Source organism: Tachyglossus aculeatus, chromosome 17, assembly GCF_015852505.1.
Source record: "Tachyglossus aculeatus isolate mTacAcu1 chromosome 17, mTacAcu1.pri, whole genome shotgun sequence".
Lineage (NCBI taxonomy): Eukaryota > Metazoa > Chordata > Mammalia > Monotremata > Tachyglossidae > Tachyglossus > Tachyglossus aculeatus.
Window position 1 is genome coordinate 57,382,239 of NC_052082.1, and position 126,069 is coordinate 57,508,307.

At 50.7% G+C, this 126,069-nt stretch overlaps 5 protein-coding genes across 6 annotated transcripts; 3 read left to right on the forward strand and 2 right to left on the reverse strand.

The window, feature by feature from the left end:
- The first annotated feature begins 15,038 nt into the window (after nucleotides 1–15,038).
- On the forward strand, nucleotides 15,039–68,003 carry RASA4B (RAS p21 protein activator 4B). Its single transcript, XM_038759219.1, has 21 exons — nucleotides 15,039–15,155; nucleotides 27,875–27,931; nucleotides 28,296–28,409; nucleotides 30,664–30,725; nucleotides 31,464–31,593; nucleotides 37,515–37,596; nucleotides 39,269–39,400; nucleotides 45,774–45,865; nucleotides 48,208–48,325; nucleotides 49,546–49,699; nucleotides 51,590–51,654; nucleotides 54,275–54,387; nucleotides 55,716–55,908; nucleotides 55,987–56,124; nucleotides 56,243–56,387; nucleotides 60,864–61,027; nucleotides 63,332–63,469; nucleotides 63,741–63,876; nucleotides 63,968–64,088; nucleotides 66,663–66,727; nucleotides 67,806–68,003. Exons 1-21 carry the CDS (start codon nucleotides 15,091–15,093, stop codon nucleotides 67,919–67,921), a joined length of 2,400 nt encoding a protein of 799 aa, XP_038615147.1. The 5' UTR covers nucleotides 15,039–15,090; the 3' UTR covers nucleotides 67,922–68,003.
- Nucleotides 68,004–71,739: 3,736 nt separating this feature from the next.
- Nucleotides 71,740–84,452, forward strand: POLR2J (RNA polymerase II subunit J). The gene is made up of 4 exons (XM_038759295.1): nucleotides 71,740–71,847; nucleotides 74,326–74,415; nucleotides 84,056–84,230; nucleotides 84,330–84,452. Exons 1-4 carry the CDS (start codon nucleotides 71,795–71,797, stop codon nucleotides 84,363–84,365), a joined length of 354 nt encoding a protein of 117 aa, XP_038615223.1. The 5' UTR covers nucleotides 71,740–71,794; the 3' UTR covers nucleotides 84,366–84,452.
- Nucleotides 84,402–98,781, reverse strand: LRWD1 (leucine rich repeats and WD repeat domain containing 1). Its single transcript, XM_038759293.1, has 15 exons — nucleotides 98,702–98,781; nucleotides 97,121–97,216; nucleotides 90,531–90,765; nucleotides 88,160–88,276; nucleotides 87,925–88,068; nucleotides 87,612–87,746; nucleotides 86,309–86,533; nucleotides 86,112–86,226; nucleotides 85,915–86,024; nucleotides 85,622–85,829; nucleotides 85,464–85,536; nucleotides 85,151–85,383; nucleotides 84,902–85,066; nucleotides 84,712–84,815; nucleotides 84,402–84,621 (listed from the first exon to the last, which is right to left on the reverse strand). The coding sequence occupies exons 2-15, from the start codon at nucleotides 97,198–97,200 to the stop codon at nucleotides 84,481–84,483; spliced, it is 2,085 nt and encodes a 694-aa protein (XP_038615221.1). The 5' UTR covers nucleotides 97,201–97,216; nucleotides 98,702–98,781; the 3' UTR covers nucleotides 84,402–84,480.
- Nucleotides 98,774–103,830, forward strand: ALKBH4 (alkB homolog 4, lysine demethylase). The gene is made up of 4 exons (XM_038758855.1): nucleotides 98,774–98,942; nucleotides 99,019–99,152; nucleotides 102,620–102,817; nucleotides 102,932–103,830. Exons 1-4 carry the CDS (start codon nucleotides 98,774–98,776, stop codon nucleotides 103,484–103,486), a joined length of 1,056 nt encoding a protein of 351 aa, XP_038614783.1. The 3' UTR covers nucleotides 103,487–103,830.
- Nucleotides 103,831–104,849: 1,019 nt separating this feature from the next.
- Nucleotides 104,850–109,592, reverse strand: ORAI2 (ORAI calcium release-activated calcium modulator 2). Of its 2 annotated transcripts, none has more exons than XM_038759834.1 (2): nucleotides 109,356–109,592; nucleotides 104,850–105,367 (listed from the first exon to the last, which is right to left on the reverse strand). In XM_038759834.1, the coding sequence occupies exons 1-2, from the start codon at nucleotides 109,578–109,580 to the stop codon at nucleotides 104,885–104,887; spliced, it is 708 nt and encodes a 235-aa protein (XP_038615762.1). In that variant the 5' UTR covers nucleotides 109,581–109,592; the 3' UTR covers nucleotides 104,850–104,884. The 2 variants fall into 2 exon arrangements, with proteins under 2 accessions (XP_038615762.1, XP_038615761.1); XM_038759833.1 differs by having other exon boundaries at nucleotides 104,850–105,415.
- Nucleotides 109,593–126,069: the final 16,477 nt, after the last annotated feature.

Sequence of the window (126,069 nt, forward strand, 5' to 3'; positions counted from 1 at the left end):
CTCTCTTAGCCCCCCGCCCTAGAACCCGAGGGCTTTGCAGGCCGGGGACAGGGACTGAGACCTTCCCCTCCCATTCACCTGGCCCAGCTGGGCCACTTCCCCTGCCCTGCCTTGGTTTCCCCTGTTCTGGGAGGGTTCACGGGCTTCTCTGGGCCCCAGGCTCCCAGAAAGGTGGGGTAGTTTAAACAGACAGATCAGTCTCCGGAAAGCACTCTGTAAATGTCAAATGTCCTGGAAAGGTTAAATCAACAGTCATAATAATCTCTCGCACTGGCTCGAAGCCCATCTCCGGTGGCTTCGTCCTCTCCGGCAGCCCCCAGCCCGGACCACTGATCGGTCCTTGCTAAAACCCCATCCTCACCCTAGCAGGGACAAAGGACCCACCCTCTCACCAGCCCCTAACCCCCATCCCCACCAATTAGGACATGAAGGTGGGGAAGCGATATTCCCAGCCTCCCCCATGGCCAGGGAAGCAGTGTGGTCTAATAATAATAATAATAATAATAATAATAATAATAATGGTATTTGTTAAGCGCTTACTATGTGCAAAGCACTGTTCTAAGCACTGGGGGGATAAAGGGTGATCAGATTGTCCCTTGAGGGGGGGGCTCACAGTCTTCATCCCCATTTTCCAGATGAGATAACTGAGGCCCAGAGAAGTTAAGTGCCTTGCCCAAAGTCACCCAGCTGACAAGTGGCGGAGCCGGGATTAGAACCCATGACCTCTGACTCCCAAGCCCGGGCTCTTTCCACCGAGCCACGCTGCCTCACACTGTTGTAGTGGACAGAGCCTGGGCCTGGGCATCAGAAAGACCTGGGTTCTAATCCCGGCCTCGCCACTCGTCTGCTGTGGGACCGCGAGCAAGTCACTCCACTCCTCTGGGCGTCAGTTGCCTCATCTGTAAAATGGGGATTGAGACTGTGAGCCCGATTAGCTTCTATCTACCCCAGCGCTTAGTACGGTGCCTGGTACATAGTAATCGCTTAACAAATAACACTATTATTATTATTATTATTATTATTATTATTATCATCCATCACTTGGCAATGTCATCGGGGTGTTGGAAGGGAGACGGGTGGGGAGGGGTGACCCCAGAAGGGCAAAGATCATCGGGGCAAAAATCAGGCTCTCCCACCATCCCCTTCCCAAAATACTCATTCGAACTACCGAGACTATTAGACCACTCACCTGTCCATTCATTCAATCATATTTCAATCGTATTTACTGAGCGCTTACTGTGTGCAGAGCACTGTACTAAGCGCTTACATGTCTACGTGTTTTGTTTTCTTGTCCGTCTCCCCCTTCTAGACCGTGAGCCCGTTGGTGGGTAGGGACCGTCTGCGTTGCCGACTTGTACTTCCCAAGCGCTTAGTCCGGTGCTCTGCACACAGCAAGCGCTCAATAAACCACTTGTCAGCTGTACGGCTTTGGGCAAGTCACTTCACTTCTCTGGGTTTCAGTTCTCTCATCTGGAAAACGGGGATGAAGACCGTGAGCCCCACGAGGGACAACCTGATCGCCTTGTAACCTCCCCAGGGCTTAGAACAGTGCTTTGCACATAGTAAGCGCTTAATAAATGTCATTATTATTATTATTATTATTATTAAATACGATTGAATGAATGACTGGTGTGGAGCCAACTCTGCTGAGAGGAGAGGCCTGGGGCTGAGGCTGGAGGCAGCTGGAGGCTAGAGAAAGTGGAAGTGACAGTTGAGGGTGATGACTGGGATATTTCCTCCATCCACTCCCACCGCTCACCAAGGAGGAACCCCCCCCAACCCCCCGCCACCCCCAGGGGAGAAAACCTGGACCGCTGGCTGACTCTATTTCCCCTGTTGGCTCATCCCCCTCCCCATCCCCCCAACCTTAGCTCCTTCCCCTCCCCACAGCACCTGTATATATGTATATATATATATATATATATATATATATATATATATATATGTACACTTGTCACCTGTGTGACTTTGGATGTCACTTAACTTCTCTGGGCCTCAGTTCCCTCAACTGTAAAATGGGATAAAGACTGTGAGCCCCCCCATGGGACAACCTGATCACCTTGTAACCTCCCCAGCGCTTAGAACAGTGCTTTGCACATAGTAAGCGCTTAATAAATGCTATTATTATTATTATTATGATATGTTTGTACGGATTTATTACTCTATTTTATGTGTACATATTTGTCCTATTTTTTTAATATGTTTGGTTTTGTTCTCTGTCTCCCCCTTCTAGACTGTGAGCCCACCGTTGGGTAGGGACCGTCTCTCTATGTTGCCGACTTGGACTTCCCAAGCGCTTAGGACAGTGCTCTGCACACAGTAAGCGCTCAATAAATACGATCGATTGATTGATTGACTGAGAGGGATGTCCCAACCACCCGCTCCTGGCACGGAGGGCTGCTGCAGAGCACTGTACTAAGCAATAAATACGATTGAATGAATGAATGAATAAATGCCATCATTATTATTATTATTATTAGAGCCAGGGAGCCGGAGAAGCGGTTGGCTGGGGGGCAGGTGGAGGATGAATTTGGGGTAAAATTGATCGGCACCCTTGCTTTTTCCAAGTTGGCAACATATAGAGACAGTTCCTACCCAACAGCGGGCTCCCAGTCTAGAAGGGGGAGACAGAGAACAAAACCAACCATACTAACAAAATAAAATAAATAGAATAGATATGTACAAGTCAAATAAATCAATAAATAGAGTAATAAATATGTCCATCCACAAAATGGCATGAACGTTGCTCCCCCCGAGAGCGGAGGGCCTGCACAATCTGGGCCTTCTTTCCCCCACTCCCACCCGGCCCCATCGACAGAGTCCAGATAGTCATTCATTCATTCATTCATTCATTCAATCATATTTATTGAGTGCTTACTGTGTGCAGAGCACTGTACTAAGCGCTTGGGAAGTCCAAGTTGGCAACATCTAGAGACGGTCCCTACCCAACAGCGGGCTCCCGGTCTAGAAGGGGGAGACAGGCAACAAAACATGTGGACAGATGTCAAGCCATCAGAACAAATAATAATAATGGTATTTTGTTAAGTGCTTACCATATGCAAAGCACTGTTCTAAGCGCTGGGGTGGATACAAGGTGATCAGGTTGTCCCACGTGGGGCTCACAGTCTTAATCCCCATTTTACAGATGAGGTAACTGAGGCTCAGAGAAATGAAGTGACTTGCCCAAGGTCACACAGCAGACATGTGGCGGGGCAGGGATTTGAACCCATGACCTCTGACTCCAAAGCCCGGGCTCTTTCCACTGAGCCATGCTGCTTCCCCATGAATAGAATGAATGAATGAATGAAGTAGAATGAAAGCTACATGCACATCATTAACAAAATAATGAGGATAGTAATAGATGATTCCAGCTCCATTTTCCTCACTGGAATTCGGAATTCTGTTGTTCGCACTGGGCCGTTCCTTTGTGTTGCACGGTTGAAACCCACCTCTCTAAAATTTGAGGGTCACATACGGTGCCCGACATGTTTCTTCCCTCAAGTTTAATGCCGGGGGGGGCGGGGGGGAGTGTGTGTGTGTGTGTGTGTGCGTGTGTGTGTGTGTGAGAGAGAGAGAGAGAGAGAGAGAGAGAGAGAGCACCTTTGATATTTGAAGAGCAGCCCACTGGCAATGAATAGTATGCTTGAACGTGTGGCAGGAAAGAGCAACCTGTGACCAGATATCAATCAATCGTATTCCCAGATATCATCATCATCATCATCATCATCATCAATCGTATTTATTGAGCGCTTACTGTGTGTAGAGCACTGTACTAGGCGCTTGGGAAGTACAAGTTGGCAACATATAGAGACAGTCCCTACCCAATAGTGGGCTCACAGTCTAAAAGGGGGAGACAGAGAACAAAACCAAACATACTAACAAAATAAAATAAATAGAATAGCTATGTACAAGTAAAATAAATAAATAAATAGAGTAATAAATATGTACAAACATATATACGTATATACAGGTGCTGTGGGGAAGGGAAGGAGGTAAGATGGGGGGATGGAGGGGGAGAGGAAGGAAGGGGCTCAGTGTGGGAAGGCCTCCTGGAGGAGGTGAGCTCTCAGTAGGGCCTTGAAGGGAGGAAGAGAGCGAGCTTGGCGGATGGGCAGAGGGATTGGGGGCATTCCAGGCCCGGGGGATGACGTGGGCCGGGGGTTGATGGCGGGACAGGCGAGAGCGAGGCCTAACGGTGAGGAGATTAGTGGCAGAGGAGCAGAGGGTGCGGGCTGGGCTGGAGAAGGAGAGAAGGGAGGTGAGGTAGGAGGGGGCGAGGGGATGGATGGACAGCCTTGAAGTCCAGGGTGAGGAATTTCTGCCTGATGCGCAGATTGATTGGTAGCCACTGGAGATTTTTGAGGAATTTCCCAGAACCCCCTCCTTTTTCCCCCACCCTACGCTCCCTCCAGTCTCTGCATTGTCCCTGGGGCGCCTGGTCTCTGATTGATTCTCCAGTCCTCCCACACCTCATTAAGTGTCCAAGACAAGGTGTTCTGCTCTCCACCAAAATGGGGCTGGGCCCGTCAGCCGCAGGGCGGAGGGGAAGGAGGCAGAGGGAAGGGGAGTGTTATATTGTTATATTGTACTCTCCCAAGATCTTAGTACAGTGCTCTGCACGTATGAGAAGCAGCGTGGCTCAGTGGAAAGAGCCCCGGCTCTGGAGTCACAAGTCATGGGTGTGGCTTTGGGCAAGTCTCTTCACTTCTCTGGGCCTCAGTTCCCTCATCTGTCAAATGGGGATGAAGCCTGTCAACCTCCCCATGGGACAACCTGATCACCTTTTTAGCCTGTGAGCCCACTGTTGGGTAGGGACTGTCTCTATATGTTGCCAACTTGTACTTCCCAAGCGCTTAGTACAGTGCTCTGCACACAGTAAGCGCTCAATAAATACAATTGATTGATTGTAACCTCCCCAGTGCTTAGAACAGGGCTTTGCACATAGTAAGCGCTTAATAAATGCCATCATCAGTAAGTGCTCGATAAATACGACTGAATTAATAAATGAATGAATGAGCCTCTCTAGGGCCTGCATTTTCCCCCAGATCAGGAACAGTCTCTGCTTGCCAGGGTCCTACTGGGGATACTTTGGGCAAGTCACTTCACTTCTCTGGGCCTCAGTTCCCTCACCTGTAAAATGGGGATGAAGCCTGTGAGCCCCCCCGTGGGACAACCTGATCACCTTGTAACCTCCCCAGCGCTTAGAACAGGGCTTTGCACAGAGTAAGTACTTAATAAATGCCATCTTCAGTAAGTGCTCGATAAATACGACTGAATGAATAAATGAATGAATGAGCCTCTCTAGGGCCTGCATTTTCTCCCAGCTCAGGAACAGTCTCTGCCTGCCAGGGTCCTACTGTCACTTCACTTCTGTGGGCCTCAGTTCCCTCATCTGTCAAATGGGGATGAAGACTGTGAGCCCCCCGTGGGACAACCTGATCACCTCGTAACCTCCCCAGCGCTTAGAACAGTGCTTTGCACATAGTAAGCGCTTAATAAATGCCATCATTATTATAAGACTTGGGTCTGTCAGGGGCTGGGCTTGATCTCCTGGTGGCCCAGGGCTAGGAGAGAGGGGAGAAAGAGTGCCATGACAGGAAGGGCTTTACACTCGGGTGGCCAGTGATGACCCTAGGGGACATCGGACACGGACACGTTTACAGGTTGTCCCGTGTCAGTTACGCACAGTGTTCGCAATGTGATGACCTCACCCAAGCTGCGTTGAGGAAGTCAATCAATCAATCAATCAATCGTATTTATTGAGCACTTACTGTGTGCAGAGCACTGTACTAAGCGCGTGGAAGTACAAGTTGGCAACATATATAGAGACAGTCCCTACCCAACAGTGGGCTCACAGACTAAAAGGGGGAGACAGAGAACAAAACCAAACATACTAACAAAATAAAATAAATGGAATAGATATGTACAAGTAAAATAAATAAATAGAGTAATAAATATGTACAAACATCTATCCATATATACAGGTGCTGTGGGGAAGGGAAGGAGGTAAGATGGGGGGGATGGAGGGGGGACGAGGGGGTGAGGAAGGAAGGGGCTCAGTGTGGGAAGGCCTCCTGGAGGAGGTGAGCTCTCAGTAGGGCCTTGAAGGGAGGAAGAGAGCGAGCTTGGCGGATGGGCAGAGGGAGGCCATTCCAGGCAGACCACCCAAGTCCACCCAGACTCACAAGAAGCAGCGAGGCCTAGTGGATACAGCACGGGCCTGGGAACTGGAAGGACCTGGGTTCTAATCCCGGCTCGGCCACCTGTCCGCTGGGTGACCTTGAGTAAGTCACTTCACTTCTCTGGGCCTCAGTTACCTCATCTCTTAAATGGAGATTAAGACTGGGAGCCCCACGTGGAACATGACTCGTGTTTAACTTGATTACTTTGTAACCAGCGCTTAGAACAGTGCCTGACACATAGTAAGCACTTAATAGCATTTAAAAAAAAATCTCACCTGAACTAGGAGCGGTCAAGGAGGGGATCCCGGCCCCCTCTCCAACTGCTCTTGGACTGAGGCGTCCCCTTCCCAGGGTCCTGTGAACATGGGTGCCAACTCTGAGCTGGGGGGACTTGGGAGCCTGAATCGCGACATTCATTCATTCATTCAATCATATTTATTGAGCGCTTACTGTGTGCAGAGCACTGGACTAAGCGCTTGGGAATTCCAAGTTGGGAACATATAGAGATGGTCCCTACCCAACAGCGGGCTCACAGTCTAGAAGGGGGAGACAGACAACAAAATAAAACATATAAACCAAATAGAATAAATATGTACAAGTAAAATAAATAAATAAATGAGTAATAAATATGTACAAGCATATATATATATACGACAGGGGGAGGCTGGGAGATGACAAGAGAAAGGCTACATGGAAAAGTTTCTGGTGCCAAATAATAATAATAATAATAATAATAATAATGGCATATGTTAAGTGCTTACTATGTGCCAAGCACTGTTCTAAGCGCTGGGGAGGATACAAGGTGATCAGGTTGTCCCATGTGGGGCTCACAGTCTTCATCCCCATTTTACAGATGAGGTCACTGAGGCCCAGAGAAGTGAAGTGACTTGTCCAAAGTCACACAGCTGACAATTGGTGGAGCCGGAATTTGAACCCATAATAATAACAATAATAATAATAATGGCATTTGTTAAGCGCTTACTATGTGCAAAGCACTGTTCTAAGCGCTGGGGGATACAAGGTGATCACATTGTCCCACGTGGGGCTCCCAGTCTTCATCCCCATTTTACAGATGAGGGAACTGAGGCTCAGAGAGGTTAAGTGACTTGCCCAAGTTCACACAGCAGAGACGTGGGGGAGCCGGGATTCGAACCCATGACCTCTGACTCCCAAGCCCGGGCTCTTTCCACTGAGCCACGCTGCTTCTCTGGCATTGGCTCCATGCCATGGAGAGGGGAGAGTCAGGGGTGTAGGGTGGTCATTGTTGGGTCATTCATTCATTCAATCATATTTATTGAGCGCTTACTGTGTGCAGAGCACTGCACTGAGCACTTGGGAAGTCCAAGTTGGCAACATATAGAGACGGTCCCTACCCAACAGTGGGCTCACAGTCTAGACTGTGGGTCATCATCATCATCATCATCAATCGTATTTATTGAGCGCTTACTGTGTGCAGAGCACTGTACTAAGCGCTTGGAAAGTACAAGTTGGTAACAATAATAGCATTTGTTAAGCGCTTACTATGTGCAAAGCGCTGTTCTAAGTGCTGGGGAGGATACAAGGTGATTAGGTTGTCCCACGTGGGGCTCACAGTCTTCATCCCCATTTTACAGATGAGGTAACTGAGGCCCAGAGAAGTGAAGTGACTTGCCCAAAGTCACACAGCTGACAAGCGGCAGAGCCAGGATTTGAACCCATGACCTTTGACTCCCAAGCCTGGGCTCTCTCCACTGAGCCACGCTGCCTTGATTATAACGGATAGAGCCCAGGCCTGGGAATCAGAAGGAGTCATCCTGACTCTGCCACTTATCCGCTATGTATGACCTGGGGCGAGTCACTTCACTTGTCTGGGCCTCAATTACCTCATCTGTAAAATGGGGATAAAGACTGCGAGCCCCATGTGGGACAGGGACTGTGTCCAATCTGATTTGCCTGTATCTACCCCAGCACTTGGTTTGGTGCCTGGCACATACTAAGTGCTTAACAAATGCCACAATTATTATTATAGCATGGCAGTTGATGGAATCGCTTCACAATTTTATTAGACTCCTCCTCAGGGAGGAAGAAACTTTGAGAAGTAACCAAGCCTGGTCAGTGGGGGAGAGTGAGGGATGGAGAGGGGAGGGTCAGGGGTGTGGGGTGGGCATTGCGGGGTCACGGGGGGAGAGTCCGGGATGGAGAGGGGAGAGTCAGGGGTATCAAACTGTCCAGCCCAGCCCAGGTGGTCCAGGAGGGCGACTTGGTGGCCCCGGAGGAGACAGAGGCCAGAAGGGACGGCCTGTGGGCCCGTGGAGCTGACCCAGGAGCGGGTGGGACATGTTCAGGACGGCTGCCCTCCCCCTGGCCAAGCCCTCCTCACGGCTCACCTCCTCCAGGAGGCCTTCCCACACCGAGCCCCCTTTTTCCTCTCCCCCTCCCCAGCCCCTCCGCCTTTTTTTTTTTTTACAATATTTAATAAGCGCTTACTCTGTGCAAAGCACCGTTCTAAGTGCTGGGGAGGTTACAAGGTGATCGGGTTGTCCCACGGGGGGCTCACAGTCTTAACCCCCATTTTCCAGATGAGGGAACTGAGGCACAGAGAAGTGAAGTGACTTGCCCAAAGTCACCCAGCGAACAATTGGTGGAGCCGGGATTTGAACCCCTGACCTCTGACTCCAAAGCCCGGGCTCTTTCCACTGAGCCACGCTCCTTCCCCTCCCCACAGCACCTGTATATATATGTATATACGTTTTACTCTATTTTATTTGTACCTATCTACTCTATTTATTTTATTTTATTAATATGTTTTGCTTTGTCGTCTGTCTCCCCCTTCTAGACTGCGAGCCCGCTGTTGGGTAGGGGCCGTCTCTAGATGTTGCCAACTTGGACTCCCCAAGCGCTTAGTACAGTGCTCTGCACACGATTGAATGAATGAATGAATGAATCCCCTCTCTCCACTCCCCCTCCAATGCCCCCAGCCTCTGACCTCTTCCCATTTTTCCTCCCGCTCCTTCCCGCCAAGCCAAGGATTCCCTGAGCCTTGGGCCTGGTCTCCCTGAGGGGCTGGAGAGGAGAAAGAGGGGATGGATGGAAACCCCCCACACCCACAGCTACATGCCCAAGGGGAGCCTGAGTTTGGGGCTGAGTTCTGAGTTCCGTTCCTGCTCTGGTTCTCACTCTCCCTGCCCAGAGAGGTTGCCAGGCACCTGTTGAGTTGATTGATCCCCCATCCTGACATCTGGCCAGCAACAGTGAGACTCCCAGAAGAGGAAATCAGCAAGGAGACCAAGCAACCCTATCTCTCTCTCGAAGCAGAAGAGCCGTTGAGGGCAGAAGGGCTTGTTTATTACAAAATCGGGCCCGTGTTCGGGTTCATAACTCAAACACACACCCGCAGGTTCGCACACAGGTCATGCGTGTAGCCAAACGTACATTGGCCTCACCTGGGTTCGGTAATAATAACTGCGGTATTTGTTAAAGCACTTACTGAGCTTTGTATTAAATACTGGAGAAGTTACAAGATAATCAGATCAGACCGAATCCCCGTTCCCACATAGAGCTCACGGTGTGTGGCCTAGCGGAAAGAACCTCCGGCTTGGGAGTCAGAGGACCTGGTTTCTAATTCCAGCCTGCTGCGTGACCTTGGACAAGTCACTTAACCTCTCGGTGTCTCGGTTTCCTCACCTGCAAAATGGGGATCAAATCCCACTTCCTTTACTCAGAAAGCGAGCCCCATCAATCAGTCGATCAAGTCACTCAACGTCTCAATCGATCAATCGTATTTATTAAGCGTTTACTATGTGCAGAGCACTGTACTAAGCGCTTGGGAAGTACAAGCTGGCAACACATAGAGACAGTCCCTACCCAACAGTGGGCTCACAGTCTAAAAGGGGGAGACAGAGAACAGAACCAAACATACCAACAAAATAAAATAAATAGGATAGAAATGTACAAGCAAAATAAATAAATAAATAAATAAATAAAGTAATAAATATGTACAACCATATATACATATATCCAGGTGCTGTGGGGAAGGGAAGGAGGTAAGATGGGGGGATGGAGAGGGGGATGAGGGGGAGAGGAAGGAAGGGGCTCAGTCTGGGAAGGCCTCGGTGTCTCGGTTTCCTCGTCCGCAAAATGGGGATCAAATCCCACTTCCTTTACTCAGAAAGCGAGCCCCATCAGTCAGTCGATCATATTTACTGAGCGCTTACTATGTTCAGAGCACTGCAGTATGCGCTTGGGAGAGTACAATATAATAGTAGGCGTATTGCTTGCCCACAACAAGCTTAGAGGCTGGAGCGGGAGACGGACATTAATATAAATAAATAATGGATATGTACGTAAGTGCTGGAGGGGTGAATAAAAGGTATAAATCCAAATGCAAGGGCTACAGAGAAGGGTTCGTTCATTCAATCGGATTTATTGAGCGCTTACTGTGTGCCGAGCGCTGGACTAAGTGCTTGGAAAAGAGACAATGAGGGTTAGTCAGGGAAGGCCTCTTGGAGGAGATAGGCCTTCAATAAGGATTTGAAAGCGGGGAGAGTGATCGTCTGTTAGATGTGAGGAGAGAGGGAGCTTTCGAATCCCGACTCCGCCACGTGTCTGCTGTGTGGCCTTGGGCAAGTCACTTAACTTCTCTGAGCCTCAGTTACCTCATCTGTAAAATGGGGATTAAGACTGGGAGCCCCACGTGGGACAACTTGATCACCTTGTATCCCCCCACAGAGCTTAGAACAGTGCTCTGTCACTCAACTCCTCTATTTATTTTATTTTGTTAATATGTTTGGTTTTGTTCTCCGTCTCCCCCTTCTAGACTGTGAGCCCGCTGTTGGGTAGGGACCGTCTCTAGATGTTGCCAACTTGGACTTCCCAAGCGCTTAGTACAGTACTCTGCACACAGTAAGCGCTCAATAAATACAATTGATTGATTGCTCTGCACATAGTAAGCGCTTACCAAATGTTACCATTATTATTACAGGCCAGGGGTAGGAAACTGAGTTACAGCCAAGTTAAGTAACTTGCCCACAGTCACACAGCAGACCGGTGGCAGAGCAGCACGTCCTCATTGAGGGAGCCTGGGCCTGGGTTCCCAGTTCCACTTTTTAATAATAATAATAATAATAATGGCATTTATTAAGTGCTTACTATGTGCCAAGCACTGTTCTAAGCGCTGGGGAGGTTACAAGGTGATCAGGTTGTCCCACGGGGGCCTCACAGTCTTCATCCCTGTTTTACAGTTGAGGGAACTGAGGCCCAGAGAAGTGAAGTGACTTGCCCAAAGTCGCCCAGCTAAGTGGCAGAGCCGGGATTTGAACCCATGACCTCTGACTCCAAAGCCCGGGCTCTTTCCACTGAGCCACGCTGCTTTTTCCTGCTGTGGGTTCTTGGGCAAATCCCTTAACGTCTCTGTGTTTCGGTTTCTTGGTCTGTAAAATGGGGATTTAATGCCTGTACTCCCTCCTCCTCAAACTGTGAGCCCCATGTGAGACAGGGGCTGATGTAGTTATCTTGTAGCTACCCCAGGGCTTAGTACAGTGCTTGGCACATAATAAGTGCTTAACAATTTCCAAAATAATAATAATTATTATTATCTATTCCATATTCATGCCCAACTTTCCAACCATACACACGCATGTGCTAAAAATGGTAATTATGGTATTCGTTAAGCGCTTACTGTGTGTCAGGCATTGTACCAAGTGCTGGGATAGATACCAAATTGGGTTGGATACGGTCCCTGTCCCAAATAGGGCTCGCAGTTTCAGTCCCCATTTTACAGATGAGGTAACTGAGGCACAGAGAAGTAAAGTGACTTGTCCAAGGTTACACAGCAGATAAGTGGGGAGCTGCGATTAGAACCCATGACAAAAAACAAACAAAAAAAACTCACATGTTCTTACAGGTCGACACACTGTGCAAAAATAATAATCCTTGTATTTATTAAGCATTTATGGAAAGAGGACGGGCTTGGGAGTCAGGGGATGTGGGTTCTAATCCCGACTCCGCTGCTTGTCTGCTGTGTGACCTTGGGCAAGCCACTTCGATTCTCTGCATCTCAGTTCCCTCATCTGTTAAATGGGGATTGAGATTGTGAGCCCTACGTGGGACAACCTGATTACCTTGTATCTAGCCCAGCGTTTAGAACAGTGCTTGGCACATAGTAAGCGCTTGAAAAATACCATTATTATTATTATCATTTATTTTATCTTATTATTTTTGATGTTATTATTTATTATTTCATTATGTGCCAAGTACTGGACTGAGTGCTGGGGTCGATACACGTGGCTTAGTGGCAAGAGCAGAGAAGCAGCGTGGCTCAGTGGAAAGAGCCCGGGCTTTGGAGTCAGAGGTCATGGGTTCAAATCCCGACTCCGCCAATTGTCAGCTGGATGACTTTGGGCAAATCACTTCACTTCTCTGTGCCTCAGTTGCCTCATCTGGAAAATGGGGATTAAAACTGTAAGCCTCACATGGGACAACCTGATCACCTTGTAACCTCCCCAGCGCTTAGAACAGTGCTTTGCACATAGTAAGCGCTTAATAAATGCCATCATTAGTAAGATGGGTAGGGCAACATATAGAGACAGTCATTCATTTATTCCATCGTATTTATTGAGCACTTACTGTGTGCAGAACACTGTACTAAGCGCTTGGGAAGTCCAAGTTGGCAACATACAGAGACGGTCCCTACCCAACAGCGGGCTCACAGTCTAGAAGGGGGAGACAGACAACAAAACAAAACATGTTAACAAAATAAAATATGCGGAGGGAGGGCATTCCAGGCCAGGGTCCCCACTTGTCAGCTGCGTGACTTTGGGAAAGTCACTTAATTTCTCTGGGCCTCAGTTCCCTCATCTGGAAAATGGGGATTAAGACTGTGAGTCCCCCGTGGGACAACCCGATCACCTTGTAACCTCCCTAGCGCTTAGAACAGTGCTTTGCACATAGTAAGCACTTAATAAATGCCATCATTAGTAAGATGTGTAGGGCAACACATAGAGACGGTCCCCACTTGTCAGCTGTGTGACTTTGGGCAAGTCACTTCACTTCTCTGGGCCTCAGTTCCCTCATCTGGAAAATGGGGATTAAGACAGTGAGCCCCAAGTGGGACAGCCTGATCACTTTGTATCTCCCCCAGCGCTTAGAACGGTGCTTTGCACAGAGTAAGCGCTTAACAAGTACCACCATTATTATTATGAGAAACCGCTTGGCTCAGTGGAAAGAGCACGGGCTTGGGGGTCAGAGGTCATGGGTTCGAATCCCGTTCCGCCACATGTCTGCCAGCTTGTACTTCCCAAGCGCTTAGTACAGTGCTCTGCACACAGTAAGCGCTCAATAAATACGAATGAATGAATGAATGTCTGCTGTGTGGCCTTGGGCAAGTCACTTAACTTCTCTAGCCTCAGTTCTCTCATCTGTAAAATGGGGATTAAGACTGGGAGCCCCACGTGGGACAACCCTGATTACCTTGTATCCCCCCAGCGCTTAGAACGGTGCTTTGCACATAGTAAGCGCTTAACAAATGTCACCATTATTATTATTATTGTTGCTTAGTCTAGTGCTCTGCACACAGAGGGACCGTCTCTGTTGGTGAATTGGACTTTCCCAGCGCTTAGTACAGTGCTCTGCACACAGTAAGCGCTCAATAAATACGAATGAATGAATGAATGTCTGCTCTGTGGCCTTGGGCAAGTCACTTAACTTCTCTAGCCTCAGTTCTCTCATCTGTAAAATGGGGATTAAGACTGGGAGCCCCACGTGGGACAACCCTGATTACCTTGTATCCCCCCCAGCGCTTAGAACGGTGCTTTGCACATAGTAAGCGCTTAACAAATGCCATCATTATTATTATTATTGTTGCTTAGTCCAGTGCTCTGCACACAGAGGGACCGTCTCTGTTGGTGAATTGGACTTTCCCAGCGCTTAGTCCAGTGCTCTGCACACAGTAAGCGCTCAATAAATACGAATGAATGAATGAATGTCTGCTGTGTGGCCTTGGGCAAGTCACTTAACTTCTCTAGCCTCAGTTCCCTCATCTGTAAAGTGGGGATTAAGACTGGGAGCCCCACGTGGGACAACCCTGATTACCTTGTATCCCCCCAGCGCTTAGAACGGTGCTTTGCACATAGTAAGCGCTTAACAAATGTCACCATTATTATTATTATTGTTGCTTAGTCCAGTGCTCTGCACACAGAGGGACCGTATCTGTTGGTGAACTGGACTTTCCCAGCGCTTAGTCCAGTGCTCTGCACACAGTAAGCGCTCAATAAATACGAATGAATGAATGAATGTCTGCTGTGTGGCCTTGGGCAAGTCACTTAACTTCTCTAGCCTCAGTTCCCTCATCTGTAAAATGGGGATTAAGACTGGGAGCCCCACGTGGGACAACCCTGATTACCTTGTATCCCCCCAGCGCTTAGAATGGTGCTTTGCACATAGTAAGCGCTTAACAAATGTCACCATTATTATTATTATTGTTGCTTAGTCTAGTGCTCTGAACACAGAGGGACCGTCTCTGTTGGTGAACTGGACTTTCCCAGCGCTTAGTCCAGTGCTCTGCACACAGTAAGCGCTCAGTAAATAGGACTGGATGAAGGAATGGTCCCCTCCCTCCCTCCCGGGCGGTGGTCCAGCGGAGGGGCGGGGCTCCATTGACCAATGGGGAGGCTCCCCTGCTGGTAAGCCCCGCCCCCTCGGGCCCTTTCTGCCTGCTGATTGGCCGGGGGGCAAGGCCGGGGGCAAGGCTGGGGTACACCGTTATTCCCCTGTACCCATGGGGTGAGTGGGCACTGGCCGGGGAGAAGCTGGATCTCTCCTCCTCCTCCTCCATCTCCTCTTCCTCCTCTTCTCCTCCTCTTCCTCCTCCTCTTCTCCTCCTCCTCCTCCTCCTCCAGCTCTCCCCGCCACCGGGTCCCCCCCTGCCCCGGCCATGGCCCAGAGGAGTTCCCTCTTCATCCGGATCGTGGAAGGGAAGAACTTGCCCGCCAAGGACATGTGAGTGTCCCCCCCATCCCCCCACCGCCCCCTGCCTCAGTTTCCCCTCCGCCCCGGGGGGCCTGGCTTCGAGGGGCGGGGGGCTGGCAAGTCACTGCAACCGTTGGAGGAGGGGGTTGGGGAATAACAATAGTAATAATGATGATGATGGCATTTGTTAAGCGTTTACTAGGTGCGAGGCACTGTCTTAAGCGCTGGGAGGGGGGTGCGAGGTGGGGGGAAGACAGACAAAGGAGGGGGCGGGGAAGGGGGGAGAGAATAATAATAATAATAATGATAGCATTTATTAGACTGTGAGCCCACTGTTGGGCAGGGACTGTCTCTATATGTTGCCAACTTGTACTTCCCAAGCGCTTAGTACAGTGCTCTGCACACAGTAAGCGCTCAATAAATACGATTGATTGATTATTAAGCGCTTACTATGTGTAGAGCACTGTTCTAAGCACTGGGGAGGTTACAGGCCCCCCACGGGGGGCTCACAGTCTTCATCCCCATTTCCCAGATGAGGCCACTGAGACCCGGAGAATAATAATAGTAATAATAATGATAGCGTTTATTAAGCGCTTGCTATGTGCAGAGCACTGTTCTAAGCACTGGGGAGGTTATAAGGTGATCAGGTTGTCCCACGAGGGGCTCACAGTCGTCATCCCCATTTCCCAGATGAGGTCACTGAGACCCGGAGAGTAATAATAGTAATAATAATGATAGCATTTATTAAGCGCTTACTATGTGCAGAGCACTGTCCTAAGCACTGGGGAGGTTACAAGGTGATCAGGTTGTCCCACGAGGGGCTCACAGTCGTCATCCCCATTTCCCAGATGAGGTCACTGAGACCCAGAGAATAATAATAGTAATAATAATGATAGCATTTATTAAGCGCTTACTATGTGCAGAGCACTGTTCTAAGCACTGGGGAGGTTACAAGGGGATCAGGTTGTCCCACGGGGGGCTCGCAGTCCTCATCCCCATTTCCCAGATGAGGTCACTGAGACCCAGAGAATAATAATAATAATATAATAACATTTATTAAGCGCTTACTATGTCCAGAGCACTGTTCTAAGCACTGGGGAGGTTACAAGGTGATCAGGTTGTCCCACGGGGGGGCTCACAGTCTTAATCCCCATTCTACAGATGAGGTAACTGAGGCACAGAGAAGGGATGGAAGGGGTGGTCCAGGGGAGGGGGCTGGGAGGAGGATTAGGGGAGGGGGCTGAGGAGAAGACTAGGGGGTCGAGGGGAGGATTAGGGCAGGAGTCTGGGGAGAGGACTAAGGGAGGGGGTCGAGGAAAGGATTAGGGAAAGGGTCTGGGGAGAAGACGAGGGGAGGGGTCGAGGAAAGGATTAGGGGAGGGGGCTGGACAATCCCCCTTGCAAAACCCCCCTTGGACAATCCAGCCCCCTCCCCTAATCCAGCCCCCTGGACAATCGTCCCGGGAAGGGCTCTGGGGGTAGGGAGTGGGGAGGGGTCGCCTCACCCTTCCGAAGGGAAATCAATCAATCAATCAATCGTATTTATTAAGCGCTTACTGTGTGCAGAGCACTGTACTAAGCACATGGGAAGTACAAGCTGGCAACATATAGAGACAGTCCCTACCCAACAGTGGGCTCACAGTCTAGAAGGGGGAGACAGAGAACAAAACCGAACATACTAACAAAATAAAATAAATCAATAAATAGAATAATAAATATGTACAAACATATATCCATCTATACAGGTGCTGTGGGGAAGGGAAGGAGGTAAGATGGGGGGGATGGAGAGGGGGACGAGGGGGAGAGGAAGGAAGGGGCTCAGTGTGGGAAGGCCTCCTGGAGGAGGTGAGCTCTCAGTAGGGCCTTGAAGGGAGGAAGAGAGCTAGCTTGGCGGATGGGCAGAGGGAAGGCATTCCTCCTCCAGGAGGCCTTCCCAGACTGAGCCCCTTCCTTCCTCTCCCCCCTCGTCCCCCCTCTCCATCCCCCCCATCTTACCTCCTTCCCTTCCCCACAGCGCCTGTATATATGTATATATGTTTGTACATATTTATTACTCTATTTATTTTACTAGTACATATCTAGTCTATTTATTTTATTTTGTTAGTATGTTTGGTTTAGTTCTCTGTCTCCCCCTGTGAGCCCACTGTTGAGTAGAGACTGTCTCTATATGTTGCCAATTTGTACTTCCCAAGCGCTTAGTACAGTGCTCTGCACATAGTAAGCGCTCAATAAATACGATTGATGATGATGATGATGATGATGATGATGATGATTCCAGGCCCGGGGGGATCCTGCCCTCCTGCCTCCTCCCAGGCCCGGGGGGTTTCTGCCGGGGGGCTCCCCCGTTTTTGTTTTTTAATGGCGTTTATTAAGCGCTTACTATGTGCAAAGCACTGTTCTAAGCGCTGGGGAGGTTACAAGGTGATCAGGTTGTCCCGCGGGGAGCTCACAGTCTTAATCCCCATTTTACAGATGAGGTAACTGAGGCCCAGAGAAGTGAAGTGACTTGCCCAAAGTCACCCAGCTGACAGTTGGGGGAGTCGGGATTTGAACCCATGACCTCTGACTCCAAAGCCCGGGCTCTTTCCACTGAGCCCCGCTGCTTCTCCAGCGGGAGCCTGGTTAGCAGGTCCGTTAGGAGAGGGGAAGGGGGTCGGGGCTGTGTGGCAGGGGGGCGGCCTGCCTGCTGAGGGCTGGGGAGGGGGCTCTGTGCCCGGCCGGGGGCACGGGGGCCACTGGCCCATCCCGGCCACCAGCTGGCCAGGAGGTCGCCCCCATCGAGGGCATTGCCCTGGTTAAGGCGATAACCCGGTGGGTCCCCCCAGGGTGGGGGGTCCAAGGGGGTGGGGGGCAGCCGGGTGGCATGGCCCAGGCCGGGCCAGTGGTGAGGATGGCAGCCTGAGTCCCAGGATGGGCGCTGGACTCCGGCCGGGCAGCCAGAATAATAATAATAATAATGATAATAATAATAATAATGGCATTTATTAAGCACTTACTATGTGCAAAGCACTGTTCTAAGCGCTGGGGTGGATACAAGGTGATCAGGTTGTCCCACGTGGGGCTCACAGTCTTCATCCTCATTTTACAGATGAGGTAACTGAGGCACAGAGAAGTGAAGTGACTTCATCATCATCATCAATCGTATTTATTGAGCGCTTACTATGTGCAGAGCACTGTACTAAGCGCTTGGGAAGTACAAGTTGGCAACATATAGAGACAGTCCCTACCCAACAGTGGGCTTACAGTCTAAAAGGGGGATTTTATCCCGGGCCGCTTTCACCCTGGATTTCCAGCTGAATAGTCGGAGGCCTCAGCAGGCCGAGAGGAAGGACTCAGCGGTTGCCATGGCAACGAACCGATGGGGGTGGGCAGGGAAAGGATGGCTGAACTTGGCGGCGACCACGTAGCCCGATGGGCCGGAGAGGGGTGGGCGATGGGGACGGGAGATCCCCCCCATCTTACCTCCTTCCCTTCCCCACAGCACCTGTATAGATGTATATATGTTTGTACATATTTATTACTCTATTTATCTTACTTGTACATATCTATTCTATTTATTTTATATTGTGAGTATGTTTGGTTTTGTTCTGTCTCCCCCTTCTAGACTGTGAGCCCGCTGTTGGGTCGGGACTGTCTCTATGGGTTGCCGACTTGTACTTCCCAAGCGCTTAGTACAGTGCTCTGCACACAATAAGCACTCAATAAATACGATTGATTGATTGATTGATTGACTGGGGCTGGGGGAGGGGTGGGGACAGATTAGACTGTGAGCCCACTGTTGGGTAGGGACTGTCTCTATAGGTTGCCAACTTGTACTTCCCAAGCGCTTGGTCCAGTGCTCTGCACACAGTAAGCGCTCAATAAATACGATTGATTGATTGATTGATTGATTATGGAACCCCCCCCACTCCGCCTAGGGCGATGAGCCCGGATCTTCCTAGACTGTGAGCCCGTTGTTAGGTAGGTTCCGTCTCTATATGTTGCTGACTTGTACTTCCCAAGCGCTGAGTACAGTGCTCTGCACACAGCAAGCGCTCAATTCATACGATTGAATGAATAATAATAATGACATTTATTAAGCGCTTACTATGTGCAACGCACAGTTCTAAGCGCCGGGGAGGTTACAAGCTGATCAAGTTGTCCCACTGGGGGCTCACAGTCTTCATCCCCACTTTACAGACGAGGGAACTGAGGCACAGAGAAGTGAAGCGACTTGCCCAAAGTCACCCAGCTGACAAGTGGCGGAGCTGGGATTAGAACCCATGACCTCTGACTCCAAAGCCCGGGCTCTTTCCGCTGAGCCACGCTGCTTGGGAAGTACAAGTTGGCAGCACCGAGAGACGGTCCCTACCCGACAACGGGCTCCCAGTCTAGAAGAGGGAGGCAGACAACAAAACAAAATATGTGGACAGGTGTCCAGTCGTCAGAACAAATAGAATTAAAGCTAGATGCACATCATTAACAAAATAAATAGAATAGTAAATATTTACAAGTAAAATAGAGTAATAAATCTGTACAAACATTTATACAGGCGCTGTGGGGAGGGGAAGGAGGTAGGGCAGGGGGGATGGAGAGGAGGAGAGGAAAAAGGGGGCTCAGTGTGGGAAGGCCTCCTGGAGGAGGTGAGCTCTCAGTAGGGCTTTGAAGGGAGGAAGAGAACTAGCTTGGTGGATGGGCAGAGGGAGGGCATTCCGGGCCAGGGGGAGGATGTGGGCCGGGGGTCGACGGCGGGATGGGCGAGAACGAGGTACAGTGAGGAGGTTATCATCATCAATCGTATTTATTGAGCGCTTACTATGTGCAGAGCACTGTACTAAGCGCTTGGGAAGTACAAATTGGCAACATATAGAGACAGTCCCTACCCAACAGTGGGCTCACAGTCTAAAAGGGGGAGACAGAACAAAACCAAACATACTAACAAAATAAAATAGTGGCAGAGGAGCGGAGGGTGTGGAGCCTGGGACTAGAATGGGGTAGGGGGTTGCACCCAGAATAGGGACCCCAGCCTTGGGGGGCAGGGAGAGGCACTGCTCAGCTCCTAGTTTTTATCCAAGAAAATGTCTCCAATCTGCTCCCTCGTGTTTATGCAGGCCTTTGTCACTCACTGCCTCACCTCAGTAGCAACCATTGTTAGCCCCATTTTACAGATGAGGAAACTGGGGACCAGAGAGGTTAAGAGACTGGCCCAAGGTCCAGCAGCAGGGCGGCCCGAGTTGGGGCTGGAACTTGGGTTTCCTGATGCCCAGAATTGTACTTCTTCCCAGACTGATCCCCCACCTTCCTCTCCCCCCTCCATCCCCCCGTCTTACCTCCTTCCCCTCCCCACAGCACCTGGATATATGGATATATGTTTGTACGGATTTATTACTCTATTTATTTATTTATTTTATTTGTACATGTTTATTCTACTTATTTTATTTTGTTAATATTCATTCATTCATTCATTCAATCGTATTTATTGAGCGCTTACTGTGTGCAGAGCACTGTACTAAGCACTTGGGAAGTCCAAGTTGGTGACATATAGAGACGGTCCCTACCCAACAGCGGGCTCACAGTCTAGAAGGGGGAGACAGAGAACAAAACAAAACATATTAACAGAATAAAATAAATAGAATAAATATGTACAAGTAAAATAAATAGGGTATTAAATACGTACAAACATATATACAGGTGTATATGTTAATATTAATTAATTGATTAATATTAATGTATGTATATATTAATATGTTTTGTTCTCTGTCTCCCCCTTCTAGACTGTGAGCCCACTGTTGGGTAGCGACCGTCTCTATATGTTGCCAACTTGTACTTTCCAAGTGCTTAGTACAGTGCTCTGCACACATTAAGTGCTCAATAAATACGATTGAATGAATGAATAGACCACACTGACTTCCATATCCTCTCAGGTGAAAATGGCTTTCAGGTCTATCCCAAATCCCTCCTGCTGCAGGGGCAGCCCATCCAGCGGGGGTGGGTGGGGATGGGCAACTTGTTGCCAACACGCCTCTGTTGTTGCCAACTTGTACTTCCCAAGCGCTTAGTACGGTGCTCTGCACACAGTAAGTGCTCAATAAATACGATTGAATAAATGAATGAATGGGCAGGCCATGGGGTTTTGACATTCTGACTCTCATTCTAAACCCTTTCATTCACTCATTCATTCAATCGTATTTATTGAGCGCTTACTGTGTGCAGAGCACTGTACTAAGCGCTTTCCACCCCACCACTGTTGGAGCTGTAAGGAAAACCCAGATCGGTCCGCTGGCTTTTTCCCACCACCTCGCTCTCTGGAAGTTGCTTCCCAGAGGGGAGTTGGAGGGGGTTTGATGAGAGCCCCCAGGGAACCTGTTCTACCTCGTGCCCCCCAACCCACCCCAGCCCTCTTTGGGGGTTAGGGGGCAGGGGGCTTTGTCATATTGGGTAGGGACTGTCTCTATATGTTGCCAACTTGTACTTCCCAAGCGCTTAGTACAGTGCTCTGCTCACAGTAAGCGCTCAATAAATACGATTGATGATGATGATGATATTCAACTTCAGGGAAGCTTGTGGTTGTGTGTCTTGCCAGGTCTCTCGGGTGAAGCAACCAAAGCCAAAGCCCTAAATTTAGCCGCTGCCCCTGGGGTGGGCAGGAACACTGTGTCTTTTTCTGCAAACCCCTTTATAGAAAAAGGAAGCAGACAGTGGGCCCAGAGACATAAGATGAATGAATGCACTCATTCATTCATTCAATCGTATTTATTGAGCGCTTACTCTGCGCAGGCAATAAGCAGATACATTCCCCCATCTCAAAGAGCTCGCTGTTGACCCCATAGGAAGAGAGAGGAAACTGAGGTCCGGGGACACTTGGAGGCAGAGCATACTGTAATAATAATAATAATGGTATTTGTTAGGCGCTTACTATGTGCAAAGCACTGTTATAAGTGCTGGGGGTGGTTACAAGGTGATCAGGCTGTCCCACGGGGGGCTCACAGTTTTAATTCCCATTTACAGATGAGGTAACTGAGGCCCAGAGAAGTTAAGTGATTTGCCCAAAGTCACACAGCTGACAAGTGGCGGAGCCGGGATTTGAACCCACGACCCCTGACTCCAAAGCCCGGGCTCTTTCCGCTGAGCCACGCTGCTTGGGAAGTCCAAGTTGGCAACATCTAGAGACGGTTCCTACCCGAAAACGGGCTCCCAGTGTAGAAGGGGGAGACAGACAACAAAACAAAACATGTGGGTGGGTGTCCATGGATTTGAACCCATGACCTCTGACTCCAAAGCCCATGCTCTTTCCGCTGCTTCTCGCTGCTTCTGTAGACTGTAAGCTCGCTGTGGGCAGGGAGTGTGTCTGTTTATTGTCGTCTTGTACTCTCCCAAGTGCTTATTACAGTGCTCTGTACACAGAAAGCGCTCAATAAATACGACTGGGCGAATGAATGAATGGGGTGGGGCAGGGTCGTTGCGGGGTGTCACTCAGGGTGTGTCAAAATGATAGTTGGATGTATTTATAAAGCCCAGAAAAATATTTGGAAGTCTAATACATATTAGCAGGCATCACCCGTGGATCACTGGTGTTCTAGACTATGACCCATTCCGTGGCTCAGTGGAAAGAGCAAGGGCTTTGGAGTCAGAGGTCATGGGTTCAAATCCCGGCTCCGCCAACTGTCAGCTGTGTGACTTTGGGCAAGTCACTTCACTTCTCTGGGCCTCAGTTCCCTCATCTGGAAAATGGGGATTAAGACTGTGAGCCCCCCGGGGGTCAACCTGATCATCTTGTAACCTTCCCAGCGCTTAGAATAGTGCTTTGCACAGAGTAAGCGCTTAATAAATGCCATTATGATGATTCGAGACTGTGAGCCCGTTGTTGGGTAGGGACTGTCTCTATAGGTTGCCGATTTGTACTTCCCGAGCGCTTCGTACAGTGCTCTGCACACAGTAAGCGCTCAATAAATACGACTGAATGACTGGATGACTTCCGGCTCTGCCAACTGTCAGCTGTGTGACTTTGGGCAAGTCACTTCACTTCTCTGGGCCTCAGTTACCTTGTCTGTAAAATGGGGATTAAGACTGTAAGCCCCCCATGGGACAGCCCGATCACCTTGCAACCTCCCCAGCGCTTAGAACAGTGCTTTGCACATAGTAAGCGCTTAACAAATGTCATTATTATTATTATTATTATTATTATTATTTATTGCCCTTGCTTTGGCCGCCCATCCTTGCCCCCAACCCCCTGGCCAGTTGTTCCTTTCCTCCCCGAGCTGCAGCGCCATTTTGGAGCTGGTTGTGGCCCAGGCCAGGAGGAAGTGGGGGGCTTGTCAGAGGCTTGAGCCTTCCTGAGGGGGGAAATCGGGGTTTCCTCGGGGGTCCTGGATAAACTACACTCTCCCCCGGCCCCCAAAAAAGTGGTGTATCACCTGGGTTGGAGGAGCCGTTCCTCGGGCCGTGGCAGGTCCCCCATGCCCCCCATCCCGGCGTGGCTCAATGGAAAGAGCCCAGGCTTGGCAGTCAGAGGTCATGGCTAGACTGTGAGCCCACTGTTGGGTAGGGACCGTCTCTATATGTTGCCAACTTGTACTTCCCAAGCGCTTAGTACAGTGCTCTGCACACAGTAAGCGCTCAATAAATACGATTGATTGGTTGATTGATGGGTTCAAATCCCGGCCCCACCAATTGTCAGCTGTGTGACTTTGGCCAAGTCACTTCGCTTCTCTGTGCCTCAGCTCCCTCAGCTGTAAAATGGGGATGAAGATTGTGAGCCCCCCGTGGGACAACCTGATCACCTTGTAATAATAATAATAATAATAATAATAATAATAATGGCATTTATTAAGCACTTACTATGTGCAAAGCACTGTTCTAAGCACTGGGGAGGTTTCAAGGTGATCGGGTTGTCCCACGGGGGGCTCACAGTCTTAATCCCCATTTTACAGATGAGAACTGAGGCCCAGAGAAGTGAAATGACTTTTAGACTGTGAGCCCGCTGTTGGATAGGGACTGTCTCTATATGTTGCCAACTTGTACTTCCCAAGCGCTTAGTACAGTGCTCTGCACACAGTAAGCGCTCAATAAATACGATTGATGATGATGATGATGACTTGCCCAAAGTCACCCGGCTGACAGCTGGCGGAGCCGGGATTTGAACCCATGACCTCTGGCTCCAAAGCCCGTTACCCTTCCCACTGAGCCACGCTGCTCCTCGTATCCTCCCCAGCGCTTAGAACAGTGCTTTGCACATAGTAAGCGCTTAACAAATGCCACCATCATCATCATCCCCTGCCACGCACTTCCTGTTTGGGTTGGTTACTTCACTTCTGACTTATTTTTCCACCCGGGCACGCAAGGTCCTGAGGGCCCCATTCCGGCCCCTTCACAGGAACCACCCCGAGCTCCTGGGCCCCCCAGGAGAGTCTGGAATCTCCCCTTTGGGAAGGGAAGGGGATTCTGGGGGTGGGATGGGAGGAGGTTCCCCAAGAGGGAGCATCCCATCCCACCCTGAGGGACTTCATGGGGCCGAGCCGCCCCTCCCCGCCTCCGGCCTTGGCAGGGGGGTGGGCGCTGGAATGACAGGATGGCGGGGGAGTGGACGCGGTCAGCAGGGTCAAAGGGGCTGGCTTCGTCTCCGGACAGACCTCCACCCTTCCTGAAACCAGGGGGACCGCCTTCTTGCTCCTCCAACATCTCCTGCAGTGCTCAGAGCCCACCTCCCTGCTCATACTCATCCCCCTGGCCCGGAATGCCCCCAATCCCTCCTCCCATCCGCCAAGCTCGCTCTCTTCCTCCCTTCAAAGCCCTACTGAGAGCTCACCTCTTCCAGGAGGCCTTCCCACACTCAGCCCCCTCTTTCCTCTGGACCGTCTCTATATGTTGCCAACTTGTACTTCCCAAGCGCTTAGTACAGTGCTCTGCACACAGTAAGCGCTCAATAAATACAATTGATGATGATGATGATGATCCCCCCCGCCTTACCTTCTTCCCCTCCCCACACCACCTGTATATATGTATATATGTATATATATGTATATATGTTGCCAACTTGTACTTCCCAAGCGCTTAGTACAGTGCTCTGCACACAGTAAGCGCTCAATAAATACAATTGATGATGATGATGATGGTCCCCCCCCCGCCTTACCTCCTTCCCCTCCCCACACCACCTGTATATATGTATATATGTTGCCAACTTGTACTTCCCAAGCGCTTAGTACAGTGCTCTGCACACAGTAAGCGCTCAATAAGTACGATTGATGATATGTTTGTACGGATTTATTACTCTATTTTATTTGTACATATTTAGTCTATTTATTTTATTTTGTCAATCTGTTTTGTCTTGTTGTCTGGCTTCCCCTTCTAGACTGTGAGCCTGCTGTTGGGTCGGGACCGTCTCTATGTGTTGCCACCTTGTACTTCCCAAGCGCTTAGTCCAGTGCTCTGCACACCGTAAGCGCTCAATAAATACAATTGAATGAATGAATGCTTTCTCCTCCCTCCCACTCTCCACCCCTCCCAAATAACCTCCTAAATAATCTAGAAGCAGCTTGGCCTAGTGGGTAAAGCACGAATCCGGAAGTCATGCGGAGTCATGGGAGTCTTGAGGAGTCATGGGAGTCATTAGGAGTCATGCGGTCATGGGTTCTAATCCCAACTGAGAGCTCACCTCCTCCAAGAGGCCTTCCCAGACTGAGCCCCGTTTTTCCTCTCCTCCTCCCCATCCCCCCCACCCTACCTCCTTCCCCTCCCCACAGCACCCGTATACATGTTTGTACAGATTTATTACTCTATTTATTTTACTTGTACATATCTACTATTCTATTTATTCTGTTAATGATGCGCATCGAGCTTTATTTCTATTTGTTCTGACGTCGACACCTGTCCACTTGTTTCGTTTTGTTGTCTGTCTCCCCCTTCTAGACTGTGAGCCCATTGTTGGGTAGGGACCGTCTCTATATGTTGCTAACGTGTACTTCCCAAACGCTTAGTACAGTGCTCTGCACACAGTAAGCGCTTAATAAATACGATTGAATGAATGAATGACTCTGCCACATGTCTGCTGTGTGACCTTGGCAAGTCACTTCACTTCTCTGTGCCTCAGTTACCTCATCTGTAAAATGGGGATTAAGACTGTGAGCCTCACTTGGGACAACCTGATTACCTTGTATCTACCCCAGTGTTTAGAACAGTAAGCGCTTAATACCATCATTTTTATTTATTATTCATTCAGTCAGTCAGTCGTATTTATTGAGCGCTTACTGTGTGCAGAGCACTGTACTAAGTGCTTGGGAAGTACAATTTGGTGACATATAGAGACGGTCCCTACCCAACAATGGGCTCACAGTCTCACAAGCACTTAATACAGTGTTCTGCATACTGGACGTGCTCAATAAATATGAATTTTTTAAATAGTATTTGTTAAGTGTTTATTACGTGCCAGGCACTGTACTAAGTGCTGCAGTAGATATAAGCTAATCAGGTTGGACCCAGTTCCTGTCCCACTTGGGCTCACAGTCTTAATCCCCATTTTACAGATGAGGTAACTGAGGCCCAGAGAAGTGAAGTGACTTGCCCAAGGTCACTGAGCAGACAAGTGGTGGAGATGGGATTAGAACCCTGGTCCTCCGACTCCACGGCCCGGGCTCTTTCCACTAGGTCAAGCTGCTCCTCTGTGATTGATTTGTGCTTCCCAAGTGCTTAGTACAGCGCTCTGCACACAGTAAGCGCTCAATAAATCCGATTAAATGAATGAATGAATGATTAATTGGGGCAGGGGGTGGCCCAGGGAAGTTTGCCACCTCCAGCCCCAGCTTCAAGAGACTCCCTCCCCATCTATCGAATGAACCTGATCACCTTGTAACCTCCCCAGCGCTTAGAACAGTGCTTGGCACATAGGAAGCACTCAATAAATACGACTGGATGAATGAATGAATGAACCTGATCACCTTGTAACCTCCCCAGCGCTTAGAACAGTGCTTGGCACATAGTAAGTGCTCAATAAATACGACTGGATGAATGAATGAACCTGATCACCATGTAACCTCCCCAGCGCTTAGAACAGTGCTTGGCACATAGTAAGCGCTCAATAAATATGACTGGATGAATGAATGAATGAACCTGATCACCTTGTAACCTCCCCAGCGCTTAGAACAGTGCTTGGCACATAGTAAGCGCTCAATAAATACGACTGGATGGATGAATGAATGAACCTGATCACCTTGTAACCTCCCCAGTGCTTAGAACAGTGCTTGGCACATAGTAAGCGCTGAATAAATGCCATCATCAATCAATCAATCAATCGTATTTATTGAGCGCTTACTATGTGCAGAGCACTGTACTAAGCGCTTGGGAAGTACAAATTGGCAACATATAGAGACAGTCCCTACCCAACAGTGGGCTCACAGTCTGAAAGGGGGAGACAGAGAACAAAACCAAACATACTAACAAAATAAAATAAATAGAATAGATATGTACAAGTAAAATAAATAAATAAATAAATAAATAGAGTAATAAATATGTACAAACATATATCCATATATCCAGGTGCTGTGGGGAAAGGAAGGAGGTAAGATGGGGGGAATGGAGAGGGGGACGAGGGGGAGAGGAAGGAAGGGGCTCAGTCTGGGAAGGCCTCCTCCATCATCATCATCACCCCCTTCCACACCCCTTCATCTCACAAAATCCTTGTTGGATCCGGGATTGGTTGGAGGGCTGTCCTACACAGAGGCAGGGGGATGGACTAGATGACCTCTCGGCCTGACCGGGCATCCGGTCTTGTCTTTCAGCACCGGGAGCAGCGATCCCTACTGCATCGTGAAGATCGACAATGAGCCCATCATCAGGTGACCCGTCCCCCCGGCCGGCCCAAACATGGGGTGGGGGGACCCCAGCTTCCCCCTCTGGCTCCCTCCCTCCCCCAGGCCCCCTTCGAACCCAAGGCCAGGCCGACCTGGCATCAGATGTAGGTGATCCCCTCTGTTCCTCCCATGCTGTGTGAACAGAACTGGAACTGAGGCCCAGAGAGGGCGAGACACCTGTCCTGGGCCACACAGCGCTTCCAGAGTGGGATCAGGACCGAAACTCATGACCGGAGCCTCTCCAAGCCCAGTCTGAGCCCCCGTCCCCACCCTGCACCCCCACGGCTGGGGCGTGGGCACCCGGTTCTTGGTTTTTCACTCTGACCAGGACCCCCTCTCACCCGCCCAGGACGGCTACGGTCTGGAAGACTCTGTCCCCATTCTGGGGCGAAGAGTACAAAGTCCACCTCCCGCCCACCTTCCACTCGGTGTCCTTCTATGTCATGGATGAAGATGCCCTCAGGTAGGCCGGACCCCTCCCAGGTAGACGGGGCTCCACTCCAGCCCCTCCCTCGGATGGGAAGTTTTTCCACTGTGCTGACCTAGATCCCTCCCGCTGCTTGTCACCTTCCCCCTCCAGTCAGGTGACCGGGCTGGGGGGCAGAGGATATGTGTATGAAACCTGACCCTTCAGGCCTGTCCTGACCCCCCTCTTTCCCTGGCATACTGGGGGGGGGGGGCTCAGGATAAATAGACTAGCTTTGGGGTCCCAGGAGTCATCCCCGGTTATGGAGAAGAGCCATCAGCCCTCTCCTCCCCCCTTTCCCTGTCCCCCTGGCAGAGCTGAATCATTTGAGAAGGTCAGGATCCGGGTAGGGCCGGATTGAGCGGGTGGGGAAACCCAGTCTTCTTGGACTCCCCGTGGGATTGGGGGATGGGGTTGGATATTACTTTATTTGTACATATTTATTTTATTTATTTTATTTTATTTTGTTAATATGTTTGGTTTTGTTCTGTGTCTCCCCCTTCTAGACTGTGAGCCCACTGTTGGGTAGGGACCATCTCTATTTGTTGCCAATTTGTACTTCCCAAGCGCTTAGTACAGTGCTCTCCACACAGTAAGCGCTCAATAAATGCGATTGAATGAATGAATGAATGATAGCCACGTTGTATCTGGGCCTTAATGATAATAGTAATGATGGCATTTATTAAGCACTTCCTATGTGCAAAGCACTGTTCCGAGCGCTGGGGAGGTTACAAGGTGATCAGGTTGTCCCCCGGGGGGCTCACAGTCTTCATCCCCATTTTACAGATGAGGGAACTGAGGCCCAGAGAAGTGAAGTGACTTTCCCAAAGTCACACAGCTGACAGTTGGTAGAGCAGGGATTTGAACCCCTGACCTCTGAGCCAAAACCCGTGCTCTTTCCATTGAGCCACGCTGCTTCTCCAGGCTTAGGTCACGTGGTATCCCCTCCAAAAAACCAAACAAGAAACAGAATTATGTGTCCTGGTGCTCCCCGGCCCCTCAGCGGTCCCGGCCCTGGTCTAGACACCCCAACATTGTGCTTGGGGCCAGACAGTGAGGCTGGGGGCTGGGGGGGAGGGCAGTCTGGAGGGGGTAGCCTGGCTGAGAGGACAGGGATTGAGCTCTGAGAGAAGAGGAAGAAGCTTGGAAGCCGAAAGGGGTTTGGGAGAGGAGGGAAGAGGAAGGAGGGAAGAGGGAGGAGGAAGAAGAGAGGTGGGAAGAGGAAGGAGGGAGGGAGAAGAGGGGAGAAGGGGGGAAGAGAGGAAGGAGGAGGGAGGAGGGGAAGAGAGGAGGGAGAAGAGAGGAGAGAGGAGGAAGAAAGGTGGGAGAAGGGAGGAGGAAGAGGGAGGAGGGAGGAGGAAGGAGGGAAAAGAGAAGAGGAAGGAGGAGGGAGAAAAGATGGATTAAGGGAGAGAGGCGGGGGAAGAGAGGTGGGAAGAGGAAGGAGGGAGGAGGAGGGAGGAGGGAAAGAGGAGGGGGAAGAGAGGAGAGAGGAGGAAGAAAGGAGGGAAAAGGGAGGAGGAAGAGGGAGGAGGGAGAAGAGAGGAGGGAGAAGAGGGAGGAGGAAGAGAGGAGGGATGAGGGAGGAGGAAAGAGGAAGGGGAGGAGGAAGGAGGGAAAAGAAAGGAGGAAGGAAGGAGGAGGGAGAAAAGACAGGTTAGGGGGAGAGGAGGGGGAAGAGAGGAGGGAGGAGGAAGAAGAGAGGTGGGAAGAGGAAGGAGGGAGAAGAGAAGGGAAGAGGAAGGAGGGAGGAGAAAGGGGGAAGAGAGGAAGGAGGAGGGAGGAGGGGAAGAGAGGAGGGAGAAGAGTGGAGAGAGGAGGAAGAAAAGAGGGAGAAGGGAGGAGGAAGGAGGGAGGAGGGAGAAGGGGGAGAAGGGAGGAGGAAGAAGAGAGGTGAGAAGAGGAAGGAGGGAGAAGAGAAGGGAAGAGGAAGGAGGGAGGAGGGAGGAGGGAGGAGGAAGGAAGGGGAAGAGAGGAAGGAGGAGGGAGGAAGGGAAGAGAGGAGGAAGAAAAGAGGGAGAAGAGAGGAGGAAGGAGGGAGAAGGGGGAGAAGGAAGGAGGAAGAAGAGAGGAGGGATGAGGGAGGAGGAAAGACGGAGAGGAGAGGAGGAGAAGGAGGAAGGAGGGAAAAGGGAGGAGGAAGGAGGGAGAAGGGAGAAAAGACAGGTTGAGGGAGAGAGGAGGGGGAAGAGAGAAGGAAGGAGGAAGGAGGGCGGGAAGCCTCCCCTCCCGTCGCCGTGTCTCCCTGCAGCCGGGACGACGTCATCGGGAAGGTTTGCCTCACGCGGGACGTCCTGGCCAAGCACCCCAAGGGTGAGTGTCCCCGCACCCAAAGGGCCCGCCCCCCACCCCAGGGCCTGCACAGCCCAGGGGCCAGTCGACCTCCCCCAACCCGGCCCGGTCACCTGGGCTCGATGTCCCCCCAACTCCCCCCTCATTCACTCAGTCGATCCTATTTACTGAGCGCCTACCGTGTGCAGAGCACTGTACTAAGCGCTTGGGAGAGGACCCTGCCCATAACAAGCTTACCGTTTAGAGGGGGAGACAGACATTAATAGATAATAACTATATGACAGATATGGACAGATGTGCCGTGGGGTTAGAATGGGGTGGTGAATAAAGGGAGCAAGTCAGGGCAAAGAGGAAATGAAGGCTTAGTCAGGGAAGGCCTCTTGGAGGAGATAATAATAATGATGGCATTTATTAAGCGCTTACTATGTGCCAAGCACTGTTCTAAGCGCTGGGGAGGTTACAAGGTGATCAGGCTGTCCCACAGGGGACTCGCAGTCTTAATCCCCATTTAACAGATGAGGTCACCGAGGCCCAGAGAAGTGAAGTGACTCGCCCAAAGTCACCCAGCTGACAGTTGGCGGAGCGGGGATTTGAACCCATGACCTCTGACTCCAAAGCCCGGGCTCTTTCCACTGAGCCACGCTGAGGAGATGGGCCTTCTCACTCAGGCTTCGGTTTTGCGGGAGGAGGAGTAAGGAGAAGGGGAGAGGGGTTGGAGAGGGCGAACAGTGACCCCAGGCCCCCTCTGACCCGTCCCAGGCTTCAGTGGCTGGCTGCCCCTCGCGGAGATCCACCCGGAGGAGGAGGTGCAGGGCGAGATCCACCTGCGGCTGGACCTGGCCCCCAGTGAGGGCCCCCCCAAACTGCGCTGCACTGTGTTCGAGGCCAGGTGACCTCCGACCCCGCGCCCTCACCCTCCAGCCCCTGCCAGCCGCCTCCTTGACCGGAGGCCCGGCCAGCCGAACCCCTGGCTCTGCGGAATGGACAGTCTGGTTTAAATCAATCAATCAATCAGTCATATTTATTGAGCGCTGACTGTGTGCGGAGCACTGTACTAAGCGCTTGGGAAGTCCAAGTTGGCAACGTATAGAGACGGTCCCTACCCGACAGTGGGCTCACAGTCTAGAAGGGGGAGACAGTTTAAAGGCATCTCAGCCCAGCCCTGGCACGTCCAGGCACTAACTGCCTGGATATACACTAACCTGTATATATGTTTGTACATATTTATTACTCTATTTATTTATTTTATTTGTACACATCTATTCTATTTATTTTATTTTGTTAGTATGTTTGGTTTTGTTCTCTGTCTCCCCCTTTTAGACTGTGAGCCCACTGTTGGGTAGGGACTGTCTCTATAGGTTGCCAATTTGTACTTCCCAAGCGCTTAGTACAGTGCTCTGCACATAGTAAGCGCTCAATAAATACGATTGATGATGATGATAACTGCCCCCTGCCCAGGACAGTGTGATAGCCCAGATCTCCCCCACCACCCCCTCGACGTCACCCAGTACTGGGACACCCACCACAGAGGAAGTGGGAAAATGGATCTTGCCCTCCCTAGGTGGCTCTGCTTGGTAATGAACTCTATTTTATTTGTACATATTTATTCTATTTATTTTATTTTGTTACTATGTTTGGTTTTGTTCTCTGTCTCCCCCTTCTAGACTGTGAGCCCGCTGTTGGGTAGGGACCGTCTCTAGATGTTGCCAACTTGGACTCCCAAGCGCTTAGTACAGTGCTCTGCACACAGTAAGCGCTCAATAAATATGATTGAATGAATGAATGAATTTGTTAAACGCTTACTATGTGCCCGGCACTGTACTAAGGGCTGGGGTGGATACAGACAAATCGGGACGGACACGGTCCCCGTCCCAACTGGGGCTCACAGCCTGAATCCCCATTTTACAGAGGAGCTCACTGAGGCACAGAGACTTTAAGTGACTTGCCTAAAGTCACAGAGTGGACAAAGAGTGGAGTCGGGATTAGAACCCATGACCTTCTGGCTCCCAGGCCCGTGGTCTATACACTCCGTGATGCTGCTTCTCATTCATTCATTCATTCATTCATTCATTCAATCGTATTTATTGAGCGCTTACTGTGTGCAGAGCACTGTACTAAGCGCTTGGAAAGTACAAGTCGGCAATATATAGAGACGGTCCCTACCCAGCAATGGGCTCACAGTCTAGAAGGGGGAAACAGAACAATACAAAATATGTAGACAGGTGAAATCAAAATCATCAGAACAAATAGAATTATAACTATAATGCACAGCATTAGAGAAGCAGCATGGCTCAATGGAAAGAGCACGGGCTTGAGAGTCAGAGGTCGTGGGTTCAAATCCCGGCTCTGCCAATTGTCAGCTGTGTGACTTTGGGCAAGTCACTTGACTTCTCTGCGCCTCAGTTACCTCATCTGTAAAATGGGGATTAAGACTGTGAGCCCACGTGATACAAGGTGATCAGGTTGTCCCACGGGGGGCTCACAGTCAATCCCCATTTTACAGATGAAGGAACTGAGGCCCAGAGAATAATAATAATAATAATGATGGTATTTGTTAAGCGCTTACTACATGCAAAGCACTATTCTAAGCACTGGTGGGGATACAAGGTGATCAGGTTGTCCCATGTGGGGGCTCACAGTCAATCCCCATTTTACAGATGAGGTCACTGAGGCCCAGAGAATAATAATGATGATGGTATTTGTTAAGCGCTTACTATATGCAAAGCACTATTCTAAGTGCTGGCGGGGATACAAAGTGATCAGGTTGTCCCACGGTGGGGGCTCACAGTCAATCCCCATTTTACAGATGAGGTGACTGAGGCCCAGAGAAGTGAAGTGACTTGCCCAAAGTCACCCAGCTGACAATTGGCGGAGCTGGGATTTGAACCCATGACCACTGACTCCAAAGCCCGGGCTCTTTCCACTGAGCCACGCTGCTTCTCTAAGTAGGTGTGACTGGGGAGTTGCTGCCTTTCACACCTGGGGAAATCAGTCCAGAGAGGGCAAGGGGCCTGCCCGAGGTCACACAGCACGGGCAGCGGCACAGAGATCAGACCACCCTGCCTTGCCCCACCAGCTGGAGGGGGAGAAGGCAGAAGCCCCCACTCCCACCCCACCCCCAGGAGAACAGGAGAGGAGGGAGACAGGGGGGTGGCATCCAGCTCTGGCGTGACTCCTCTTTCCAGGATGTCATTCATTCAATCGTATTTATTGAGCGCTTACTGTGTGCAGAGCACTGTATTAAGCACTTGGGAAGTACAAATTGGCAACATCTAGAGACGGTCCCTACCCAACAGCGGGCTCACAGGCTAGAAAAATGGCCTTCTGGGGCCGGTGGAGGAGGCTTTCGTGGGCACGTGTCAGGGGAGGTTGGCATGGGACGGGCTCCCCTCAGCCCAGCCTCCTTTCGGGGGGAGCATGGCCGGGTCTCCGCGGCTATTTTTGCTTCCCTGACCCTGCGTTATCCTGCCTCTTCCTCTCCCCTGGGAGTGAGTCATGGAGAATTCCGCAGCTGGACATCTTCTGCTCAGCCTGGCTGCCCACCACGCCCCCCTGAAGGAGGCCAGTGAGGGACCCGGTGCCCCCCTATCCGCCGACTCTTACCCCAAACCCACGACAGAACTCGAGTGGCGGGATCGGGGGTCAGGGGTCACCCCCAGGGACGTGCCCTCCGCCCCCTGAACAAGCTGCTGGGTTCCTGACGGCTGTGCTGGGTAACCTAGACAGAGCCTTTGCCAGCCTGGTGCCTCAGTTTCCCCACCTGGGAAACGTAACGAATCTCTGATCTCCGGGTGGGCCGGGCTGGATCTTGTGGGAGAAAGTGCCAGCGCTTTGAACAGTGCTTTGCATGTAGTAAGCGCTTAATAAATGCCATTATTATAAGGAAAGGAGGCAGAGGAGGAGGCTGGGGAAGCCTAGTGGAAAGAGCCCGGGTTTGAGTGTCAGGAGGCTTGGGTTCTAATCCTTGCCTGCTGTGTGACTTTGGGCAACTCAATTAACTGCTCTGGACCTGTTTTTTTCATTCATTCATTCATTCAATCGCGTTTATGTTGCCAACTTGGACTTCCCAAGCGCTTAGTACAGTGCTCTGCACACAGTAAGTGCTCAATAAATACGATTGAATGAATGACTGAATGAATGAATTGAGCGCTTACTGTGTGCAGAGCACTGTACTAAGCGCTTGGGAAGTACAAGTTGGCAACATACAGAGACGGTCCCTACCCATTCGTAAAATAGGGATTAAATCCTACTAGCACCTACTTAGCCTGTCCCATGTGGGTCAGGGACTGAGTTCAACCTGATTATCTTATATCTACCTACCTTATATCTAAGAGAATCAATCAATCAATTGTATTTATTGAGTGCTTACTGTGTGCAGAGCACTGTACTAAGCGCTTGGGAAGTACAAGTTGGCAACTATATAGAGACGGTCCCTACCCAACAGTGGGCTCACAGTCTAGAAAAGCAGCGTGGCACGGTGGAAAGAGCTTGGGCTTTGGAGTCGGAGGTCATGGGTTCAAATCCCAGCTACGCCAACTGTCAGCTGTGTGACTTTGGGCAAGTCACTTCACTTCTCTGGGCCTCAGTTACCGCATCTGTAAAATGGGGATTAAGACTGTGAGCCCCGCCATGGGACAACCTGATCATCTTGTTACCTCCCCAGCGCTTAGTACAGTGCTTTGCACATAGTAAGCGCTTAATAAATGCCATCATTATGATTATGATTATTACCTCAGTGTTTTAGTATAGTGCCTGGCACATAGTAAGCGCTTAACAACTACAATAAAAAAAAAAGACCCCACCAAGCCCGGCCAAACGAATCTGGAGTAGCTGAATCCGATCCAAACAGGGTGGGGGGTGGGGACTGTCTCTATATGTTGCCAACTTGTACTTCCCAAGCGCTTAGTGCAGTGCTCTGCACACAGTAAGCGCTCAATAAATTCGATTGATTGATTGATTGACTGGGGAGGGACTTGACATCTTTTGGGGGACGGGGGGAATGAGTCCTCGGAACCGTGTCTCGGTCCCAGCGGCCTGAACTTGGGGGATTGTGGAATGTTTTGTGGCTTCTGGAATGTTTTAGGCCTCTGGAGAGATGGAAACACTTGGTAAAACAGTTCCCTTGCTGTTGGGAATTGGGGGAATCTGACATGTTCAATGCCTTGCCCGGAGGGGAAGGCCGATCGTGGGATCCCAGCGAACTTGGATCTACGCCGAGGTCCGGAGCAGGGTGGCTCCCTTCCCCTATCTAATCATAATAATGATAGCATTTATAATAATAATAATGGCATTTATTAAGCGCTTACTATGTGCAAAGCACCGTTCTAAGCGCTGAAAAGAACATGTCTTACAGGATACACGGAATCCATGCACTGCAGTAAGCAGCATATGGGGCGTCTTACTATGTGCAAAGCGCTGTCCTAAGCGCCGAGCACTGTTGTCAGCTGTGTGACTTTGGGCAAGTCACTTCACTTCTCTGGGCCTCAGTTCCCTCATCTGTAAAATGGGGGTGAAGACCGTGAGCCCCTCGTGGGACAACCTGATTACCTTGTATCTACCCCAGCGCTTAGAACGGTGCTCTGCACGTAGTAAGCGCTTAACAAATACCAACATTATCATTATTATTATCTAATCTGGAACCGTGTCAGTCCCCTGCCCCCTCCCTCAGTCTCCTAACCCTCCGGCTCCTCACCCAATCAATCAATCATACTTATTGAGCGCTTACTGGGTGCAGAGCACTGTACTAAGCGCTTGGGAAGTCCAAGTTGGCAACATATAGAGACGGTTCCTACCCAACAGCGGGCTCACAGTCTAGAAGAATCCCCCCTCCGGCCCCCCAGGACTCTCTCTGGGCACCAGAAGCCGGAGAGGGAGAGGGTCAACCAGCTCCACCCCGGTATTGGGGAGGGGGCCATCCCTGGGAATCTTTACCTTGTTTTTATAGGAAGGGGTGGCGGGATCAGAGAGGCTGGGCATGTTCTCCACGTTCACACAGCACACTGGGGTTAGAACCCGCATCCACCGCCTAAACTCTTTGAGTCTGGCCAGACCCAAACCAGCCAAGCCAAAGCAAGTAGGGTGGCCCACTTCAACGTGCACCTGTTGAAAGGAGAGGTTTCACGGAGTCCCCCCCCATGGGGGGAGTGGGGGATGACTGTGAGCCCCTCGTGGGACAACTTGATTACCTTGTATCTACCCCAGCGCTTCCAATGGTGCTTTGCACGTAGTAAGCGCTTAACAAATACCAACATTATTATTATTATTATCTAATCTGGAACCGTGTCAGTCCCTAATCCTCACCGTACCTCGTTCTCACCTGTCCCGCCATCGACCCCCGGCCCAAGTCATCCCCCGGGCCTGGAATGCCCCCAATTCCTCTGCCCATCCGCCAAGCTCGCTCTCTTCCTCCCTTCAAGGCCCTACTGAGAGCTCACCTCCTCCAGGAGGCCTTCCCAGACTGAGCCCCTTCCTTCCTCTCCCCCTCGTCCCCCTCTCCATCCCCACCATCTTACCTCCTTCCCTTCCCCACAGCACCTGTACACATGCATATATGTTTGTACATATTTATTACTCTATTTATTTTACTTGTACCTATCTCTTCTATTTATTTTATTTTGTTAGTATGTTTGGTTTTGTTCTCTGTCTCCCCCTTTTAGACTGTGAGCCCACTGTTGGGTAGGGACTGTCTCTACATGTTGCCAATTTGTACTTCCCAAGCGCTTAGTACAGTGCTCTGCACACAGTAAGCGCTCAATAAATACAATTGATGATGATGATGATGATGACTGTGTTGTCGACTCCCCTCTCCAGGGACCTGGCCCCGAAGGACCGAAACGGAGCCTCAGACCCCTTTGTCCGAGTGCGCTACCACAGCAAGATCCAGGAGAGCGCGGTGAGACTCAGAGCCACGATGGGGAAGGGGGACAGAGGTGGAACTGGAACCCAAGACCCGGGGGGGTGGGGGGGGCTCACAAGAAGCTTACAGGGGGGAGATAGCCATTCATTCATTCAATGGTATTTATTGAGCGCTTACTGTGTGCAGATCACTGGACTAAGCGCTTGGGAAGTCCAAGTTGGCAACATCTAGAGACGGTCCTTACCCAACAGCGGGCTCACAGTCTAGAAGGGGGAGACGGACAACAAAACATCTTAACAAAACAACTCCTGTACTCTCGTGCTCCTGTGCTCTCTGCTCCTGTGCTCTCTTGTCTCTGCTCTCATGTTCTGGTGTTCTCTGCTCTCGTGCTCCTGTGCTCTCTTGTCTCTGCTCTCGTGTTCTGGTATTCTCTGCTCCCGTGCTCCCATGCTGTCTGCTCTCGTACTCCTGTATTCTCGTGCTCCTGTGCTCTCTGCTCTCATGCTCCCATGCTCTCTCCTCTCATGCTCCTGTACTCTCGTGCTCCTGTGCTGTCTGCTCCTGTGCTCTCTTGTCTCTGCACTTGTGCTCTCGTGTTCTGGTGTTCTCTGCTCTCGTGCTCTTGTGCTCTTGTGCTCCCATGCTCTCTGCTCTCATGCTTTCTGCTCTCATGCTCCTGTGCTCTCATGCTCTCGTGCTCCCGTGCTCTCTCCTCTCATGCTCCCCTGCTGTCTCCTCTCATGCTCCTGTACTCTCATGCTCCCATGCTCTCTTGTCTCTGCTCTTGTGCTCTCGTGTTCTGGTGTTCTCTGCTCTCACGCTCCCACGCTGTCTCCTCTCATGCTCCTGTACTTTCATGCTCCTGTGCTCTCTGCTCCTGTGCTCTCTTGTCTCTGCTCTTGTGCTCCTGTGCTCTCATGCTCTCTGCTCTTGTGCTCTCATGCTCCCGTGCTCTCATGCTCTCATGCTCTCATGCTCTCTCCTCTCATGCTCCTGTACTCTCGTGCTCCCATGCTCTCTGCTTCTGTACCCTCGTGCTCCTGTGCTCTCTTGTCTCCGCTCCTGTGCTCTCGTGTTCTGGTGTTCTCTGCTCTCGCGCTCCCATGTTCTCTCCTCTCATGCTCCTGTACATTCGTGCTCCTGTGCTCTCTGCTCCTGTGCTCTCTTGTCTCTGCTCTTGTGCTCTTGTGTTCTGGTGTTCTCTGCTCTCGTGCTCTTGTGCTCTCATGCTTTCTGCTCTCGTGCTCCTGTGCTCTCATGCTCTCTGCTCTCGTGCTCTCGTGCTCCCGTGCTCTCATGCTCTCTACTCTCATGCTCTCATGCTCCCATGCTCTCTCCTCTCATGCTCCCATGCTCTCTCCTCTCATGCTCCTGTGCTCTCGTGCTCCCATGCTCTCTGCTTCTGTATTCTCATGCTCCCGTGCTCTCTTGTCTCTGCTCTTGTGCTCTCGTGTTCTGGTTTTCTCTGCTCTCGTGCTCCCGTGCTTCCTCCTCTCATGCTCCTGTGCTCTCATGCTCTCGTGCTCTCATGCTCTCTGCTTCTGAGTTTTGACACTCCCATGCTCTCTGCTCTCATGCTCCTGTGCTCTCATGCTCTCTGCTCTTGTGCTCCCATGCTCCCATGCTTTCTGCTCTCATGCTCCCGTGATCTCTGCTCTGTGCTCCTGTGCTCTCTGCTCTCGTGCTCCCGTGCTCCGGCACCCCACAGGTGGTGAAGAAGTCCTGCTACCCGCGCTGGAACGAAACTTTCGAGTTCCCGCTGGACGAGTGTGCGCCGGAGACGTTGTGTGTGGAAGTCTGGGATTGGGATCTGGTCAGCCGCAACGACTTCCTGGGAAAGGTGAGGGCCAGGCCCGGCCGGGCCTGGAGGACCCCCCGGGGGGATCCCACCCCACCCCGGATCTGGGGGCCACCGACACTTGTGGACGGCTGGACACATTTACAATTATAATTCGATTTCTTTTCAATCAATCGATCGTATTTATTGAGCGCTTACTGTGTGCAGAGCACTGGACTAAGCGCTTGGGAAGTCCAAGTTGGCAACATCTAGAGACGGTCCCTACCCGGCAGTGGGCTCACAGTCGAGAAGGGGGAGACAGAGAACAAAACCAAACATATTAACAAAATAAAATAAATAGAATACGTACAAGTAAAATAAATAGAGTAATAAATAAATAGAGTAATAAATAAATAGAGTAATAAATAAATAAATAGAGTAATATATGTGGCTCAGTGCAAAGAGCACAGGCTTGGGAGTCAGAGATCATGGGTTCAAATCCCGGCTCTGCCAACTGTCAGCTGTGTGACTTTGGGCAAGTCACTTAATCAATCAATCAATCAATCGCATTTATTGAGCGCTTACTGTGTGCAGAGCACTGGACTAAGCGCTTGGGAAGTACAAGTTGGCAACATGAAGAGACGGTCCCTACCCAACAGTGGGCTCACAGTCTAAAAGGGGGAGACAGAGAACAAAACCAAACATACTAACAAAATAAAATAAATAGAATAGATAGGTACAAGTAAAATAAATAAATAGAGTAATAAATATGTACAAACATATGTACATATCTATTATTAATGATGTGCATGTATCTATAATTCTTTTATTTATAGTTATGCTACTGATGCCTGTTTGTTTTGATTAATCAATGAACGATGGCATGTGTTAAGCGCTTACCATGTGCCAAGCACTGTTCTAAGCGCTGGGGAGGATGCAAGGTGACCAGGTTGTCCCACGGGGGGCTCACAGTCTTCATCCCCATTCATTCATTCATTCATTCATTCATTCATTCATATTTATTGAGCACTTACTGTGTGCAGAGCACTGTACTAAGCGCTTGAGGAGTCCAAGTTGGCAACATATAGAGACGGTCCCTACACAATAGCGGGCTCACAGTCTAGAAGGGGGAGACAGACCACAAAACAACACATATTAATAAAATAAATAGAATAGTAAATATGTACAAGTAAAATAGAGTAATAAATCTATACAAACATACCTACGGGTGCGGGCTCACAGTCTAGAAGGGGGAGACAGACCACAAAACAACACATAGTAATAAAATAAATAGAATAGTAAATATGTACAAGTAAAATAGAGTAATAAATCTGTACAAACATACCTACAGGTGCGGGCTCACAGTCTAGAAGGGGGAGACAGACCACAAAACAATCAATCAATCAATCGTATTTATTGAGCGCTTACTGTGTGCAGAGCACTGTACTAAGCACTTGGGAAGTACAAGTCAGCAACACATAGAGACAGTCCCTACCCAACAGCGGGCTCACAGTCTAGAAGGGGGAGACAGACAACAAAACCAAACATACTAACAAAATAAAATAAATAGAATAGATATGTACAAGTAAAATAAATAAATACATAAATAAATAAATGAATAAATAAATAAATAAATAAATAAATAAATAGAGTAATAAATGCATACAAACATATATCCATATATCCAGGTGCTGTGGGAAAGGGAAGGAGGTAAGATGGGGGGATGGAGAGGGGGACGAGGGGGAGAGGAACAAATAGTAATAAAATAAATAGTAAGCGCTTAACAAATACCATCATTATTATTCAATCAATTGTATTTATTGAGCGCTTACTGTGTGCAGAGCACTGTACTAAGCGCTAATAATAATTATTATTATTATATAATGATTATAATTATTATTATGTGCCAAGCACCGTTCTGAGCACTGGGGGGGAGACAAGGTCATCATCCCCCCCAGCCTTACCTCCTTCCCCTCCCCACAGCACCTGTATATATGTATATGTGTGTGTGTTTGTACATATTTATTACTCCAACCCCATTTGACAGATGAGGTCACTGAGGCTCGGAGAAGTGAAGTGACTTGCCCAAGGTCACACAGGAGACATGTGGCGGAGCCGGGATTCGAACCCATGACCTCTGACTCCCAAGCCCGGGCTCTTTCCACCGAGCCATGCTGTCTGTCTCCCCCCTTTCTAGACTGTGAGCCCATTGTGGGCAGGGATTGTCTCTACTTGTTGCCGAATTGTACTTCCCAAGCGCTTAGTACAGTGCTCCGCACACAGTAAGCGCTCAGTAAAGATGGTTGAATGAATTCACTTCCCAAGCGCTTAGTACAGTGCTCTGCACCCAGTAAGCGCTCAATAAATACGATTGAAGGAATGAAGGAATGAATTCCTTCAATCGTATTTATTGAGCGCTTACTGGGTGCAGAGCACTGTACTAGCGCTTAGTACAGTGCTCCACACACAGTAAGCGCTCAATAAAGATGATTGAATGAATTCACTTCCCAAGCGCTTAGTACAGTGCTCTGCACCCAGTAAGCACTCAATAAATACGATTGAAGGAATTCCTTCAATTGTATTTATTGAGTGCTTACTGGGTGCAGAGCACTGTACTAAGCGCTTGGGAGAGGACAATACAACAATAAACCGACACATTTCCTGCCCACAACAAGCTTACAGTCTAGAGGAGGAGATGGGCATTAATAGAAATAAATAAGTGACAGAAATGAACATAAATTCATGAAGAAACAGCGCAGCGTAGTAGCTAGAGCACAGGGCTGGGAGTCATGAGGTCATGGGTTCTAATTCTGCTCCGCCACCTGTCTGCTGTGTGACCTTGGGCAAGTCTCTTCACTTCTCTGGGCCTCAGCGACCTCACCTGTAAAATGGGGATTAAGACCGTGAGCCCCACGTGGGACAGGGACTGTGTCCAACCCGATTTGCTGGTATCCACCCCAGCGCTTAGTACAGTGCCTGGCACGTAGTAGTAAGTGCTTAACAAATAGCATCATCATCATCATAAATATAACTTTTTATTATTATTGCGAACGTCATTTTAAAAATAGTGGCGATTTCATCACTATTTTTGAAATGGCTTTGAACCCCTTGTGGGACAGGGACTGTGTCCAACCCAATTTGCTTGTATCCACCCCAACGCTTAGTACAGTACCTAGCATATAGTAGTAAGCGCTTAACAAATACCATCATCATCATCATAAATATAACTTTTTATTATTATTACGAACATCATTTCAAAAATAGTGGCGATTTCATCACTGTTTCTGAAATTCAGTCATATTTATTGAGCGCTTACTGTGTGCAGAGCACTGTGCTAAGCACTTGGGAAGTCCAAGTCGGCAACGTATAGAGACAGTCCCTACCCAACAGTGGGCTCACAGTCTAGAAGGGGGAGACAGAGAACAAAACATATTAACAAAATAAAATAGAATAAATATGTACAAATAAAATAGAGTAATAAATACGTACAAACATATATAATATTAACAAAATCAAATAGATAGAATAAATATGTACAAATAAAATAGAGTAATAAATACGTACAAACATATATACATATTAACAAAATAAAATAGATAGAATAAACATGTACAAATATAATAAATAAATAAATAGAGTAATAAATACGTACAAACATATATACATATTAACAAAATAAAATAGATAGAATAAATATGTACAAATAAAAGAGTAATAAATACATACAAACATATAATATTAACAAAATAAAATAGATAGAATATGTACAAATAAAATAGAGTAATAAATATGTACAAACATATATACATATTAACAAAATAAAATAGATAGAATAAATATGTACAAATAACATAGAGTAAAAAAACGTACAAACATATATACATATTAACAAAATAAAATAGATAGAATAAATATGTACAAATAAAATACATAAATAAATAGAGTAATAAATACGTACAAACATATATAATATTAACAAAATAAAATAGATAGAATAAATATGTACAAATAAAATAAAGTAATAAATACAAACATATATACATATGAACAAAATAAAATAGATAGAATAAATATGTACAAATAAAATACATAAATAAATAGAGTAATAAATACGTACAAACATATATACATATGAACAAAATGAAATAGATAGAATAAATATGTACAAATAAAATACATAAATAAATAGAGTAATAAATACGTACAAACATATATACATATTAACAAAATAAAATAGAATAAATATGTACAAATAAAATAAATGAATAATAGAGTAATAAATACGTACAAACATATATACATATTAACAAAATAAAATAGAATAAATATGTACAAATAAAATAAATGAATAATAGAGTAATAAATACGTACAAACATATATACATATTAACAAAATAAAATAGATAGAATAAATATGTACAAATAAAATAAATAGAGTAAAAAATACATACAAACATATATACATATTAACAAAATAAAATAGAATAAATATGTACAAATAAAATAAATAAATAAATAGAGTAATAAATACGTACAAACATATATACATATTAACAAAATAAAATAGATAGAATAAATATGTACAAATAAAATAAATAAATAGAGTAAAAAATGCGTACAAACATATATACATATTAACAAAATAAAATAGAATAAATATGTACAAATAAAATAAATAAATAGAGTAATAAGTACAAACATACATACATATTAACAAAATAAAATAGAATAAATATGTACAAATAAAATAAATAAATAGAGTAAAAAATACGTACAAACATATATACATATTAACAAAATAAAATAGATAGAATATGTGCAAATAAAATAAATAAATAAATAGAGTAATAAATACGTACAAACATATATACAGGCTTTGAAATGGCTTTGAACCCCTTGTGGGACAGGGACTGTGTCCAACCCGGTTTACTGGTATCCACCCCAGCGCTTAGTACAGTGCCTGGCACACAGTAAGCGCTTAACAAAGACTAGAATTAGAATTAGAGAAGCAGCGTGGCTCAGCGGAAAGAGCCCGGGCTTTGGAGTCAGAGGTCATGGGTTCGAATCCCGACTCCGCCACATGTCTGCTGTGTGCTCTTGGGCAAGTCACTTCACTTCTCTGGGCCTCAGTGACCTCATCTGGAAAATGGGGATGAAGACTGTGAGCTCCCCGTGGGACAACCTGATCACCCTGTATCCTCCCCAGCGCTTAGAACAGTGCTTGGCACATAGTAAGCGCTTAACAAATGCCAATTATTATTATTATTATTAGAGTTATTATTAAGTGCTGTGGGGCTGGGGGGGGGGGAATAAAGGGAGCAAGTCAAGGCAGAGCAGGAAGGAGAAGTAGAAGAGGAAAGCTCGCTCTCTTCCTCCCTTCAAGGCCCTACTGAGAGCTCACCTCCTCCAGGAGGCCTTCCCAGACTGAGCCCCTTCCTTCCTCTCCCCCTCGTCCCCCTCTCCATCCCCCCCATCTTACCTCCTTCTCTTCCCCACAGCACCTGTATATATGTATAGATGTTTGTACAGATTTATTACTCTATTTATTTATTTCTCTTACTTGTACCTATCTATTCTATTTATTTTATTTTGTTAGTATGTTTGGTTTTGTTCTCTGTCTCCCCATTCTAGACTGTGAGCCCGCTGTTTAGGGACTGTCTCTATGTGTTGCCGACTTGGACTTCCCAAGCGCTTAGTCCAGTGCTCTGCACACAGTAAGCGCTCAATAAATACAATTGATGATGATGGTGATATGGATATATGTTTATATATATTCATTACTCTATTCATTTATTTATTTATTTATCTTGTACATATCTATTCTATTTATTTTATTTTGTTAGTATGTTTGGTTTTGTTCTCTGCCTCCCCCTTCTAGACTGTGAGCCCACTGTTGGGTAGGGACTGTATGTGTTGCCGACTTGTACTTCCCAAGCGCTTAGTCCAGTGCTCTGCACACAGTAAGCGCTCAATAAATACGATTGATTGATTGATTGAAAGGAGGATTTAGTCAGGGAAGGCCCCTTGGAGGAGATGGGCCTTCAATAAGGCTATGAAGGGGAGAGAGAAATTGTATATATGTATATATGTTTGTACATATTTATTACTCTATTTATTTTACTTGTACATATCTATTCTATTTATTTTATTTTGTTAGTATGTTTGGTTTTGTTCTCTGTCTCCCCCTTCTAGTCTGTGAGCCCACTGTTGGGTAGGGACTGTCTCTATATGCTGCCAACTTGGACTTCCCAAGCGCCTAGTCCAGTGCTTTGCACACAGTAAGCGCTCAATAAATACGATTGATTGACTGATTTGAGGAGGGACTGCTTCCCCCCTTTATCCCTCATCCCCCTCCCCAACTCCGCTGACCCTGGAGCCCCGGTGACCCCCAAAAGAGTGCGTGACCTTCTCCTTCCCCCCAATATTTCCCCCCCAGGTGGTGTTCAGCATCCGCGGCCTACAAGAGGCTCAGCGCAAGGAAGGCTGGTTTCGGCTCAGGCCGGACAAGTCCAAGGCCCGGGTGGATGAGTGAGTGACCAGGCCAGGGGCGTCCAGCACTGGCTTAGCAGGGAGCCCCCCTCTCCCCCATCACCCCAAGACCAGGGGCTCCCGAAGCCCGGGGTGGAGAGGGGGCTCCCCAGTAGCCAGAGTCACCAGAGCGGAATCCTAGGCTTGGGGCGGAGGGTGTACACTGGGTCCAGGGGTGACCATCCCCGTGTTTAGTACAGTGCTTGGCACATAGTAAACACTTAACAAATCCCGTCATTATTATTATTACTACCAATTCAGTCGTATTTATTGAGCGCTTACTGTGTGCAGAGCACTGTACTAAGCGCTTGGGAAGTTGGCAACATATAGAGACGGTCCCTACCCAACAGCGGGCTCACAGTCTAGAAGAGAGATCTTACCCACAACTCTTATTTTTTTTTGATAGCGTTTATTAAGCGCTTACTTTGTGCAAAGCACTGTTCTAAGCGCTGGGGAGGTTGCAAGGTGATCAGCTTGTCCCACGGGGGGGCTCACAGTCTTCATTCCCATTTTACAGATGAGGTCACTGAGGCACGGAGAAGTGGAGTCACTTGCCCAAAGTCACCCAGCTGACAGTTGGCGGAGGCGGGACTTGAACCCATGACCTCTGACTCCAAAGCCCGGGCTCTTTCCACTGAGCCACGCTGCTTCTCTATTTTTCTCTATTTTTGTTAATGATGTGTCTATATCTATCATTCTATTTATTTATAATGATGCTACTGCTGCCTGTTTACTTGTTTTGATGTCCGTCTCCCCCCTTCTAGACTGTGAGCCCGTTGTGGGCAGGGATTGTCTCTACTTGTTGCCGAATTATACTTCCCAAGCGCTTAGTACAGTGCTCTGCATACAGTAAGCGCTCAATAAATACGATGGAATGAATGAATCAATCAATGAATGGGAGAGGGAAGAGGAGGGGGCTCCTGGGATTCATTCTTTCATTCCATTGTATTTATTGAGCACCTCCTGGGTGCGGAGCAGTGTACTAAGCGCTTTGGAGGGGACAGTACAACAATAAACAGACACATTCCCTGCCCACAACTAGCTTACAGTCTAGAGGGGGAGATGGGGATTAGTAGAAATGAATAAATGATATGAACATAAATTCATGCAGAAACAGCATAGCATAGTGGCTAGAGCACAGGCCTGGGCGTCATGAGGTCATGGGTTCTAATCCCAGCTCCTCCACGTGGCTGCTGTGTGACCTTGAGCAAGTCTGTTCACTTCTCTGTGCCTCAGTGACCTCATCTGTAAAATGGGGATTAAGACTGAGCCCCACGTGGGACAGGAACTGTGTCTAACCCGATTTGCTTGTAACCACCCCAGCGCTTAGTGCAATAAAGCAGCGTGGCTCAGTGGATGGATGAGTGGATGGGTGGATGGATGAATGAATGAGTGAGTGGATGGATGAGTGAGTGGGTGGATGGATGGGTGAGTGAGTGGATGGATGGATGAGTGAGTGAGTGAGTGGGTGGATGGATGAGTGAGTGAGTGGATGGAAGAGTGAGTGAGTGGATGGATGGATGAGTGAGTGGATGAGTCAGTGAGTGGATGAGTCAGTGAGTGAGTGGGTGGGTGGATGGATGAGTGGATGGATGGATGAATAAGTGAGTGGATGGATGGGTGAGTGAGTGGATGGATGGATGGATGAGTGAGTGAGTGGATGGATGAGTGAGTGGGTAAGTGGGTGGATGGGTGAGTGGGTGGATGGATGGATGAATGAGTGAGTGGATGGGTGAGTGAGTGGATGGATGGATGAATGAATGAATGAGTGGATGGATGGGTGAGTGAGTGGATGTATGGATGGATGAGTGAGTGAGTGAGTGAATGGATGATTGAGTGAGTGGGTGGATGGATGGATAGATGAATGAATGAGTGAGTGGATGGATGGGTGAGTGGATGGATGGATGAGTGAGTGAGTGGATGGATGGATAGATGAATGAATGAGTGAGTGGATGGATGGATGAGTGAGTGAGTGGATGGATGGATAGATGAATGAATGAGTGAGTGGATGGATGGGTGAGTGGATGGATGGATGAGTGAGTGAGTGGATGGATGGATGGATGGGTGAGTGGGTGGATGGATGGGTGAGTGGGTGGATGGATGGATGGATGAATGAATGAATGAGTGAGTGGATGGATGGGTGAGTTAGTGGATGGATGGATGAGTGAGTGAGTGGATGGATGGATGGATGAATGAATGAATGAGTGGATGGATGGATGAGTGAGTGAGTGAATGGATGGATGGATGAGTGAGTGAATGGATGGATGGATGGATGAGTGAGTGAGTGAGTGGATGTATGGATGGATGAATGAATGAATGAATGACCTCCCCCCTGCGGGCAGGGGGAACCTGGGCTCGTTACAGCTGCAGGTGCAGCTGCGGGACGAGGTGGTGCTGCCCTCTGCCGTCTACCAGCCGCTGGTGCAGCTGCTCTGCAAGGAGGTGAAACGTGGCTCCAAGGTGACCCCAGGGGAGGGGAAGGGTCGGGGGTCTCGGGGAGCGGGGGGGGGATCAGGAATCCCCCGGGGGGAAAGGCTGGGGGTGTGTGTGTGTGAGGCTGAGATCCCACGGGAGACTGTGAGCCCGTTGTTGGGTAGGGACTGTCTATGTTCCCAAGCGTTTAGTCCAGTGCTCAGCACCCAGTAAGCGCTCAATAAATTCATTCATCATATTTTTTGAGCGCTTACTGGGTGCAGAGCACTGGACTAAGCGCTTGGGAAGTCCAAGTCGGCAACAGATAGAGACGGTCCCTACCCGACAACAGGCTCACAGTCTTGAAGGGGGAGACAGACAACAAAACCAAACATGTGGACAGGTGTCAAAGTCGTCAGAACGAATAGAATTAAAGCTAGATGCACATTATTAACAAAATAGAATAGTAAATATGGACAAGTAAAATAAATAGAGTGATAAATCTGTACAGATATATATATACAAGTGCTGTGGGGAGGGGAAGGAGGTGGGGGGGGGAGGAGGAGAGGAAAAAGGGGGCTCAGTCCGGGAAGGCCTCTTGGAGGAGGTGAGCTCTCAGTAGGGCTTTGAAGGGAGGAAGAGGGCTAGCTTGGCGGATGTGTGGAGGGAGGGAGGAATGAATGAATTTGGAGGAGCAAGGTGGCCTAATGGGTAGAGCCTGGGAGTCAGAAGGACCCGGGTTCTAATCCCGTCCCCGCCACGGGCCTGCTCTGTGACTTTGGAGAAGCCACTTCTCCGGGCCGCCGTTCCCTCACCCGGGAAATGGGGATTAAAACCGAGAGTCCCCCGTGGGACATGGACTGTGTCCAACATGATTTCCTCACATCTACTTCGGTGCTTCGTATGGTGCTCAGTACGGTGCTTAGTACGGTGCCTGGCACATAGTAAGCGTTCAGCAAATGGTATTCATAAAAAAAGGAGCTGGGGGGATTGGCTGGGGTCTCGGTGGGAGGGTATCCCGTATGTTTTAGCTCCTCTGTAGTTTTGAGGATGGAGTCGCTGCCCACTAAGCTGGGGGCAGAGGGTCACGGGGGCCTGGTGTCGTGGCTTTAAACGGGGCCTCTTTCAGTCAATCGTGTTTATTGAGCGCTTACTGTGTGCAGAGCACTGTACTAAGCACCGTACTGTACTGAGCTCTCTTTGCAATGGAGCGCCCCGTGGCAGGCTGCCCGCTGCTGCCCCGGCCCTCACTCCCTGCCCCCTGGCAGGAGGAGGCAGGGCAGATCATCACCCTGATTGAGGAGACCACCACGGCCCAGTGCCGCCAGGAAGTGGCCACCAACCTGGTGAGGCTGTTCCTGGGCCAGGGCCTGGCCAAGGACTTCCTGGACCTGCTCTTCCAGCTGGAATTGCACAGGGCTGGTGAGCCCCGCTGGGCGCGGGAACGTCCGGTGGGAAGGGAATTTGGGATTGGGGGGCATCCCGGTCCCCGAATCCTGCAGCGCGGCTCAGTGGAAAGAGCCCGGGCTTGGGAGCCGGAGGGCGTGGGTTCTCAACCCGGCTCTGCCACTTGTCTGCTGTGGGACCTTGGGCAAGTCGCTTAACTTCTCTGAGCCTCAAGTTACCTCATCTGTAAAATGGGGATTGACTGTAAATACATATTTATTACTCTATTTATTTATTTATTTGTTTATTTTACTTGTACATTTCTATCCTACTTATTTTATTTTGTTGGTATGTTTGGTTCTGTTCTCTGTCTCCCCCTTTTAGACTGTGAGCCCACTGTTGGGTAGGGACTGTCTCTATGTGATGCCAATTTGTACTTCCCAAGCGCTTAGTACAGTGCTCTGCACATAGTAAGCGCTCAATAAATACGATTGATTGATTGATTGATTGATTGATTGATTGTGAGCCCCACGTGAGACAACCTGATCACATTGTATCCCCCCAGCGCTTAGAATAGTGCTTTGCACATAGTAAGCGCTTAACAAATGCCATCGTTATTATTATTGTCAGCTGTGTGACCTTGGGCAAGTCACTTTCATCCTGTATATATGTTTGCACATATTTATTACTCTGTTTATTTTACTTGTACATATCTATTCTATTTATTTTATTTTGTTAGTACGTTTGGTTTTGTTCTCTGTCTCCCCCTTCTAGACTGTGAGCCCACTGTTGGGTAGGGACTGTCTCTATATGTTGCCAACTTGGACTTCCCAAGCGCTTAGTCCAGTGCTCTGCACACAGTAAGTGCTCAATAAATACGATTGATTCATTCATTCATTTAATCATATTTATTGAGCGCTTATTGTGTGCAGAGCACTGGACTAAGTGCTTGGGAAGTCCAAGTTGGCAACACATAGAGACGGTCCCTACCCAACAGCGGGCTCACAGTCTAGACGGGGGAGACAGACAACAAAACAAAACATAGAAACCAAATAAAATAAATAGAAGAAATATGTACTAAAAAATCATTCATTCATTCATTCAGTCGTATTTATTGAGTGCTTACTGTGTGCAGAGCACTGGACTAAGCGCTTGGGAAGTCCAAGTTGGCAACACATAGAGACGGTCCCTACCCAACAGCGGGCTCCCAGTCTAGAAGGGGGAGACAGACAACCAAACAAAACATAGAAACCAAATAAAATAAATAGAAGAAATATGTACAAGTAAAATCAATTTTAAAAAAATCATTCGTTCATTCAGTCGTATTTATTGAGCGCTTACTGTGTGCAGAGCACTGGACTAAGCGCTTGGGACGTCCAAGTTGGCAACACATAGAGACGGTCCCTACCCGACAGCGGGCTCCCAGTCTAGACGGGGGAGACCGACAACAAAACAAAACATATTAACAAAATAAAATAAATGGAATAAACAGGTACAAATAAAAGAAAGAAATCAATAGAGTAATAATGACTTGACTCCTCTGGGCCTCAGTGACCTCGTCTGTCACATGGGGATGAAGACTGTGAGCCCCACGGGGGACAACCTGTTGACCTTGTGGCTACCCCAGCGCTTAGGGCAATGCTTGGCACATATTAAGCACTTTGCAAATACTGACATTATTATTATTATTATCCTGGATTCAGACCCGCCCTCCTCCTCCTCCTCGGCCTGACCCAATCGCCCATCGCGTCGCCCTCACCCTCGCCCATCAAGCCCGGGGCCTACTCCTCGCGCCATCCCCCAATCAATCAATCAATCAATCAGTCGTATTTATTGAGCGCTTACTGTGTGCAGAGCACTGTACTGAGCGCTTGGGAAGTCCAAGTTGGCCCCAACTCACGCTCCCTCTTGTATCCCCTCCCACAGGAGAAGCCAACACCCTTTTCCGGAGCAATTCAATGGCCTCCAAATCCATGGAGTCGTTCCTGAAGGTGGGTGTCCGGTCCCTTCAACCCCCTGCCACCCCGCCGCTCCTTCTCGACTGTGAGCCCGCTGTTGGGTAGGGACCGTCTCTCTATGTTGCCAACTTGGACTTCCCAAGCGCTTAGTACAGTGCTCTGCGCTCAATAAATACGATTGATTGATTGATCGCTCCTGACCCCGCTTCCTGTCCAGCCCATGTCCGCCCCGTGCCCTCCCGGGCCTGCCCTGCCCAGCTCTGGATGCCACCCTATTCATTCATTCATGTCGTATTTATTGAGCGCTTACTGTCTGCAGAGCACTGTACTAAGCGCTTGGGAAGTGCAACCTGATTAGCTTGTTATCTATCCAAGTGCTTTAGAAGAGTTCCAGGCTTAACAAACACCATGGTGTTTTTCCTGGGTACCTGCTGGATGCCCGCTGGGCACGGGGCACCAGAATGGGCTTCTTCTGAGTGCAGAGCAATGGCCTAGGCACCTCCTGGGTTTGGGGCTCTGTACTGGGCACCTAATGGGTATTAAAACTGTGAGCCCCCGGTGGGACAACCTGATCACCTTGTAACCTCCCCAGCGCTTAGAACAGTGCTTTGCACATAGTAAGCGCTTAACAAGTACCATCATTATTATTATTATTAATGGGTACAGCGTGCTCTACTGAGTGCCGGCTGGATAATAATAATAATCATAATGATGTCAAATACCATCATTATTATTATTATTAATGGGTACAGCGTGCTCTACTGAGTGCCGGCTGGATAATAATAATAATAATAATAATAATGATGTCAAATACCATCATTATTATTATTATTAATGGGTACAGCATGCTCTACTGAGTGCCGGCTGGATAATAATAATAATAATAATAATAATAATAATAATGATGTCAAATACCATCATTATTATTATTATTAATGGGTACAGCATGCTCTACGGAGTGCCGGCTGGATAATAATAATAATAACAATGATGTCATTTATTAAGCACTTACTATGTGCAAAGCATTCATTCATTCATTCGTATTTATTGAGCACTTACTGTGTGCAGAGCACTGTACTAAGCGCTTGGGAAGTACAAGTCAGCAACATAGAGAGACGGTCCCTACCCAACAACGGGCTCACAGTCTAGAAGGGGGAGACGGACAGCACGGTTACCTCATCTGTGAAATGGGTATTGAGACTGTGAGCCCCAGATCAATCAATCAATCAATCAATCATATTTATTGAGCGCTTACTGTATGCAGAGCACTGTACTAAGCGCTTGGGAAGTCCAAGTTGTCAACATCTAGAGACGGTCCCTACCCAACAGTGGGCTCACAGTCTAGAAGGGGGAGACAGAGAACAAAACAAATCATATTAACAAAATAAAATAAATAGAATAGATATGTACAAGATGGGACAGGGACTGTATCCAACTTGATTTGCTTGTATCCACCCCAGCGCTTAGTACAGTGCCTGGCACACAGTAAGCCCTTCACAAATACCGTCATTATTATTATTATTCTCCGTGCTTCAGTCACCTCACCTGTAAAATGGGGATTAAGACACTGAGCCCCACGTGGGACAACCTGATTACCTTGTATAATAATAATAATAATAATAATTTTGGTATTTGTTAAGCGCTTACTATGTGCAAAGCACTGTTCTAAGCGCTGGGGAGGTTACAAGGTGATCAGGTTGGCCCAAGTGGGGCTCATGGTCTTAATCCCCATTTTACAGATGAGGGAACTGAGGCCCAGAGAAGTGGAGTGACTTGCCCAAAGTCACACAGCTGACAAGTGGCGGAGCCGGGATTTGAACCCACGATCTCTGACTCCAAAGCCCGGGCTGTTTCCACTGAGCCACGCTGCAGGATGTTTTAGTGTTTTCTCCCCCTCCCCCTTCTCGACTGTGAGCCCACTGTTGGGTAGGGACCGTCTCTATATGGTGCCAACTTGGACTTCCCAAGCGCTTAGTACAGTGCTCTGCACACAGTAAGCGCTCAATAAATACGATTGATTGATTGATTGATCTCTATATGTTGCCAACGTGTACTTCCCAAGCACTTAGTACAGTGCTCTGCACACAGTAAGCGCTCAATAAATACGATTGATTGATGAGAAGCAGCGTGGCTCCATGGAAAGAGCCCGGGCTTTGGAGTCAGAGGTCATGGGTTCAAATCCCCGCTCCGCCACTTGTCTGCTGGGTGACTCTGGGCAAGTTACTTCACTTCTCTGGGCCTCAGTGACCTCATCTGGAAAACGGGGATTAAAACTGTGAGCCCCCCGTGGGACAACCTAATCACCTTGTAACCTCCCCAGAGCTTAGAACAGTGCTTTGCACGTAGTAAGCGCTTAATAAACGCCATTATTATTATTACTGACTGATTGATTTAGTAAATGCTTGGGGAAAGCACAAGACCCTAGACCGCCAGCTCAACGTGGGCAGGGAATGGGTCTGTTTATTGTTGCAGTGGACTCCCCCAAGCGCTTAGTACAGTGCTCGGCGCACAGTAAACGCTCGATCAATGCTACTGAATGACCGACCCCGTGCTGCTGTCATCATCATCAATCGTATTTATTGAGCGCTTACTGTGTGCAGAGCACTGTACTAAGCGCTTGGGAAGGACAAATTGGCAACATAACGTCCTGCAGGTGACGGGGATGCAGTACCTGCATAGCGTCCTGGGTCCCACCATCGCCCGCATCTTCGAGGAGCGAAAGTACGTGGAACTGGACCCCAGCAAGGTGGAGATCAAGGATGTGGGGTAAGGCCGGGGGGTGGTCCTCCCCACTCCCCCCGGGACCCTGCGGGCCTAAAAGCGGCCCGGACCCTCCCCGGGCCCTCCGATCCCTTAATGATGGCATTCCTTAAGCGCTTACTATGTGCAAAGCACTGTTCTAAGCGCTGGGGAGGATACAAGGTGATCAGGTTGTCCCACTTGGGGCTCCCAGTCTTCATCCCCATTTTACAGATGAGGGAACTGAGGCCCAGAGAATAATAATCATAATAATAATGGCATTTATTAAGCGCTTACTATGTGCAAAGCACTGTTCTAAGCGCTGGGGAGGATACAAGTTGATCAGGTTGTCCCCCTTGGGGCTCCCAGTCTTCATCCCCATGTTACAGATGAGGGAACTGAGGCCCAGAGAATAATAATAATAAATGATGGCATTTATTAAGCGCTTATTATGTGCAAAGCACTGTTCTAAGTGCTGGGGTGGTTACAAGGTGATCAGGCTGTTTCACCCGGGGGGGGGGGGGGTGCTCACAGTCTTCATCCCCATTTTCCAGATGAGGTAACTGAGGCCCAGAGAAGTGAAGTGACTTCATTCATTCATTCGATCGTATTTATTGAGCGCTTACTGTGTGCAGAGCACTGTACCAAGCGCTTGGGAAGTCCAAGTTGGCTTGCCCAAAGTCACCTAGCTGACAGTTGGCGGAGCCGAGATTTGAACCCCATGACCTCTGACTCATTCACTCATTCATTCAATCATATTTATTGAGCACTTACTGTGTGCAGAGCACTGTACCAAGCACTTGGGAAGTCCAAGTTGGCTTGCCCAAAGTCACCCAGCTGATAGTTGGCGGAGCCAGGATTTGAACCCATGACGTCCGACTCATTCATTCATTCAATCGTATTTATTGAGCGCTTACTGTGTGCAGAGCACTGTGCCAAGCGCTTGGGAAGTCCAAGTTGGCTTGCCCAAAGTCACCCAGCTGACAGTTGGCGGAGCCGGGATTTGAACCCATGATGTCTGACTCATTCATTCATTCAATCGTATTTATTGAGCGCTTACTGTGTGCAGAGCACTATACTAAGTGCTTAGGAAGTCCAAGTTGGCTTGCCCAAAGTCACCCAGCTGACAGTTGGCGGTGTTGGGATTTGAACCCGTGACGTCTGACTCATTCGTTCATTCAATCGTATTTATTGAGCGCTTACTGTGTACTAAGCGCTTGGGAAGTCCAAGTTGGCAACCTCTAGAGACGGTCCCGACCCCACGGCGGGCTCCCGCTCGTTCCGCCGAGGCCCGCTGCTCTTCCGCTTCCCCCCCATCCCTTGACGGTGACCTTCCGCCCCCCATTCCCGGCCAGGTGCTCCGGGCTGCACCGGATTCAGCCGGAGAGCGAAGTCCTGGAGCAGAGCGTCCTGCACCTCCAGTCCTACCTGGCCGGACTCCTGGCAGCCATCGGCCGCTCCGTCGGGGCCTGCCCGCCGGTCATCCGTGCCACCTTCCGCCGCCTCTTCCAGCGGGTCCGGGAGCGCTTCCCGGAAGCGGAGCATCGGGTAGGGAAGCCTCGTCTCCGGGCGTCGGGTGCCCACTGGGGCCGGGAGGCCGCTCACCCGGCGTCCTCGTCCCCTCAGCGCGTGAAGTTCGTCGCCGTCACCAGCTTCCTGTGCCTCCGCTTCTTCTCTCCGGCCATCATGGCCCCCAAACTCTTCCACCTGCGGGACCGCCACGCCGACGCCCGCCTCAGTCGCACCCTGCTGCTCCTGGCCAAGGTGCCCAGCGGGCCGGGCCGCGGGGACCGGGCGCGGGCTGGGGAGGTGGCGGGGGGTCTGAGGGAGGCGAGATCGAGGGGGTGAGGAGGGGGCCTCGCCCTCGGACCACCGTCCGCAGGCCATCCAGAGCGTGGCCAACATGGATGCCCAGGCCTCGCGGGCCAAGGAAGCCTGGATGGGGCCGCTGCAGCCCACCGTGCAGCGAGGGGTGGCCCAGATGCGAGACTTCATCGCCCAACTGGTGGACATCCAGGAGGAGGAGGGTGAGCGCTCGGCCGGGAGCTGCCAATCCAACAATCAATAGTATTTATTCCACTACTAATAATGTTGGTATTTGTTAAGCGCTCACTATGTGAAAAGCACTGCTCTAAGCACTGAGGGGGGGGATCCAAGGTAATCAGGTTGTCCCACGTGGGGCTCCAACAATCAATAGTATTTATTCTACTACTAATAATGTTGGTATTTGCTAAGCGCTTACTATGTGCAAAGCACTGCTCTAAGCGCTGGGGGGGATCCGAGGTAATCAGGTTGTCCCACGGGGGGCTCCAACAATCAATAGTATTTATTCTACTACTAATAATGTTGGTATTTCTTAAGCGCTTACTATGTGCTAAGCGCTGAGGGGGATCCGAGGTAATCAGGTTGTCCCACGTGGGGCTCCAACAATCAATAGTATTTATTCTACTACTAATAATGTTGGTATTTGTTAAGCGCTTACTATGTGCAAAGCGCTGCTCTAAGCGCTGGGGGGGATCCAAGGTAATCAGGTTGTCCCACGTGGGGCTCCAACAATCGATAGTATTTATTCTACTACTAATAATGTTGGTATTTGTTAAGCGCTTACTATGTGCAAAGCACTGCTCTAAGCGCTGGGGGGGATCCGAGGTAATCAGGTTGTCCCACGGGGGGCTCCAACAATCAATAGTATTTATTCTACTACTAATAATGTTGGTATTTGTTAAGCACTTACTATGTGCAAAGCACTGCTCTAAGCGCTGGGGGGGGGATCCGAGGTAATCAGGTTGTCCCACGGGGGGCTCCAACAATCGATAGTACTTATTCCACTACTAATAATGTTGGTATTTGTTAAGCGCTTACTATGTGCAAAGCACTGCTCTAAGCACTGGGGGGGGGGGGATCCAAGGTAAAATCAGGTTGTCCCACGTGGGGCTCCAACAATCAATAGTATTTATTCTACTACTAATAATGCTGGTATTTGTTAAGCGCTCACTATGTGCAATGCACTGCTCTAAGCGCTGGGGGGGATCCGAGGTAATCAGGTTGTCCCACGTGGGGCTCCAACAATCAATAGTATTTATTCTACTACTAATAATGTTGGTATTTGTTAAGCGCTTACTGTGTGCAAAGCACTGCTCTAAGCGCTGGGGGGGATCCGAGGTAATCAGGTTGTCCCACGGGGGCTCCAACAATCAATAATAGTATTTATTCTACTACTAATAATGTTGGTATTTGTTAAGCGCTAACTATGCGCAAAGCACTGCTCTAAGCGCTGGGGGGGGGGGATCCAAGGTAATCAGGTTGTCCCACGTGGGGCTCCAGCAATCAATAGTGTTTATTCTACTACTAATAATGTTGGTATTTGCTAAGCGCTTACTATGTGCAAAGCACTGCTCTAAGCGCTGGGGGGGATCCAAGGTAATCAGGTTGTCCCACGTGGGGCTCCAACAATCAATAGTATTTATTCTACTACTAATAATGTTGGTATTTCTTAAGCGCTTACTATGTGCAAAGCACTGCTCTAAGCGCTGGGGGGGGGATCCAAGGTAATCAGGTTGTCCCACCTGGGGCTCCAACAATCAATAGTATTTATTCTACTACTAATAATGTTGGTATTTGCTAAGCGCTTACTATGTGCAAAGCACTGCTCTAAGCGCTGGGGGGGATCCGAGGTAATCAGGTTGTCCCACGGGGGGCTCCAACAATCAATAGTATTTATTCTACTACTAATAATGTTGGTATTTGTTAAGCACTTACTATGTGCAAAGCACTGCTCTAAGCGCTGGGGGGGGATCCGAGGTAATCAGGTTGTCCCACGGGGGGCTCCAACAATCGATAGTACTTATTCCACTACTAATAATGTTGGTATTTGTTAAGCGCTTACTATGTGCAAAGCACTGCTCTAAGCACTGGGGGGGGGGGATCCAAGATAAAATCAGGTTGTCCCACGTGGGGCTCCAACAATCAATAGTATTTATTCTACTACTAATAATGCTGGTATTTGTTAAGCGCTCACTATGTGCAAAGCACTGCTCTAAGCGCTGGGGGGGATCCGAGGTAATCAGGTTGTCCCACGTGGTGCTCCAACAATCAATAGTATTTATTCTACTACTAATAATGTTGGTATTTGTTAAGCGCTTACTGTGTGCAAAGCACTGCTCTAAGCGCTGGGGGGGATCCGAGGTAATCAGGTTGTCCCACGGGGGCTCCAACAATCAATAATAGTATTTATTCTACTACTAATAATGTTGGTATTTGTTAAGTGCTTACTATGTGCAAAGCACTGCTCTAAGCGCTGGGGGGGGGGATCCAAGGTAATCAGGTTGTCCCACGTGGGGCTCCAACAATCAATAGTATTTATTCTACTACTAATAATGTTGGTATTTGCTAAGCGCTTACTATGTGCAAAGCACTGCTCTAAGTGCTGGGGGGGATCCGAGGTAATCAGGTTGTCCCACGTGGGGCTCCAACAATCGATAGTATTTATTCTACTACTAATAACGTTGGTATTTGTTAAGCGCTTACTATGTGCAAAGCACTGCTCTAAGCGCTGGGGGGGGATCCGAGGTAATCAGGTTGTCCCACGGGGGGCTCCAACAATCAATAGTATTTATTCTACTACTAATAATGTTGGTATTTGTTAAGCGCTCACTATGTGCAAAGCACTGCTCTAAGCGCTGGGGGGGATCCGAGGTAATCAGGTTGTCCCACGTGGGGCTCCAACAATCAATAGTATTTATTCTACTACTAATAATGTTGGTATTTGTTAAGCGCTTACTATGTGCAAAGCACTGCTCTAAGCGCTGGGGGGGGATCCGAGGTAATCAGGTTGTCCCACGTGGAGCTCCAACAATCAATAGTATTTATTCTACTACTAATAATGTTGGTATTTGTTAAGCGCTTACTATGTGCAAAGCACTGCTCTAAGCGCTGGGGGGGATCCGAGGTAATCAGGTTGTCCCACGTGGAGCTCCAACAATCAATAGTATTTATTCTACTACTAATAATGTTGGTATTTGTTAAGCGCTTACTATGTGCAAAGCACTGCTCTAAGCGCTGGGGGGAATCCAAGGTAATCAGGTTGTCCCACGTGGGGCTCACAGTCTTCATCCTGTATATGTTTGTACATATTTATTACTCTATTTATTTTACTCGTACATATCTATTCTATTTATTTGATAAATAGAGGACCACTGAGGTCCGCAGGCAACCCTTGGAGTCTGGGAGGAGGAGGGCTGGGGGCACACGGAGTGTAATCCCCTCCCTCCTTCTTAGAACAGTGCTTCGCACATAGTAAGCGCTCATCGTTGTTATTCCTTCTAGACTGTGAGCCCGTTGTTGGGTAGGGACTGGCTCTATATGTTGCCGACTTGGACTTCCCCAGCGCTTAGTACAGTGCTCTGCACACAGTAAGCGCTCAATAAACACTATGTAAATAGTATTTATGTATATATACATATACTATGTATATGTGTATATACATATATTCACATATCCATATAGTAAATGCATATATGATGTACATGTATATTTATACATATGTATATGCATATACATATATGTACATATACATATAGTAAATACATATACTATGTATACGCATACACATGTACATGCATATACATATATGTATATGTATACATATGTATATACACATACATATATGCATATATACATATAGTAAATGCATATACTATGTATACGTACACACATGTATATGCATATGCATATGTGTGCATATACATATAGTAAATACATATACCATGTATATGTATACACATGTATCTGCATATACATATATGTATGTGTATACATGTGTACATACACATGCATGTATGTATATACACATATAGTAAATACATATACTATGTATATGTATTTGCTATATGTGCATATACATATATGTATACGTACACATATGTATATGCACAGACATATATGCATATATACATATAGTAAATGCATATACTATGTATACGTACACATATGTATATGCATATGTGTACGTTTACATATAGTAAATACATATACCGTGTATATGTATACACATGCATATGCATATACATATATGTATGTGTATACATATGTACATACACATACATGTATGTGTATGCACATATAGTAAATACATATACTGTGTATATGTATTGTGTACGTATGTGTATGCATGTGCATATGTGTACATATACATATAGTAAATGCATATACTATGTACATGTATATGCATGCATATGCATATGCATGTACATATATGTGGATATACATATAGTAAATACATATACTATGCATATGTACGTGTATGCATATGTATATACATATACATGTGTGTACATATACATATAGTAAATGCATATACTGTGTGGTTATTGTAATAAATAAATTACAATTTATTTAAATTGTACGACTTTATTTCATGCAATCATTCAAAATGAATGAACTCCTTCCCTGCCCTGTCCATCCTTCCGTCCGTCCGTCCGTCCGTCCCCCCGGCGCCGTGGCAGAGCTGGACCTGGGCCCGCAGGGGGTCCCGCCGCCGGTGAAAGAGGGACCCCTCTTCATCCACCGGACCAAAGGCAAGGGACCCCTCATGACCTCCTCCTTCAAGAAACTCCACTTGTCCCTGACGAGCGAGGCCCTCAGTTTCTCCAAGACGCCCAGTTCCAAGGTGCCCGGTGGGGACGGGGATGAGGGTGGGGGGGGACTGGGGGGCAAAACCGGGGGCTGGAGGAGTTGAGCACCATGGGGTGAAGGGGGAGGAAATGTACACCCCCATGAGGGTAGGCCTCTAGTCTCTTTGATCTTTAGGTGGCTCTTGGCGCAATGGCTAGCGCATTGGACTTCTAGTGACGAGAGAGCGATTCAAAGGTTGTGGGCTCGAATCCCACCAGAGTCGGTTTAGTTTAGAGAAGCAGCGTGGCTCAGTGGAAAGAGCCCGGGCTTCGGAGTCGGAGGTCGTGGGTTCATATCCCGGCTCCGCCAACTGTCAGCTGGGTGACTTTGGGCAAGTCACTTCACTTCTCTGGGCCTCGGTTCCCTCATCTGGAAAATGGGGATGAAGACTGCGAGCCCCCCGTGGGACAACCTGATCACCTTGTAACCCCCCAGCGCTTAGAACAGTGCTTTGCGCATAGTAAGCGCTTAATAAATGCTATCATTATCAATTGGTACTTCCCAAGCGCTTAGTACAGTGCTCTGCACATAGTAAGCGCTCAATAAATACGATTGATGATGATGATCTTTAGATCCGTCCAGCGCAGTAATAATAACAATGATGATGGTATATGTCAAGCGCTTACTATGTGCAAAGCACCATTCTAAGCGCTGGGGAGGTGACAAGGTGATCAGGCCTTCCCAGACTGAGCCCCTTCCTCCCTCTCCCCCTCGTCCCCCCTCCATCCCCCCCATCTTACCTCCTTCCCTTCCCCACTGCACCTGTATATATGGATATATGCTTGTACATATTTGTTACTCTATTTATTTATTTATGTATTTATTTATTTATTTTACTTGTACATATCTATTCTATTTATTTTATTTTGTTAGTATGTTTGGTTTTGTTCTCTGTCTCCCCCTTTTAGACTGTGAGCCCACTGTTGGGTAGGGACTGTCTCTATATGTTGCCAATTTGTACTTCCCAAGCGCTTAGTACAGTGCTCTGCACATAGTAAGCGCTCAATAAATACGATTGATGATGATTGATTGATTAATAGAAACTAGGCAGCCGTCCGGGTGGAAGTGAGGAAGGCTGTGTCCTAGACCCTGCCTCCTGTTTCTCTCCTCTGTCTGTCTGTGTCTCTCTCTATTATCTGGTATCTGTCTCAGCGCTTAATCCAGTCCTCATTCATTCATTCATTCAATCGTATTTATTGAGCGCTTACTGTGTGCAGAGCACTGTACTAAGCGCTTGGGAAGTCCAAGTCGGCAACAGATAGAGATGGTCCCTACCCAACGACGGGCTTGCAGTCTAGAAGGGGGAGACGGACAACAAGAGAGAAGCAGCGTGGCTCAGTGGAAAGAGCCTGGGCTTTGGAGTCAGTGGTCATGGGTTCAAATCCCTGCTCCCCCCTTGTCAGCTGGGTGATTTTGGGCAAGTCACTTCACTTCTCTGGGCCTCAGTTCCCTCATCTGGAAAATGGGGATTAAGACTGTGAGCCCCCCGTGGGACAACCTGATCACCTTGTAACCTCCCCAGTGCTTAGAATGGTGCTTTGCACATAGCAGGAGCTCAATAAATACCATTATTATTATAACAAAACATGGAGACAGGTGTCAAAACTGTCAGAATAAATGGACACCCAGTAATAATAATAATAATAATAATAATAATAATGATTAGAACTCTGAGACTGTCAACTGCAGGCGGTCTCTGGGGGCTCTCGGGGGACGGTGAATAAATAATAATAATAATAATAAATATGTATTTATTTTACTTGTACATATCTATTCTATTCATCTCCATCCCCCCGTCTTACCTCCTTCCCTTCCCCACAGCACCTGTACATATGTATATATTTGTACATAGTTGTTACTCTATTTATTTATTTATTTTACTTGTACATATCTATTCTATTTATTTTATTTTGTTAGTATGTTTGGTTTTGTTCTCTGTCTTCCAGACTGTGAGCCCACTGTTGGGTAGGGACCGTCTCTAGATGTTGCCAACCTGGACTTCCCAAGCGCTTGCTTAGTCCGGTGCTTTGCACACAGTAAGCGCTCAATAAATGCGATTGATTGATTGATTGATTGATTGACAGCGAGGAGGGGCAGTGGAAAATGAATGGGGGATAGTGCTTGCATTCTGGGGGGACAAAGGGAACTTTTGAGGCCGAATGGGCTCGGAGAATCGCTCCCAGGGTGGGCTCGGCCCTCCGGCCCCCGGCCTGCTCCTCCCGTTCCCCCACGCTCCCCCAGGAGGGGTTTCGCTGGGGCCTTTCTGAGCCCTCCCTCCTCCTCCCTGTCCCCTCCACAGACGAGCTCCTTCATCCCCCTGGCCAGAATCCGGGCGGCCGAGAAGGTGGAGGAGAAGAGCTTCGGCAGCTCCCACGTCATGCAGATCATCTACACGGACGAGGCCGGCCAGAGCGAGACGGCCTACCTGCAATGCAAGGTCACAGGAGGACCCAGGGTGGGCCGGGACCACGGGGTGGGGAGCGGGACCCCGTGAGCCCGCTGTTGGGTAGGGACCGTCTCTAGATGTTGCCAAGTTGGACTTCCCAAGCGCTCTGCACACTCGATAAATTGATGGAGGGGCTGGACACCAGGCATCCCCCTCTCCTGAAACCAGAAGGGAGGGTCCAGCTGGACAGTGAGAGGCAGGATGTTGATGCCCCTGCCTCGCTGCGTCTTCGCGTACGTGTCTGTGTGCGTATCGGCCCCAGTGTGTGAACGAGCTGAACCAGTGGCTGTCGGCTCTGCGGAAAGTGTGCATCGACAACCCGGCCCTGCTGGGCTCCTACCACCCGGGCATCTTCCGGGGCGACCGCTGGAGCTGCTGCCATACGAAGGACAAGGCCGGTAGGAGGGCGAGGCCGGGGAAGGCCGCGGGGTGAGGAGAGGGGGACGGAGCCCCCCAAGACCCTACAGCCCCCGACCCGCCGCCCCTTAGGCCCCGGCTGTGACAAGACCCGCTCGCGGGTGACCCTGCAGGAATGGAACGACCCGCTGGACGCCGACTTGGAGGCGCAGCTCATCTTCAGGCACCTGCTCGGGGTGCGGGACGCCATGAGGTGAGAGACCACCGCCCCCCGCCCCTCTCCGCGTCAAGGGCATTGTACTGCGCGCGACCGCTGTAATACTACTACTACTACTACTACTATCAATCAATCAATCAATCAATCGTATTTATTGAGCGCTTACTATGTGCAGAGCACTGTACTAAGCGCTTGGGAAGTACAAGTTGGCAATCAATCAATCAATCAATCGTATTTATTGAGCGCTTACTATGTGCAGAGCACTGTACTAAGCGCTTGGGAAGTACAAATTGGCATCACATAGAGACAGTCCCTACCCAACAGTGGGCTCACAGTCTAAAAGGGGGAGACAGAGAACAGAACCAAACATACCAACAAAATAAAATAAGTAGGATAGAAATGTACAAGTAAAATAAATAAATAAATAAATAAATAAATAGAGTAATAAATATGTACAAACATATATACATATATACAGGTACTACTACTACTACTACTACTACTACTACTACTACTACTAATAATAATAATAATAATAATAATAATAATAATAGTACTTGTTAAACACTTACTAGACCAAACTAGACTGGACTAAACTAGACTTGATGATGATGATGGCATTTGTTAAGCGCTTACTCTGTGCAAAGCACTGCTTTAAGCGCTGGGGAGGATACAAGGTGATCAGGTTGGCCCACGGGGGGCTTACCGTCTTCATCCCCATTTTACAGATGAGGTCTTACTAGACTAAATTAAACTGGACTTGATGATGATGATGGCATTTGTTAAGTGCTTACTCTGTGCAAAGCACTGCTCTAAGCACTGGGGAGGATACAAAGTGATCAGGTTGTCCCGCGGGGGGTTCACAGTCTTCATCCCCATTTTACAGATGAGGTAACTGAGGCCCAGAGAAGTGAAGTGACTTGACCAAAGTCACACAGCTGACAATTGGCGGAGCCGGGATTTGAACCCCTGACCACTGACTCCAAAGCCCGGGCTCTTTCCACTGAGCCACGCTGCTTGGCAGAGCGCAATATAAGGAAGTTGGTTTATTGTTATATTGTACTCTACCAAGAGCTTAGTACAGTGCTCTGCACACAGTAAGCGCTCAATAAATACGATTGATTGATTGATTGATTCTCCTCCTGGCGAAGGACATCTGCTCCAACGCCTTTCATTCATTCATTCATTCAATCGTATTTATTGAGCGCTTGCAGAGCACTGTACTAAGCGCTTGGGGAGTCCAAGCTGGCCACATATAGAGACGGCCTCTACCCAACAGCGGGCTCACAGTCTAGAAGGGGGAGACAGACACCAAAACAAAACGTATTAATAAAATAAAATAAGTAGAATAGTAAATATGTACAAGTAAAATAGAGTAATAAATCTGTACAAATGTATATATACAGGGGCTGTGGGGAGGGAAAGGAGGGAGGGCGGGGGGGGATGGGGAGGAGGAGAGGAAAAAAGGGGCTCAGTCTGGGAAGGCTTCCTGGAGGAGGTGAACTCCTGCCTTCACACCCGGGAATGGCTAAAACAGTCAGAGGGAGCAGGATGGGTGGAAGTGGGGGTGAGGGCTGGGATAGTTCAGTCAGTCAATCCTATTTATTGAGCGCTGACTGGTCAGGGGTTCTAATCCCGGACCCGCCACTTGTCTGCTGTGTGACCTTGGTCAAGTCCCTTCACTTCTCTGGGCCTCAGTTACCTCATCTGTAAAACGGGAATTAAGACTGTGAGCCCCACGTGGGACAGCCTGATCACCTTGTATCCTCCCCAGCGCTTAGAACAGTGCTTTGCACATAGTAAGCGCTTAATACATGCCATTATTATTTCTGGAAATTGCCTGGGCCAGGCATCGAAAATGGAACGCTGACTTGAAAGGTAAATGGATTATATGAAAACATTATTATTATTATCATTATTATTATTATTATTGTTATTATTATTATCTGTGCCGCAGTGACCTCGTCTGTAAAATGGGGATTGAGACTCTGAGCCCCACGTGGGACAGGGGACTGTATCCAACCCGATTTGCTTGTATCCACCCCAGCGCTCAGTACAGTGCCTGGCACGTAGGAAGCGCTTAACAAATACCGTCGTTATTAATAATTACGACGGCATTTATTAAGCGCTTACTGTGTGCAGAGCTCTGTTCTAATTATTATTACTGTGTGCAGAGCGCTGTACTTAGTGCTTGGAAGAGTACAATATAAAAATAAACAGACACATTCCCTGCCCACCATGAGCTTACGGTCTAGAGAAGCAGCGTGGCTCAGCGGAAAGAGCCCGGGCTTTGGAGTCAGAGGTCATGGGTTCAAATCCCGGCTCCGCTGGGTGACTTTGGGCGAGTCACTTCGCTTCTCTGGGCCTCCGTGCCCTCATCTGTTAAATGGGGATGAAGACTGTGAGCCCCCTGTGGGACAACCTGGTCACCTTGTGACCTCCCCAGCGCTTAGAACAGTGCTTTGCACGTAGTAAGTGCTTAATAAATAAATGCCATCGTTAGAGTGAGGGTCTAGGCTGTCCTGAAGAGAGCCACAAGCACCCCCAGGCCCCGGCCCCGCCAGCGGGGCCCCGGGACCTTCCTGAGCCCCTTTTTCTCTCTCTGCCCAGGGAAAAATATCTGGAACTGATGGCACCCCGCCAGGACGGAGAAGCCCCCCAGGGCCCGAGCCAAGGTAAGTGCCAGGCTGGGGTGGGGGGCACTGGGATCAAGTACCCCCAGGGTCCGACTTGCTGACCACTCACCGGTGTCTCCCTAGCCATTGGGGGCCGGGAGGGGACAGGGAGCAGTGTCCCCAGCTGAGGAGCAGTGCGTTCTCATTCATTCATTCATTATCGTATTAATTGAGCACTGTACTAAGCGCTTGGGAAGTCCAAGTTGGCAACATCTAGAGACGGTCCCTACCCAACAGCGGGCTCACAGTCTAGCACGGGGCTGGGAATCAGAGGACCTGGGTTCTCATCATCATCAATCGTATTTATTGAGCGCTTACTAGGTGCAGAGCACTGTACTAAGCGCTTGGGAAGTACAAATTGGCAACATATAGAGACGGTCCCTACCCAACAGTGGGCTCACAGTCTAAAAGAGTGGGCTCACAGTCTAATCTCATCCCAGCTCCACCCCTTACCCGCTGGGTGACCTTGGCTGAGGAGCAGTGCGGTCATTCAATCGTATTTATTGAGCGCTTACTGTGTGCAGAGCACTGTGCTGAGCGCTTGGGAAGTCCAAGTTGGCAACATATAGAGATGGACCCTTACCCAACAGCGGGCTCACAGTCTAGCACGGGGCTGGGAATCAGAGGACCTGGGTTCCCATCCCAGCTCCACCCCTTACCCGCTGGGTGACCTTGGCTGAGGAGCAGTGCGTTCATTCAGTCGTATTTATTGGGCGCTTACTGTGTGCAGAGCACTGTGCTAAGCGCTTGGGAAGTCCAAGTTGGCAACATATAGAGACGGTCCCTACCCAACAGCGGGCTCACAGTCTAGCACAGGACTGGGAATCAGAGGACCTGGGTTCCCATCCTAGCTTTCCCGCTGGGTGACCTTGGCCCAGTCACGTCTCTGGACCTCCGTGTCCTCCTCTGTAAAATGGAGAGCCGATGCTTAGTCTGTGAGCCCCGGGTGGGTCACGGATCGGGTCCTCGTGTCTACCCCGGGGCTTGGCACACCGTAAGGGCCTTGGTCGTTATTGTTAACCCTAAGAGAGTCTCGGGGTGCCCGATCCTCACCCCCCTGCGTGCTCCACCTCTCCAGCCCCCGCTGACAGCCCCACCGAGCTTTTCCAGATCCTGGAGGCTCTGGAGGACGCTCACCGCTCCGGCCTGCAGGCTGACCACGACCGCAATTACCTCCTGGAGCTGCAGACGTGAAGCCCTCGCTGGGAGAGTCCCCCCGGCCTCCCTCGCTCCTCCTGCTGTCATCCGGGGGCCGGGGGAGGTCACACATTTCATGGGGGCCATCTGGGGTGAGGAACGGGGGTCGGGGTGGGGGGCTAGCTGTGAAGGAGCCAGCGGGACAGGACGTCTCCCCTCCCCTTGGGTCCGGAGGCTGCCCCGGACACCGGGCCCCACGGAGAGAAGCCTGAATTCGAGCCCCGTCTGTGGATTCACACCCCAGGGGGACACTGGAAGGGAGAAGCCGGGCAACGGGGGGGTCTCTCCCTCCCTCGGACAGTGCGGGGGACCCGATATCCCTGGCCGAGACCCCCTACCCTCAGAGGTCTGATGGCCCAAGATCTCCCCTTGGGGATGCTGCCTCCCCTCTCCTCCCCTGCCAGGGGTCTAAGGAGCCCCCCGTGCTCCAGGGGTGGATTCAGCCATATTCGTTTGGACAATCAAGTTTCCTGCATCGAAGCCGGGCACACCTGGGGTCCCCGCGACGGTGGACGGAGGCGAGGACAGGTCTGGGCTCAACGTGGGGCCGCAAGTGGCTATCCCGGAGCACTGCTTAGAGGCCTAGACTGGGGCCGTGCCCCGGGAAGGTGGCCCCGACCGAAGCCCAGCTGCCGCGGAACGGCCTGGACTCCCTTGGAGCTCCCGAGGAGGCTCCCCTCGGAAAACGGACGAGTCGCCAGCCTGATTCAGCCGGAAGACACTGGGCGATGGGAGGAAAGAGCAGCTGCCCCGTAGCCTCGGCCACTGGTCAACTCCACGGCCCACCCAGCCTGCTTGGAACATGGGCTGGTTCCTCTCCCGGACTCCACCCTCGGGACTAGGGGTAGACCATCCGACACCTCATCCCTCCCCCGGTGACCGGCACGGACCATCCCACCACCCCCCGGACTCTCCCCCTCTCCATCCCTGACGCTCCCCCAGCCCATCCCACCATGGTCCCATCTGCCATCTTTTAGACTGTGAGCCCACTGTTGGGTAGGGACTGTCTCTATGTGTTGCCAACTTGTACTTCCCAAGCGCTTAGTACGGTGCTCTGCACACAGTAAGCGCTCTATAAATACGATTGATGATGATGATGATGATGCCATCTTTTTCTGGCTACCCAGCTTCCTGGGAGAACTGGTTTCTGTCCTCTTCCCCTCACTTTTCCCCCTCCATCCCCCCAGGGGGGGAGAAGTGGGATCTCCTTCCCAGCCCCTTTCCCATCTCCAGGGGCAGAGGGAAGTGGAGGAGAGTTGAGGCCCCAACCGGGCACAGAAAGACTCGGGATATGAACTGACTGCCCCTTGGAAGCAGCCCCCTGGCCCAACGCTTTCCCTGGTCTCCTGCAATCAATCGATCGTATTTATTGAGCGCTTACGGTGTGCAGAGCACTGGACTAAGCGCTTGGGAAGTACAAGTTGGCAACGTATAGAGACAGTCCCTACCCAACAATGGGTTCATAGTCTAGAAGTCTAGTCCCCTGCAGTCGGGGACTAAGTGGGGTGGGATTGGGGGGGGAGGGAATTAGCCCCTGATCCCGGCAGTCGGGGACTAAGTGGGGTGGGATTGGGGGGGGGGGGGGAGGGAATTAGCCCCTGATCCCGACAGGAGGCTCCAGCTGAGGAAGGAAGGGGCAAAAACTCCATCCCTGGGGGATATTCATTCATTCAAATGTGCAGAACACGTGCTGGCCCTGACATCCACAATCGATCGATCAATCAATCGTATTTATTGAGCGCTTACTGTGTGCAGAGCACTGGACTAAGCGCTTGGGAAGTCCAAGTGGGCAACATATAGAGACGGTCCCTACCCAATAGTGGGCTCACAGTCTAGAAGGTCGAGGGCCCGTTGTGTGCGTGCCCAGTTGCCCGCCAGTGCCCGCCCCAGGGGACTACTGCCAGTTTAGACCAGAAACTCCTCCCCTTCCTCGCCTCACAATATCCGTTGCTTGCCCCATCGCAGTCATCTAAACTATTCCTCCTACTGTTACTACTCCTCATTTCCCTCATTTGTACTCAATTTTGTTGTCTCTCTCCGCCCCTAGATTGTTAGCTCCTCGCGGGCAGGGATATGTCTACCTACTGTATTGGACTCTCCCAAGTGCTTAGTACAGTGCCCCGCACACAGCAAGCGCCCCAAAAATTGGCTCAGTGGAAAGAGCCCGGGCTTTGGAGTCAGAGGTCGTGGGTTCGAATCCCGGCTCCGCCAGTTGTCAGCTGTGTGACTTTGGGCAAATCACTTCACTTCTCTGGGCCTCAGTGACCTCATCTGGAAAATGGGGATTAAGATTGTGAGCCCATGGGACAACCTGATCACCTTGTAACCTCCCTAGTGCTTATAACAGTGCTTTGCACATAGTAAGCACTTAATAAATGCCATTATTATTGTTATTCATTCATTTACTCACTCGTATTTATTGAGCGCTTACTGTGTGCAGAGCACTGTATGGATCGATCGATTAATCGATTGATTGATCTCCCTCCCTTATAGACTTGGGGCTGGGGGGTCCCTGATCATCTTGATCATCCCGGAGAAGCAGCGTGGCTCAATGGAAAGAGCCTGGGTTTTGGAGTCAGAGGCCATGGGTTCAAATCCCAGTTCCGCCACTTAGCTGGGTGACGTTGGACAAGTCACTTCACTTCTCTGGGCCTCAGTGGCCTCATCTGGAAAATGGGGATGAAGACTGGGAGCCCCCCGTGGGACAACCTGATCACCTTGTTAACCTCCACGGTGCTTAGAACAGTGCTTTGCACATAGTAAACGCTTAATAAATGCTATAATTATTATTGTTATTATTGTACTGCATGGCGCAGTGGACAGAGCCCAGGCCTGGGAGCCAGAAGGTAATGGGTTCAAATTCCGGCTTTGCCATTTTTCTGCAGTGTGACCTTCATTCATTCATTCATTCATTCAATCGTATTTATTGAGTGCTTACTGTGTGCAGAGCACTGTACTAAGCGCTTGGGAAGTCCAAGTTGGCAGCATCTAGAGACGGTCCCTACCCAACAGTGGGCTCACTTTGCAGAAGTCACTTTGCTTCTCTGGGCCTCAGTGACCTCATCTGTAAAATGGGGGTTAAGACTGTGAGCCCCCCGTGGGACAGGGAATGCGTCCGACCCGATCTGCTTGTATACACCCCAGCGCTTAGTAGAGTGCCTGGCATTCATTCATTCACTCATTCAATTGTATTTACTGAGCGCTTACTGTGTGCAGAGCACTGGACTAAGCGCTTGGGAAGTCCAAGTTGGCAACATCTAGAGACGGTCCCTACCCAACAGCAGGCTCACAGTCTAGAAGGGGGTGACAGACAACAAAACCAAACGTATAGGAGGCCTTCCCAGACTGAGCCCCTTCCTTCCTCTCCCCCTCCTCCCCCTCTCCATCCCCCCCATCTTACCTCCTTCCCTTCCCCACAGCACCTGTATAGATGTATATATGGTTGTACATATTTATCACTCTATTTATTTATTTATTTATTTATTTTACTTGTACACATCTATCCTATTTATTTTATTTTGTTAGTATGTTTGGTTCTGTTCTCTGTCTCCCCCTTTTAGACTGTGAGCCCACTGTTGGGTAGGGACCGTCTCTAGATGTTGCCAATTTGTACTTCCCAAGCGCCTAGTACGGTGCTCTGCACATAGTAAGCGCTCAATAAATACGATTGATTGACTGATTGATATAGGGTAGGGACCGTCTCCCTGCCGGCGGTGGCTGCGCGGACACCTCCCGGCCGGTAGGGGCCGCTGTGCGCCGCCGCCCGCTCGGCCCGTCCCCTCGTACCGGAAGCGGAAATGACGTCAGGGGCGGCCTGGGCCTGAGGCCTTGCCTCGGGCCTCGTCGTCAGTTGTGAGGCGCGGCCCGAAGATGAACGCTCCTCCCGCCTTCGAGTCCTTCCTGCTCTTCGAGGGAGAGAAAAAGTGAGGCGCCGAAAACGGGGGACACATTCAGCATCACCCTAATAATAATAACGACGGCATTTGTTAAGCGTTTACTAGGTGCCAAGCACTGTCCTAAGCGCTGGGGAGGTTACAAGGTGATCAGGTTGTCCCACAGGGGGGCTCACAGTCTTCATCCCCATTTGACAGTCGAGGGAACTGAGGCGCAGAGGAGTGAAGTGACTTGCCCAAAGTCACATAGCAGACATGATGATGATGATAATGGCATTTTATTAAGCGCTTACTATGTGCAAAGCACTGTTCTAAGCGCTGGGGAGGTTACAAGGTGATCAGGTTGTCCCTCAGGGGGGCTCACAGTCTTCATCCCCATTTGACAGTCGAGGGAACTGAGGCGCAGAGGAGTGAAGTGACTTGCCCAAAGTCACATAGCAGACATGATGATGATGATAATGGCATTTTATTAAGCGCTTACTATGTGCAAAGCACTGTTCTAAGCGCTGGGGAGGTTACAAGGTGATCAGGTGGTCCCACGGGGGGGCTCACAGTCTTCATCCCCATTTTACAGTTGAGGGAACTGAGGCGCAGAGAAGTGAAGTGACTTGCCCAAGGTCACACAGCAGACATGATGATGATGATGATGGCGTTTGTTAAGCGCTTACTATGTGGAAAGCACTGTTCTAAGCGCTGGGGAGGTTACAAGGTGATCAGGTTGTCCCCCGTGGGGCTCCCAGTCTTCACCCCCATTTGACAGTTGAGGTAACAGAGGCGCAGAGAAGTGAAGTGACATGCCCCAGGTCACACAGCAGACATGATGATGATGATGATGATGGCATTTATTAAGCGCTTACTATGTGCAAAGCACTGTTCTAAGCGCTGGGGAGGTTACAGGGTGATCAGGTTGTCCCCCGTGGGGCTCACAGTCTTCACCCCCATTTTACAGTTGAGGTAACTGAGGCGCAGAGAAGTGAAGTGACTTGCCCAGAGTCACACAGCAGACATGATGATGATATGATGGTGATGATAATGGCATTTATTAAGCGCTTACTATGTGCAAAGCACTGTTCTAAGCACTGGGGAGGTTACAAGGTGCTCAGGTTGTCCCACGGGGGGCTCACAGTCTTCATCCCCATTTTACAGTTGAGGTGAACTGTATATATGTATATATGTTTGTACGTATTTATTACTCTATTTACTTTACGTGTACATATCTATTCTATTTATGTTATTTTGTTAATATGTTTGGTTGTGTTCTCCGTCTTCCCCTTTTAGACTGTGAGCCCACTGTTGGGTAGGGATCGTCTCTATATGTTGCCAACTTGTACTTCCCAAGCGCTTAGTACAGTGCTCTGCACACAGTAAGCGCTCAATAAATACGATTGATTGATCAGGTTGTCCCACGGTGGGCTCACAGTCTTCATCCCCATTTTACGGTTGAGGTAACAGAGGCACAGAGAAGTGAAGTGACTTGCCCAAGGTCACACAGCAGACATGATGATGATATGATGATGATGATAATGGCATTTATTAAGTGCTTACTATGTGCAAAGCACTGTTCTAAGCGCTGGTGGGGGATACAAGGTGATCAGGCTGTCCCACGGGGGGCTCACAGTCTTCACCCCCAATTTACTGTTGAGGTAAAGGCGCAGAGAAGTGAAGTGACTTGCCCAAGGTCACACAGCAGACATGATGATGATGATAATGATGATATTTATTAAGCACTTACTATGTGCAAAGCACTGTTCTAAGCGTTGGGGAGGTTACAAAGTGATCAGGCTGTCCCACGGGGGGCTCACAGTCTTCATCCCCATTTTACAGTTGAGGTAACTGAGGCGCAGAGAAGTGAAGTGACTTGCCCAAGGTCACACAGCAGACATGATGATGATAATGGCATTTATTAAGCGCTTACTCTGTGCAAAGCACTGTTCTAAGCACTGGGGAGGTTACAAGGTGATCAGGTTGTCCCCCGTAGTAAGCGCTTAATAAATGCCATCATTATTATCAGCTCAGCATTGCCCAGGTTTTCCTTTCTCTCTGTCTCAATCAATCAATCAATCAGTCGTATTTATTGAGCGCTTACTGTGTGCAGAGCACGGTACTAAGCGCTTGGGAAGTACAAGTTGGCAACATATAGAGACAGTCCCTACCCAACAGTGGGCTCACAGTCTAAAAGCCCTTCTCTCTCCCTTTACCATTAACTCTGGGCATCCGTTAAGTCCTGTGCTGGTTCCCCTCCCCTTCCGCAACACCTATGTGACATGATGATGATGGCATTTATTAAGCGCTTACTCTGTGCAAAGCACTGTTCTAAGCGCCGTGGGGACTCCTTGATACCTAAAACTCTATCTCGCTGCTCCCTGACTAAACAAAATCCCGTTTGCTCCTGACTCCAGGAGCATCTCCAGGGCACCTCCAGGCAGATGGGGAGGGTGGAGAGAGGCAGGACACGAGGGGCAGGGAAGAAGCAGATCCTTCTGACTCTGTTCTCTCCGCCGGGCCCAGGATCACCATCAACAAAGACACGAAGGTGCCGAACGCCTGCCTCTTCACCATCAACAAGGAAGACCACACCCTGGGGAACATCATCAAATCGTAAGTGGAACCGTCCCATCAGTAGCGCCTGCCGAAGCGCTTATACGGGGAGGAGCACTGTACTGAGGGCTTGGGAGTTAGTACTTGAGGACTTGGCAAACGAGCCAAAGAGAGAGACACTAACACCAATTGCATCTGAAACCGAGTCTGAAGAGATGTACAGAAGTGCCCTCGCCGCGGTGAGTTCCCAAAGGATTAGGAGGTGAAGACCCAAGTGCCTTAGATGATACGGAAAGGTCCGAGTGACAGTCTGGGGGCAGGTAGGGTAGGGAGGTGAATCAGGAAAGGCCTCCTGGAGGAGACGGGCTTTCAGAAGGGCCTGGAAGCCGGGGAGAGCAGTGGTGTGGCCCCATAAAAGCCCCCACCTTACCTCCTTCCCCTCCCCACAGCACCTGTATATATGTTTGTACAGATTCATTACTCTATTTTACTTGTTCATGTTTACTATTCTATCTATTTTATTTGATTAATATGCTTTGTTTTGTTGCCTGTCTCCCCCTTCTAGACTGTGAGCCCGCTGTTGGGTAGGGACCGTCTCTATATGTTGCTGCTTGTACTTCCCAAGCGCTTAGTACAGTGCTCTGCACATAGTAAGCGCTCAATAAATACGAATGAATGAATGAGAAGCGGGAGGGAAGGGTGTGAGCACGAAGTTGACGGCAAGCGCGTGGCATGGTGGTTTTAGAGGAGCGAAGCGTGCGGGCCGGGGTGTAGCGGGAGAGGAGTGAGGCTGTGTATTGGGGATGGAAGTCCTTAAAACCTGCGGCCAGGAGTTTCTGCTTGATAAAGAGAGGGCCGGGCAAAACCATTGGCAGTTTCTGAGTTGAGGGACGATGTGTGAAAACTATGATTCAGAAACATGACCTGGCAGCAGAGGAAAGTACGCACGGGGGAAGGGAGAGGCGGGAGGGCCGCGAGGAGGCCTCTGGAGTAGTCAGAGCAGGATATAGGAACGGCTTGGAGCAGGGTGGCGGCAGTTTGGACAGAGAGGGAGGGACGGATTCTGGAGGTCCCGTGATGATGGAAATGATAGATTTGGCAACTGACTGAAAGAGAGATAGGAGGTAATGAGATCATACCAAGGTGGTGGGACCGAGAGATGGGGAGGATAGTGGTGGTGTCCTCGGGGATGGGAAGTTCGGGGGGAGGAGAGGGTTTGGATGGGAAGACGAGGCCATTTCGGAGACGCCGAGGTTCGGGGTGCCGGCGGGACATCCAAGTAAAGGCATCCCAAAGGCAGGAGGGAGGTGCGAGACTGCAGAGGAGGAGAGAGATCGGGGCTGGAGAGGGAGATTTGGGAATCACCCCCATGGAGACGGTAGTTGAAGGCGTGGGAGTTGGGAGTGAATGAGGTCTCCAAGGGAGTGAGTTATAGATGGAGACCAGAAGGGGACTCAGAACTGAGCCTTGAGGATCCCCACGGGTTTGGGTTGTTTGTGGAGGGCGGGTTTTGTTTATTTTGGGGAGTCTTGTGGCATTTAAGAGCTTATTATGTGCCAGGCACTGTACTAAGCGCTGGGGTAGATAGAAGCTGATCAGGCTGGACACAGTCCCTGTCCACCAGTTCTGAGAAGCCGAGGAGGAGCCCATGAAAGGGACTGCGAGAGTGACCAGAGAGCCAGGTGGAGAACCGGGAGAGGATAGTGTCAGTGACGTCACGATTAGATAAGGTTTTTGTTTTGCTTTTTAATGGTATTTGTTAAGTGCCGGGGTAGATGCAAGTCAGTCACATTGGACACAGTCCAAACCACACATGGAAGGGGGTGGTCGACAGCGTGGAAGGCTGCCCACAGTCAAAGAGGATAAAGACGGAGCCAAGGAGTCAGTGAATCTACAGTCGACTATCCGGAGGGCTGACGGGGGAGTGGATTCGTGGACGCAGTTCTGCTCAAGGAGGTGGTTTGTTTGATAGGAATGGGTCTGGTAGAAATCAGACAGGCTTCCTGGTGAGGAGGGCTTGCGGGAGGGCTGAAGTCTGGCAGATCAGAGCAGGCTGTGGGAATGCTGTGAGGGTGGGGAGCTCGGGGACGAAGCCGGGAGGGAGCCGGTATTTGAAGTGGAGAGAGCTGGCTGGGAACAGGGAGAAGCCAATCGGTCAGTCAATTTCTCCGTCAGTTAGCGGGATTTATTGACTGTTGGCAGAGTGCTTGGGAGGTAGACAAACCCAATCCCTGCCAGCAAGGAGCTCACCGTGCAGTGGGAGACAGCGACAAAAGTGCCAAGGTGATAACAGGGAGGAGAAGAAAAATGATTGAGGGAATTCCTCGTGGAAATGGGGAGAGCTGGCTTCGGGCCGAGTTAAACGGGGAGGCAATTCCAGGCGGGAGTGGGAGCCAGGGGGTCAGCGGTGGGAAAGGTGAGGAGGAAGCAGAGTGAGGAGGTGAGCTCGGGCAGAGCAAAGAGTGTGAACTGAGACACTGAGGGAGAAGAGAGCGGATAGGTCGGGGGAAAGAACGACAGGACCGGTAGTGGTGGTGGCAGTAATGGTATTTATCGAGTGCTCACTGGGTACCAGGCGCTGTACTAAGCGCTTAGGAAAGCCTAACAGGAGCCTGAGACCTTTTCCCTACCAACAAGGAGCTTCCACTCTGACGGGAGAGAGGAAAATAAAAAGATTTACCAAGTAGTCGCCCGATTACCAAGTGAACAGGCAGTCGTCGTACAGGAGTGGGGTTATGGACGAAAGGGCCGAGGGCTGGGTATAAATAAATGCTGACACAAGTGGTAGGGTTTGGCTTTGGGGAGAAACGACTCGGGTGATGTGTTGGGGGACGGGAGGTTTTAGGAGGGCTGGGGTCAAGGGAGGAGTAGTGGACTGTTGGATTTAGAGAATAGGCCGAAAGCTAACAGGTGAAAGGGAGTGAGAAGTCAGGATAAGGCTGAGATTGTAGGCCTGGAAGGGGTGGAGGGAGGACGAGGGGGGCCGGGTGTCAGCAGTGATGATAGAGTTCGCTTAGTACAGTGCTCTGCACACAGTAAGCGCTCAATAAATACGACAGTGAATGAATGAGGAGAGGAGCTATCAGTTAACTCATCTATAGTGCTTACTGTGGGCAGAGAGCACTGTAGTAAGTGCCCGGGAGAGTCCGGTACAGCAGAGTTGGTAGACACCATCCCTGCCCTTAAGAAGCTTACAAGGGCAGACGGACATTATTATTTATTTCTATTAATGCCTGTCTCCCCCTTAGACTGTAAGCTGGTTGTGGGCAGGGAATGTGTCCGTTGTATTGTTCTGTTGTACAGTGCTCAATAAATTCATTCGTTCATTCGATCGTATTTATGGAGCGCTTACCGTGTGCAGAGTACTGTACTAAACGCTTAGAAAGTACAGTTCAGCAATAGAGGCAATTCCTGCCCACAGCGGGCTTAAGGTCAAGAAGGGGGCAGGCAGACGTCAAAAGAAGTAAACAAAACACGTAAATACAAATGACTGATGGGCAGTTACGGTTAAGGTACCAGAGGCCGAAAAGGAGCCCGTCAAGGTGACCAAAATCGGGATAAGAAATGAGAGAAATGAAGAGGATGAGAAATGAAGGGGAAATGAGAGAGTATACGGACTTTTACATAGGTGCTGTGGGGTTGAGGGGAGTGACAAAGTGCTTAAGAGCAAAAAGGTGAATTTCACTTGTGGCCGTGCTTAGCTTACCGCATCGGCGGGACATCCAAGTACAGATGACCCGGAGGCAGAAGGAGATGGGAGACGGCGGAGAGGGAGATTTGGGAATGTGGGATTGCAGGGGAGAGAGATGGGGTTAGGGAAGTAGATTGGCATAGAGTTGGCACCTGGAAGGTGTGAGAGCCAGGAGAAGAGGGGATCCGGGACAGGGTCCCGAGGGACTTCCACGGTTAAGGTACCGGAGGCCGAAAAGGAGCCTGTCAACGTGACCAAAATCGCGATGAGGAAAACCAGGAGAGAAGCGGTGTGGCCTGGGATTCAGAAGGATCTGGGTTCTCATCCCGGCTCTGCCACTTGTATGCAGGGTGACCGTGGGCCAGTCACTTCATTCATTCATTCATTGTTGTATTTATTGAGCGCTTACTGTGTGCAGAGCACTGGACTAAGCGCTTGGGAAGTCCAAGTTGGCAACATATAGAGACGGTCCCTACCCAACAGTGGATTAACAGTCTAGAAGGGGGAGACAGAGAACCAAACAAAACATTAACAAAATAAAATAAATAGAATAAATATGTACAAATAAAATAGAGTAATAAGTACACACAAACATATATACACATATACTTCACTTCTTCAGGCCTCAGTTACTTCCTCTGTAAAATGAGGGTTAAGACTGAGCCCCAAGTGGGACATGGACTTTATCCAACCTGATGAGCTTGTAGCTGCCCCAGTGCTTAGTACAGTGCCTGGCACATAATAAGCGCTTAACAGACGCCATTAAAAAAATCAAAATAAAAAAAAAAAGAAACCGTACCAGAAAAACCCAGGTTAAATGGTGCTTCCAGGAGGCGGGAGCGGTCCAGCAGCCAGTGACAGAGAGGTCAAGGAGAATTGCAAGCGTGGCTCAGTGGAAAGAGCCCGGGCTTTGGAGTCACAGGTCATGGGTTTGAATGCCGGCTCCGCCAATTGTCAGCTGTGTGGGCAAGTCATTTCACTTCTCTGTGCCTCAGTTACCTCATCTGTAAAATGGGGATTAAGACTGTGAGCCCCCCGTGGGACAACCTGATCACCTTGTAACCTCCCCAGCGCTTAGAACAGTGCTTTGCACAGAGTAAGCGCTTAATAAATGCCATCGTTATTATTATTATTAATTGGGAGGGAGTGGAGGTCATCGCCGGCCACAGGGGAGTGAAGGGGGTGGAAACCAGACTGCGGAGGGTTTAGGAGGGGGGAGGTATGTCTTGTCTGTCTCCCCACCCACTCCCAGAAGAATAGGTGCAGGGCAAGGGATTGGAGGAGGTGAGTGGGAATGGACAAGCTTTTTGGGGGACATGTGTGAAAGCTGAGTGGGTGGAGCCATGAGCAAGGGAGCAATTGAGCACTTACTGTGTGCTGAGCACTGTGAGAGTACAATAGCATCAGTAGTCATGATGATAATTGTATTTTGAGTATGTGACAGATACCGCAGTAATCATTAATATTATTTCGATATTTGTGAAAGCACCTGCTCTGTACCCTGGCACTGTGCTAAGCACTGGGGGTAGAGCAGATTGGACTGGGAGCAATCTGCCCCACATAATAATAATAATAATGGCATTTATTAAGTGCTTACTCTGTGCAAAGCACTGTTCTAAGCGCTGGGGAGGTTACAAGGTGATCAGGTTGTTGATTATGTTGCCAACTTGTACTTCCCAAGCGCTTAGTACAGTGCTCTGCACACAGTAAGCGCTCAATAAATACGATTGATGATGATGATGATCAGGTTGTCCAACGGAGGGGGGGGGCGCTCACAGTCTTCATCCCCATTTTCCAGATGAGGTAACTGAGGCCCAGAGAAGTTAAGTGACTTGCCCAAAGTCACACAGCTGACAATTGGCGGGGCTGGGATTTGAACCCATGACCTATGACTCCAAAGCCCGGGCTCTTTCCACTGAGCCACGCCGCTTCAAAATCTAGGTGGGAGCGAGAACGGATATTTGATCCCGTTTTGAAGATCAGGAAAGTGAGACCCAGAGAAAGTAAGTGTGGCCCAAGGCCACACTGCAGGCAAGTAATAATAATAATAATAATGATGGCATTTATTAAGCGCTTACTATGTGCAAAGCACTGTCCTAAGCGCTGGGGAGGCTACAAGGTGATCAAGTTGTCCCACGAGGGGCTCAGAGAAGTAAAGTGACTTGCCCAAAGTCACAGAGCGTGGATTTGAACCCATGACCTCTGACTCCAAAGCCCGGGCTCTTTCCACTGATCCATGCTGTTTCTCCTGGGATTGGAACTCAGATGTCTTGACTCCCACAGTCTTTCCACGAGGCCACACCGCTTCTTCACGGTCACTGCCCTCGAAGAGCTTACAGTCTGGTGGAGGCAGCGGGCAACAAAGTATACTACAGATAGGAGTTGTAATAACACTTACTGAGTGCCCACTTGGTGTGGTACACCGTACTAAAGCACTTGGGAAGAACGGACTAATGAAATGACACACTCCGACTATTCATCATCAATCGGTGGTATTTATTGAGTGTATTACAGTGTTCAGAGCACCGTAGTAAGGGCTTGGGAGAGTACAACACAACAGAGGTGGTAGACACCTCTGCCCACATAAAAATCAATTAAATCAAGCTCACACATGCACACACAGGAGGGTGTAAATAATTGCAAGACTTGACCAAAGGGGTGGTTCAGGTTTCCGGTGCTGGGAGATTAATCAGGGAAGGCTTGTTGGAGGAGGTGGGATTTTAGGAGGGCTTTGAACATGGGGAGAATCTGCCGTGGGGAGGCCAGGCCAGGCCAGGGAAATGGAGGAGCTGCCCCGCGGGGGAAGACAGCAGAGGAGTCAGGTGGGGCCCCATGGTGAGGGGGGATTCGTTTGAGGCAGGGGGACATCGGGCCACGGGCCGGGCAGCGGAGAGGTTGGCGGGGGGCGACGGCCCCAGTCCAGTCAGAACTGACTGGCAGGGAAGGATGGAGGAGGAGGAGGAGGCGGCGACCCCGAGGTTGTGGGCAAGAGATGAGACGAGGAAGAAGGGCACGGGTGCCGCGTTTGTGCTGGGATACGTCAGTCGGTCGATCGGTCTTATTTACTGAGTGCTTACCGTGTGCAGAGCACTGTACTAAGCACTTGGGAGAGGACAGTGTAACCATTGTAATAGGTAAGCTCAGCCCTTCTGGAGCGATTCAAACAGCTGGGGGGCCCAGCAGGGCTGGAGTTTTAGTTGGGGTGGGTTTGGGTGGGGATAGCTTGGGGACAGTAGGCATTCCATCAGGGAATCAATCAATTGTATTTATTGAGCACTTACTGTGTGCAGAGCACTGCACTAAGCGCTTGGGAAGTACAAGTCGGCAGCACATAGAGACAGTCCCTAGGGAGGGCCTCAACCCATCAGTGGTATTTATTACCAAGGGCCAAGCACTTCCATCAGGGAATCAATCAATCGTATTTATTGAGCGCTTACTGTGTGCCGAGCACTGTACTAAGCACTTGGGAAGTACAAGTTGGCAACACATAGAGACAGTCCCTAGGGAGGGCCTCAACCAATCAGTGGTATTTATTACTATGGGCCAAGCACTGTGCTAAGCACTGGGGTCTACACAAGATCATAGGCCCCACGGGGGGGCTCGAAGTCTAAGTAGGAGGGAGGTATTGAATCCCCATTCTGCAGGTAAGGAAACTGAGGCACCAAGAAGTTAAGTAAGTTGCCGGAGGTCACCCAGATGAGTGGCAGAGCTAGGATTAGAACTCAGGCCCTCTGCCTCCTAGGCCTGAGCTCCTTTTACTACTACTACTAATAAAAATGGTATTTGTTAAGCACTTACTATGTGCCAAGCACTGTTCTAAGCACTGGAGTTGATACAAGGTAATCAGTTTGGACACAGTCTCTGTCCCACATGGGGCTCACAGGCTTCATCCCCATTTTCCAGGTGGGGGAACTGAGGCCCAGAGGAGGCCATGCTCCTTGAGGCGGTACAATGTAACAGAGTTGGTAATAATAATAATAACGATAATATGTATTAAGCGCTTACTATGTGCAAAGCACTTTTCTAAGCGCTGGGGAGGTTACAAGGTGATGAGGTTGTCCCACGGGGGGCTCACAGTCTTAATCCCCATTTTACAGATGAGGGCACTGAGGCCCAGAGAAGTGAAGTGACTTGCCCAAAGTCACCCAGCTGACAAGGGGCGGAGCCGGGATTTGAACCCATGACCTCTGACTCCAAAGCCCGGGCTCTTTCCACTGAGCCACGCTGCTTCTCCAAGGCACTTGTGGTATACACAAGGAATAGGGCCCTGTGGAAAGAGTCTACTCCAGGACTGCGTCCAATCCGACTTGCTTGTAGCCAGCCCAGGGCTTAGTAATAATAATAATGATGGCATTTATTAAGCGCTTACTATGTGCAAAGCACTGTTCTAAGCGCTGGGGAGGTTACAAGGTGAGCAGGTTGTGCACGGGGGGCTCACAGTCTTCATCCCCATTTTACAGATGAGGGAACTGAGGCACAGAGAAGTGAAGTGACTTGCCCGAAGTCACCCAGCTGACAATTGGCGGAGCCAGGATTTGAACCCATGACCTCTGACTCCAAAGCCCGGGCTCTTCCCACTGAGCCATGCTGCTTCTCTAATCCATCAATGATCCATCAGTGGTATTTACTGAGCGCCTACTATTCATTCATTCAATCGTATATATTGAGCACTTACTGTGTGCAGAGCACTGTACTAAGTGCATGGGAATCAATCAATCAATCATATTTATTGATTGATTGACTCTAAAGTCTGTGCTCTTTCCACTGAGCCACACTGCTTCTCCAGTACAGTGCCTGGCACCTAGTAAGCGCCTAACAAATAACACAGTTATTATCCCAACCCTGCCACTCGTCTGCTGGGTGACTTTGGGCAAGTCACTTCACTCCTTCTGGGCCCCAGTTACCTCGTCTGTAAAATGGGGGTTCAGCACCTGCTCCTTCAATGGTGGGACAGAGACCGTGTCCGACCTGACTTTCTTGCATCTACCCCTGCGCTTAGTACAGTGCCTGGCACATAGTAAGTGCTTAACAAGTACCATTTGAATTAAAAAAAAAAAAACGGTGTTGGGTCTAGAGAGGAGCAGGCATTAAAATAAATTGTGGATATGTGAGCCCCCTTGAGGGATTGGGACCATGGCAGGGAAGCAGCGTGGCTCACTGGAAAGAGCCCGGGCTTTGGAGTCCGAGGTCATGGGTTCTAATCCCAGCTCCGCCAGTTGTCAGCTGGGTGACTTTAGGCAAGCCACTTGACTTCTCCGGGCCTCAGTTCCCTCATCTGGAAAATGGGGATGAAGACCGTGGGACAGCCTGATCACCCTGTAACCTCCACAGCACTTAGAACAGGGCTTTGCACATCGTAAGTGCTTAACCAATACTATTATTATTGTCACCTTGCATCCTCCCCAGTGCTTAGAACGGTGCTTTGCAAATAGTAAGTGCTTAATAAATGCCATTATTATTATTATTATTATTAATTTAAAAAAATGGGGGAGGAGACTGAGGCATTTATAATAATAATAATGGCATTATTTAATAAATGTCATTATTATTATTATTAATTTTAAAAAATGGGGGAGGAGACTGAGGCATTTATAATAATAATAATGGCATTTAATAAATGCCATTATTATTATTAATTTTTAAAAATGGGGGAGGAGACTGAGGCATTTATAATAATAATAATAATGGCATTATTTAATAAATGCCATTATTATTATTATTAATTTAAAAAAATGGGGGAGGAGACTGAGGCATTTATAATAATAATAATGGCATTATTTAATAAATGCCATTATTATTATTATTAATTTAAAAAAAATGGGGGAGGAGACGGAGGCCGCTCCCAGGCTGGGCTCGGGGGATCCCCGTGCCTTGCTCCCCGTGTCCAAACCTTGTGGGTCGCTCCTCTCCTGAGCCCCACTAGGAAGTCAGCTCCTGCGGGAAGCGTCCTGGGGAGGGAGAAGCGTCCGTAAGACCCCTCCCCAACTCCCCCCCCCCCCCCCGCTGCAGGCAGCTGCTCAAAGACCCGCAGGTGCTTTTCGCCGGCTACAAGGTTCCCCACCCGCTGGAGCACAAGATCATCATCCGGGTCCAGACCACCCCCGACTACAGCCCCCAGGAGGCCTTCACCAACGCCATCACGGACCTCATCAGCGAGCTGTCCCTGCTGGAGGAGCGCTTTCGGGTCAGGCCGCCGGGACGGGACGGGGGGCCGCCCGGACCACCTCCCCGGCTGGGACGGACGCCACTCACACTCTTCCTCTCTCTCTCTCTCTCCCCCCAGGTCGCCATCAAAGACAAGCAGGAAGGCATTGAATGAGGGCCCCACCTCCCCTCGGTGTACACAGCGCGCCCTCATCCATGAGGGCGCGGGCTCTTCAATAAACGGACTTTAATAAAAGCGAAAGCGGGTGGGCGGGGCCCGGCGGCCGCCCCTACTGCTTCTTCCAGATGGCCGTGATGTTGGTGTCCGTCACGGCCACCAGGTAGGTGAGGCTGGGGTCCGCGCTGACCGTGTTGATCAGGGTCTGCTCCGGCCCGGGGGCCCGGCCGCGGAGGGCCGGCCACTTCAGGATCTGTGGGCGAGGGGGCCCGGGGTGGTGGTCACCGCCGAGAGGCCCCACCCCCAGCTCTCCCCCCGTGGGGGTGGGGGGGCCCGTCCTCACCTGGGTGGGGGGCACCCGGTCCCGGGGCTGTCGGCGGAGGCAGCGGGCAACGTCGTACACCCACACGCTCCCCTCCTCGTCGCCGCAGAAGAGGTAGCCCGCCTCTGCAACGCAGGCGCGGGGGTTGGGGGAGACCACCCGCGACGGGGGGGGCTCCCCCGCGGACGACCCCCCCGGCCCCCCAACTCACCGGGGCAGGCGCTGAGGGTGAGGTACGGCAGGTCGGTGTCGGCCCACTGCAGCTGGGCCAGGATGACCACCTCCACCTTCTGCTGCGGCCCGCTCCGGGCCGAGCCCGGCCAGCTCCGGCTCCAGCTCCACAGGGTGATGGAGCCCGGCCGGCCGCCCTTGGTCGCTGGGGGGGTGGGCGACGGTGAGGGGGCCGCCGGACCCCGGGCCGTCCCTCCCCTCATCGGTCACCCGGCCGGCCGGCACTCACCCACCACGTCGTCGTCCACGAAGGCCAGCCCGTCGACGCGCCGGCCCCCGGGCCGCGGGCCCTCGGGGAGCAGGAAGCGCGCCTCCCAGCCCCGGCGCTTCTGGGGCCAGTCCAGCCGCACGTCCCACGCCAGGCAGCCGTCCTCGCAGCCGGCCAGGAGGCAGCGGGCCGGGCACGGGGCCGCCGGGCACAGGCGCAGCGGCGTCGAGTTGGCCTCCAGCACCAGCAGCTGGCTGGGCGGGACCACGGGGAGGCTGAGCCTGCGCCCGTGGTCGTCACCGTCCCCCCCCCGGCCGCCCCGCCGGACCCTCACCTGGCCTTGAAGTTGTACTCGCAGTCGGGGACGCCGATGTCCCACAGGATGATCCGCTTGTCGTAGGAGGCGGCTGGGTTGGGGAGGGGACGAGAAGAGGGGTCAGGGGGCAGAGCGGGGGGCCCGCGGCGGCCTCCCCCCCGGGGCCCGGCTCTCACTGTAGAGGTGGGTCTCGTGGGCCGGGCTGAAGCAGGCGGTGGCGACGGGCTTGCGGTGCGCCTTGATCTCGCCGTAGCAGAAGCCGGCCCGGACGTGGATCAGCTTGACCACGCCCCTGCGGCCCGCCGCCGCCAGCACGCCGTAGCGCTTCTTGCGCCCGTCCGCGGTGAGCATGGTCAGCGCCGTCCAGGCCACGGTGAAGAACTCCTGGGGAAGGCGGGGGCAGGGCGGGAGGCGCGGGCCCACGACCGGGAGGGCGGAGGAGAAGAGGGGACCGCACGGGAGCACTTACCTCCCCGGGCACTTTGTACTTGTTGAGGACGAGGCCGCTCTCACAGTCCGTGACGCACACTGACTCGCCGCCGGCCGTGGCCACGGTGTGGGACGGGCGGCCTGCCGGGCCTGGGGAGGGCGGGAGACGGGGAGGGTGTTGGGGCGGGGGGAGGGAGGGTCCGGCGGGGCGGGACGGGACGGGGCGGGGAGACTGACCGGGCTCCAGGGGCGGCTCGAAGGCGCAGGCCCACAGCTGGGTGCTGAAGTCGTCGGGGCTGTTGGCTTTGCTGTGGCACTGCAGCAAGTGCAGCGGTTCCAGGCTCAGCCCGGCCTGCAACAGGGAGGGCAGTTGGGCAGTGCCCCGGGCGGGCGTGGGCAGCGGGGACCGGAGCCCCGGCGGCCCCCGGCCTCACCTCGCCGTCGGCCCCGGTGCCGGCCGGCTCCCCCGCGCTGGCCGGGGGCGTCCGTCCGTCGCTTTGCCCGGCGGGCGGCGGGCGCTGGCTGGAGGAGGGGGCCTGGCGGCTGGGCCTCTTCGGGGTCAGCTGGATGCTGGCCACGCTGGAGGGCGGGGAGGAGCGAGCCCGCTTCACTGGGGACAGGGTCTGGGATGACAGATCCTTCCTCTTCCTGGGGGTGGGCTGGGGAGAGAGAGAGACAAGGAAAAAAAAGCTGGGTGGGCTTCTGCTTTCTAGCCTTGGTTGTCCCCGCCCTCCCCTGCAAACCCCTTGCCACCGGCCCCAGCTTTGGTGAGAAGTAGCTGTTCCCCACCAGAGCAGCAGGAGGGATCTGAGTCAGACAGGGAGGAAGAACTTTCTTCCTCCCTCCGCCCATCCGCCAAGCTAGCTCTCTTCCTCCCTTCAAGGCCCTACTGAGAGCTCACCTCCTCCAGGAGGCCTTCCCACACTGAGCCGCCTCCTTCCTCTCCCCCCCACCCCCTTACCTCCTTCCCCTCCCCACACCACCTGTATATATGTTTATATGTATTTATTACTCTATTTTATTTGTGCCTATTCTATGTATTTTATTTTGTTAATATGTTTGGTTTTGTTCTCTGTCTCCCCCTTCTAGACTGTGAGCCCACTGTTGGGTAGGGACCGTCTCTATATTTGCCAACTTGGACTTCCCAAGCACTTAGTACAGTGCTCGGCACACAGTAAGCGCTCAATAAATATGATTGAATGAATGAATGAACGAACTTTCTGCTTGTCAGTCATCAGGGCCCCCAGAGAGAGGGGGTTACCACAATCAATCATATTTATTGAGCGCTTACTGTGTGCAGAGCACTGTACTAAGCGCTTGGGAAGTACAAGTTGGCAAAATAGAGAGAGTGTTTGTGTCTGTGTGTGTGTTTTGGAGGGGGCGGTCTGGCCCTGGGCCCACCCCTCCAGGCACCAGCTAGTTCAGGCGGGGAAGCCCATTATCCAGAGTTTGCCCACTCAGACACTACTCAGAGGCAGGGCAGCCTAGTGGAAAGAGCCCAGGCCTGGGATGGTCTGCTATGTAACCATGGGCAGGTCACTTGACTTCTTGGGGCCTCAGCTCCCCCGTCTGTAAAATGGGGATGAAGACCGCGAGCCCCACGAGGGCCAGGGACCGTGCCCGACCTGATTATCTTCTACCTATCCCAATGCTCAGTACGGTGCCCAGCCCACGGTACGCCTTGAAAGACCATTATAAAATAAAATGCAACCAAGAAAACATCCCGCGCCTCCTCACCGCGGTCTCCTGGCTTCCAGCCTCCTCTGGACCCTCCGCCTCCTCCGGGCTGTCCCCCGGGGGGTCGGCTGACGTCTGCCCTCCGTCCCCGCCACTCAGATGCGATGCCAGGAGCTCCTCCGCGATCACCTTCACCTGCGGGGGACGGGGCGAGAGGGGCAGCGGTCACTCATTCAGTTAATCGGGCTTATTGGGTGCAGGTGAGCACTGTACTGAGTGCCCGGGAGTGGACGACAGAACAACAAGCACAGAGAACTTACAGTCCAGGAGGAGTCAGCGGGCACTGGGGGACAGAGAGGAGCCGGGCACGTACCCGCCACTGGGTGAACTCGCTGAGGAACTTGGGCCCGTACTGGACCTCCCGCAGGACGGACCTCATGAAGTCCTTGCGCACCACTCCGGCCCGCGCTCGGGGCCCCGCTCGCGCCCGGAAGCTCTTCTCCCAGTGGGCGGCCACCTGGCCGGGAGAGAGGCGGTCATCCCGGGGATGGGCCGGCGTCCCGACCGCCCCCTCCCTCCGTCCGTCCGTCCCGGGCCGCCCGCCTTACCCGGCTGGTCAGCTCCCGGTTCAGGACCTGGACGTGGTCGGTCAGCGCGGACGTGTCCCTCCCGTTGACCTTTTTCAGGTTGGGGAGGAGGAAGGAGACCTTGTAGTTGTCGTTGACCTGCACGGGGCGGGGGGGGAGGGAGGGTTGGGGGAGCTCAGAGCAGAGGCTGATCCCACCTCTGCCCTGGGCCTCAGTCTTCCCGTCTCTGCAAGGGGGAGAGAGGCCCCTTTCCGGAACCCCTGGGAGGTGAGGGTTGCCCCCTCCACCCCCGGACCTTCCTGGTTCACCACGCTTCCCGGGGAAGAACTCGGGGGGCTTTCAGACAGTAGGCTTCAACTCCCATCTCTACGCGGATGACTCCCCAATCTCCCGCTCCTCCGCGGCCTGGCATTTCCTCCTGCCATCCACACACCTCCCGCCGCCGTCGCCGCCAACTTAAAACAGAGCTCCTCATCTCCCCCTGAGTTTCCCATCACTGCAGATTGTTGTACTGTGCTTTCCCACGCGTTTAGTACAGTGCTCTGCACACAGTAAGCGCTCAATAAATACGACTGAAGGAATGAGTCCTGTCGCACGAGCCCTTACCCTTGGCGTGATCCTCGATTCCTCTTTGTCTTGTACCCTGTGAGCCCACTGTTGGGTAGGGACCGTCTCTCGATGTTGCCAACCTGGACTTCCCAAGCGCTCAGTACAGCGCTCTGCACACAGTAAGCGCTCAATAAATACGACTGAAGGAAGGAAGGCGGGAATCTGCGTGGCCCTGAGCTGCTTCAGAGCACTGTACTAAGCGCTTGGGAAGTCCAAGTTGGCAACATCTAGAGACGGTCCCTACCCAACAGTGGGCTCACAGTCGAAAAGGGGGAGACAGAGAACAAAGCCAAACATACTAACAAAATAAAATAGAACAGATACGTACAAGTCAAATAAATAATTTTTGTTATTATATTTATTATAAATAAATATATAAATATTGTAAATAAATATTATTTATATATTTATCTATTGTAAATAATTAAGTGCGCCCTGCCGACGGGACGCTGTCCTGGGCGCTTGGGAAAGTACAAGAGGGCTGGCAGACACTACCCCTGCCTTCAAGGGGAAGCAGCGTGGCTCAGTGGAAAGAGCCCGGGCTTTGGAGTCCGAGGTCATGGGTTCAAATTCCGGCTCCACCAACTGTCAGCTGTGTGACTCTGGGCAAGTCGCTTCACTTCTCTGGGCCTCAGTTCCCTCATCTGTCAAATGTGGATGAAGCCTGTGAGCCCCCCATGGGACAACCTCATCACCTTGTACCCCCCCCCCAGCGCTTAGAACAGTGCTTTGCACATAGTAAGCACTTACTAAATGCCGTCATTATTATTATTATTCAAGAAGCTTACAGTCGGCAGGGGGAGACCGGAAAATAGATTACGGAGGAGGGGGAATAGAGTGCACAGATGTAGTTGGAGGGCGGACAGCGTTATCAATCAATCAATCAATCAATCAATCAATCGTATTGAGCGCTTACTGTGTGCAGAGCACTGTACTAAGCGCTTGGGAAGTCCAAGTTGGCAACATCTAGAGACAGTCCCTACCCATCACCATCATCAACTATATGTATTGAGTGCTTACTGTGTGCAGAGCACTGTACTAAGCGCTTGGGAAGTCCAAGTTGGCAACATCTAGAGATAGTCCCTACCCGACAGTGGGCTCACGGTCTAAAAGGGGGAGACGGAGAACAAAACCAAACATACTAACAAAATAAAATAAATAGAATAGATATGTACAAGTAAAATAGAGTAATAAATATGTACAAACATATATCCATATATACAGGTGCTGTGGGGAAGGGAAGGAGGTAAGATGGTAAGTCATGCCCTATTAGGAGGAGCAGCGTGGCTCAGTGGAAAGAGCCCGGGCTTTGGAGTCAGAGGTCAGGGGTTCGAATCCCAACTCCACCACACCTGCTGTGTGACCTTGGGCAAGTCACTTAACTTCTCTGGGCCTCAGTTCCCTCATCTGTAAAATGGGGATTAAGACTGAGTGCCCCACACGGGACAACTTTACCACCTTGTAACCCCCCCAGCGCTTAGAACAGTGCTCCGCACATAAGCGCTTAACAAATGCCATTATTATTATGATTCCTTCCTCCTTCCTGCCATTTGTTTTCCTGTCGGTGTCTCTTGGTAGCTCGGGGTGGGGGAGCGGGAGATCGGGCCTACTGTATCCTCCCAAGGGGGTGGCACTTGGTAGACGCCCCCACTATCATTTGGGCCCCCTCCAGCTGGCTCCCGCGGGCGCTCGGCCCTCTCTGGGTACCCGGCCCGCGCCGAGAGCCCGTCCCCGGGCACGCGCTGCCCTTTCGCCCCCGCGGCGGCGGCGGCGGGTGACTGACCGTGAGGTAGAGGTTGTCTTCGAAGGTCAGCTCCTCCAGGAGAGGGAACTGGGCCAGGGCCGTCAGGTCGCCCAGCTGGTTGTTGGCGCAGTTGAGGACGCGCAGGCGGGGGAGCCCCAGGCCGGGCGGGAGCCCCTCCAGCTGGTTGTCCGACAGGTCCAGCTCGGCCAGCTGCTTCAGGCGGCCAAACAGCTCGGGGGCCAGGTCGCCGGTCCGCAGCTCCATGTTGGACAGGCTGCGGACGCCCCCGGAGCCGGGGTCAGGGGGATGGCAAGGGGCGCGGAGCCCTTGCCACCGGCGGACGGAAGGGCCGGCAGGGAGGGAGGGAGGGGCCCACTGCACACCGTGGCTGGGGATAATAATAATAATTCTAGACTGTGAGCCCGTCTCTATAGGTTGTGCTTCCCAAGCGCTTAGTCCAGTGCTCTGCACGCAGTAAGCGCTCAATACGATTGAATGAGTGAGTCATCATCAATCGTATTGATTGAGCGCTTACTGTGTGCAGAGCACTGGACTAAGCGCTTGGGAAGGCCAAGCTGGCAACATCTAGAGACGGTCCCTACCCACAGTGGGCTCACAGTCTAAAAGGGGGAGATGGAGAACAAATCAATCAATCAATCAATCGTATTTATTGAGCGCTTACTATGTGCAGAGCACTGGACTAAGCGCTTGGGAAGGCCAAGCTGGCAACATCTAGAGACGGTCCCTACCCAACAGTGGGCTCACAGTCTAAAAGGGGGAGACGGAGAACAAAACCAAACGTACTAACAAAATAAAATAAATAGAATAGATATGTACAAATAAAATAAATAGAGTAATAAATATGTACAAACATATATACATATATACAGGTGCTGCGGGGAAGGGAAGGAGGTAAGATGGGGGGGATGGAGGGGGGACGAGGGGGAGAGGAAGGAAGGGGCTCAGTGTGGGAAGGCCTCCTGGAGGAGGTGAGCTCTCAGCAGGGCCTTGAAGGGAGGAAGAGAGCCAGCTTGGCGGATGGGCAGAGGGATTGGGGGCATTCCAGGCCCGGGGGAGTGAATGAATTTATTAAGCACTTACTATATGCAAAGCACTGTTCTAAGCGCTGGGGAGGTTACAAGGTGAGCAGGTTGTCCCACGGGGGGCTCACGGTTTTAATCCCCATTTTCCAGATGAGGGAACTGAGGCGCAGAGAAGTGAAGTGACTTGCCCAAAGTAACAGAGCTGACAAGCGGCGGAGTCGGCATTTGAACCCATGACCTCTGACTCCAAAGCCCGGGCTCTTTCCACTGAGCGGGATGAGCGATACGACTAACATGGCGTAGTGGACAGAGCACGGGCCCACGGGTCAAAAGGCCATGGATTCTAATCCTGTCAGCTGTGTGACCTCGGCCAAGTCACGTGGCTCAGTGGAAAGAGCCCGGGCTTTGGAGTCCGAGGTCATGGGTTCGATTCCCGGCTCCGCCACATGTCTGCTGTGTGACCTTGGGCAAGTCACTTCGCTTCTCTGAGCCTCAGTTACCTCATCTGTAAAATGGGGATTATGACTGTGAGCCCCACGTGGGACAACCCGATCACCTTGTATCCCCCCCCCAGTGCTTAGAACAGTGCTCTGAACATAGTAAGCGCTTAACAAATGCCATTATTATTACTCACTGGGCCTCAAATGGGGAATCGAGACTATGAGCTCCACGTGGGACAGGGGACCGTGTCCAACCCGATCTGCTCGGGTTCACTTCAGCGCTTAGTATAGTGACCGGCACCTAGTAAGCGCTTAACGAACACTGCAATTATTATTCTCCACATCATCATCATCATCAATCGTATTTATTGAGCGCTTACTGTGTGCAGAGCACTGTACTAAGCGCTTGGGAAGTCCAAGTTGGCAACATCTAGAGACAGTCCCTACCCAACAGTGGGCTCACAGTCTAGAAGGGGGAGACAGACGACAAAACCAAACATATTAACAAAATAAAATAAATAGAATAGTAAAGCACTGGGGTAGATCCAGCTGTAGATCAGGTTGTCCCCTTGTTCTCTGTCTCCCCCTTCTAGACTGTGAGCCCACTGATGGGTAGGGACTGTCTCTATATGTTGCCAACTTGGACTTCCCAAGCGCTTAGTACAGTGCTCTGCACACAGTAAGCGCTCAATAAATACAACTGAATGAGTGAATGAATTTTACAGATGAGGTCACAGACTGTGAGCCCATTGTTGGGTAGGGATTTGTTGCTGAACTGTGCTTGCCACGCGCTTAGTCCGGTGCTCAGCACACAGTAAGCGCTCAATAAATACGATTGAATGAATGAATGAGGCACCGAGACGTAAAGTGGTTTAACCAAGGTCCCACAGCGGACAAGTGGCGGAGCCATGATTAGAACCCACAACCTTTGACTCCCAAGCCCAGGCTCTTGCCACTAAACCTCCAAAACCAGCATGGGATAGTGGATAGAGCCCGGGCCTGGGAATCAGAGGATACTGCTGCTTACCAGATGAGGTAACTGAGGCCCAGAGAAGTTAAGTGACTTGCCCAAAGTCACACAGCTGACAGTTGGCAGAGCTGGGATTTGAACCCATGACCTTCCTCCCTTCAAGGCCCTACTGAGAGCTCACCTCCTCCAGGAGGCCTTCCCAGACTGAGCCCCTTCCCTCCTCTCCCCCTCGTCCCCCTCTCCATCCCCCTCATCTTACCTTCTTCCCTTCCCCACAGCACCTGTATATGTGGATATATGGTTGTACAGATTTATTACTCTATTTATTTATTTATTTATTTTGCTTGTACATATCTATTCTATTTATTTTATTTTGTTAGTATGTTTGGTTTTGTTCTCTGTCTCCCCCCTTTTAGACTGTGAGCCCACTGTTGGGTAGGGACTGTCTCTAGATGTTGCCAACTTGGACTTCCCAAGCGCTTAGTCCAGTGCTCTGCACACAGTAAGCGCTCAATAAATACGATTGATTGATTGATATGAGTTCTAATCCCGGCTCCGCCGCTTGTCCGCTGTGTGACCTTGGACTAGTCACTTCACTTCTCTGGGCCTCAGTTCCCTCATCTGTAAAATGGGGGATGAAGACTGTGAGCCCCCTCCTTCCTCTCCCCCTCCTCATCCCCTCCCACCTTACCTCCTTCCCTTCCCCACAGCACCTGTATATATATATATATATATGTTTGTACGGATTTATTACCCTATTTATTTATTTATTTTACTTCTTGTACACATCTATTCTATTTATTTTATTTTGTTAACATGTTTTGTTTTGTTCTCTGTCTCCCCCTTCTAGACTGTGAGCCCGCCGTTGTGTAGGGACTGTCTCTATATGTTGCCAACTTGTACTTCCCAAGTGCTTAGTACAGTGCTCTGCACAAAGTAAGCGCTCAATAAATACGATTGATTGATTGATTGATTGTGAGCCCTCCGTGGGACAATCTGATCATCTTGTATCCTCCCCAGCGCTTAGAACAGTGTTTTGGAAGCAGCGTGGCTCAGTGGAAAGAGCCCGGGCTTTGGAGTCAGAGGCTGTGGGTTCAAATCCTGGCTCCGCCATTTGTCAGCTGTGTGACTTTGGGCAAGTCACTTCACTTCTCTGGGCCTCAGTTCCCTCATCTGGAAAATGGGGGATGAAGACGATCAGCCCCATGTGGGATGACCTGTTGGCCTTGTATCTACCCCAGCGCTTAGAACAGTGCTTGGCACATAGTAAGCGCTTAATACCAACATTATTATTATTATTGTTCTCTGGGCCTCAGTTCCCTCATCTGTAAAATGGGGGATGAAGAGGTGAGCCCCACATGGGATGACCTGATTACCTTGTATCTACCCCGGCGCTTAGAACAGTGCTTTGCACATAGTAAGCGCTTAACAAATACCAACATTATTATTATTATTGTTCTCTGGGCCTCAGTTCCCTCATCTGTAAAATGGGGGATGAAGACGGTGAGCCCCATGTGGACTCAAGGGGACCTGTTGGCCTTGTATCAACCCCAGTGCTTAGAACAGTGCTTGGCACACAGTAAGCGCTTAACAAATACCAACATTATTATTATCATTGTTCTCTGTGCCTCAGTTCCCTCATCTGTAAAACGGGGGATGAAGAGGTGAGCCCCACGTGGGATGACCTGATTACCTTGTATCTACCCCAGCACTTAGAATAGTGCTTGGCACATAGTAAGCGCTTAACAAATCAAATCAAATCAATCGTATTTATTGAGCGCTTACTGTGTGCAGAGCACTGTACTAAGCGCTTGGGAAGTCCAAGTTGGCAACATCTAGAGACGGTCCCTACCCAACAGTGGGCTCACAGTCTAAAAGGGGGAGACGGAGAACAAAACCAAACATACTAACAAAATAAAATCGTAAAATGGGGGGGGGGGGGGGAGACGGTGAGCCCCACATGGGATGACCTGTTGGCCTTGTGTCTACCCCAGTGCTTAGAACAGTGCTTGGCACAGAGTAAGCGCCGCACAAATACCGTCATTATTCTTATTTTAAGAGGCAAACGCGGTGACGGTGCGAGGTAAGAGGTAAGGCTGTGGCCTCCCCAGCACTTGGAGCGGTGCTTCGCACATGGTGGGCGCTTGACGAATGCCACCATCATTATTATTACCCCAGCTCTGCCACTTGCCCGCCAGGTGACCTTGGGCGAGGCACTTGACTTTTCCAGCCCTCAGTTTCCTCATCTGTAAAATGGGGGTGATACCTCTTTTTCCCCCCTTCCTTCGAATGCGGGCCCCATGTGGATCGACAGGGACTGTCTGACCTGATCTAGCTGGTCTGCACCCCAGCGCTTAGTACAGAGTTCGGCACACCGTAAACACGTCATTATCCATTCATTCGGTCGTATCTTCTAGACCGTGAGCCCGCTGTTGGGTAGGGACCGTCTCTATATCCTCATCATCATCAATCGTATTTATTGAGCGCTTACTATGTGCAGAGCACTGTACTAAGCGCTTGGGAAGTACAAATTGGCAACATATAGAGACAGTCCCTACCCAACAGTGGGCTCACAGTCTAAAAGGGGGAGACAGAGAACAAAACCAAACATACTAACAAAATAAAATAAATAGAATAGATATGTACAAATAAAATAAATAAATAAATAGAGTAAAAAAAAAAATATGTACGAACATATATACAGGTGTGGCCTGTGGCCAACTTGTACTTCCCAAGCGCTTAGTACAGCGCTCTGCACACAGTAAGCACTCAATAAGTACAACTGAATGTATGAATCTATTAAAGAAGTAGCGTGGCTCAGTGGACAGAGTCCGGGCTTTGGAGTCAGAGGTCAGAGGTTCAAATCCCGGCTCTGCCAACGTCATCATCATCAATCGTATTTACTGAGCGCTTACTATGTGCAGAGCACTGTACTAAGCGCTTAGTACTAACTACGCTACTACTAAGCGCTAACTACGTCAGCTGTGTGACTTGAGGCGAGTCACTTCGTTTCTCTGGGCCTCAGCTCCCTCATCTGGAAAATGGGGATGAAGACTGGGAGCCCCACATGGGACAATCTGATCACCTTGTTTCCCCCCCCCCCAGCGCTTGGAACAGTGCTTTGCGCATAGTAAGCGCTTAACAAATGCCATCGTGTATATATATACATGTTTTGTTTTGTTGTCTGTCTCCCCCTTCTAGACTGCGAGCCCGTTGTCGGGTAGGGACCGCGTCTCTATCTGTTGCCTACTTGTACTTCCCAAGCGCTTGGTACAGTGCTCTGCACGCAGTAAGCGCTCCATAAATACGATTGAATGAATGAAGAGGGACAGACGGACGAGTCCACTTCAATCCATACTTCATACTGCTGCCCGGATTATCTTTGTCCAGAAACGCTCTGGGCATGTTACTCCCCTCCTCAAAAATCTCCAGTGGCTACCAATCAATCTGTGCATCAGGCAGAAACTCCTCACCCTGGGCTTCCAGGCTGGCCATCCATCCCCTGGCCCCCTCCTACCTCCCGTCCCTTCTGTCCTTCTCCAGCCCAGCCCGCACCCTCCGCTCCTCTGCCACCGCTAATCTCCTCCCCGTTAGGCCTCGTTCTCGCCTGTCCCGCCATCGACCCCCGGCCCACGTCCTCCCCCGGGCCCGGAATGCCCCCAATCCCTCTGCCCACCCGCCAAGCTCGCTCTCTTCCTCCCTTCAAGGCCCTGCTGAGAGCTCACCTCCTCCAGGAGGCCTTCCCACACTGAGCCCCTTCCTTCCTCTCCCCCTCATCCCCCTCTCCATCCCCCCCATCTTACCTCCTTCCCTTCCCCACAGCACCTGTATAGATGGATATATGTTTGTACATATTTATTACCCTATTTATTTATTTAACTTGTACATATCTATTCTATTTATTTTATTTCGTTAGTATGTTTGGTTTTGTTCCCTGTCTCCCCCTTTTAGACTGTGAGCCCACTGGTGGGTAGGGCTATATGTTGCCAATTTGTACTTCCCAAGCGCTTAGTACAGTGCTCTGCACATAGTAAGCGCTCAATAAATACGATTGATGATGATGATGATGAGTGCGGATGATGTAAAGGGGGTGGGGGGGGGTTGGCCGGACCCCCGCCCCGAGCCTGGGACCACACCAGGACCCCCCTAAGACCCTCGCCCCCCACGCGGCCTTACTCCAGCCGTCTGATCCTGCTGAGGCGGTCGCATTTGGGCTGCCCCCGTTGCAGCAGCAGCTGCGCCGACAGCGGAGCCATCGCCGGGCCTGGGCACCTGTTGGGGGGCAACGGGGAGAGGGGTTATTACAGCCTCGGGGCGGGGGGGGGGAGGAAGAAGAGGAGGAAGAAGCAGCGTGGCTCAGTGGAAAGAGCCCGGGCTTCGGAGTCAGAGGTCATCGGTCCAAATCCCGGCTCCCAGCTGGGTGACTTCGGGCAAGTCACTTCACTTCTCTGCGCCTCAGTTCCCTCATCTGGAAAATGGAGACTGATAATAATGACGGCATTTATTAAGCGCTTACTATGTGCCAAGCACTGTTCTAAGCGCTGGGGAGGTTACAAGGTGATCAGATTGCCCCATGGGGTGCTCACAGTCTTAATCCCCATTTTACAGATGAGGTAACTGAGGCACAGAGAAGTGAAGTGATTTGCCCAGAGTCACACAGCTGACAATTGGTGGAGCCGGGATTTGAACCCCTGACCACTGACTCCAAAGCCCGGGCTCTTTCCACTGGGCCACACTGCTTCTCCAATTTTTTATTAAGCGCTTACTATGGGCCAAGCACTGTTCTAAGCGCTGATTAAGACTGTAAGCCCCCCGTGGGACAACCTGATCACCTTGTAACCTCCCCAGAGCTTAGAACAGTGCTCGGCACGTAGTAAGCGCTTAATAAATGCCATCATTATTATTACTATTCAAATCCCGGCTCTGCCAATTGTCAGCTGTGTGACTTTGGGCAAGTCACTTCACTTCTCTGGGCCTCAGTTCCCTCATCTGTCAAATGGGGATGAAGCCTGTGGGCCCCCCCGGGGGACAACCTGATCCCCTTGTAACCTCCCTGGCGCTTAGAACAGTGCTCGGCACATAGGAAGCGCTTAATAAATGCCATCATTATTATTATTATTATTATTATTATTATTATTCAAATCCCGGCGCCAATTGTCAGCTGTGTGACTTTGGGCAAGTCACTTCACTTCTCTGTGCCTCAGTTCCCTCATCTGTCAAACTGGGGATAATAATAATAATGATGGTATTTGTTAAGCGCTTACTATGTGCAAAAGCACTGTTCTAAGCACTGGGGAGGTTACAAGGTGATCAGGTTGTCCCACGGGGGGCTTACAGTCTTCATCCCCATTTTCCAGATGAGGGAACTGAGGCCCAGAGAAGTGAAGTGGCTTGCCCAAAGTCACCCAGCTGACACTGTGAAGTCACACAGCTGAAGCCTGTGGGGGACAGCCTGATCACCTTGTAATCAATCAATCAATCGTATTTATTGAGCGCTTACTGTGTGCAGAGCACTGGACTAAGCGCTTGGGAAGTCCAAGTTGGCAACATAGGGAGACGGTCCCTACCCGACAGTGGGCTCACAGTCTAGAAGGGGGAGACAAAGAACAAAACAAAACATATTAACAAAATAAAATAAATAGAATAGATATGTACGGCGCTTGGCACAGTGCTCTGCACACAGTAAGCGCTGCATCAATGCCATCATTATTATTATTATTATTAAGGAGGAGGAGACCGCATCCGCAGGCCCGTTACCGTGGGCAACCGTGTGGTCCTTGGCACGAAGACGGCGTCCCTCAGGCCCAATCCCACGTGCCCCCGCCGCGCATGCGCGCGGCCCAACGGCTCCCGCGCGTGCGCCCCGGGGGCTCCGCTCGGACTCCAACTCCCGGCAGCCTCCGCGCCCCGCCCGGACTACAACTCCCGGCAGCCCCCGCGCCCCGCCCTGACTACAGCTCCCGGCAGCCCCCGCGCCCCGCCCGGACTACATCTCCCGGCAGCCCCCGCGCCCCCGCCCGGACTACAACTCCCGGCAGCCCCCCGCGCCCCGCCCGGACTACAACTCCCGGCAGGCCCCGCGAGGCCGTGGCTGCCCATGGAGGTGGAGGGAGCAAGGCCCGAGGCCTGCGGCTGCAAAGGGATTCGGAGCTGCTTGCTGTGCGAGCAGCGGGGCGGGGGAAGCGCCCCTAGACCCCTCCCCACAAAGGTAATAATAATAATAATAATAATGACATTTGTTCTCTATATTTGTTACTCTATTTATTTATTTATTTTACTTGTACCTATCTATTCTATTTATTTGATTTTGTTAGTATGTTTGGTTTTGTTCTCTGTCTCCCCCTTTTAGACTGTGAGCCCACTGTTGGGTAGGGACTGTCTCTAGATGTTGCCAACTTGGACTTCCCGAGCGCTTAGTACAGTGCTCTGCACACAGTAAGCGCTCAATAAATACGATTGATTGATTATACGTTGCCAACTTGTACTTCCCAAGCGCCTGGTACAGTGCTCTGCACACAGTAAGCGCTCAATAAATACGATTGATTGATTGATGTGTTAAGCGCTTACTGTGTGCAAAGCACTGTTCTAAGCGCTGGGGGGATACAATGTGATCAAAGGTACCCGAGACCGGCCAGAGAGGAAGGGGGCAGGGGGCTCCCCACCTGTCTGGACCCCCGGCCAGGGCTCTCAGCCTCTCTGGGCTGCAAAGTATATATATATATATATAGGCATTTATTAAGCGCTTACTCTGTGCAAAGCACTGTTCTAAGCGCTGGGGAGGTTACAGAGAGATCAGGGTGTCCCCTGGGGGGCTCACAGTCTTCATCCCCATTTTACGGATGAGGGAACTGAGGCCCAGAGAAGTGACTGGCCCAAAGTCACACAGCTGACAATTGGCAGAGCCGGGAATCGAACCCATGACCCCTGACTCCAAAGCCCGTGCTCTTTCCACTGAGCCACACTGCTTCTATACTATACTGCAGTATAGTATATACTATAATAGTATAGTATACTACAGTATACTATACTACTGCACAGGTAGTGTACATACATATATATATATATATATATACAGGTCTATATACGTATATATACAGGTATGTGTGTATATATACAGGTATGTATATGTATAATAGTATATAATATGTATATATGTATGTAATAGTATATACTATTATACTAGTATACTATTACACTATGATACTAGTATATGTATATTATACTATTATACTAGTATATGCTATTATACTATAGTATACTCATAATACTATGAGGGAACAGAGGCCCAGAGAATAATAATAATGATGATGATGGCATTTATTAAGCGCTGGGGAGCTTACGAGGTGATCAGGTTGTCTCACGGGGGGCTCACAGTCTTCATCCCCATTTTGCAGATGAGGGAACCGAGGCCCAGAGAATAATCATAATGATGGCATTTATTAAGCACTTACTATAGGCACAGCACTGTTCTAAGCGCCGGGGAGGTTACAAGGTGATCAGGTTGTCCCACGGGGGGCTCACAGTCTTCCTCCCCATTTTGTAGATGAGGGAACCGAGGCCCAGAGAATAATAATAATAATAATAATAATGGCATTTATTAAGCGCTTACTATGTGCAAAGCACTGTTCTGAGCGCTGGGGAGCTTACGAGGTGATCAGGTTGTCCCACGGTGGGCTCACAGTCTTCATCCCGGTTTTACAGATGAGGGAACTGAGGCCCTGAGAAGTGAAGTGACTTGCCCAAAGTCACACAGCTGGCAATTGGCAGAGCCTGGATTTGAACCCATGACCTCTGACTCCAAAGCCCGGGCTCTTTCCACTGAGCCACGCTGCTTCTCTAAGCGCTGGGATGGATACCAGCTATAATTCTATTTATATAACTATAATTCTATTTATTCTAACAGTTTTGACACCTGTCGACATGTTTTGTTTTGTTGTCTGTCTCCCCCTTCTAGACTGTGAGCCCGTGGTTGGGTAGGGACCGTCTCTCTCTGTTGCCCAATTGTATTTCCCAAGCGTCTAGGACAGTGCTCTGCACACAGTAAGCGCTCAATAAATACGATTGAATGAATGAATACACGTAATGAGTCCGTTGTTGGGTAGGGACTGTCTCTATATGTTGCCAACTTGTACTTCCCAAGCGCGTAGTGCAGTGCTCTGCACACAGTAAGCGCTCAATAAATACGATTGAATGATTGAATACAAGTAATGAGCCCGTTGTTGGGTAGGGACCGTCCCTATATGTTGCCAACTTGTACTTCCCAAGCGCTTAGTACAGTGCTCTGCACGCAGTAAGCGCTCAATCGCTTCGTGCAGTGCTCTGCACAAAGTAAGCGCTCAATAAATATGATTGAATGATTGAATACAAGTAATGAGCCCGTTGTTGGGTAGGGACCGTCTCTATATGTTGCCAACTTGTACTTCCCAAGCGCGTAGTGCAGTGCTCTGCACATAGTTAAGCGCTCAATAAATACGATTAAATAAATGAATGAAAGCAATCCGGGGACCCCGGCTAGGGCGATTGCGGCTCTCCCCCAGCGCTTAGCCTAGATAGCCTCTGAATAAAGACCCCCCATGCCCCATGATGGTGAGGAGAAAATTCTATGCAAATTCGGGGGTATATATATTTGTACGTATTTATTACTCTATTTATTTTACTTGTACATATCTATTCTATTTATTTTATTTTGTTAATATGTTTGGTTTTGCTGTCCGTCTCCCCCTTCTAGACTGTGAGCCCGCTGTTGGGTAGGGACCGTCTCTATGTGTTGCCAACTTGGACTTCCCAAGCGCTTAGTCCGGTGCTTCGCACACCGTAAGCGCTCAATAATAATAATAATAATGGCATTTATTAAGCACTTGCTATGTGCCAAGCACTGTTCTAAGTGCTGGGGAGGTTACAAGGTGAGCAGGTTGTCCCACGGGGGGGCTCACAATCTTAATCCCCGTTTTACAGATGAGGGAACTGAGGCACAGAGAAGCTAAGTGACTTGCCCACACACAGCTCAATAAATACGATTGATCAGTCTGTGACTGTGAGCCCACTGTTGGGTCGGGACTGTCTCTATATGTTGCCAACCTGGACTTCCCAAGTGCTTAGTCCAGTGCTCTGCACGCAGTAAGTGCTCAATAAATACGATTGATTGATTGATTGACGTGGGATAAATACGATTGATTGATCAGTCTGTGACTGTGAGCCCACTGTTGGGTCGGGACTGTCTCTATATGTTGCCAACTTGGACTTCCCAAGCGCTTAGTCCAGTGCTCTGCACGCAGTAAGTGCTCAATAAATACGATCGATTGATTGATTGACGTGGGATAAATACGATTGATTGATCAGTCTGTGACTGTGAGCCCACTGTTGGGTCGGGGCTGTCTCTATATGTTGCCAACTTGGACTTCCCAAGCGCTTAGTCCAGTGCTCTGCCCGCAGTAAGCGCTCAATAAATACGATCGATTGATTGATTGACGTGGGATAAATACGATTGATTGATCAGTCTGTGACTGTGAGCCCACTGTTGGGTCGGGGCTGTCTCTATATGTTGCCAACCTGGACTTCCCAAGCGCTTAGTCCAGTGCTCTGCATGCAGGAATTGCTCAATAAATATGATTGATTGATTGACGTGGGGTCACCGCCTGCCCGCGCCCCTCCTAGCCCCGGCTCTCGCCCCCGCAGACGGTAGCCCGTTTCGTCTACTGCCCGAGGACCGGACTGGCGCGGGGCGCGGAGGCCACCGAGGCGCAGGGCCGGGCCTTCCCCTTCCCGGGGGTGATCCTGCTGGAGGACTTCGTCAGCGCCGAGGAGGAGGCCCATATGGTGCGGCTCATGGACCAGGACCCCTGGAAGCCGTCCCAGTCCGGGCGGAGGAAGCAGGTGAGGGGGAGAGGGAGAGGCGGACGGGGAGCGGGGGCCCGCGGTTGGGGCACCCCCGCGGAGGGACGGGGCGGCGGGTGGGCGCGGGAGCCGACTGCCCCCTCCACCCGGCAGGACTACGGCCCCAAGGTCAACTTCCGCAAGCGGAAGCTGAAGGTGGGCGCCTTCGGCGGGCTGCCGGCCTTCAGCCGCGCGGTGGTGCGGCGGATGGGCGAGGCGTGCCCGGTCCTGGCGGGCTTCGCCCCCGTGGAGCAGTGCAACCTGGACTACGACCCCGCCCGCGGGGCCGCCATCGCCCCCCACCTGGACGACGCCTGGCTGTGGGGCGAGCGGCTGGTCAGCCTCAGCCTGCTGGCCCCCACCGTGCTCACCCTGACGTGGGCCGGGGGCCCGGGCGGCCCCGAGGGCCCGGGCGGCCCCGAGGGCCCGCCGCCCGGCGCCCGCCCCGTGGAGGTGGCCGTGGGGCTGCCCCGCCGCTCGCTGCTGGTCCTGCACGGCCCGGCCCGCCACCGCTGGCATCACGGCATCCAGCGCCGCCACGTCCAAGCCCGCCGCGTCTGCGCCACTTTCCGCGAGCTGTCGGCCGAGTTCGGGCCCGGCGGGGCGCAGGCCTCCCTGGGGCAGGCCCTGCTGGACACCGCCCTGACCTTCCGCGGGAAGCCCGTCTGACGGAAGGGCGGATGGGCCGACGGGTGAGCCGGAGCGGGGGCTTGGGTGCGGGCCCGCCCGCTCCCGGGACCAGGGCATCGACGGGGCAGGAACCCGCTCTCTGCGGCCGGGGACATCTGTGTCCAGGGCGATGCCGGGGAGAGGGACGGGGCCCCGGGCATCCCCGTGAAATAAAACCGTGACCCGTGACGAGCCCGAACCGCAACGTCAAGGCTCCCGGGAGCCCGGCCCTGCCCACGCCGGGGCCTCCTGCGGCACAGCCGGGAAAAGGAGGCCGCACTCTCCCAAGCGCTTAGTACGGTGTTCCGCACACAGTAAGCGTTCAATAAAAACAATTAAATGAATGAATGAGCTGCTCTGGTTGCTACTGGCCCCGGGCCCAGCCCACACCCTCCCAGCAGCGGCTTTCCCGCCCCGTGCTCTGCCGCCCGCGTGGGTGTCAGAGGTGTCCTGGCTGGGGGTGCGAGGGGACACGCGGGCACAAACGGGTGTGTCCTCAGTCCACCCAAGCAGGCTGGGAGCCACGGGGCAGTTGTTTTGTGAGGTACGGGTCCGGCTCAACGCTGTGCTCCCCGAAATCCTAGTTTGGCCAGAAAACTCCCACTCCCCGAGAGGTCATCCCGGTTCTGGTGGCCGCCACCGTGCAGGCCGAGGGCCGGGCCCTCCGGCTCATCCAACAACGCTCCCCTCGGGCTGCCGCTTTCCCGCACAGAGGCGGCTCCATCCCTCTCTCCGCTCTGGCGACGGCTCCCCTCCACCCAGGCCAGGCTCCGGCAGTCGGTGACCGGTGGATCCCCCAGCCCCGGCCCCAAAACCGTTTTTCCGGGTCTGGACAGCTCAAGACCGCCCATCTTGCCGCCGCCGGGCAGAATTCCGTAGAAGAGCACGATCCTAGACCCGCTTCGACACGCACGGGGCATGTCCCTGCTCCTCAGACGCTCGTGCGCGGACCTCTTTGCCCTCTGCCCTACCTGTACCTTGGAGTCCCACTCCCCCACTGGACCGGACCCTCGCAGAGGACATGGGTCTCATCTACTTCCACGCTCTCCCGAGTGCAGGAGGTGCTCAGTAGACGCCGCCGATGGACTGACGCTCCCAAAAGACGGGCCCCAGCCGACCTCATCCCTTCGCCCGACCGGGGCCTCGGGTGGTGGGGTTGGGGCCGATCCAGCGGGAGAGAAGGGAGGGAGGGGTGAATCGTGCAGCCGCCCCATCCTCCGTCGCGCCCCGGGGTCAGAGGTCGGGGGGCTCCGGCCCAGTCGGAGGCCACCCACGGTGGGCGGGAGTCCCTCGAGGCCGCCGGCCGGCCGGGGTCCCGCCCTCCCCTCCCGCGGCGAGACAGAGGACGGAGGGACGACGGGGCGGCCGCGGGCCCCGGACGGAGCGGGTTTATTCCCGTCACACCACCTGCAAGCCGCGGTCGTGGCCGTCCAGTTGCACCTTGAGCTTGTGGAGCTCCTCGATCTCCCGGTTGTGCCTCTCGGTCTTGTGCCGCACCAGCGAGCGGTAGAAGTGGACGGTGAAGACGACGAAGATGAGCCCCACGGGCACCATGATGAGGGTGGAGACCAGCGCGGCCCGCCAGCCGGCGTGGGCCCCGGCCCCCGGCCCCCGGCCCCCGGCGTCCACGGGCAGGAACTTGATCCAGCACAGGAGGACCACTTCGGCCAGGAAGAGGAGGATGCCCAGGACGGTGGAGAAGCCCCAGGCCAGCTCGATGTAGGGGTGCATGCGCTCGTGGGGGGACTCGCTGATGGAGTTGAGGTTGTGGATGTTGCTGACGGCCTCCACGTTGGGCAGGATGCAGGTGCTGATGAGGAGGGCGAACAGGTGCACGGCCACCAGCACCGTGGTGCAGGCGCTGAAAGCCACCAGCAGCGTCTGCGGGTACCGGTACTGCATCTCCAGCTGCACCTCCACCATGGCTACCTGCCGGGCACAGCGTACACGGACCCCCCGCCCGCTGCCCCCTCCGGCCCTGCCCGCCCGCCAGAGGCCACCCCTGCCCCGTGGACGCGCCCGGGAGAGGACACCAGGCAAAAACTCCTCACCCTGGGCTTCCAGGCTGTCCATCCCCTCGCCCCCTCCTTCCTCACCTCCCTTCTGTCCTTCTCCAGCCCAGCCCGCACCCTCCGCTCCTCTGCCACCGCTAATCTCCTCACCGGGCCTCGTTCTCGCCCGTCCCGCCGTCAACCCCCGACCCACGTCCTCCCCCCGGCCCGGAACGCCCTCCCTCCGCCCATCCGCCAAGCTCGCTCTCTTCCTCCCTTCAAATCCCTACTGAGAGCTCACCTCCTCCAGGAGGCCTTCCCAGACTGAGCCCCTTCCTTCCTCTCCCCCTCGTCCCCCTCTCCATGCCCCCATCTTACCTCCCTCCCTTCCCCACAGCACCTGTATATATGTATATATGTTTGTACATATTTATTACTCTATTTATTTATTTATTTATTTTATTTGTACATATCTATTCTATTTATTTTATTTTGTTAGTATGTTTGGTTTTGTTCTCTGTCTCCCCCTTTTAGACTGTGAGCCCACTGTTGGGTAGGGACTGTCTCTATACGTTGCCAATTTGTACTTCCCAAGCGCTTAGTACAGTGCTCTGCACATAGTAAGCGCTCAATAAATACGATTGATGAAATTACTCTATTTGTACATATTTATTCTACTTATTTCATTTTGTTAATATGTTTTGTTTTGTTGTCCGTCTCCCCCTTCTAGACTGTGAGCCCACTGTCGGGTAGGGACCGTCTCTAGATGCTGCCAACTTGGACTTCCCAAGCGCTTAGTCCAGTGCTCCGCACACAGTAAGCGCTCAATAAATACGATTGAATGAATGAATATGTTGCCAACTTGTTCAATTGTATCTACTGAGCGCCAACTGTGTGCAGAGCACTGTACTAAGCCCCTGGGAAACTACAATACAACAATAAACAGTGACGTTCCCTGCCCACAACGAGCTCACAGTCCACATGGATAATTCATCTTAATGTCTGCCTCCCCATCTAGAGGGTAAACTCCTGGTGGGCAGGGAACGCGTCTATCAACTCTGTTGAACTGTCCTCTCCCCAGCATTCATTCATTCAATCGTATTTACTGAGCGCTTACTGTGTGCAGAGCACTGTACTAAGCGCTTGGGAAGTACAAGTTGGCAACATCTAAAGATGGTCCCTACCCAACAGCGGGCTCACAGTCTAGAAGTACAGTGTACACTGTACACTAGTACAGGGCTCTGCACACATCATCAATCATCAATCGTATTTATTGAGTGCTTACTGTGTGCAGAGCACTGTACTAAGCGCTTGGGAAGTACAAGTTGGCAACTTATAGAGACAGTCCCTACCCAACAGTGGGCTCACAGTCTAAAAGACACAGTAAGCGCTCAGTAAATACCATCGACTGATTGAGCAGTATGGCCTAGGGGAAAGGGCGACAGGAGACCTGTATATATGTATATACGTTTGTACGTATTTATTACACTGTTTATTTTATTTGTACATGTTTATTCTATTTATTTTATTTTGTTAATATGTTTTGTTTTGTTCTCTGCCTCCCCCTTCTAGACTGTGAGCCCACTGTTGGGTAGGGACCGTCTCTAGATGTTGCCAACTTGTACTTCCCAAGCGCTTAGAACAGTGCTCTGCACACAGTAAGCGCTCAATAAATACGACAATGAATGAATGAATGAAAGGAGACCTGGAGTATGATCCCGGTCTCCGGTTATGATTCCGGTTCAGTTCAGTTGTATTTATTGAGCGCTTACTGTGTGCAGAGCACTGTACCAAGCGCTTGGGAGTACAAGTTGGCTATGAGAAGCAGCGTGGCTCAGTGGAAAGAGCCCGGGCTTTGGAGTCAGAGTTCATGGGTTCGAATCCCGGCCCCGCCACTTGTCAGCTGGGTGACTTTGGGCAAGTCCTTCACTTCTCTGGGCCTCAGTTCCTTCATCTGGAAAATGGGAATGAAGACTTTGAGCCCCCCGTGGGACAACCCGATCACCCTGTAACCTAACTCATCTGTAAAATGGGAATTAAGACTGTGAGCCCCCCGTGGGACATCCCGATCACCTTGTAACCTCCCCAGTGCTTAGAACAGTGCTTTGCACATCGCTTAATAAGTGCCATCATTATTATTATTATCCCGGATCTGCCATTTGCCTGCTGTGGGACTTTGATTTCTCCTCCACTTCCTCCTCTGTAAAATGGGGATTCAATACCTGTTCTTCCTGCGCTTAGTATGGTGCTCTGCACGCAGCAAGCACTCAATAAATACGACTGATTGATTGATTTCTCCCCCTCGTCCCCCTCTCCATCCCCCGGCCTTACCTCCTTCCCTTCCCCACAGCACCTGTATATATGGATATATGTTTGTACAGATTTATTACTCTATTTATTTATTTTACTTGTACATATCTATTCTATTTATTTTATTTTGCTAATATGTTTTGTTTTGTTCTCTGTCTCCCCCTTCTAGACTGTGAGCCCACTGCTGGGTAGGGACCGTCTCTATATGTTGCCAACTTGTACTTCCCAAGCGCATAGTACAGTGCTCTGCACACAGTAAGCGCTCAATAAATACGACTGATTGATTGATTTCTCCCCCTCTTCCCCCTCTCCATCCCCCCCGCCTTACCTCCTTCCCTTCCCCATAGCACCTGTATATATGTATATATGTTTGTACGGATTTATTACTCTCTATATTTATTTATTTTACTTGTACCTATCTATCCTATTTATTTTATTTTGTTAATATGTTTGGTTTTGTTCTCTGTCTCCCCCTTCTAGACTGTGAGCCCGCTGTTGGGTAGGGACCGTCTCTCTATGTTGCCAACTTGGACTTCCCAAGCGCTTAGTACGGTGCTCGGCACGCAGTAAGCGCTCGATAAATACGACTGATTGATTGATTGATTGATTTCTCCCCCTCCTCCCCCTCTCCATCCCCCCCAGCCTTACCTCCTTCCCTTCCCCACAGCACCTGGATATATGGATATATGTTTGTACGGATTTATTACTCTATATATTTATTCATTTCACTTGTACATATCTATTCTATTTATTTTATTTTGTTAATATGTTTTGTTTTATTCTGTGTCTCCCCCTTCTAGACTGTGAGCCCACTGCTGGGTAGGGACCGTCTCTATATGTTGCCAACTTGTACTTCCCAAGCGCTTAGTTCAGTGCTCTGCACACAGTAAGCGCTCAATAAATACGACTGATTGATTGATTGATTGATTTCTGCCCCTCCTCCCCCTCTCCATCCCCCCCGCCTTACCTCCTTCCCTTCCCCACAGCACCTGTATATATGGATATATGTTTGTACATATTTATTACTCTATTTATATTTATTTTACTTGTGCATATCTATCCTCTTTATTTTATTTTGTTAATATGTTTTGTTTTATTCTCTGTCTCCCCTTCTAGACTGGGAGCCCACTGTTGGGTAGGGACCGTCTCTCTATGTTGCCAACTTGGACTTCCCAAGCGCTTAGTCCGGTGCTCGGCACGCAGCAAGCGCTCGATAAATACGACTGATTGATTGATTGATTTCTCCCCCTCCTCCCCCTCCCCATCCCCCCCGCCTTACCTCCTTCCCTTCCCCACAGCACCTGTATACATGTATATATGTTTGCACATATTTATTACTCTATTTACCGATTGATTTATTTTACTTGTACCTATCTATTCTATTTATTTTATTTCGTTAGCATGTTTGGTTTTGTTCTCCGTCTCCCCCTTCTAGACTGTTGGGTAGGGACGGTCTCTTTATGTAGCCAACTTGGACTTCCCAAGCGCTTAGTCCGGTGCTCGGCATGGAGCAAGCGCTCAATAAATATGATGGATTGATTGATCGATCGATTGAGAGGGAGACTCACCATGGCAAATCCAGAGAGCAAGGCGGAAGTCCTGCTGGAGGCTTTGAGCTTGGCCCGGCTCAGGTAGAGTTTCCTCCACGACAGGGCCTGGACCGAGTGGTGGTTGGAGGTGACGAGTTCTAGGTAGCTGCGGCGCACCCAGTCCCGGTAATCCATGCCCTTGTGGCCCGGCTCCGAGCAGGCGGGCGTAGCCGGGTCCACGGGCACGTTCAGCTCCGCGCTCATGACGGACGCCAGCTTGGGGAAGAGGATGGAGACACGAAGAGCGGAGCTTCAGAGGGTGCGGACACCGACAGCCCTGCCTGCCTCCCTTACTACTACTACTACTAATGATGGCGTTTATTAAGCGCTTACTCTTGTGCAAAGCATTCATTCATCAATCAATCAGTCGATCGTATTTATTGAGCGCTTACTGTCTGCAGAGCGCTGGACTAAGTGCTTGGGAAGTCCAAGCTTGGAGAAGCAGCGTGGCTCAGTGGAAAGAGCCCGGGCTTTGGAGTCAGAGGGCGTGGGTTCAAATCCTGGCTCCGCCAACTGTCAGCTGGGTGACTTCGGGCGAGTCACTTCACTTCTCTGGGCCTCAGTTCCCTCAGCTGGAAAATGAGGATTAAAACTGTGAGCCCCCCGTGGGACAACCTGACCACCTTATAACCTCCCCAGCGCTTAGAACAGTGCTCTGCACATAGCGCTTAACAAATACCATCATCATTATTATTATTATTATTATTATTATTATTACAAGTTGGCAACATCTAGAGACAGTCCCTACCCAATAGTGGGCTCACAGTCTAAAAGGGGGAGACAGAAAACAAAACCAAACATACTAACAAAATAAAATAAATAGAATAGATAGGTACAAGTAAAATAAATAAATAGAGTAATAAATCTGTACAAACATATATCCATATATCCAGGTGCTGCGGGGAAGGGAAGGAGGTAAGATGGGGGGATGGAGAGGGGGACGAGGGGGAGAGGAAGGAAGCGCTTACTCTTGTGCAAAGCATTCATTCATCAATCAATCAATCAATCAATCGTATTTATTGAGCGCTTACTGTGTGCAGAAGCAGCGTGGCTCAGTGGAAAGAGCCCGGGCTTTGGAGTCAAAGGTCATGGGTTCAAATCCCGGCTCCGCCACATGTCTGCTGTGTGACCTTGGGCAAGTCACTTCACTTCTCTGAGCCTCAGTTACCTCATCTGTAAAATGGGGATTAAGACTGTGAGCCCCACGTGGGACAACCTGATCACCTTGTGTCCACCCCAGCACTTAGAACAGTGCTTTGCACATAGTAAGGGCTTAATAAATGCCATCATTATTATTATTATTATTACTAAGCGCTTGGGAAGTACAAGCTGGCAACATATACAGACGGTCCCTACCCAACAGTGGGCTCACAGTCTAGAAGGGGGAGACAGAGTACAAAACCAAACATACTAACAACATAAAATAAATAGAATAGATAGGTACAAGTAAAATAAATAAATAGAGTAATAAATATGTACAAACATATATCCATATGTACAGGTGCTGTGGGGAAGGGGAGGAGGTAAGATGGGGGAGATGGAGAGGGGGACGAGGGGGAGAGGAAGGAAGGGGCTCAGTCTGGGAAGGCCTCCTGGAGGAGGTGAGCTCTCAGTAGGGCCAATTCATTCATTCAATCGTACTTACTATGTGCAGAGCGCCGTACTAAGCGCCTGGGAATCAATCAATCAATCGTATTTATTGAGCGCTTACTGCGTGCAGAGCACTGTACTAAGCACTTGGGAAGTACAAGTTGGCAACATATAGATACGGTCCCTACCCAACAGCGGGCTCACAGTCTAGACATTCAATCGTATTTACTGAGCACTTACTGTGTGCAGAGCGCTGTACTAAGCGCTTGGGAAGTACAGGTTGGCAACATATAGAGACGGTCCCTACCCAACAGCGGGCTCACAGTCTAGAAGGGGGAGACAGGGAACAAAACAAAACATATTAACAAAATAAAATAGAGTAATAAATATGTACAAACATATATCCATATATACAGGTGCTGTGGGGAGGGGAAGGAGGTAAGGCGGGGGGGATGGAGAGGGGGAGGAGGGAGAGAAAAAGGAGGGGGTTCAGTCTGGGAAGGCCTCCTGGAGGAGGTGAGCTCTCAGTAGGGCTCTGAAGGGAGGAAGAGAGCGAGCTTGGCGGATGTGCGGAGGGACACTGTTCTAAGCGCTGGGGAGGTTACAAGGTGATCAGGTTGTCCCACAGGGGGCTCACAGTCTTAATACAGATGAGGTAACTGAGGCCCAGAGAAGTGAAGTGACTCACCCAAAGTCTCTAGCTGACAACTGGCAGAGCCGGGATTTGAACCCATGACCTCTGACTCCAAAGCCAGGGCTCTTTCCACTGAGCCACGCTGCCTCTCAATAATAGTGGCATTTGTTAAGCGCTTGCTATGTGCCAAGCACTGTTGTAGGCGCTGGGGAGGATACAAGGTGATGAGGTTGTCCCACGTGGGGCTCAGTCTTCATCCCCATTTTACAGTTGAGGGAACTGAGGCACTGAGAAGTGAAGTGACTTGCCCAAAGTCCCACAGCTGAAAAGTGGTGGAGCTGGGATTTAAACCCATGACCTTTGACTCCCAAGCCCAGGCTCTTTCCATTGAGCCATGCTGCTAGACCAGAAGCTCCTCGGGGGCAGGTCTTTGGACTCCATGGTGGTAATAATAATAATAAAATAATAATAATAATAATAATAATAGCATTTATTAAGCGCTTACTATGTGCTAAGCACTGTTCTAAGCGCTGGGGAGGTTACAAGGTGATCAGGTTGTCCCTCGTGGGGCTCACAGTCTTCATCCCCGTTTTATAGATGAGGGAACTGAGGCCCAGAGTAGAAGAATAATAATGATGGCATTTATTAAGCGCTTACTATGTGCTAAGCACTGTTCTAAGCACTGGGAAGGTTACAAGGTGATCAGGTTGTCCCTCATGGGGCTCACGGTCTTCATCCCCGTTTTATAGATGAGGGAATTGAGGCCCAGAGAATAATAATAATAATGATGGCATTTATTAAGCGCTATGTGCAAAGCACCATTCTAAGCGCTGGGGCGGTTACAAGGTGATCAGGTTGTCCCACGGGGGGCTCACAGTCTTAATCCCCATTTTACAGATGAGGTCACTGAGGCCCAGAGAAGCGAAGTGACCTGCCCAAAGTCGGAGCTGGGATTTGAACCCATGACCTCTGACTCCAAAGCACAAGCACTTTTCCACTGAGCCACGCTGCTTGTCACGGTACTCTCCCAAATGCCTAGTACGGTGCTCCTCACCCAGTAGGGACCCCCAAATACCACTAACGGACGGGGCGCCCACCCCGGGCACAGGCTCCGCGCTCCTCTGAGTGGGTGCGCTCAATAAATACGATTAAGCGCTCAATATTAAGCGCTCAATAAATACGATGGATTGATTGCGCTGGGAGATGGGTGAATTACCAGATCCCGTTTCTTCCCAAACTGAGGAGGAGCTCAATCCGAAGGCAGGAGCCCAACTGGGCCCTGTCCAGGAGCCTGGACCGTTCCATCATCAATCGTATTTATTGAGCGCTTACTGTGTGCAGAGCACTGTACTAAGCGCTTGGGAAGTACAAGTTGGCAACATATAGAGACAGTCCCTACCCAACAGTGGGCTCGCAGTCTTCCATCTTCCATCTTCCCTCCCTGGCACCCAATGCCCTCCTTGGATATACGGATTCCGGAGGGCAAGGGGACTGACCCACCTGGGCTGCGGCGGGTCCACCTCCCGGGCCTGAAACCACTACATTCATTCAATCGTATTTATTGAGCGCTTACTGTGTGCCGAGCACTGGACTGAGCGCTTGGGAAGTCCAAGTTGGCAACATATAGAGACGGTCAATCAATCAATCAATCAGTCGTATTAATTGAGCGCTTACTGTGGGCAGAGCACTGGACTAAGCGCTTGGGAAGTACAAGTTGGCAACATATAGAGACGGTCCCTACACAACAGTGGTCCTGCCCCCGTCTCGCTGCCTGTCGCCTACTAGTTTTGTTTTGTTATCTATCTCCCCCTTCTAGACCGTGAGCCCGTTGTTGGGTAGGGACCGTCACCGTTGCCCATTTGTACTTCCCAAGCGCTTAGTCCAGTGCTCTGCGCACTGTAAGCACTCAATAAATACGACTGACTGACTGAATGAATGGCCCCGGAAACCAGATGACCGTCGCAGGACAAGGCCGGGCCACGGCGGACCAGCTGGGCCCGAACGGACCGACCGCATCGCCGGATGTGAACGCCACCGGATCCGGGCTTTAGTAGGCTCCCCCCGCCTGCCCCCGCTGTGTCGGTCCCACAGAGCACGCTCCACTTCGAGGACGGGAGACCCGAGGGAAGCGGCCCAGTTAGCCGCGCCAAAACGTGAGGTGGGATGCGGCCCCCCGGCCCTGCTCCGCGATGGGGGACGGCGAGTGCGGATCTGGGGCGAGGCCTCTCCCCGTCGGTCAGTCCCGGTGTCCGGGGGGAAAGGCCCAACGCCAGCGCTGGGCACCGGGGCAGCCCGAGCGAGCGCTGATTAATCTGGGGAGCGGGGCCTCAAGGTCGCAGGCACCTTGCGGTCGCTTGGGTCCGAGCTATTAACTTTTCATTTCCACCGGCAGAGCCTTCAAGGAAAGACCAGACGGCTTAGGGTCACCGCTAATCTCCTCACTGTACCTCGTTCCTGCCTGTCCCGCCGTCGACCCCCGGCCCACGTCATCCCCCGGGCCTGGAATGCCCCCAATCCCTCTGCCCCTCCGCCAAGCTCACTCTCTTCCTCCCTTCAAGGCCCTGCTGAGAGCTCACCTCCTCCAGGAGGCCTTCCCAGACTGAGCCCCTTCCTTCCTCTCCCCCTCGTCCCCCTCTCCATCCCCCCATCTTACCTCCTTCCCTTCCCCACAGCACCTGTATATATGTATATATGGTTGTACATATTTATTACTCTATTTATTTATTTATTTTACTTGTACATTTCTATCCTATTTATTTTATTTTGTTGGTATGTTTGGTTCTGTTCTCTGTCTCCCCCTTTTAGACTGTGAGCCCACTGTTGGGTAGGGACTGTCTCTATGTGTTGCCAATTTGTACTTCCCAAGCGCTTAGTACAGTGTTCTGCACATAGTAAGCGCTCAATAAATACAATTGATTGATTGATTGACCGCCGGAGGTCTCTGGACCGCTGACCAGGACGCTTCCCGCCCACCTCGCTCTCCCTCCAGACTCGAAAGCCTCTTTGATTGCTTTTAAGCAGATTTTTGGAGGTCGGGAGGGGTGGGGAACTACCGAAACGGGGATCCCTTTTAGACTGTGAGCCCACTGTTGGGCGGGGACTGTCTCTATATGTCGCCAACTTGTACTTCCCAAGCGCTTAGTACAGTGCTCTGCACACAGTAAGTGCTCAATAAATACGATTGATGATGATGATGATCCCTTGGAGGTCTCTGGACCGCTGACCAGGACGCTTCCCGCCCACCTCGCTCTCCCTCTAGACTCGAAAGCCTCTTTGATCGCTTTTAAGCAGATTTTTGGAGGTTGGGAGGGGTGGGGAACTACCGAAACGGGGATCCCTTTTAGACTGTGAGCCCACTGTTGGGCAGGGACTGTCTCTATATGTTGCCAACTTGTACTTCCCAAGCGCTTAGTACAGTGCTCTGCACACAGTAAGTGCTCAATAAATACGATTGATGATGATGATGATCCCTTGGAACTCTCAGGGAAGTCCATCCATGATCTTTTTTCAGGTCGCCTCCCGCAAGTCCCCCTGTCCCTTTCAAATGGTGTTTCTAGAAACTCAAGGTGTAAATCCATAATATTTGCCGAGCTCCTGCTGGGTGCAGGGCACTGTATTGAGCGCTTGGAAGAGGGGAAGCAGCGTGGCTCAGAGGAAAGAGCCCGGGCTTTGGAGTCAGAGGTCAAGGGTTCTAATCCCGGCTCCATCACTTGTCAGCTGGGTGACTTTGGGCAAGTCCTTCACTTCTCTGGGCCTCAGTTCCCTCCTCTGGAAAATGGGGGTGAAGACTGTGAGCCCCCCGTGGGACAACCTGATCACCTTGTAATTTCCCCGGTGCTTAGAACAGTGCTTGGCACATAGTAAGCGCTTAATAAATGCCATCATTATTATTATTATCATTGTCAGCTGGGTGACTTTGGGCAAGTCCTTCACTTCTCTGGGCCTCAGTTCCCTCATCTGGAAAATGGAGGTGAAGACTGTGAGCCCCCCGTGGGACAACCTGATCACCTTGTAATCTCCCCAGCGCTTAGAACAGTGCTTTGAACACAGTAAGCGCTTAATAAATGCCATCATTATTATTATTATTACTGTCAGCTGGGTGACTTTGGGCAAGTCCTTCACTTCTCTGTGCCTCAGTTCCCTCATCTGGAAAATGGGGATGAAGACTGTGAGCCCCACGTGGGACAACCTGATTACCTTGTATCCCCCAACACTTAGAACAGTGCTTGGCACATAGTAAGTGCTTAGCAAATGCCATCATTATTATTATTATTATTATTATTGTCAGCTGGGTGACTTTGGGCAAGTCCTTCACTTCTCTGGGCCTCAGTTCCCTCATCTGGAAAATGGAGGTGAAGACTGTGAGCCCCCCGTGGGACAACCTGATCACCTTGTAATCTCCCCAGTGCTTAGAACAGTGCTTTGCACAAAGTAAGCGCTTAATAAATGCCATCACTATTATTATTATTACTGTCAGCTGGGTGACTTTGGGCAAGTCCTTCACTTCTCTGGGCCTCAGTTCCCTCACCTGGAAAATGGGGATGAAGACTGTGAGCCCCCCGTGGGACAACCTGATCACCTTGTAATCTCCCCAGCGCTTAGAACAGCGCTTTGCACATAGTAAGGGCTTAATAAATGCCATCATTATTATTATTATTATTGTCAGCTGGGTGACTTTGGGCAAGTCCTTCACTTCTCTGGGCCTCAGTTCCCTCATCTGGAAAATGGGGATGAAGACTGTGAGCCCCACGTGGGACAACCTGATTACCTTGTATCCCCCAGTACTTAGAACAGTGCTTGGCACGTAGTAAGCGCTTAGCAAATGCCATCATTATTATTACTACCATAGAGTTAACAGACACGATCCCCGCCCTCTAGCTCGCCCCCACAATCCAGACTTTAGCCCTCTCCTCCTCTCCCCATTCTCTGGCCGCCTTCCATTCCCAAATATCTGCGGCCTGTAGGGAGGGAGAGGAAGTGGGAGGACTGGGGAAAAGCTGGAGAGAGGAAGGGAGAGAGCTGGAGAGAGAAGGGGATGACTGGAGGTGAGGAGGAAGACTTGGGGGGAAGTTTTTCTCAAGGATCTGGGCCCTGGCCGTTCTGTCAAAACCTTCCAGGCTTTTAAGTGCTGAGGAGCCTAAAGAGTCACCCAAACCAAGCTGGGTGGCCACCCGTCCGCTCCTGGGCTCCTGTCCAGGCAGGGCCACCCGAGACCCCGGAGACGCTGCCAGCTTGCTGGTAAGTGCTGCACTTCCGACTGGGAAAACATCTCCTTTGGCACATCTAATCCATTAACCACCTCGTCTCCGGCCCTGGGAGCCAGAGGGCACACTGTGGTGCCCCGAACCCCACACCGTTCTTGGAGTCGGGGTTGGGGGTTTCCCCATCACCTACCCTGGCATCTTTTCTAAACTTCCAACTGCATCCAGGAAATCTAGGCCTGGGCTTGGGGCAGGTGAGGAGCAGTGGGGACCTGAGGGGGCGAGTGGGAAGAGTTGCGGTGTCTGAGGAGAAGGGGCGAGGTGGGGGGAGGAGAGGGGGAAAGAGAGGGGGTTGTCCTGTGGCCCCTGGTCCCTTTCGGTTCAACTGGGCTCTCTGAAAGGAGGAGGAGATGGGCCAACCAGGAGGGGGAAAGGAAGAGGGGTGAAAAGGGAGATGGGGGAGAGGAGAGAGAGAAGGAAAAGGGGATAGTGGAGAGAGAAAAACGATGGAAGAAAAAAGGAAAAGGGGATGGGGAGAGAAGGAAAAGGGAATGGGAGGGAGAAGGAAAAGGGAATGGGAGGGAAAAGGAAAAGGGGATGGGGAGGGAAGGAAAAGGGGATAGTGGAGAGAAAAAAGTTTGGAAGAAAGAAAGAAAAGGGGATAGGGAGAGAAGGAAAAAGGAATGGGAGGGAGAAGGAAAAGGGGATGGGGAGGGAAGGAAAAGGGAATGGGAGAGAGAAGGTAAGGGGGATGGGAGAGAAAAGGAAAAGGATGGAGAAGGAAAAGGAGGGAGAAGGAAAGGGGGATGGGGAGGGAAGGTAACAGGAATGGGAGGGAGAAGGTAAAGGGGATGGGAGAGAGAAGGGAAAAGGGGATGGGAAGGAGAAGGAAAAGGGGATGGAAGGAGAAGGAAAAGGGGATGGGAGAGAGAAGGTAAAGGGGATGGGAGAGAGAAGGAAAAGGGGATGGGAGAGAGAAGGAAAAGGGGATGGGAGAGAGAAGGAAAAGGGGATGGGAGAGAGAAGGAAAGGGGGATGGGAGAGAGAAGGAAAAGGGGATGAGAGAAGGAAAGGGGGATGGGAGAGAAGGAAAGGGGGATGGGAGAGAAGGAAAGGGGGATGGGAGAGAAGGAAAGGGGGATGGGAGGGAGAAGGAAAAGGGGATGGGAGAGAGAAGGAAAAGGGGATGGGAGAGAGAAGGAAAAGGGGATGAGAGAAGGAAAGGGGGATGGGAGAGAGAAGGAAAAGGGGATGGGAGAGAGAAGGAAAGGGGGATGGGAGAGAGAAGGAAAAGGGGATGAGAGAAGGAAAGGGGGATGGGAGAGAAGGAAAGGGGGATGGGAGAGAAGGAAAGGGGGATGGGAGAGAAGGAAAGGGGGATGGGAGAGAAGGAAAGGGGGATGGGAGGGAGAAGGAAAAGGGGATGGGAGAGAGAAGGAAAAGGGGATGGGAGAGAGAAGGAAAAGGGGATGAGAGAAGGAAAAGGGGATGGGAGAGAGAAGGAAAAGGGGATAGGAGAGAGAAGGAAAAGGGGATGGTAGGGGGAAGGAAAAGGAGATGGAGGGGAGAGGGGACAGGGAAGGAGGAAGGGAGGAGAGGCAGAAGGGCCGGGGCGGTGAGGAAGGAATCGTCCGGCGGTCCTGGGGACCGGCCCCCTCCCTCCCTCCCCGTCCCCCTCCCCATTCCTCCCCCCGTTTCCGGGGTCCCCGGGACTCACCGGTGGCCGCCTGCCCGGCCCTGCCCGGCCCGGCCCCGGGCCCAGGGGCGCTGACGCCCGGCGAGGCCCAGCAGGACCAGGAGGAGGAGGAGGAGGAGGAGGAGCAGGAGGAGCAGGAGCAGGAGGAGCAGCAGCGCGGGTCCCCTCCCCGCCGTTGCCAAGGCAACGCCGACCTGCCATCACGTGGGGAGGGCGGGCAGGCAGCCACGTGACGCCGCCCGGGGCCGGGGACCAGATGCCAACCGCGTCCGGCCTCCCTTCAATCAATCAATCGTATTTATTGAGCGCTTACTGTGTGCAGAGCACTGTACTAAGCGCTTGGGAAGTACAAGCTGGCAACATATAGAGACGGTCCCTACCCAACTTCCTTCCTTCCATCCTCTTGATCGATTGAGCGCCGACTGTGTGCGAAGCACTGCCCTAAGCGCTGGGGAAGTCCCACGACGGGCTCACAGCCTAGAAAGTGGTGGTGGTGGTGGTGGGGGGGGGGGGGGGGAAACAACAGCCAAACGGAACGGGTAGACAGGCCTCAATAGCATCAAAATAATAATAATAATAACAATAATAATAATAATGGCATTTATTAAGTGCTTACTATGTGCAAAGCACTGGTCTAAGCGCTGGGGAGGTTACAAGGTGATCAGGTTGTCCCTCGTGGGGCTCACAGTCTTCATCCCCGTTTTATAGATGAGGGAGCTGAGGCCCAGAGAATAATAATAATGATGATGGCATTTATTAAGCGCTTACTCTGTGCAAAGCACCGGTCTAAGCGCTGGGGCGGTTATAAGGTGATCAGGTTGTTCCACGGGGGGGCTCACAGTCTTCATCCCCATTTTCCAGATGAGGTCACGGAGGCCCAGAGAAGTGAAGCGACTTGCCCAAAGTCACACAGCTGACAAGTGGCAGAGCCGGGGTTTGAACCCTTGATCTCTGACTCCAAAGCCCGGGCTCTTTCCACTGAGCCACGCCGCTTCTCTAAATGGAATGATAGACAACGAAACAAATCAATCAATCAATCAATCAATCGTATTTATTGAGCGCTTACTATGTGCAGAGCACTGTACTAAGCGCTTGGGAAGTACAAATTGGCAACACATAGAGACAGGCCTCAATAGCATCAAAATAGAATTATAGCTATATTTCATTCATTCAGTCGTATTTATGGAGCGCTTACTGTGTGCAGAGCACCGTACCAAGCGCTTAGCACTGTACTAGAAGCAGCCGTGGCTCAGTGGAAAGAGCCCGGGCTTTGGAGTCAGAGGTCATGGGTTCAAATCCCGGCTCTGCCAAATGTCAACTGTGTGACTTCGGGCAAATCACTTCACTTCTCTGTGTCCCCAGTTCCCTCGTCTGTAAAATGAGGATGAAGACTGTGAGGCCCCGTGGGACAACCTGATCACCTTGGAAACTCCCATCATCATCAATCGTATTTATTGAGCGCTTACTATGTGCAGAGCACTGTACTAAGCGCTTGGGAAGTACAAATTGGCAACATATAGACACAGTCCCTACCCAACAGTGGGCTCACAGTCTAAAAGGGGGAGACAGAGAACAAAACCAAACATACTAACAAAATAAAATAAATAGAATAGATATGTACAAATAAAATAAATAAATAAATAGAGTAATGAATATGTACAAACATATATCCATATATACAGGTGCTGTGGGGAAGGGAAGGAGGTAAGATGGGGGGATGGAGAGGGGGACGAGGGGGAGAGGAAGGAAGGGGCTTAGAACAGTGCTTTGCACATAGTGAGCGCTTAACAAATGCCATTATTATATCAAGCGCCTAGTCCAGTGCTCTGCACACAGTAAGCGCTCAATAAATACGATTGAATGAATGAATGAATGAATGCATGCCCGAGACTCACCCAGGCTCCAGGGCCCAATGCACATCAGTAATAAAGTAATAAATATGTACAAATATATACAATTGCTGTGGGGAGGGGAAGGAGGTAGAGCAGAGGGAAGGAGTAGGGGCGTTGGGGAGAGGAGGAGGAGTCGTCCCCCCCCCATAAACAACACACACACACACACACAAGGCATTTTTCTCCCACACTGAGCGCCCTTTTTTCTCTCCTCCTTCCCCTCCCCACAGCACCTGTATATGTGTTTGTACAGACTCATTACTCCATTTATTTTACTTGTACATATTTACTATTCTATTTATTCGGTTAATAACGCGCATCTAGCTTTATTTTTATTTATTCTCATGACCTGACACCTGTCCACGTGTTTTGTTTTGTTGTCTGTCCCCCTCTTCTAGACTGGGAGCCCGTTGTTGGGTAGGGACCGTCTCTATTTGTCGCCAACTTGGACTTCCCAAGCGCTTAGTACAGTGCTCTGCACACAGTAAGCACTCAATAAATACGACTGAATGAATGAATGAATGAACACAGACCCACACCCCCTCCCTCTGACCCATGACCCTCCCCCACAGGAAGGACCAGCCCTTCTTAATAATAATAATAATAATGACATTTATTAAGCGCTTACTATGTGCAAAGCACTGTTCTAAGCGCTGGGGAGGATACAGGGTGATTGGGTTGTCCCACGGGGGGGGCTCACAGTCTTCATCCCCATTTTCCAGATGAGGTAACTGAGGCCCAGAGAAGTGAAGTGACTTGCCCAAAGTCACCCAGCTGACAGAGAAGCAGTGTGGCTCAGTGGAAAAAGCCCGGGCTTGGGAGTCAGAGGTCGTGGGTTCTAATCCCCGCTCCGCAGCTTGTCAGTTGTGTGACTTTGGGCAAGTCTTTTCCTTCCCTGGGCCTCAGTTACCTCATCTGTAAAGTGGGGATGAAGACTGTGAGCCCCACGTGGGACAAGCTGATCACTTTGTAACCTCCCCAGCGCTTAGAACAGTGCTTCGCACATAGTAAGTGCTTAACAGTCTAGAAGTCCCTCCTTTTAGACTGTGAGCCCCTTGTTGGGTAGGGACCGTCTCTATATGTTGCCAACTTGTACTTCCCAAGTGCTCTGCACGCAGTAAGCGCTCAATAAAGATTGAATGAACAAATCAATCGTATTTATTGAGCGCTTACTGTGTGCAGAGCACTGTACTAAGCACAAATGCCATTATCATTATTATTATTATTATTATTATGAGCCTATGACCCTCTGACTCTCAAGCCCGGGCTCTAGCCACCCCGTCAGAGATGCCGTTGATGGTTTCCAAAGCCCCAGAAACCTCCTCAACCCCTGGGCGGTGGAGACCCCGGAAGGCATCCCGGGGGAGGCAGGCTACTACAGCCCATGGGGCAACTTTGAGCCCCATTTGCCGAAAAGAAGCAGAAGCAGCAGCAGCCTTCCCCTTCCCACCCTCTCCCAGGCGCTTGGAAACTTCCCCCGCCCTGCTTTGAGGTCCGTCTCCCTTCCCACTGGACTGTGAATTTGTGTGGACAGGGAATGTCACTCTATTGTTGAGTGGTACTTTCCCAAGCGCTCAGTACAGCGCTCTGCACGCAGTCGGCGCTCAATAAATACAACCGAATGAATAGCGGAGGTCCGGGCCCCGTGCCAGGCCGAGGGAGGATTCCGGCGCCCCGTGGTCCGACGGTTCTGGGGAGGAGCGGGAGGGAAATGTCCTTGTCACCCTCAGTCGGCGTTTTTCCGAGGCGGCTGCGGGCCGGGATACGCACATGCACCCACGCTCAAAACCCACTGGACCAGTCTCAGTGCCGCCGGAAATCCAGATCCCGCCCGCCATCCCAGTTTGGCCAAGTCCTCTGGGTATGCTTGTATTGATGTCTTTCTCCCTCTAGACCATGAGCCCATCGTGGGCAGGGATTGTCTCTATTGCTATATTGTATTTTCCAAGTGCTTAGTACAGTGCTCTGCACACAGCGCTCTGTAAATATGATGATTGAATGAATGAATGAATGAATAAAAGTCAATCGTGGAAAACCCTGGGAACATTCCCGGCCTGCCCTCTCCCACTGTGGATGGCGGCCCCCTAAAAAGCGTTCCTCTCTGGAGGGCTCTCACTCAACGCTGTGCGAGATAAAATAAAGCCTCTCTCTGGTGGTAACTTCTGGGGTCCCCAGAGGAGACAGGAAGAGCACTTGGGGTGCCCCGCTACGTTTATTCTATTTATTTTATTTTGTTAATATGTTTTGTTTTGTTGTCCGTCTCCCCCTTCTAGACTGTGAGCCCGCTGTTGGGTAGGGACCGTCTCTAGATGTTGCCAACTTGGACTTCCCAAGCGCTTAGTACGGTGCTCTGCACACCGTAAGCACTCAATACGAATGAATGAATGAATGAGTCATATGAGCAGCCCCCAACCAAGCCTCCTTTTCCACTGCATTTCACTAAGCTCACGGATGCGGCCCGGGGCCGAACCCCCTTCCTCTTGGCCTGGCCCTGAGCAAAACACGCCCCGACACGATTTGGGCATCTCGGCCGGGCGGCGACCATCCCGGGACCCTGGGCTGGGCGCCCACGGACGGTTTTGGAAGGGAACCAGTTGGACCGAAATGAGAAGTTCACAGGGAAGCGGGCAGCCTAACCCGAACCGCGGCCTTGCTCAATCCCGCGGTCCCACTGTCCCTCGCCGTCCCCATTTCCTGCCCAACCAACAGCGCGTCTTCGGACAGCGCGAGCACGCGTGACTGTGAGACACAAAAGAGCGGGAGACCGAAATCCTTCTTCCCCCACCCTCCCCGGCCACCCCAAGACCGGGTAATGGGCCATGAGCCCACGGAGGGGTCAGTTACCTCCTCTGTAAAATGGGGATGAAGACTGGGAGCCCCCTTGGGACCACTTGATCACCTTGTAACCTCCCCGGCGCTTAGAACAGTGCCTTGCACATAGTAAGCGCTTAATAAATGCCATTGTTATTATTATTATTATTTACTGAAGGGCTCCCCACTCCTTGCGCCTGTCACCAAGTGACCAGACCCACCCGGCACTGAAATGCCCCCGGCCAAGAGGTGACCGGTCTTTGCTTGGCGGTCCCCTGGTGGGAACCCAATATGGATGGATCTCTGTCGAACCTGTCCCAGGTGAAATACTCACCCCCCAGTCTGAGATAATAATAATAACACTGACGGTACTCATTAAGCGCTTACTATGTGCAAAGCACTCTTCTAATGGCTTTGAACCCATGACCTGTGAGTCCAAAGCCCGGGCTCTTTCCACTGAGCCACGCTGCTTCTCCTTGTGGGCAGGGAATCATCATCATCATCATCATCATCAATCGTATTTATTGAGCGCTTACTATGTGCAGAGCACTGTACTAAGCGCTTGGGAAGTACAAATTGGCAACATATAGAGACAGTCCCTACCCAACAGTGGGCTCACAGTCTAAAAGGGGGAATGTTTCTACTGACTCTGTTGTACGCAGTGCTCTGCCTACATCACTCAATAATAATAATAATAATAATAATAATAATAATAATGATGATGGTATTTGTTAAGCGCTTACTATGTGCAAAGCACGTTCTAAGCACTGGGGAGGTTACAAGGTGATCAGGTTGTCCCACGGGGGGCTTACAGTTTTAATCCCCCTTTTACAGATGAGGTAACTGAGGCACAGAGAAGTTAAATCCCATCGACTGACATATTGTGGTCTTCCAAGCGCTTAGTGCAGTCCCGTGCGCTCAGTAAGTATGATTCATTGACTGACTGACCTCTGTTGTTGCCCATTGGAGTGCCCGACCTCTTTCTCTAAACGGGATGTCAGGTCTTGGGTTGGGTTTCTAGACTGTGAGCCTGCTGTTGGATAGAGACCATCTCTATATGTTGCCAATGTGTACTTCCCAAGCGCTTAGTACAGTGCTCTGCACACAGTAAGCGCTCAATAAATACGATTGAAGGAATGAATGAAAGGGCTGGGGAGGCTACAAGGTGATCAGGTTGTCCCAATGGGGGCTCACAGTTTTAATCCCCATTTTCCAGATGAGGTCACTGGGGCACAGAGAAGTGAAGTGACTTGCCCAAAGTCACACAGCTGACAGTTGGCGGAGCCGGGATTGGAACCCACGACCTCTGACTCCAAAGCCCGGGCTCTTTCCACTGAGCCACGCTGCTCCTCTATGAATGGGAGAACTGTGAGGAAGAGGCCGGGGGAAGCCCACCGAGGAAGGGAAGGGGTAGGAGAGACCCTCCCACCAACCCCAGAGCTTAGAACAGTGCTTTGCACATAGTAGGCACTTAATAAATGCCATCATTCTCTCTTCCTCCCTTCAAGGCCCTACTGAGAGCTCACCTCCTCCAGGAGGCCTTCCCAGACTGAGCCCCCTCCTTCCTCTCCCCCTCTCCATCCCCCCCCCCGCCTTACCTCCTTCGCTTCCCCTCAGCACCTGTATATATGTATATATGTTTGTACATATTTATTACTCTATTTATTTTACTTGTACATATCTATTCTATTTATTTTATTTTGTTAATATGTTTGGTTTTGTTCTCTGTCTCCCCCTTCTAGACTGTGAGCCCACTGTTGGGTAGGGACCGTCTCTAGATGTTGCCAACTTGGACTTCCCAAGCGCTTAGTCCAGTGCTCTGCACACAGTAAGCGCTCAATAAATACGATCGACTGATTGATCGATCATCATTATTAGGCTTCACAGGCTTAGAGAAGCAGCATGGCTCAGTGGAAACAGCCCGGGCTTTGGAGTCAGAGGCCGTGGGTTCGAATCCCAGCTCCTCCACGTGTCTGCTGCGTGACCTTGGGCACGTCACTTAACTTCTCTGCGCCTCAGTTCCCTCATCTGTCAAATGGGGATTAAGACTGTGAGCCCCACGTGGGACAACCTGATCACCATGCATCCCCCCCAGGGCTTAGAACAGTGCTTTGCACATAATAATAATAATGGTATTTGTTAAGTGCTTACTATGTGCAAAGCACTGTTCTAAGCGCTGGGGAGGTTACAAGGTGATCAGGTTGTACCACGGGGGGGGCTCACAGTTTCAATCCCCATTTTACAGATGAGGTAACTGAGGCACGGAGCAGTTAAGTGACTTGCCCAAAGTCACACAGCTGACGGTGGAGCCAGGATTTGAACCCATGCCGTCTGACTCCAAAGCCCGGGCTCTTTCCACTGAGCCACGCTGCTTCTAAGTAAGCGCTTAAATGCCATCATTATTACTAATCAATCGTATTTACTGAGCGCTTACTGTGTGCAGAGCACCGTACTAAGCGCTTGGGAAGTACAAGTTGGCAACATATAGAGACAGTCCCTACCCAACGGTGGGCTCACAGTCTAAAATAATAATAATTATTATTATTATCATTAACGCCTTTATCCCTCCGGTCCAGGCGGCCCCTGCCACTCGCTCCCAGGCAGCCGCTAGACGTGCCTGAGCAATGAGCGGTGTACGGGGCTCCGTCCTGGCCCTGAGTGCGGGATGGGGGGCCTGCAAAACAAACCCACCTTGGGAGGAAGCAGCCTGCCCACCCCTTGGTAACACCCTGGCCCCAGAGAAACCACGGGGAAACACGAGCCCTGAGGGAGGCTCGCAGGGCCCAGACAACTGCTAATTTCTCCTGGGAAGCAGCACGGGCCCGGGAGACGGAAAGACCTGGGTTCTAAACCCGCCTCTGCCACCCGT

Bases quoted from the DNA above. Each gene is read 5' to 3' on its own strand.
- RASA4B (XM_038759219.1), top strand. From the start codon at position 15,091: ATGGCCCAGAGGAGTTCCCTCTTCATCCGGATCGTGGAAGGGAAGAAC. The intron at 49,700-51,589 runs GTGAGCCCCGCT...CCCCTCCCACAG, and splicing joins GCTGGAATTGCACAGGGCTG to GAGAAGCCAACACCCTTTTC. The intron at 56,125-56,242 runs GTGCCCAGCGGG...CACCGTCCGCAG, and splicing joins CCCTGCTGCTCCTGGCCAAG to GCCATCCAGAGCGTGGCCAA.
- POLR2J (XM_038759295.1), top strand. From the start codon at position 71,795: ATGAACGCTCCTCCCGCCTTCGAGTCCTTCCTGCTCTTCGAGGGAGAG. The intron at 74,416-84,055 runs GTAAGTGGAACC...CCCCCGCTGCAG, and splicing joins CTGGGGAACATCATCAAATC to GCAGCTGCTCAAAGACCCGC. The intron at 84,231-84,329 runs GTCAGGCCGCCG...CTCTCCCCCCAG, and splicing joins TGCTGGAGGAGCGCTTTCGG to GTCGCCATCAAAGACAAGCA.
- LRWD1 (XM_038759293.1), bottom strand. From the start codon at position 97,200: ATGGCTCCGCTGTCGGCGCAGCTGCTGCTGCAACGGGGGCAGCCCAAA. The intron at 88,277-90,530 runs GTCAGTCACCCG...CGCCCCGTGCAG, and splicing joins AAGACAACCTCTACCTCACG to GTCAACGACAACTACAAGGT. The intron at 86,025-86,111 runs GTCAGTCTCCCC...CGCCCTCCCCAG, and splicing joins CGAGCCGCCCCTGGAGCCCG to GCCCGGCAGGCCGCCCGTCC.
- ALKBH4 (XM_038758855.1), top strand. From the start codon at position 98,774: ATGCGCGCGGCCCAACGGCTCCCGCGCGTGCGCCCCGGGGGCTCCGCT. The intron at 98,943-99,018 runs GCAGCCCCCGCG...AACTCCCGGCAG, and splicing joins CGCCCGGACTACATCTCCCG to GCCCCGCGAGGCCGTGGCTG. The intron at 99,153-102,619 runs GTAATAATAATA...TCGCCCCCGCAG, and splicing joins CTAGACCCCTCCCCACAAAG to ACGGTAGCCCGTTTCGTCTA.
- ORAI2 (XM_038759833.1), bottom strand. From the start codon at position 109,580: ATGAGCGCGGAGCTGAACGTGCCCGTGGACCCGGCTACGCCCGCCTGC. The intron at 105,416-109,355 runs GTGAGTCTCCCT...TGTGCCCGGCAG, and splicing joins TGCTCTCTGGATTTGCCATG to GTAGCCATGGTGGAGGTGCA.